Source organism: Aulonocara stuartgranti (assembly GCF_965226115.1).
Source record: "Aulonocara stuartgranti genome assembly, chromosome: 4".
NCBI lineage: Eukaryota > Metazoa > Chordata > Actinopteri > Cichliformes > Cichlidae > Aulonocara > Aulonocara stuartgranti.
The window spans coordinates 6,634,176-6,747,902 of record NC_138942.1 but is presented as its reverse complement, the minus strand read 5'-3'; the positions used below and the strand labels follow the sequence as shown (position 1 = coordinate 6,747,902).

General features: G+C 40.2%; 2 protein-coding genes and 1 pseudogene across 3 annotated transcripts; 2 read left to right on the top strand and 1 right to left on the bottom strand.

Annotated features, from left to right (window-relative positions):
* Nucleotides 1–4,103: 4,103 nt before the first annotated feature.
* LOC309705744 (migration and invasion enhancer 1-like) lies at nucleotides 4,104–5,767 on the bottom strand. Its single transcript, XM_082531717.1, has 4 exons — nucleotides 5,636–5,767; nucleotides 5,333–5,430; nucleotides 5,074–5,150; nucleotides 4,104–4,975 (listed from the first exon to the last, which is right to left on the bottom strand). Exons 1-4 carry the CDS (start codon nucleotides 5,662–5,664, stop codon nucleotides 4,892–4,894), a joined length of 288 nt encoding a protein of 95 aa, XP_082387843.1. The 5' UTR covers nucleotides 5,665–5,767; the 3' UTR covers nucleotides 4,104–4,891.
* Nucleotides 5,768–5,853: 86 nt separating this feature from the next.
* LOC309705743 (GTPase IMAP family member 8-like) lies at nucleotides 5,854–14,422 on the top strand (annotated as a pseudogene). The gene is made up of 4 exons (XR_014280850.1): nucleotides 5,854–8,017; nucleotides 9,565–10,275; nucleotides 10,407–11,069; nucleotides 12,374–14,422. The product of XR_014280850.1 is annotated as a GTPase IMAP family member 8-like (transcript).
* A 24,711-nt stretch (nucleotides 14,423–39,133) lies between these two features.
* Nucleotides 39,134–66,776, top strand: ngfra (nerve growth factor receptor a (TNFR superfamily, member 16)). Its single transcript, XM_082529094.1, has 6 exons — nucleotides 39,134–39,578; nucleotides 42,267–42,429; nucleotides 49,184–49,543; nucleotides 55,691–55,931; nucleotides 57,500–57,714; nucleotides 63,065–66,776. Exons 1-6 carry the CDS (start codon nucleotides 39,540–39,542, stop codon nucleotides 63,115–63,117), a joined length of 1,071 nt encoding a protein of 356 aa, XP_082385220.1. The 5' UTR covers nucleotides 39,134–39,539; the 3' UTR covers nucleotides 63,118–66,776.
* The last annotated feature ends 46,951 nt before the right edge of the window (nucleotides 66,777–113,727 follow it).

Genomic DNA, 113,727 nt, shown 5'->3' with positions numbered 1-113,727 from the left:
CTTTTCTGACAGGGCAGGTGGAACCCAAGATCTCATATTTGGATTCATAAGACCAAAGCACAGATTTCTACTGGTCTAATGTCCATTCCTTCTGTTTCTTGGCCCAAACAAATCTCTTTGCTTGTTGCTTTTCCTTAGACCATAAAGCCCTGATTCACGCAGTCTCCTCTGAACAGTTGACGTAGAGATGTGTCTGCTGCTGGAACTCTGTGAGGCATTTATCTGGGCTCTAATCTGGGTTCTTAAAGTAATGATGGACTGTCATTTCTCTTTATTTAGATGATTGGTTCTTGCCATAATATGAATTCTAACAGTTGTTAAATAGGCTGTCAGCTGTGTACCAACCTGACGACACAACTGATGGTCCCAACCCCATTAAGAAGGCAAGAAATTCCACAAACGAACCCTGACAAAGCCCACCTGTGAAGTGAAAACCATTTCAGGTGACTACATCACGAAGCTCATTGAAAGAAGGCCAAGGGTTTGCAGCGCTGTAAACAAAGTAAAGGGATGGTGACTTTCAGGAATATAAAATGTAAAACATGTTTAGAGTTATTTAGCAATTTTTTTCTTTGCTACGTAATTCCATATATCTTGCGTCGTATATTTGATGTCTTCAGTACATTTACAATGTAAAAATATAAGATAGTAAAAAGTAGTCAAAATAAAGAAAAACCATTAAATGAGACGATGTGTCCAAACTTTTGACTGGTAGTATACATACAAAAAAGCTATAAATAATAAACAGCCTGTACCAATAGCGGGGTCTGAAGTTCTGAGACTACCGCTGAAAATATATGTAAATTCATATATACGTGTATATATATGAATTTACAGATACATGAGGAAGTCAGGAGTGGCAGAGAAGTATGTGAGGGTTACGCAGGACATGTAAGAGGACAGAGAGATAGTGGTGAGGTGTGCAGTGGGAGTGACGGATGGGCTGGGATTAAATCAGTGATCAACTCTGAGCCCCTTGTTCTTTGGTGATGAATAGGCTGACAGAGGAGGTCCGGCAAGTCTCAGTGCACTGTGATGGTTGCAGACAACATTATGATCTGTAGTAAGAGTTGGGAGCAGGTGGAAGAGAGGCTGAAGAGTTGGAGGTATGGTCTGGAAAGAAAAGGAATGAAATTCAGTAAAAGCAAGACAGAAAATGTGTGTGAATGAGAGGGACACTGGTATCACAGTGAAGATGCAAGGAGCAGAGTTGGTGAAACTAGATGAGTCTAAATGCTTGGGGTCAACAATCGTAGACAATGTACAGTTGACAAAAGAAGAAGAGAGTTCATGCAGGGTGGAGTGGGTGGAGAAGAGTGTCGGGGTGATTTGTGAATGAAGCATAGCACCAAGAGTAAAAGGGAGAGTTTACACAATGGTAGTGAGACCTTCTATGACAAATAGTTTGGAGATGATGGAACTAATAAAAAGACAGGAGACTGAGATGGTTTAGACATGTGAAGAGGTGGGATATATTGGACAAAGGATGATGAATTTGGAGCTGCCAGGCAGGAGGGAAATGTTTATTAGAATAATCAGCTTAAACATTTGAATGAAAAGTTTATTCTGTGAATTTAAAAAAATCTTAGCATTGGTCTGCTCCCTTTGGCTTCAATGGCAGCACCATTTGAGCTGCACAGGACTCCAAGTCAGAAAGATGTGAAAATAGTAAAATGCACTCATAAAGAAATCACTGTAACATATCTAAACAGTAGAAACAGAAAAACCGTGTTTGTCATTTGTGACTACTTGGATGCAGTCCTTTAAGATAGACACATGTCAGTGTGCTAACAGGGGCACAGTGGCAATGCTAACATACTGAAACTACCAAGACAATCTAATTAGAACTAAAGTCAAAGTCATCTGAGGAGGCATCAAAGTCAGGGGCTCAAAATAATCATATGTCTAATAAGTGTATCTATCTGCTCTACTTTGATTTTTTAAAAATCAGACTTGTGGTGTACATTAGAGGTTTTTTTTCAAGTTTTCAAGGACTCCCCTTAAGCTGACAGTGTGAGCTCGTCAAATATGTCTTCATACCCACCAGCTAGCTAGCCAGACAGTAAACAGTAGCTGGAACATTTTTTGAAGTGACTGATTTCAGAGTTTAGAAACACTGGCAGAACTACTAGCAACAATGTGTTTGTTTTACGGGCTTAAATTGCCTTCATGCTTATATATGGAACTATGATTATGCATGATTATGATTTTATAGCTGCTCTTGGCCAGTGGGTTGTGAACTCCTGGTTGATGACCTGGCATTGAAGGAATAATAATTGTCTATGAGCGTAAATACATAAATATACTCCACAGTGAGGGAAGTGGGCCCCAGCCAAAGACACTGTGGCACTGTTATCAGCAATTGTAGAAGCTATCTGCGGTGGCCATGTTTCTACGCATACAGTATACAGACACTCCCAGGCTTTGTATAGCCTATTTGATTATGAATGTGTGTCAAAAAAAAAAATTTTCATAAACATTTAGGGAACTTCAGGAAAATGTGACAGCAACATGAAAAACTTTCCATTTGTGGTGGCATAAAAATATGTGAAATAAAAGATTGTACAGACTTGGAGGAGAGCCTCATTATAGCAGTTTGAAAATCTATAACTCAAAGCAGACTTTTAGACTTCTTAATCTGAAAATGAAAGATAAAAGAGAAAGAAAAAAGAGAAGGGGAACGTTTGCTGAAACACATCACAAAATGTTGAAAAACCTGTTTGCAGTTATGTGTGAGTGAGCTGTCTTACAACATATTTATGTGTACAGTAAATATGAAAAATATTCATCTAGCGTGCCATCTGGTTTTTGTAGTCACGTAATTGGTTAAATGGTGTCACCTGAGTCAAGACATCTGACTAAAGTATATGGAAGGTGACACTTAAATACTCTTTAGAGGCACTGCACATTTTCAGTGCCCTTATTGGAGCACTAAGGCAGCAGAGATGAGCTCTATCAGGATTACAACAAGCAGGCTGATGGGAGTTATCATTGCAGGCCAGAGCCAAACACCAAAGACACACCTAGACAAACTATGCAACACTTGATTACACAGAATACCATTTCTTATTAAAAAGCAGTAAAATATTTCAATGCATTTCTTTTCAAAATAAAAGCCTAATCACATTTATGATTCAATTCATAATTACATTAGTGACCTTTTAATATTTGCCTTCTAAAGTTTGCTAAATCTACCAATCCACAAATAATGAGGCCCAACATTAACTTTCAGCACATTTGTTAAGACTGTGTGGGTCTTCATAAGCTTATGAATGGACAGTGTCCTCAGTGCATACATACAACCTGAAAATGCATTCAGAGCCTTGGTTAATAGTATCGCCTTTTTATGTATAAAAACATAGTTTATAGCTAAAAAACAAAACAAAACCTCGAAGGTTGCGAGACTTTTTCAGACAAGCAATTTCCTTATTTGAATTCTTTCCGCATTTGACTTCAGCGTGACACTCTTTGACAGAGGGTATGCTGGAGGCAAAATACTTGTGATGGTAGTCTTTGTTGAGTTTGGCGCCCCTTAGTGCAAAAAGTATGGCAAACAACTTTAGAACCAAGTTTTATTTATTTTTTGTCTCTAGCCCTGCTTCAGTATCTTTATGCCACATTTCTGTGTTAAATGTTGTGCCAAGAAACCCACCAATGGCAGGTTCCATCTGATCTGTTCGTTCGTGTTAAATAAGTAATTATTTCATTTTCCTATGGAGGTGAGAGAAAATAAAAAAAACCCACAAAACAATTAGCATGCATAACAATAGGAAGTAGAAACCTGGAGAACGGGGTCAGTATTTATGTGAGGTACCCTTAACAAGTATGGCCCTACACCCATTTGTGTCAGAGGACAGAGACAAAACAGGAAAAGCCTGCTCAACTCGGCTGTAAAATAGTTGGCAGTTTGTGTGCGATCCTCCCTAGAGGTTGACAGCCTCGGCCCACAGAGGAAAAGCTGTTTTGCATGCAATGAAAAACACCTGGTTACCAGTTCCAAGAACCAAATACGTGTGAGGACAACAATCACATGCAAGCATTTTAAGAAACCTATTAAAGATAATAAGACACCTTTAATTGTGAAAAAGTGACACACGCAGTACTTAAAGAACAATTGCCTTTATTTCTTGCTCCAGTTTTAATATCAGAAAACAATGCAAAAGGATTTATGGAATATGAGCTAGCATCTAGTATGTGAGCTTCATAGACCAGCTGGTGACGGCCCTTAGAAACACACATTTCATGCGAAAGTACTTTACCGAAACAAATTAGAGCAGAAACTTGGCTAAGCTCAGGTGCTGCAGACGATAGCATCATTACGTCCAATTGTTTTAATGTTGTACTCCTTTCAAATTTGATATGGATTAAAAAAAAAAGAAAAAAAAAAAGTCAAGATTCCCTTTGCATCCACCAAGCCACAAATATGACAATGCAAATCTATTCAAAACCAGCAGAGTGAATTACTACTTTATGAAAATGATGAAATATCATAAAAATGCTTTAGTGACAAATTATTATGCATAGTGTGGTGCAAAGATAATGTATTTCCATTTGTATTGTTCCAACAAAAAAACCAAACAAACCTACAGTGAGAAACAAAACAACTAGTCGGGTAGAAAATGACAGGCAATAGGACAAAAAGGTGAATTCCCTCCATATCATCTGCAACATCATCTCCCTGTCTTTGCTCCTATGATGAGGGAACTCCAGGGACAGATACATCATACCATAACCTTTAATAGTTGAAGCAACGGTAATCATTAATACCCCGGAGGACCACTATGGGAACAGAGAGAGGAGCCATGAGGCAGAGCAGAGTTTGGTTTACTGCTAGTGCTTCTCTTCTGGGTGTGTAAACCACAGCTGCACGGTTGTGTAGCAGTAGGGAGGTTTACATGATGACGCATGGAGCGCGGCTTTTGGTGATCTTCTGCAAAGGTTTGCCATCATAAGCATTTTGAATCGCGTGCATGACCTGTGCCAAGAAATACACAGTATAAGTGTACAATGACAATAAAGGGCTATTCTTTTCTAATTGACATATGATAGGCAAATTGTATGCACAGTACTTACGTCATCCTCATAAGGGAATCCACCAGTTTCAACCTTGGAGAAGACCAGGTGCCCATTGATTTCAATCTCAAAGCTACCTATAATACCAAGGGCAGCAGAAATAGGACGTGAGAATGGCGCTTTGATGATCTAAGCTCACAATAAAGGGAGGGGCGGAATTTAAGGCTGGAGCTATGAACTCGTGGTTTGTCTCATCTGATATGAAACAAACCATGAGTTCCAGCTCCAGCTTTATCTGCAGCGATCAACGATGACTTACCGGTTCTTCCCACGAAACCTGTCACGTCCGCATCGCTAAACTCACCCTTGACAACACGGGCGAGCTCACGATAGCGGGGCTCGTAACCTCATCCACCACTAAATTAAATAAAAACACAGGTGCGTAAGAAAATCATACAAGCAAAAGCAGAATCAGCGCTCCTTACTCTTGGCTCAGGCTGCTGCCTGCGCAGGCACCTAGCTTAGCTATGAGCTAGCCAAAAGTGAAACTGTGTTTAAACTGACAACAGACAAAAAGTTAACTGAAAATATAAAGAAAGTACGTAATATGAAAAAAAAATACCAATATTCCACTCTGACTTTGACCCCCATCGTCGCTGATCCTCTAATGACCACAGAGCTTCGAACGTCTGCTTTGGTAACCACCGATTGTGTAAAACCAAACCGGAAGAGGGGCGGAGCTTATTTACCCCACAAACCAAGAAAAACCTGATCTGTCGAGAGAAGTCCGAGCACAGAGCTACACAATACATTTCTTTCTTTAAAAAGAAATAAATGTTAAATTAATTTTTAAAAACATTAAACTTTAACTAATTAGGTTATTTTGAATGGCTTAACCGGAAGTACTGCATGTAAATATCATTGTTAAAGTGCAGAAAAAAAGAAAATAAAAAAAGTGCAACGTTAGTGTTACACATTAATTATTTGAAAGCTAATTAGAGTTTTAGCTATTGTTTCATGGTTTGGCGGCACATTTTATTTGATTTTATTCGCTCATCAGGCGAATAAAAGAATAAATAGAAGCAGGAAACAGGAAAACCTAAAATTTGCAGTTAATTTGAATAAAGGCATTTAGTTACATGGCGACACTACAGGATCCCAAAAATTGAGTGTGATTATGGTGTTAGTTTTTTATTTTATTTTTAAAATGTAATGTCCCGTGATTGCAAAATTACTTATTAAATGTTTTAACCCCCAAACCTCTCTGAGTATTATGAAAAAAATACAGTTTTTGTTTGTGTGGAGTAAATGATAAATGGTTATTAGTGTTTATGGCAGGCGTGTCTCATTGCTGACTGCAGATGACCTTCAGACTCTACACACTACCATGACTCCTTCAGTGTCTGCATTTTTCACACAAAGGCTGGAAACATGGAGTAGACGTGAGAAAATGATGATTGTTTTATACATTACAGGCTTATAGACAGCACAGATTTGGAGATGGCAACTAGCAATCTGTCAACATGTAAGTGTTAATATATGATTCTCCTTATTCACCACAAAACGTACACAATTATGTCTGAAACCCAAAGACTTTGTATTATTAGTGTCATGAAATGATTTCATAATGTTTCATTAACAAAGAAATTGGTCACAATGGATTGATTAGTGATGTTTCCACATTGTTTTGTTCATTTTTGTTCACTATAGTTTCATTGATAAGTAGCATGGAGTTTAATGCTGTTATGTAATACAGTGTTGAAATGTTTCTATTAATCCATGATGAAAAAAACCATAGTCAGCCATAAGGTATATAAGCTTTAATAAATCTTTCATGCTTCATATTTACTCATTTTTATACTTGCCTCATGTTCTAATAGCTGTTTCATTTATCCTTGGTTAATTTCTTTCTTCTTTGTTTAGAAGAAGTATCTTTAAAGCGTCTTTTAGTGCAATGCTGAATCAGGGGAAACTGCACCCATCTGTGATTCAAAGTGGCCGCACCCATAATAAAGCATTGCTTTAAGGCCCTATCACAGAGAAAATGGATGCGTGATATCACAATTTACTCCCGCACAGTTATCAAGAAGGGGCTAATTAGTTGTAGAGTGTGAAATGATTTATCTTTATCAGGGTGAAAACATGTTTTGGGATCTGATATAAACAAAAATACTTTTAAATTAGTCTGCCTTGTTCTTGTTGTTTGAGATACATGCATTTCTGATTTCAGTCTTTTTGATATTTTATGTCATGGATGGGAATTCATCAACAAGTAAAAAAAGAAGATTTTGGGATTAGCTTTTCATTCTTGCCTCTTTTCCTTAATGTGTATTTCTATTTTTCTTCTTTAGTGGATGGTTGGTGTACATCACAGTTAAAGATTGTCCTTCTTGGTGGCAGAGACTCTGGAAAGAATGCTGTAGGAAACTTAATCCTGGGTAAAGAAGAGTTTGGCACAGAAGAGAGGACTTTATGCTCCAGGAGGATTGGGAAAGTGTCCGAACTGCGGGTCACAGTTGTGAACACTCCTGGCTGGTGGTGTGACTCCAGTGCTCAGAACACACCTAAGCTGGTGAAGAGGGAGATCATGTGTTCCTTATAATAATTAAGGCAACCTCTGTCTTGTCAGAAAAGCGTCGGAAGGCTTTGGAGGAACACGTGGCCCTGCTGGGTGACGCGGTGTGGAGTCACTGCATGGTTGTCTTCACCTGTGCTGAGAAGTACAAAGACACAAATTCAGAAGAGTATGTAGAAAGTGGGGGAAAGGCCCTCTGCTGGCTCAGTGAAAAGTGCAGCCAGAGGTGTCACAGTGTTGTCCCGAGTGATAACTCTCAACGCACAGTGCTGCTGGAAAAGATACAGAAACTTGTCACAGAAAATGGAAACAGTGTGTTTGAAATGGAGGCAAAAATTTTATGGGTGAATGAAGAGGAAAAGAGAGAGATGGAGGAGAGGACTCGGCTGAGGTTAAAGAAAATGAAAAAACACAGATCTCTGATACAAAGTGAGTTGATGTGTATGTACGTATGTATGTGTGAAAGTTATTAACACATTTGTTGAAATCTTAAAAGATGAAAAACAGAAAGTAAGAATAATCTTCAGTGAAAGAGGAAGTAATGAAAAGACAAAGTACTAACACAGAGACAAAAAGACCCATTAAACAAGATGACAGTGAAAAGGGAAGACAGGAGAGAAAAGTAATTAATACTGAAACCAGATAATAAGGGAAACATTGCAGGTGTAGCAGAAGGGATAACAATGAAGTCAAAGTGGGAACTAAATTCTGAGACTAAAAGTCATCATGTAACAGAACATTAGGTAATGACAAAGAATAATAAAACAGAAGTGCAAAAAAAATAATCTTTAAACACTAGAGTAAAAATAAAGACCAAACAGAAAAACAAAATTAAATATATTAAACAAGAATACAAAACTCAAAAACACAAAAGCTAGACCCTGACAGTAACATGCAATCCAGTTTACTGAAACTGTGTGTTTTGGAAAACCCTTCGGGCAGTTTTTGCCCTGACGCAACTGGCAGATGTCATGTAACCATTTTGCAAAACTCAAAACCACAAGAAGCAGAAGTTTCAAAAAAACAAAAAAACAAAACCTCACCATGCACAGATGTCATTTCTCCAACTGAACAACTCCAAATTACCTCTATTTGTTTGTTAAATTGTGATACAACCTATATAACCCTCAAAATCTCATTCTCAACAAAACTGTTTGCCTGTGCTTAAAATCACACAACCAGCTGAGGACTGATTACACACTAAAAAAACAGAACACAGTGTTCACTACCCGTAACCGAGGTCTTTCCAAATTCGTGTGCTGTCTTGCGCTTGTACAAAAGTTACAACACACGAAATAAAAATTTCCCTACGGCAAATTTAGAATCATGAGTTAACTTTGCAGCATATTTTTTGTCTGTGGGAGGAAGCCATGATGACTGTGCAAGCTCCACACAGAAAGGCTCCAGCTGACCACCTGAAACCTATAACCCTGCTGTTCATTACTAACCATAGTTGGCATCAACCCTTAACTTCCCTTTTCTGGACTCACACTCAACTGTTAAGCTGTATTAGTAGCAAGTGTGAACATTTATTTTAGTGCTAGTTGTGTTTCTCTTCTGCCTAACATTATGCATTGTGCATCACGAGTGAATCCCTTTGCCCAGTGTGTCATAGTGAGCTATTAGTGTACACAGAATTTGTAAGTGTTTTAGTAATTAGGAAAAAAACTGTAATAGTACCAGTAATCTTCCAAAACAGCTGAGAGCTTTAAGAAAGAGGTCCTTTATATATTCTGTGATGAAACTAGAAAGTTCAGAAAGCTCAATCCATAGCCGCTTACAGCAGAAAACAGTGTTGGCTACAAAGTATATGTCCAAGAAACTTCCACTTACTTTGACTGCTTCTTTGCTGACCATCGCCACCCCAAATGTCATCTGGAACATACACTTAAAATTGTGTCTGTGTAGGTGTGTTTATTGTGTCAATATAAACACAATCTACTTAACCAACCCTTGTTCTTCTTTACTTCTCTCAGATAAGTCAAAGGGAGTTACTAACATCAGGATTGTGCTCCTTGGAGCTAAGGGTTCTGGGAAGACTTCAGCACTCAACACTATCCTGGCAAGAGAGAACAACCCTAAACCCATTAGGACAGTCTGTTGCCAGGCTGGACAAGAAATGGTGCTTGGGAGACTGGTAACTGTGGTGGACACACCAGGGTGGTGGATGAACTACTTCTGTGATGAGAGCTCCAACTTTGATCGGGGGGAATTGGCGCTGAGTTCTTATTTTTGTCCTCCGGGACCTCACGTATTTCTGCTGGTGATCCGTGTGGACAGAGCATTCACAGAGACCTGCAGAAGAGCAGCACAGGAGCATCTAGATATGATCGGTGAACACATCTGGAGTCACGTTATCCTGCTGTTTAGTTTTGGGGACTGGCTCGGAGACACGCCTATTGAGCAGTACATTGAGAGTGAGGGAGAAGCTCTGCGGTGGATTGTTGAAAGATGTGACAACAAGTATCATGTTCTGAACAGTAAAATGAAAGATAAGGAATTTCAAGTCAGGGAGTTGATTGCAAAGATTGAGAAAATCATCACTAGCAGTGACAACGGCTGCTATTATAAACTAGAGAGGAAAGTGTTGGAGCAGCTGGAGGGGACGATGCGAAGAGAGAAAGAGAGAGCCAGAGAAAGGCTAATGAAGAAGAAGAAACAAAGGCAGATGGCAAGAGCTCAGCTGGGTGAGTTGGATAATTAACAAAGTCAACAAGATCTTGTTTTACTCATTTTAACAATATTTAATTTAGCAGCATGGTGGCTTTCTGTTTAGATTTTTAGAAATAAATAAATATATAACACTTCTGTTTGCCAGAGAACCTCGAACCTTTGACAGAGCTGAGAGTCGTGCTCATTGGTGGCCCAAAAATAGGCAAAAGCTCCTGTGGAAACACCATCCTCAGCAGAGACTGCTTTGACACGGCTGCTCAAAGTACTTCCTGCACCGAAAGGAAGGGAAATATCTGTGGCAAGATGGTGGTGGTAGTAGACACACCAGGCTGCCTCTCTGTGACATCGGACTTCTTGAAGGCATCCTGTGCTATACTTCTGGTTGTCAATCTTAGCTCGTCGTTCAAAGATACCTGGAGGAAAACCTTGCAAAAAGACCTGGAGGCAGGTGGAGATCAGTTATGGAGCAGATGTATGGTCCTGTTCAGCTATGGTGACATGCTGGGTGACACAAGCATCGAGCAGCACATTGAAAGCGAAGGAGAGCCACTGCAATGGCTTGTTGAGAAGTGTGGGAACAGATATCATGTTTTAGACAATAAGAACTGGGGAGATGGAGCTCAGGTTAAAGAGCTAATTGATGTGATGGAAGAGATGCTGGTTGATGAGAGGCAGGCTCTTCTTCACAGAGGTGATCACATGTGGAAAAGTTTTGCTTCAGCTCAAGAGCAGCAGATAGGCACAGAGCCACTGTGCAAAAGGGGACCAGAGGATTTCATGCGCAGCAGACCTGAGCAGTCCAATAACTGTGAGTAAACCTAATGAAACTATTTCTTTTATATGTCTTTTGAATTTGCCAATGGGTTTAAAGACTATTAACAAAATGAAAATTAGACAGCATTATGAGCTAATTTAAATAGAGAAAGTAAAAAAAATGCACATAATAAACATCACAGAGGAAAACACAAAGAAAGACTCATTTAGTATGTGGTCTATGTGTTTTATACTGTTAATAAATAATAGTCTTAATTAGGGATGGGTATCGTTTAGGTTTTATCCGATACCGGTGCCAAATCAGTACTTTTGAAACGGTGCCGGTGCTCAAACGGTGTTCAAACCGGTGCTTAAAGAATGGAGAACACAAAATTGGTCCAAAAACCTCTCATGTTCAGCTGTTTTTTGTAAAAATATAACAATGTTAGCCTTTTCTGCAGCTATGGGGCATATATGGTATCACTCTTGGCTGGAAGCAGTGCTTAAACAATGGAAAAAACACAAACTTTGTCCTAAACCTCTCATGTTTAACTGTTTTCCACTTTTTCTTTGGTCATTTTAGCCTTTTTGGCCAGGGTGAAGGGAGTATCTGCCATCAAACAAGAAGACAGCCGCATGTAGCTATGATGATGTTAGCTAGTTCACCTTACATGCATTAATGTAATAACGTGGTTAGCCTACTCAACGTAAATTAGCTACTCACGCAGAGAAGAACGGCTGCTGCCACCATCATCCGTCATCATTTCTGCTACACTGGCAGGGCTAGGGGCCAGGACTCTCCTCTTCGTGTTTTTGGGGGATGTTGCATAACAGGCAACCCACCCGCAGTAGATGTGCTCGGTGTGAGGTCTCGCAGCAAGCTATCAAATACGGCGCATTTCTGGGCTTTAAAAAAAAAACGCTATGCGTCGCCAGGTGTTTCATCGGATTTGAGGTGTTACTGTGATACTGTCAAAGGAAGTATCAGCTTAAAGCACTTGTTGCAGGCTGCTGAGTTTGCATAGTTTGCAGTGAAGTACAGCCAGACTTTTGACCGCTTCGCCTTGGACATTTTTAATCTGTAGCTCTGCTCTAACAGAACGTACGTACCTGGCCCCGCCTACTATCCTCGGAAACGTAAAATGATTGGCTAGAATCTAAAGTGTATCACAGCTCAGGAAAAAAAAGCACCGAAATAAAGCACCGAAATGTGCGCTGCTTTTCGGTCTGGTTACTACCGTTTATGTCAGAACCGGTGCCATCAAGGCACCGGACACCGGTACCCATCCCTAGTCTTAATAGTGAAGACTTTTTGTTGCTCACAGGAAATCACATCAAGTGTCATTATTTCCTTCACAGTGCCTGAATCTCTCCCCTATCGATCACCAAAGCTCTCAGAAGATTGTTCTCAGTTAGTAGCGTTACCAGCAGGAAGAACCACAGAGTTGGCTGGATGCATCATTGTGGACCAATATCACTTCATGTCCTATATATTCTCTCCGCTTTCTGGCAAACAAGTACTGAGGTTGCCAAAAGTGACTCAGCATGTCCCATCTCCTGCTCCTCACAACCACCTGAGAGTGAACAGGGAGGGTCACATGGATCCCATCCCACGCAGACTTGAAACAACGCATCTGGTTTCATCTCAGACACAGAACGAGGCATGTGTAGAACAAGATTTGATCAGTGTGCAATCACTCTGCCATCCTGCACTGATAGAGCGGACTCTTAGGAGGGTCTCTGAGTCTGGAGGCCTGCAGACATTCATTGATCAGCGGGGCAACAGCAGCCTGGAGGAACTGGAAGCCTTCGTTGACTTGCACTTTGAGATTGTGTGGGAAGAAGCCATGAGATCATGTCAGCCGCCTGAACCGAGCCACGCCGTGCCCGAGCAGGATAATGCTGTTGGGGAAGCTGGAGAGGAAGTGTTTACATCCATTCACAGGAAACTTTCAAAGCTGGAGCTGCTTGAGGAGATAAAGAGGGATCTGGCAGAACAGAGAAAGCGCGTGGAGCAAATCTGGAGGATCATACAGCAACTTGCATACGAAATCAAACAGGGCCGTAATAATACACGCTAATAAAGGGGTCTCAGTAATAACAGAAACAAAGATCAATAATAAAAGCAGAGAATGGAAGAGAGAAATTGGTATTTTATCGAGTGAAATAAAAATTCAGAAGCAGTTTTTGGGAGGTTTATGTAAATAACAAGAAAAACTAAAGCAGATTTTATGGTTTTTATCCACAAGATGGCGCTATTGTATAAGGGAAGGTTGGGTAAACCATGTTCCTCTCACTCATTTAACTTTTTTTCATGGAAAATATTAGAAATGGATTATACAAATAGTTTCTGTCATCATTCATTAAATCTGATGTAACACACTGATGACTACACCTCCAGAAAAAAAGATCAAAGGTTAAAAATTGTTAGAAAAACATTTAAAACTGTCATAAAATCAAGGAAAAATGAAGATGCTGTTTCTTAAGTATACCTTTACCTATGGCATACTTAAAACAATATTCCAACTTCTATATAATAAAGTGACAGTGTTTAGATTGTAGATTTACAACAGGCAGCTTTAAAAATGTGTCTAGTAGACAATGCCACAAGTGAGCGCATTTTAAATAAATAATTATGAAAATTCTTGTTTAAATATGGAAAAAGACAGTTGAAGATCTTGATAATCACAACCTAATGTTGTCCAAATATCTTTCTCTTTTTATTATAATACTATAAGAGCACAACTTAGGGAGGAATCTCTGTAGCGTTGTAGATGAAAGCAGAGAAGATTGTACGTCTAAATAAAGAATATAGCTTCTTGCAGAATCGTTAAAGCCTTCAAAGATTTAGATTTGCTGTGTTTGCTTATGCAGGTGTCTCCACGTCTACTTCACCCAGTTTTTATTCAAACACTCCAAAATCCAAGAATCTGACAATGGTTAACAAACAGGAAGTCAATCCTGCTTACTTTCTTTGCAGAGAAAATAGAGAAATTGCAAAGCTTACATTTAAAGTCTTTCCGCCCTCCAGTGTTTATCAAGGGCTTTCAAGTGAGTCACACACAGACAGAATGCAGAGGCTGATAGGGCTCTGGCAAAGTAATGCTGTGAAAGTCCACTGCTTTCAAGGCTAACTCTCAGATCTTTCCAAATATACATGTATGCCAACACCAGGAGGCGGGTAGCAATTTTTGATGTAGGTAAAAATTACTGATGTGTATTCTGAACCTAGATGCAAATATGAAACAAATACATCTGACATCTGAGGCCTCAAAAGTCTGGTGTGGTCATTCTTCCCAAGCAACATCACTGTGTTTCTCTTTATTAAACATGCATTATTCAACTTTGGAAATAGGTGTCTCCACATGGTAGTGAGAGATAAGACACCTGCTGCCTTCATGGCATGGTAATGCTTTATACTTATTGCCTTATTACAATGTTACTAGTGCGCAGAAAGCTATGTGATGCCAGGGCACGGATTCATGGATTTAGATGAGACATGGGATACAAATTTAAACCCCTACCTGTGGTCTCTTTGTGTGAACCTATTGTAAAAAGGATAAAAAACAAGTGATGAAAAATCAGTAAGGACAAAAGTGATCATGGTGACTCACTATCCTATTTTGAGTGACAAGAAAAAAAAAGTCCACAGCCATATCAGCTAGTCTGTGAGTTCATATTAGTAACCTAAGGCTGGTGGGAAGAGCCCTAGTTTTGCTGCTATTTGATCATGAATTAGCAAAGTGTCGAAACAAACCAACATTTTGACTTGAATGTGAAACTAGATGATAAGCCATATGTAGGGATGTGATCATGTGGACCAAAGTTCAAATTCAATTACAGGACGGGATAGTATCCAATAACTTTTGAGGCATTTCACACTAACCGCACATGCTGACCCCAGTGCGGCCCTAGAAGAAGAATTACAGGATCAGCAAAGAATTTGGGATTCATCCTTTGGGGATGGAAAATGTCTTCAGTTATTGAGATACCTCAGTCACGATGAAAGCAGTGGAATTATCAGCTGGCCTCCAGGCTAAAATGGACTGAAGCTGTGCACCCATGATTTGGCAACAGATGCTCCAACTCTGTAATCAGTGAAACTGGCTACTGAGAACAGGGTATAAGTGGCACATATATACTGGGAAAAACAAGCCTTATATCACAGTGGCTATGCTGAATGTGGGGCAAAATGTATCTCTTTAGTGGTTACACCTGCAGCACACTTTCTGTATTAGGACTGCACACACCTTATGTGAAAAAAAAGAAAAAGAGAAGACAGGTCTGTTTGAACTTTTGGCACATGCACACCTCTTATGAGTTGCTCTCATGCCTGATGGATCCACGGATGGTCGGCATATGCAGAGCATTCAGTGTAGCAACGGGGTCCAGACTACAGAATATTTATCATGACTGCATTTGAGAAAAAAGATTGATTTGAGAGACAATGCAGAATATATGTTGGTCTCCAGGAAGATGACAGGTATTAACCTCTGGATGCAAGGTTTTAAACACACTATGACCTGCACAGTTGTGTGTATGGTCATGGCCGTTTACTCACCTAAAGATTTTTGTGCATAAAGACACACAATTGTTGTGGAACTCCTGTGTATTAAGTTTTTTCAGTGCTTGTTACTGGGCTTGTTCTCCGATTGCAGCATCACTCACTCTCCTATCATCCACAATTTTATTTTGTTATGGATTTTCCTCTGCCAGCCTCAGCTCTGCACTCAAACTTGTACTTATTATGATAGCTATGAAAAAAGACAAAGAAATCTAAATGTAGGGACCCAGGACAGGGATGGAGACTTTTCGAGGATGGAGTTACGGGAGGCATAATAGCAAAGAAGTGATTTGTCGGCAATCATGGTCTATTTATCTCTGTCAGTCTTCATCTTGCCATTTTCTCTCTTTGCATTATACCTTTATATCATTAGTCCTTCAATCCTCTCTCCCTCCTGTCTTATCATCTATCTTCCTCTGTTGTCAACATGTCATTCCTCTACTTTATTCTCCCGCTGCCCATTTTCTCTCAGCCTATTCTCCCTTTTCTATCTCTCCACATGTCTTTTCTCTCAGCCGTCCCATTCTCTCTGCAGGTCTCCATCTCATGGTCTCCCCTTCCTTCTCTCAAATCAAGTCGTGAGTGTTCAGCCCTCCCCTCTCATTAAGGGAGTTCTGTAGCCCAGGAGGAAGTGCAGTAGAAATGGATCCCCCCCCTCTCTCTCTTCGTTGTGGAGGCTGTTCAGGAGACAATTCTGAGCCCACATCCATCTCCATTAGTGGGACAGCACAGCGACCGGCACGACCCCCCCCCCAGCCGCTGCCCCGTGTCACGTTTCACTGCCTGCTATTTTTCCAGGTGGAGAGAGAAAGCCGGGCAGAGGGACGGCAGGGTAGATGCTGGGAACGGGTCTAGAGAAGAAGGAAGAGAGGAATGATTTAGACCTGGAGTAAAGAAATCATCCGTCCTCCACTTCTTTTCATGCTCTGATACACTGACTTCCCCTGGGGGTAATGTCTGGGACATGACGCAGTGTCCACCAGTGCACCTCAGCGGGAGTACTGAAACTTTCTACCTTTTTAAAGAAAGTCTGCATGATGATCTCACAAGTGCTTTAGGCTTACATAGCTAGTACAGCACAGAAACAGCTGCTATTAGGCCAGGTCATGTTTGTGCGTGCTACAGCTAAATGGTGAGTTTAGCATTAATCCGACAAGATGACACTTAATTCTATCAAGGCTGTGATTAACAAAGGCTTTTCCACAGAGACATACAGGGTATTTAAGGGATTATTTTAAATAGTAACTTTCTCTTTTTGTTTTTTCTCTTTAAATTCCACAGTTATGCCACTAAATTATGTTTTTTTTTCTTTTGGGGCTGTTCACGGCAATTTAAAAAAATACTTTGGCTAATGTTAGATTTTAGTGTTAACCAGCAATGGTTGTGACTCATGATTTCTAGCACAGCACAGTCATAGACTTGCAGTAGTAACTTTCTGTGAATCCACATTCCATCCATCTGTTCTCTACCACCTATCCTTATCAGGCTAGAGTATCCCTGCTACCACAGGGCGAGAAGCAGGGTACACTGTGGACAGATGGCCAATCTGTTGCAAGAGTAACACAGAGAGACAGACAACCATTAACACATTAACACCTATGGCCGCGCATAGACTTAACCCACTAACTCTTTTGGACTGTTGGATGGAGCCAGAGAGAGGATGCAAACTCAACACAGAAAGGCCAGATGGTGGAGTGGAACTTGCTGTGAGGGAAAGCACATTCTATCCACGTTTTCGTGATTGATTTCATTTGCCACCAATCTTTTGGGAATTTTTAACGGAAAGATTTTATAACTTTTGACTGTAGTACCAAGAAATCCTAGACTGTGTATAAAAGACTGGTGTAGCCACTGTGATGTTACCTGTTTGTTAGTGAGTTCCTGTTGTTGGTAAACGTGAAACATTTTACTTTTTCTGCAATGGCAGAATCAAGTGAAATTGTTAATCTAATCTGACAAAACAAATGACACTCCCATTATTCTCAGCAGTACTGCAGTTGAACCTGGTCCCAATCTTCAAAGCAACTATTCCAAAGACAAACAAGACTGCAAATTTACTGTTTATTGCAGTAATTCTGGTGTGGTCTCAAACCCCCATTTCCCCTCGTGTGACTGTAGCATTATCGTGCCTGGAATCAGAATTTAGGTCAAAGTAACCTGGTTATGAGGAAGCATAAACAGCATGGTCATACACATGCATCAAGTGTCTGTAGTAAAGAGTCTTTTGTGACCACTTTCAGGTGTGCATTTGCAATTTGTGCCATGAAGCAGAAACACTGCCGGCTCTGTCTGTGGGGATCTTCGTGTTGTGGATCATCACTTGTCATGAGAGCTACCACCAAGAGATCAAACAGAAGTCTTCATAGTGAAAGAGCCATTAGTCTCCAAGGCTGACCAAAGCACCTGCTGTCAGGAGCGTGGCCAGGAAAACGTCTTTTTTCCCCCCTTCCTAACAGTCACAGGGTTACACATTGTAAATCTGCTCACTGGGGTCAGACTGTCAACGTGGAGTTGTAATGTGCTGAGGTGTGTGAAGAAGACCTTTCTGCTGCATAAATGACCCAAACTTTTGCTTTGTCAGTGTTGCCTAAATTACAATGCACTGAGGTTTTAGACCACACCATGCAATAGCTGACCACACACACTATTTAATTTTTGTCTGTTCAACTTCTCTCTCTTTACCAAAATGAAATTCGAATAGCATTCTACGGTGGCCCTGAGAGGCCAAACGGACTGCAACTTAAGAAAACACCAGCAATAAGAAAAACGCTGCAAAAGCAAACAAAAATAGAAAAAACGAAAACAGAAATAGGAAAAAACTGATTTCCAAAAGCACAAGGGAAGTGTTTCTAGGGAGACAATAACCTGACGGACCAGTTGCAATAACTTAATCGCACTAGGAGACCCTTAAAAGAAGTGAAGGGTCTATCGGTTTTGTGAATAAAGAAAAGATGAGAGTTAAGTGTGTTAGCCTAACTATTTGCCTAAAAATCCGTCATCAGTATTATATGAATAATGAGATTAAAACACACTTACCTAGCATGTTTTGGTTCCTCCAACTGGTCCGTCGGGTTATTGTCTCCCCAGAAACACTTCCCTTGCACTTTTGGAAATCGTTTTTTTCCTATTTCCGTTTTTAACTATTTCCGTTGTGTTTTGTGTGCTTTTGCAGTGTTTTTCTTATTGCTGGTGTTTTCTTAAGTTGCAGTCCGTTTGGCCTCTCAGGGCCACTGTAGGGCATTACCACTGGAAGAAATCCAGTACATATCAGAGCAGCACATGCGGTCAGAATGTGACTTTTGTAGAACCATCTAAAAATAATAGCAGCTGTGCTGGAAGCAGTGCAGCTCACAGAAATGACCTTGAAGGCAAGATCAACCAAACTTAAAGGTACGATTTCTGTTTTTCATGGACAGGGTTATGGAATTGGATGATAACACCATCTTCAAGAATGACCATTCAGAACATCTACAGACACTGGACTTTGGATAGTCCATTTGACACTGTGCTTGATTAAGTTGGATAGATAAAGTTTAAATTCTCTGTTTTTAGATTTGTCTGACAGGGCTTCAACTCTCAAGTGCACAACTCTTTCATATCAAACCTCTAGGAACTATTATATCTAAATATGCAGTTTGCTCTATACGTATTCTAAGTAGTGTCATGGCTCTGAATCCTCAATACATGTAGAATATATAAGGGAAATAAATACTGTCCTCTTTATTTTTTCTCATTACAGAGCTTAACAAATTTATTAGACCAACACCCAATTGACCTGCCCTAAATTAACACGATAATAAAAACATTAATACCCCAGTACATGCAAGCTCTGTAATTGATATTTTAATGCCAAAATATAAAATTTAATGTTTTTTAAAGGCAGAAAGAAATACTAAATAACATTCATATTTTTAACTTACAGCACTCCTTTAGTTGTAATTCTGTTATACTTCTGGTCAAAATCAATGATGCATTAAAATAGCATCACTGTTTACTGCTTTCCTGATACAGGATGCTTTAGAAGCTAAGAGCTTTGATGAAAATGTTGTGACAGAGGCAGTGAGAGGAGTATTGGGTTGACTTGGGATGGAGAATAAAGGGATGCATGATAATCAAATACTGTCTTTGTTTTTGTTGCAGACACAGGGCAACATTTCTCAAAAGTCTTCAGCTGTTTCAAAACTAGTTTAACCAATGAAACACAGGACATTAATGTGGGAACCCCTGTGCTCATTAAGTCCTCTTTAAAATGTCATTTAGCTTGTGGGAATTTCACTAAAAATATTCAGGAGTACTATGAATATATCCAGGCTTCAAACATGGAGATGATGGAGGAGTTTGTGTCAGAAGTAAATGAGGTACTTTTGGCTTTGCTGCCACCTGGCCCAGACCAGAACAGCTGCATTTACACACTCACACCCAGGCCTCCCCATTCCATCTTCCTAAATTCATGTCTGTCATTTTGCCCCATCAGGATATGCCGGGTCAGGGAAAACCTCAAGGGCAAAGTTCAGGAAACAATTAAGGAAAATAACTGCACGCCAGTTGAGTAAATTCCCATTCCATTTTGAATTTGTGTCTGTTTCTCACAAAGTCTCACTCGTTAAATCATTAACCCCGTGACTGGAGACCAATAAAGTAACACAATTGTATGTTAAAAATTTAGAACTGCTTTGCAAGTGACTATTACAGGACCTATTACGGAGAGTGAAATGAGAGAATAGCTCCCCGTAAATCAATCAGCGGTGGCATACTGGGTTTGTGGTCTGACCCTGAAGTGGATTTCACCTTTAGACATTATCTTCCCACTCTGGCCAGGCAAAATGCTTCCCCAGCACTTTATTATTGGAACATGTCAGTAGCACTTAAATAAGATATATATCATGGATCTCTTATAACTTAACCACTATCTGTGTGCAGGATTGCAGTGTAACACTGGAGCTTGACTCCTATAGAAATGCAGTTTGGAGTCCAAATACATATGAAAACGTTTTTTATTTAATAGCTTTTGAGCATCATGTGTGTCTTTGGGCCAGTGTTTTTTAACTTGGAGACTCCACTGGATGATATGGTAATTTACCATGAAACTTTGTACAGACACTCACAGTTCACAGACAAAACACAGATAAAACACACTGCTGTAACTATCCATGAACTGTGAACTCTAATAACACTTGGGTGATCATTTTACTTTTTCTTCTGATGCCATCACCGGGTCAAAATTTCAGTTTACCCAAATTCTTTAATTTATACCCAAATGTTAACCAGTGCCATTCCCATCACTCTCATCTTTAAGTATCAGCAACTCAAGATGCTGAAAATGTAAACATTACCCATCAAACACCAGTACATTACTGTTATCATCGTGATCATGTTAATGCAATTTAGCTCAAAGTACATCATGCCTAAAAGGATGTACATACAGGAAGAGGCTGGCACCAATGCAGTGAGCGGAGACCATGTAGTGTAAATTCAATTTAGCTTAAGCTTACCTAACCATAAGCTACATCTTTCTCTTTGTCTTGCTACTTCAAGAAACGGTGTGCAAGAAGTCACAGCTTTAAATTATGAATCTCAACTTTAACCTATTTTAGGCTCATTTTTACTTTCAAAGACATGATGGTAGCACCCTCTTGTTAACACATGTAGATTATTTTTTATATAGCAACAACTAAGGCAAAATGCAAAAGTGGTGGGTAAACAGCTAAAGAAACCCCATGATTCAAAAGTTTGCAGAACCTCCTTTTGCAGCAATAAGTCGAGGAAATTATTCTCAGTATGAGTTTATCCATCTCTCTCATGTTTATGGAGAAGTTTTAGTCCACTTTTCTTTACAACACTGATTCAGTTTATTTACTTTTGACTCCAGAATTGACTTCAAATTGTTTGGACGTGGCCTTATAACCCTTCCCAGATTGATGAGGAAGACAATACTGAATTGTTTCTTCGTTAGCAGTGTGTTAACACACACCTGAATACAGAGGTATTCACACTTGCTGATAATCAACTAATCAAGTGTATGTGATTATTAGTACCTAGCTGCTACGTATCCTTTTAATTCCTAGTAGCACTTAGTCTTCCCTCCACAGCTTCAGCATTTGGGCTTGGTTTTTGTTAGATAAATAATACCACGGTGTAATATGTCATATGCCGTTGTATTTACTTGGTAATTAACAGAAGATTAAAAAAAAATCCTGATATGTAAAACCTAGAAGAGGGTGTAGTTTCTTTTCTCCACTGCAGTTTTCATTAGTGACAACGTGTCTGAAGCACATTGTGTCCATGCTGTGAAAAACCTCTTGACCAGATTCTCCTGATATTTTTCAGATTTCATGAGTGAAAACAATCATTTTTTACTGGATGTTGATTTCTGATCTTTAATCTTTTCTTTATGGTCTTGGAAAGAAACCATGTGGAAGTATTTCATTCAGAATAACTGCTGTGGTTGGTTTTGTGTAGCCTGGCTTGCAGCTATCCAGACTGCGTGTGGTTGTGAGTCATAATAAGTTACATCATATTTACATCATTTTGGGCGTCACAAGAAACATTTTTTAGAAACCATTTATCAAGAGCACAAATATACTGATGTGCTTATTTGCTGTGACACATGAACACATTAATAGGGGTTATTTTATAAATGGCAGGATCCATGAATTTAGTCTGGTTTTTAAACAGTATTTAATCATGTGCAGCTATTTGACAGTTCAGCCATTGGTCTTTTTTTTAGGCAATAAAAAGGTTGGCTGAGTGGAGAAAGCCTGAGGTGTATGGCTTGAATAACAAAAAAACATATAGGAAAGTGAGGAGGTTATTGTAATGTGTAATGTGAAAAGAGGGATACAGGGAAATGAAATAATGGAAAAAACAGGGACAGGAAAGAAAACCACGCCAATGAATACAGATTTAATGTTCAGAGCTGTGAATTATGACAAATGGACATATACATTACAGACGCACATGCATGCACGCGCACACACACACACACACACATGCACACACGAGTTTATTTTGTCTCTGTGCCGAGGATTTCCAGCACATTAGCAACCAGCCATGTATGCCGTTTGAAGGAAGACGACTTGAGAACACAAGGCCTTTGATCACTGCCAGTGAAACAGAAAGCATGATGGGGCTGAAATGCAAGGCTACCACACACCTAACACACACAAGCAGAGAAACACAAACGCCTCTATCAGCCTTGCTGCTGTTCTTGCATGCAGTGGTTGAATCATATTAGGACGTAAAAACAAAATGCACACCCAGATCCGCGTGCACAAAAACGGATTAAGTAATTAAAACTTTCGTTACTCAATATTTTTTCATAGTATTGAGCTGCTGTGGAAGATCACATTCTAGATGTAAAGGATTGGAGGAAGGTAGAGGAAGAGGATCAGGTTTTGTATTATTGCTATTCAATATCTTCCACCCAGCTAATCACATTAGTCTCTTTTTGGTGCCCTGCTGTCAATGCACGTCCTTGGATTGCTCTCAGTCAACTAATCCCTTTTTGCTAACACATCTATCCTTCGCTTTGCTCCTAGCACTTCTTTTCAGATTTTCTTTTTCAGATTTCTCGACCGCTTCTGTCTCATTTCATATGACGTCAACTTTCTCCCAGATGCTTAAGAAATCAGAAGACCATCGGTGGCCTTTATGATCCCAGGTTGCACATAAAGGCACACAAAAAGGACATCATCCTCCCTTATTCATAGACATCAATTTGTGCACCATGATAATAACATTTCTGTTCGATTCAGAAGAAACGGCAGTCTTACGTACGGCGGTGCTCGATGCAATCTCAAGGTGCAGAGCAGGTTTAATAATGCCATCAATATTCCATCCCCATCACCTTGAGTGAAACAGCTCATCCATTTGGAGGATAATAGTGGTTAGCTGAAGCGTCACCATGAAGCAATTGAGAAAAGCAGCCAGATAAGAACTACTACTCCTTTTACAGTGGATCAGAGAAAGATCTTATCTGAGACAATCTTTCACTTCCTACGAGGGAAGTGAAAGATGGAGAGAGTGACAAGTGCTAATACGAGCCATTCAAAAGTGTTTAAGAAAACTAGACTTTCATGTCATTTTCAGGACTAGCAAAATGATCAAAGCAGCATCTCATAAACAATAAAACATGACAATTACATTTTAAGTACCCATGTGGAGTAATAAAAGGCAGGAGATGAGTATAATAAAATAGCATTACCCCTCTTATCCATGGCTAAATTCATCTCACTCTTCTTTTTCTCGCAGTCAAGTTTTACAGTGGTTAAAGCCCTAAACACAAAATCGTCATTCTAGATATTACAGTGAATTATTGGTGAAGAAGGGCAAATATTCAGTATGCAACCTAGTTTCCAGAAAAACACGAATGCAGGCTAAAAATTTAATGAAAGAAAATGATTGTATTTGTGATTTTTTTAAAGTCTATCTTTATTGTAAGACAGTAAAGATATTAAATGTTAAAAATGAAATAAATGTTTTGAATTATGTAAGCTTAGTTTGAATATTTATGCCACATTTATTAATGCAGGGCAGATTTAAAAAGACAGCAAGAGATGGTTTTTAATTAAAAGAGACAAAACAACTGGGTGACTATACATTTAGGTTAATTAGTAATGCCACTGGGTATGAAAAGAGTATGGCTATAGGTACATAGCTCCTAACTATACATCCTTCCATACATTTAATTTCACTTTTTCAAGTCAGGGTCACAGTTGGGCTGAAGCCTATCCCAGCTGTCATGAGGCAAGAGGCACTGTACACCCAGAAGAGCTTTCTAGTCTGTCACAGGTCCCAACTGGTCAGCAGATTAAAACCCAGGACCCTCTGTGAGGCAAACACTGCACCACTGTACTGCTAGGGCTCGAAGATTAAAAAATTCATACTAAATGAGAGGAAATGACGCGTTAAGATGGCCGTCTTTGCACGGATGTGTTCGTTTTCTGAGCCTGTGATCCTGCGCTCGCAGCGTCTGGTTCCTGTTACACTGGGACCATTTGTACTTAGGGGTCACATGTTTTACAACTTTGTACTTTCATGCTACTGCCTCCCCACGCGATGACAGCAGGGGATCTGCAGGTGAATCTGAATGTGAACACAACCCGACCACCAGCCATGTCAAGACAGAGGGCACAGACAGGCCACGTTTTATACGACCGCCCGGGAACGTCGCACCTGCTCAATAACACTATTCTCCGTACAGTTCGTCTCGGTGAGGTTTATCAAGTATGAAACGACTGGTATTTGGTGGCCGAGTGTGTGTTGGGTCACTGTAAATATGGTGAACCATCTCAGAAGCAATATGACACTCACTCAGATGTTTTACTACACCTCTGCGGCATCCTCCGGCTGCCTGGAAATCCATCCACTCTGTCACGAAATAGAGGCTTTCTGGCAAGATATGGTCATCCAGCACATGTGAATCAGACTTATAAGAATGAGGGCACCATTGGGGCACTTTTTCTGGGAAATGTTAAAAATAGCAACATCCAGCCAAAAAGTTGTAGTCACTCATTCTAACTAATTAATGCTGATGATTTATTGAACAGTGCTTATCCAGTAACCACCGGATTTCCTTCTGTTTTGGTTCAGGCAATACATTTCCCTTGTTTTGCTCACGTCAGAACACCATCTTATCACACGCAGAAAAAGGGTTAACCTCTGGAGACCTGGGGTGCAGTTGTATTTGGGGTAAATACACCATGCAATCTTTTCCACATTAGTATTCTGGTTTAAAAAGAAAAACTTCTAATAAAGCAATTCTTTAGAAAACACATAAACATTGATCTATACTGTTTCTCATTAGAAGAGATTTTTTAATGAGGCAGACCAGGCCTGCAACACCAGTTTTATTGTATAAAGTTAGAAAAAAGGACACGGTCTTAATGTCCACACATGCAATGGATGAGGAAGACTTTTGTGTTTTTTATTATCAATTTATGACACAGGACAAAAACAGCAGGGTTACACTGTAATGCTAAAATAGATTAAAAAAATAAAAATAAAAGACATAACCCGGCCCTCACCATGCACCTTCCAAATCTCTCATTAGGGGATCTGACCATTTCTGCAACCTTCTGTATACTACAATCTGACATTTACACCCACTTCATGGTGTGATTGTACAGCTGTGTGGAAGTGAGGGAAAAGCAAGGTTTTGACCTTCTCTCGCTACCTTTCTAACTTGTCATGTGGCTGTTTCTATAATCAGACCTGTGCACAATATAAATTCTTTCTTAGAGGTATTATCTGAAAATATGCTATGAGATATGTTGTCCCATGGCTTACAATACAGAAACCTCTCTAATATGAAAAGCTTTATGTGTTGTTGCTTTTCAGGTTTTCTGTTATCCACAGTTTATGTTTTGTTTGGTTGCATTTAGGCACAAAGCTACTTGGGTGATCATAAAAAGGTTGGCTTGGGCTAAATCCATCCATTTCATTGTTTGCCCTATTCTGCCCCATTCACAGGTGACAAAACAAGCTCACATTTCACATGTAACTCTTCACATGATCTGCAGGTCGCAAATCCAGCATGTACAAATTACACATAGTGCCATTTTGGCTGTAGATCAAAAGTTAAGGGATCAACAGTTCATCCTGAAGGGTGAACTGTCGAGTCAATGCCTGTATGAAACTTTATGCCAGTCCATTTATACCAACTCTTGCATGGCTAATTAGTTGGATGCACAACTACATTCATATGCATAAGTCATTATGAGAACAAAAGATTAGCTCAGATTTGCAGCTGATACTTGTTCAGAGTGTTTTGTAATTTGTCTTTGTGCAATTTAACAGCTAATCATCAACAAGTTAATCAGGAGCTACTTTGTTAATGAGCCTTTACGTCCTGCTTTATTTTTATGTGTTCCTTGGAAACTGTTCAGGAATTTGTCTAATTTATTGTAAACTTGTTTGCTGCTAAATCAAGTTCAGCTTTCTTTTCATTTCTGCCTCCAACTTGGCATCCTGTGTGAGTCGCTGGCGGCAGGTCATCTTTCCTGTTCCTTCACTATGGAATGTATATGGCTGAAAACACGGCTTTGAACGTCCAAGCACGACAGATGAGCAGGAAACTCTAAGATGAAAAGTCTTGAATTTTGACTCTCTGCTTTGATTTTGGGCAACACTGGTGTGTTTCCAATGAATTGGCCTTGAGATGAGAAAGAAAAATCTGGCTTTGTAAAAATGCACTGTAAACATGAGTCACTGAAGCACATTTCCCAGGGGGACAGTTTCTTTCACAAACATACACTCAGACAAAAAGGAAGCAACAGGAGAAAATAGGATTCATCGTGCTCTGTGGATAAAAATGCAGCTGAAGTCATTAATCACACACTCACTGTAATTAGAAGAGGAGAAAATGTATGCCTAAGTAAATCACTTAGCACTGCTCAGAGGGAAAAAGAATTGTTAAAAACATCAGCCATGTGTCTTAAAATGCATAAAACAGCCTGTAAATGAGTGCAAGATCTGGTACTGCTGTTGTTTTGTTTTTTTCAAAATACATACAGTCACAGCAAAAAAAAATTACACCCTCTGTCAGTTTGAAGGTTTTAAATATCAGGACATAATAAGTTTTTCAGGGCATTTGCTTATGCACAGGTCTCTTAAGGTTCTGGCACAGCATTTCAATCAGGTTGAGGTCTGGACTTTGACTGAGTCATTGCAAAAGGTTGATTCTTTTCTGTTTCAGCCATTCTGTTGGAGATTTGCTGCTGTGCTTTGGGTCACGGTTCTGTTGCATTACTTAAGCCAAGCTTTAGCTGTTGGACAGGTGGCCTCACATTTGGCTCTAGGATATTTTAGTATACAGAGGAGTTCGTGATCAATGTCTGCAATGTGCCCGAGTCCTGTGTCTGCAAAATAAGCCCAAATCAGCACCCCTCTATCCCCATGCTTGACAATTGGTATGAGCTGTTTGAGCTGATATGCTTTGTTTGGCTCTCACTAAATTTGGTGCCGAGTATTATGGCCAAAAATCTCCACTTTGGACTAAAGGACACTGTCCAAAAGTCTTGTGATTTGTTCAGAGAGACCCTTACAAACAAGACACCCATGTTCAGTCTTTTTTTAATTGTACCGTGGTAAACTTTGACATCCTCACAAAGGCCCGTAGAGCCCAAGATGTAGCTCTTGGATGTTTGCAGTTTCTCTGAAGATTGACTCAGTCTGACCTTGGGGTGAATTTTTTGGGGCGTGCACTCCTGCAAAGATTGGCAGCTGTCTTGAACATTTTCCACTTGTGAATAATCTTTCTTACTGCAGAATAATAGACTTTAAATTGGTTGGAAATTATGTTACAACCCTACAATCGTTAATGTCCCTCCACTTTGCCATTGTATTAAGAAACATCTGAATGCTCCAGACCAGCAAACTGTGAAAACGTCCACTTTTATAGAAGTGGTCTCACTTGCTCATTATCAGTTAATTAATTGCGTTTGATTATAAACAGCTGGCTGCTACTTACCCTAATAATTCCTATGGAAGGAGTGAGGGTGTTATGGTTGTTACTTGATGTGTAAAACCTCAGAAGCGACATGGGCATACTGCCTTTTTACTAAGCTACTGGGAAGAAGAACCCTTATATTTAAAACATTTATTTCTGCTTGTAACAGACCACAAATTCTGAGATGAAATATCCAGTTGAAATTTACAGTATCTGTTTTACATAAATATATTTGAAATATGGGAACACTTTTGTAAGAAAACCTCTCTATTTCATGAAATAATACCACAGCATGGTGCGTTAAACGCTAAAGGATCCGTTTTTATTCTTTGCTTTGAACCTTTGATATTAAGTTAACTAGGGAGAAAGAAATACACACACACACACACACACACACACACACACACACACACACACACACACACACACACACACACACACACACCATCTATATGACAGCCTAAAGACAGCCTGTCAGGAGGAAAGTGTATGCTCTCTTCCAGCTCTGGCTCAGCTCCAGTCTTCAACGTGTACTTTTTGTGGTTTTATATTTGCAAACGATTTGTGAAGGGTGAAAGCACCTCCTCCTCTGTGTTGAATCTCATCTATAATTCTTGTTTTTAGATCTGTAACCAGTCACAGGTGATGTACTATCCCCTACTTGGCAGCCAGTTAAAAACATGTGGCGTCCACTCTCCCGACTCCGTGTGGCTCCCCCGGCATGTTTCCCAATGCATGCTGAGACATAACTGTATACAGTGGGCCTCCAACTGTTACATCAGGCACAATGTGTCACCTCAACGGCAAACAGATAAGAAATCAGTGTGGTTAAACATCACACAGGGGTCATCCCGTCTTTAGACTCAACAGGAGAGGCTCTTGTCTCGACTAGACTTATCTTTGTCTAAACACCACAACATCTGTATTTTATATCCACATCAGTATCCAAGAAATCAAATCCATTCCCTCAGTTTACATCGTTCTTTCAGATCTTATGCCATGTTTTTGACAAAGCAGTATTAACCTTAACACTGCTTTCCCCACATTTCTGCAGTCAGGTTGTGAACAAAAGGCAAGTATTGAATATGTGAATATTTTTTATTCTATTCATGGAAGGCAAAAAACCCCCATTTCCATTATGTTCACATTTAAATAGAATAAGTTAAGCACATATCAATATCCGGCAGAGAGGTGGTACACAAGGTAGGCCAGTTAGCTCAGTTGGTTAGAGCGTGGTGCTAATAACGCCAAGGTTGTGGGTTCCATCCCCGTACGGGCCACAAGCTGTTTTGGGAGGGGAAAGCTCAAACCCCTGAGCAAGGTACTGTCCCTACACGCTGCTTCAGTGAATGAATGCAGAGAGTAAGTATATAGGAAAAAACAAGACTGAGTGAATCTGAGACCATTTCATCATTGGAGATCATTTCAAAAATAAAAGGGGATTGTTTAAGAATACATTTATAAATAAAGGTTAGCCACTGTGGCTACAAGTGTACAAAAATGGTGATTACACCCACAGATGTATTTTTCTATGATTGGGTGAAGACCAAACAGTAGCATCTAGGGCACAAAATTGCCAACAAATCTCATTTCTTGGAAAAGAAAGTCAATCCACATATACAGTCCCAATCAAAAGTTTAAGACCACTTGAAAAATGGCAAAAATCATATTTTGCATGGTTGGATCTTAACAAGGTTCTAAGTCGAGATTCAACATGCAACAAGAAGAAATGGGAGTGAGACAAAATATTTCTGTGAGCATGCAATTTATTGAAAACAATGCTTAAACTGAAAGAGGCTGTTTTACAGCTGATCAAAAGTTTAGGACCACACCTCCAAAACCCCCCGTAAACCCCCCCAAAAGAGAAATCAAAGGTCCAAACATGAACTCAGTAATGAGTAGTTCCACCCTTATTGTTGATCACTTCAAAAATTTGTTGTGGCATGCTTGGCATGCCTCGAAGGGCATCTATTGTCTGGAACTGTTGCCCATTTTTGTAAACTTTCCTTGCCATCTTTCCCCAATGGTTCTCAATTGGATTTAGATCAGGGGAACATGCAGGATGGTCCAAAAGACTGATGCTATTCTCCTGGGAGAAGTCCCTTGTCCTGCGGACACTGTGCACAATAGCATTGGCTCTTTGAAAAACCCTGTCCACATAGACGAGGACCCTCAGTCATGAGCAGTGTTGGGCAAGTGACTTTGAAAAAAAAAAATCAGACAAAAAAACATAAAATCAGAGTAGAAAAAGTATTTTTTTTTTACTGTAACAACCACAAACATGTTTAATGAATCATATTTCATAACTTTAAATGCAAATATAACTTGTCAATTTTAAAATCCTATGCACAAGTTTGGCAAACAACAAAGTTATTTGCAGCCATTTACCTTTTACCTTGATTTTTTTAATAACCATTTCAAACTATTTACAGAACAATCAGTTGTTCTGCATTCAATAAGATGCCACACAAATTATTTGTGCCACTCCAAAAAAATAATTTCTGTCCACTATAAAGGAGAACATCACAGCCTGATACCTGCAGGTCTGACAGCAGGTGTATCACTCCTGTTTCTACCTGGAGACAGCAGTCGCCTCATTGTTCTGACACACAACACAAAACTATCCACAACTCTACACACTAACTACACAAGAAAACACATTAACTACACACCCCAAACATGCTAAACGTCACAAATCTCTCACATCTCAAAACTCGCTTTCTCTCTCTCTTTTTCTGCTGTCTCTCTCTCTCTCTCTCTCTCTCTCTCTCTCTCTCTCTGTATATATATATATATATATATATATATATATATATATATATATATATATATATATATATATATATATATATATATAAAAAACACCCAGCACGCCCCTGCGGGCGGTTTATCCTTCAAGCTCGGGTCCTCTACCAGAGGCCTGGGAGCTTGAGGGTCCTGCGCAGTATCTTAGCTGTTCCCAGGACTGCGCTCTTCTGGACAGAGATCTCCGATGTTATTCCCGGGATCTGCTGGAGCCACTCGCCTAGCTTGGGAGTCACCGCACCTAGTGCTCCGATTACCACGGGGACCACCATTACCTTCACCCTCCACATCCTCTCGAGCTCTTCTCTGAGCCCTTGGTATTTCTCCAGCTTCTCGTGTTCCTTCTTCCTGATATTGCTGTCATTCGGAACCGCTACATCGATCACTACGGCCGTCTTCTTCTGTTTGTCTACCACCACTATGTCCGGTTGGTTAGCCACCACCATTTTGTCCGTCTGTATCTGGAAGTCCCACAGGATCTTAGCTCGGTCATTCTCCACCACCCTTGGGGGCATCTCCCATTTTGACCTCGGGACTTCCAGGTTATACTCGGCACAGATGTTCCTGTACACTATGCCGGCCACTTGGTTATGGCGTTCCATGTATGCCTTGCCTGCTAGCATCTTGCACCCTGCTGTTATGTGCTGGATTGTCTCTGGGGCATCTTTACACAGCCTGCACCTGGGGTCTTGCCTGGTGTGATAGACCCCAGCCTCTATGGATCTTGTACTCAGAGCTTGTTCTTGTGCTGCCATGATTAGTGCCTCTGTGCTGTCTTTCAGTCCAGCTTTGTCCAGCCACTGGTAGGATTTCTGGATATCAGCCACCTCCTCTATCTGCCGGTGGTACATACCGTGCAGGGGCCTGTTCTTCCATGATGGTTCCTCGTCTCCCTCCTCTTTCTTGGGTTTCTGCTGCCTGAGGTATTCACTGAGCGCTCGGTCAGTTGGGGCCATCTTCCCAATGTATTCTTGGATGTTCGTTGTCTCATCCTGGACTGTGGTGCTGACACTCACCAGTCCCCGGCCCCCTTCCTTCCGCTTAGCATACAGCCTCAGGGTGCTGGACTTGGGGTGAAACCCTCCATGCATGGTAAGGAGCTTTCTTGTCTTTATGTCAGTGGCTTCTATCTCCTCCTTTGGCCAGCCTATTACCCCAGCAGGGTACCTGATCACGGGCAGGGCGTACGTGTTGATGGCCCGGATCTTGTTCTTACCATTCAGCTGACTCCTCAGGACTTGCCTGACCCTCTGCAGGTACTTGGTGGTTGCAGCCTTTCTAGCGGCCTCTTCATGGTTCCCATTTGCCTGCGGGATCCCCAGGTACTTGTAACTGTCCTCTATGTCTGCAATGTTGCCTTCTGGTAGTTCATTCCCTCAGTTCTGACTACCTTCCCTCTCTTTGATACCATCCGACTACACTTCTCCAGTCCGAACGACATTCCAATGTCATTGCTGTATAGCCTGGTAGTGTGGATCAGTGAATCGATGTCTCGTTCACTCTTGGCATACAGCTTGATGTCATCCATGTACAGGAGGTGGCTGACAACTGCTCCGTTCCGTAGTCGGTATCCGTAGCCAGTCTTGTTAATGATCTCACTGAGGGGGTTCAGGCCTATGCAGAACAGCAGTGGGGACAGAGCATCTCCTTGGTAGATCCCGCACTTGATGGTGACTTGTGCTATGGGCTTGGAGTTGGCCTCTAGTGTTGTACGCCACATCCCCATTGAGTTCCTGATGAAGGCTCTTAGGGTCCCATTGATCTTGTACAATTCTAGGCATTCCAGTATCCAGCTGTGGGGCATTGAATCATAGGCCTTCTTGTAATCAATCCAGGCAGTGCACAGGTTGGTCAGTCTGGTCTTGCAGTCTCGGCTGACTGTTCTGTCTACCAGTAGCTGGTGTTTTGCGCCTCTGGTATTCTTGCCAATTCCTTTCTGTGTCCCACTCATGTATTGACCCATGTGCCTGTTCATCTTAGCCGATATGATGCCTGACAGGAGCTTCCATGTAGTACTGAGGCAGGTTATTGGTCGGTAGTTGGAGGGGACCGGTCCCTTCTTGGGGTCCTTGGGGATCAGGACCGTCCGACCTTCGGTTAGCCATTCCGGGTGTCTCTCGTTAACTAGCAGCTGGTTCATTTGTGCTGCCAGACGCTCGTGGAGTGCAGTCAGCTTCTTTAGCCAGTAGGCGTGAACCATGTCGGGCCCTGGTGCTGTCCAACTCTTCATACTGGAGACCCTTTCTTGGATATCTGCCACTGTGATGGTTACTGGACCCTGTTCAGGGAGGTCGCTGTGGTCTGCCCTCAGATCCACTAGCCACTGAGCATTGCCGTTATGGGTTGCGTCCTTCTCCCATATGCTCTTCCAGTATTGCTCTGTCTCCAGCCTTGGTGGTGCTGTTCTCTTATTATTGTTCCCTTGCCACTGAGAGTACACCTTTGCTGGTTCTGTGGAGAACAGCTGGTTTATTCTCCTGCCTTCTATCTCTCTGGTGTACCTCCTCAAGCGGCTGGCCAAGGCTGTGAGTCTTTGCTTGGCAGTTTCCAAGGCCTCAGGTATGGACAGCTTGCTGTATTTCTTATGCACCTTCTTTGTCGCACCTTTCTGCAACTCCGTTAGTTGGCTAACCTCCCTCCGTGCTACTTTGATCTTGCCCTCTAGCCTCCTTCTCCATGGAGGGTACTGCCCCTTGTGGCTGTTCAACTTGTAGCCAAGCATCTCACTGATCACTGCTGCCGTATTGTAGATCAGCTTGTTAGTGTCGGTAATCGTGGTTGTAGGTATTGTCCGTAGTGCTGCATTAACATCATCTAGCAGACCTTCTGAGGGTACTTCACGTAATCTTGGTAACCGGCTATGGGGTATCCAGGTTTCAAGCTTGGCCATTATCCTATTTTTCAGGTCAGTTCCTCTCGCACTCAACGATCCTTCTCCTATCGCACTTGGGGCTATGTACCCAATCTCGGGTGGGGGTGATGATATCTCCCCCCTGACCTGGCGTCCTGACTCCTCCTTGCCGTAGCATTTGTGTTGTACCTCGTCAATCTCTAGCTGTGAGAGCAGTCCCTTCTTTCGAATGTTGGAACACTGAGCTACTAGTTGTTTCGCCGTCATTGTGGATGTTGGGTATCGAAGAATCCATAGGTCCGTCATCCTATTCATGTAGCCCCTTCCGCCGGGGTTACTTGCGTAGTAGCATTCCAACAACGCCCTGTTTTCGTCTCTTGCCCACCGATGCCTTCTTGTATATATATATATATATATATATATATATATATATATATATATATATATATATATATATATATATATGTTAAAATTTCTAACTGTAGAGGAGGAAAAAAAAGTGGTCCTTCGAGACAACTGTATAATTAATCTTTTATGTAACTAATCTATTTAATAATCAAGCATCAAAATATTTACAGTTTTGTCTGAATGCTTAAACCCTAACTGTGATTCCTGTAGCACAATCTCTAAAACTATTCAGACTTATAGCGAAACCACTCACTGAGTTTGCAAAACTAAAAGCACAAAAACTGCTTTGCTCTCAGTTTGCAATTTTGTAACACACACTTTGCAAAACTGTAGGCACAATTCACTGCACAACACTCAATTACCAAATTTCCAACACACTCCTAGCAAAAGTATACACATGTATGGCTATCATTAACACTAATTTGCCAACTGTCTGGCACACTTTCACATGTGAAAACTTTTTTAGATAATTAGTTCACTTTGCAATCAGCCTAAGCACTATAATCCAGGTAAGCTGTGTGTGCGGAGTACAATGGAGGGAGCAGAAAGAGTGAGAAGTAGAGGAGGCCGAGGAAGAGGACGTGGAGGTGAAGAAGTAGGATGAAGAGGACGACAAGGACAAGGAGGAGCAAGAGGAAGACGAGGAGGGGGGAGAGGAAGATGAGGAGGGGGAGAGGAAGATGAGGAGGGGGGAGAGGAAGGGTAGGAAGAGTAAGAAATGGAATTGCTGATGACATCAGAGCTACAATAGTGGACCATGTAATCAACCGTGGGATGACCCTGAGGGTAGCTGGCCAACGGGTCCAGCCTAACTCGAGCCGCTACACTGTAGCAAGCACCATAAGGACATCTTGAAATGAGAATCGGTTAGTACAGTCACTTCGCACAAAGATTTGTAGCACTGCCATATGCCAATGAGAAACACACCAATACCATTGATGTAAAAATACTGAAATTGTTACTTTACAGAATTGCTAGATGACCAGATGCTGGGGCAGAGGAAGCATGTTCACTGCAGACCAAGTAACCCATATAGTCATTATGGCGATTGCAAATAATCCTATACTTGGAAATAAACACTTGTGTTTGTTTTGATGTACTTGAAGTTTGGATCCCTCTATGCTTATGGATCTATGACAGAAGTATGAGCTCAAACTGACATAGCCTACCTTGTGCACAGAGAAAGCAAAAGCCAGATGTGTTTTGTATTCATACCATCAGTGTGCAGTTGGCGCATTGTGTGCTTAGTAGATGATGGCTTGTGTGTACTGTTTGATACGGAAACACCATTTTTACAAAGGTGTGAAGAGTTAATCCAGCTGTGTTTGCTTTTGCAAGAGAACTACAATGTTTTGATGATTGGGTGACAGGTTTTCTTATTTGTGTGAAGAGTTTTGCAAAATTAGCCAATAGTTACAAAAAATGTGCTTAAGCAATCAGAAAAAACTGTAAGTCGTAGAACGGCCAAAAGTTATTCACAGTTAAGGGTGTGACTGTGACGGTTGGTGCTTTCAGTGAGAGTTGGGTACGGTTTTGTCTTGTTCAGCATTCAGTTATAGTAATGCTCAGCGAACTCCGCCGTTTTCTTTCACACAGGGATTCAGACAAGATGAAACCCTATGAAAATACGAGATGGAGAAAATGAGGTTCATCCTGTTCAGTAGTGGAAGTCATTAATCACTAACCCAATTAGGAGAGGAGCTAACTTAATAAATCACTTTGCACAGCTCGCAGTGAAAAGAATTGTCCAAAAAACCCAAACTTGGTTATGCGTTTGTGGCTTTTGTCAATGCTACGCAAACACCTGACTTTATTTGCACACACTGCACATCATAAAGCTTCTGCTCATTAACTCAAAGTTTCTTTCCAGCACAGTTCACAGTCCAGGACCAGCTTCGCTTGTCCACTTGTGTGTCAGCAATACAGGATGAGTGCTCCACCTCTCTTGTGGCTGAGGCCAAAACTACACCCAACCACTGCACTCTTTTAAATTGCATAAAACGGAAAATATGTAAAGCGTGGGTGGACTTCATGATTATATGTGAGCACAGTGTCATCATTGGAATGTTTTTATAGTCACTACTTGAAGACCAAGTGACATCCTTTGTCTGTGAAAGACAGAAAATTCTGTTCTTTGACTCGTAACTTGGTGCTTGCTGGGTCCACTGAAATTGAAAATTTTCTATCCTACAATCTCTCTCTCTCTCTCTCTCTCTCTCCCCCCCCCCCCCCCCCTCTGCTTTTGTCCAGTTTTCCTCTTCAGTACAAATGAACTTTACTACTACTCACATATTTAAGCAGCATTAATTCTCAATGCACTAAAAGATACTCTAAAAGGTGTCAAGACTGGTTGCGACAAGCCAAAGTTTTTCTCACATAGGTAAAAACCAATAGGAAGGTATGAACGTGCATAAGAGGAAGGACATACACTTTGCTCATTATTGTCTTAATAACTGGATTTGTTTTGATAAAACATGGTTAATTTGGCCTCCAGCTGGGTTACAAAAACATCAAAATTATATGGTCAAAAATTGAGATGAGTCATTTTTGATCACCAGATGCAGATACTATCTGCTCTTCCAATTTGTAGTAAATAGGTCATTTGGTGCGAGGATGAAGGGAGTTTTAAACTGCTATTTGCGATGTTTAAATGCTCACTGTAGTATAATTTGTGCTTATTGTGCAGTTAAATTAAGTTTCCCTTGGTCTGGTTTTGACTAAAAGAAGAAGAGATAAATAAATTACATACAATTAGATACATAAATAAATAACACTGTGTTGCCAGGAATGTCAAGTGTTGCTGCCCTCAACTAACGCCTTTTACCATGCAGCAAGCCCTCTTCATCAAGATTATATTATAATTGTGACCTTGCCGGCTGACATAATGTTTCCTTTTGCCGACCAGCAATAAGACTGAAACGTGATACATGCAAAAAGAATGTATCCTACCAAAGGCCTTGTAAACATATATCAGTTACAGCACTAATAGAGTTCACATTCAGAGGGCATTTTTCTATTTATGGCTGTTTCCTCTGCGTGTTGTAGAACATCTATGTTACACTGTTAGAACAGTGATGACAGCATCAACAACAAGGTTGAAACAAGCTAATTATTAACATTTATTTAACATGTGCAGGAATGGCAGGACCCGTGGTAATTACTTGCACTTCTATAGTGGCTCTACTGACACTGTAGTGATTATAGGTTGTAAATCCTGGCTCAAGCACGATCATCATAGGAATGCAATATCAAAGACGCTAGTATTGATGGAGAAGAGCGCTGTCAAAGTCGTGAGAAGGGGGTTAGATAGAGATGATACAGGGGTGATCTTAAAGGAGGATATAGGAAGTGGGAAAATTGATGTGTCCTGAGATCAATAACGAAGAGCATTCGGATCTCAACAGTGTAACTGAATCGCCTTGTGGCTGCTGCTGCTGTTTCAGGGACATCAGCCTCTGTGTCCCCTGAGCTGATGATCAGTGTGAAAAATGTAGAAATGCTAGTGTCAGGGAGATTGTAGAAGAAAAGGTTGGGAGAGGTTTGAAGCAGATAAAGCTGTCCAATTTTTGGTGACTCCAACTGGTTCGTTGCCACGTTTTCTTGGATCAATATCCATCAACACTGGTTTTCCTTAAATGTAAAGGCTAAGTACCTCAATGGGCATCAAACACAATTACAATCCTTAGACGTGCATTAGTGGTTTTGGAGTGGTCTCGCCAAATTTTGTATGATCTTGACAAAAAAAAAAAGATGAAGCAGATGGCACTTAATGGGACTAATGTGATCTAAACTTCAATAAACCTCAACGTGTCTGGCAGGTTTCCAAACAAGTGTTTCAAAATGCACTATTTCAAAATGCAGTCAAAGTGTGAAACTGCCAAATACTGCACTAGAAAATGAGTCATGATTTAAAGAGACTTTTCAGCTTGGTAGATAAAATTCAGGACTAGACATCAAAAACACATTTATAGTCTAAACCCCTTTCAGGAGGCTCCTCTTCAAGTACGCACAGCACTAAATTGTGCCGTAGCATCAGCAACACACAAAACCAGAATTCAGTGAAAATCAATCCTTTTCACAGTGCACTTCTCGCTGTGAAGTGGGAAGAAGAAAAACCTCATCTTTCAGTCTTAAGCTCAAGATCATCACACAAGACTGAGCTGCTGCTGATCTGTGGCTCAGCTGAGTCGCCCTCTTGTGGTGTATGGCGACAGTGCACCTTGAAGTCCATCATAGGACTATACTTTTTTTTTTTTTTTTGCAAAAGATTCACAACACATTCAAAATAATAATGACAATAAAAAGATAAAGTAGTAAACTAAAACCACTATTAAATATAAAAGAAGGAATAGCTGCAGTGATTTTGTGGACTTTTTTTTCTGTTGACCTAATTTTAGAGGTAAGTTTGGAGACTACTGGAATCCGTGGTGCTCTTTCTTTCTGTTTCCAATATCGTGCCTCCTTCCTTCACCTTTAGAAACATTAGAAGCACACTTTAGCATAATGCAATCCAGCTCAACAATGCCATAAGCTACAGCGAAGTCTTTGGCACACCAGCAGCTACTCCACCACAAAAAACACGATTAATTGAAGAACCAAACGCTACATTAGCATAAATATGCAGACACTCACGAGTAATTGTCATTACTCGTAAACTGGCTGATACTCGGTGATCGACTTAGCCCAGGTGTTAGAAAGAGGGTTTCCCCAAACCTCTCACGTGACTCTTTCGTATAAGATATAAAGATACAGTATCATTAATTTTAGTAACGTGCGCGATGATATTAGATCAAAGGCAGGATAAAAGTGGCATGAAAGTGTTACTGTGGGGCCAAAAGAATGTAGACAGATGTGTCCACATACTTTTGGGTATATAGCAATAACAACAAAGACGTGTGTGGGGATTATTACTGAATGTGCAAAACATTCATGTCGGTCTTTAATAATAAATATGAATCATTTTCATTATTTGATATTTTTCAGCTAGTGAGACCTCACGTGAGACTAAAACGAGAGAGAGAGAGAGCGAGAGAGAGAGAGTGCGTGTGTGAGAGAGAGAGGGAGAGGAGCAGGTTGCACTGCAGGAGCATCAGGAGTAATAAAGTGGAGGGTGGACGTGGCCCTCTCCTCTTTTCGCCTGCCTCCTCCGCAGTGCACTTGCAGTACTCCGGACAGGACGGTCTCCTGCACCTCCTCCTCCGCCTCGTCTTCACTCTGTGTGCTGGTGCGTTAGTGTGTAAGTAGTGGCGCTGCTGAGGAGGTGCACCTACACTTGCAACTGACTCCGGTCCAGAGGTCCCGGACAGACGCGCGATGGTGCGGACTCATTGATAAAATCCGTGCCGCTGGAATTAAAATGAGCACTTCTGCTGAGCGGCTCTCCTCATACACATAGCTCTGCTTTCTCTGCACAACACCTCTTTTATGTGACTCCGGCTGACGAATCAGGATGACTTCTACCTTATCGCTGGTCATTTCATGCTCTTTGGTAAGTAGTCTGTGCAGTAAGTGACTGCAGCAGTACCCTGCTTCTTTAATGCTGTCATTCTTTAAATGGAGTTTCAGTGACCCGATGGACTTTTTCATTTCACTTTTTCATTTTTTCAGGGATTTCCTTTCACTGTGACGTCTCAATAATGATTCCCTCAGTAACATGCCATCTGAAGCTGAAATTGTTTCCCACTTTGCAAATCTGTGCTGTTGCTGCTCCTGTTGGGACTTTCGTGGTGACTTTTTCTTGACCATTGTGTGGCATTTATAATCCGTTTTGAGAAATTTCTGTCATATCTTTGTAAATATGTATTTTATTGCTGTTGTGAGGCAAGCAGTAAGTCGTTTATCTGGTTAAACGTGACACGCGGGTGCTGCATGTAGCTACATGTCAACTCATTTGATTATGACTTTGTGGACAGACCAGTTGATGTTCAGCTGTGCGCGCACCCACCAACCCACCCACCCACACACGCACGCACGCACGCAAGCACGCACACACGTTCCCCTAAATGCGCACTTGTACCTCCCTTTTGGTTTTCACGCATGGGAGAAAAAGTTCAGAAGCACTGCTGGAATTATGTTTATGGAAAATATCTTCGATATCTTCTTCACCCTGGGTCACAAGCATCCACCAGAAGCTTCTGGTGGATGCTTTGACCTAGAGTTTAATACCTGTAATGAGTTTATAATAATGTTTTGTCAAAATGTTTACTCTTTAGGGTATTTTGGCCATATTTGGGGTGTTAAATGAAAACCAGAGAAAGATGCTTGAATGTTCATGCAAAAATGTGGATTTTTTTGTTTTTGCTTAAAATCATATCATTCTTAAAATTAAAGTACTGATTATAGGAAAAAGGTTGATTATAGGAGATGGTGGTAATAAAGCCAGAAGCAGAGGTCACATCCTCCCAGCACTCTGTTAAGTGCACAGCAGCTGGTCTTATTGGGCTGTGTGGCTCAGTCATCATGTGAACAGCCCTGGATGTGAGTGGACACTCTGTTATGACAGCTGGTTTAAAGAGTGGTGACGGTCGGATGCACTTTGGTAGAATTAAATTTAGAAATAAACTCTCAAATTGACCATGAAATTGAAGTGGGAGCAAACCAAGCATATCATAGCTGCGTCACTGTACATTTTTATTAATATGTGTATGCATATTCCTGCTGCCCATTTCACTGTATTTGTCATTAATCTGTGTTTTAGCTGAGTGAAATTCCTGTGAGACGTAAAAGGAAGGGGAGAGCAGTTAGAGACATGAATCCATCCCCTGTAAGAAGGAATGTCTTTTATGGTTTTGGGATCCACCCAAGTTTCATTTTTGCAGACTCAAAGTCTGATAATTTACTCTCACAGATGCAGAAATTTGTGCAAAAACGATGAGATAACAGGCTGTAAAGTCAGGAAAAATGATTAGGAAGAGGAATGCACCTTGAGAGCAAAAAGTGGAGTGACAGATAGGGGGAAATATTGAGCAAGAGAAGTCGGAATGAGAGAAAGAGAGAGAGCGGTGCTAGCTGCTCAGTACATCTGTTTCTGAATGAAAGCAGGGACAGTAGAGAAGGAGGGGGGGGGCAAGGAAGGATGACAGAGAGAAAGACAGAAAAAAGACTGAATTGATGTCTCAGCAAATGTGAATTAAGTGGAAATGAGCTTTTGCTCGTTACATAATAAAAGCCACAGGACATGAAAGTGACTCAGTATAACGCTTTTCTTTGTTCTCCAACGTCTGGGTATGAATTCCTTTCATTTTGCATTGTTGTACACACACCAGCGGAACAAGCCTCAGTTCTTTTGCGAGTAAAGCTGCATGGAATTTATATCAGAGAGGACTGAGGGAAATGAAACACAGAGGAGGTGATAATGGGGGAGGATGGGGCATTACCAGACAGGATATTAGTGACAAAAAATTTGTGCATTCATGAAAGAAACACCATAAAAAGCATTTAGAGTGCAGAGACCACATGATTAAATGTGGTGCTTAAATATGCAAAGAAACAAGACTTTAGAATTAATTCATGACCTCAGCTGCTGACTCACACGAGTGAACTTTTTTTTTTTTTAATCTGGGGCCTATCTCCCATTTATTGTTAAAAGTCTCCACAGTGTAAACTTTCACCTTCAAACTTAATAAAAAAATGAACCTCCATCATGTAGACCAATTTGAGTAAAGGATGGATTTACACATTCATGTTATGGTTGAGGGAGGTTAGTGAGAGGAAATGCACTTTTACAATTTATAAAGTCCTCACAAGTGTAGAAATACAAGTGCTTGTGCGCATGTGCCAGAGGAGATCGGAAGCAGAGGCTGACATTCACAACAACTTTCACCTTTAGACAGTAATTAGGACAGGCATGTGTATAATGTCGTGCACCCATGATTTTATGCTTACTGCCCTGGCTGGAGCATGTCATAAGTTTACTATTAGAGCGGATGTGCCTTTAGGGGAGCTATTAGGACAGTTTAGACGACTGCCTTGTTTAAAGTGTGTCTAATGTAGGCGGAGACAACATGATTTATGATGAATCCCAATGGCAGTTAGAGTTAAGGAACAGGTTGGACACCTGGCAGTAATTTTCATCAATTTGCTTTGCCTTGCACGCCACAGCGGTCCTGCGCAGCACGTTTGTCTATGTGTGAAAGTTTGCTCTCCGATTTACTGTGCCGGTGTCCCGGTGTGCCAGGTGGCAGCGGTGCTGGCCTCCAAGACGGAGCGGGCTGTGCTTCTCTCCTGCGAATCTCGCCAGTTCACCAGGAATGGAGAATGCTGCATTGAGTGTCCACCTGGAGAGGGAGTGTTGAAGAAATGCGGCGTTACTCAGACCGTCTGCACTCAGTGTTTGGACAGTGAGTATTGTATTACTGTTATTATTGTGCATGCAATTAAAAATGAATAGAGTAATCAAATCAAAGTTACAAAGCAAGTTTCTCTGATGTTGGTTAATATATCATTATTTGGTGAAATGTTTGTTTTTTGCTTTAGGTTAAATCCTAGAATAGATGTGTGGAGAGTGAGGCTGCATATCCACTAATTAACAGTTTGTTAACATTTACAGCTTTCAACTTGATTAAATACTGTGCAAACGCTCTACCAATGGCTTGCTATTATTTATGGCTGCAAAACACACAAGAGCCAAGGGGATTTTTTTTCTCATTTACATGAGCCAAAAGCATTTTTTTTCCTAACTGTAAAAATAGATTTTTTTCATTTCCACTAGGAAAACACATTTTTTTTACTGATCAATAGGCAACAATGCATAAACCAAGCAAATTTCAAAATATTGTATTAAAAGATAACACTTTTGAAACCATTTTGTGATATTTACGGAATTTTGTGTTGCCTTTCCTATTTGTGGCCCTGAAACTTTCCGCCTAAACAAAGCTCAACAACAATGAGTCTTACCGCAACCAAAATACAACCACAAACCACACAAAGAGTTTTCATATAAGTGCAGAGTGGTTCTAATAAAGCAGGTCGAACATGTTTTTTTTTTTTTTATCACGGGCATTAAGCAACCAACTCTTAAATCTTTGCATTATAGAACTTTAGGATGCAAAAAACCTGACTCTACTTCTTGTAAGGCCAATGTAAGAGGATTAAAATAAATCCAGAAACAAATCAAACACAGTATATACACATATAAACTCACGCACAGCTGCAAAACTGAATGTGATTACCAACATAGACACATGTGATCAACAAAAACTTTTAACAATTGCATCATCTTTATTTACACATGCCATTCATATTTGGGGGTCTCAAGATCCAAACTAAAAACAAAGATTTTCAAAGCCAGAAATACTGTTATTGACCAATTTGTATAAACTGTATGATCTGTCTCTATCAAGTTACCCCCAAATAATGCAGGAGTTCATCAGTTTGATGCTTGTAAGTGGGTCCAAATGTGTTCATTTAAAGCTCAGCTGAGGCTGTAAACCATTATGGACTTGCTCTATGCTTTCCCAGAGTTGGGAATGGTTCCAACTTCGCAACAACACAAAGAAGAAAATAAGATTTTTGCATTTTGTCGTAGCAGTTCTCTTGTTCTGTAGCTCTGTCAGCATGCAAAGTAAAGGTCTCGAGTGTCACTGCGTAGTTCAACAAAAGCTGCAGAACTGTTTAACACTGACTTGTGGCGTGAATCCATTATGGCAACATGTGCTGAAAAATCCTTTCATAAACAAGAAGTGCTGAGCAAAAGTCTTTTAACATCAAAATCTTCCCATGTGCTAAACAGAACCCTCCAAAATATCAACTGGATGCCATTACGAGGGAGATGATTAAATTGTGGAGGAATGATTACGGACTGGCAGGAATACTTTTTATCCACAGAGAATTCAAGTCTTGGACTTGTGAATTTGTTTGCATAACAAATTGCAAATCTCTGAGCCACATTATGTTATTTAAGCATCTCAAGTCGGTCTAATTTCAATCCTTTGAAGTTTTTTGCCTTGGGTATCTCAAGAGCTGCAGTTGTTGGTGCAAGAACAGGGAGCCAGTTTTCTACATGTAGAGCAAAACAGTGCCACAGGCTGAAAAACCCCCGGGTAAGATACAATGAGTCAATTTCATATAAACCTACTGTGTCAAAGCAAAGGAAGAGGCATGAATTTGACAAAAATGGGCTGATGTGCAAAAGTAAAAGTGAAAATTTTTATGATTTTCCATCAGCGCTGTTGAAAATCCAGATTAAGAATTAATATTATAAATATTAGTTAACATTGAAAAACGCATCTGATAACTTGGAATGACTAAGTGGTGTCTGGAGTCTGAGGATAAGCGCGCTGCTATTTCATGGGCGTCTGGACTTTATCACTGCTTTGACGTCGTCTTGCACACCATATTCCTTTTCATATTGCTACAGCAAACAGTGGCAGATGATGTGTAGATGCTAAACCACAGCTCTACTTTCCTATAATGTGGGCTGGCTCTCTTGACTGTATTTCTGAATAGACGTTGTTTCATTCTCTCCCTCATCCCCAACTCCTCTACACCAATTCTTGTCGTGTCTCCCTTCATCTCCTGTTCTCACTTTTCTCAGCCAGCATGCCGCCCCCCTCCCCCTTCCCCCTTCCTGTTGCTATGACTCATCGTCTGTATTAGCGGATAAAATGGTATTAGAGAGCCAGGCACCAAAGGGCACGATCTGCTCATTTATCATGCATACTGTTACATCAGTGCATCTTTACCAATTTGATCCAGCTAATTAAACCATATTGAAAAGCCTATTGTGCCTCTAACAGCGAACAATTATCTTGCTTTGCAATACAGGAACAGTATTCACCACTGATAAACACTCAACAATTAACCTCAAATACCCAGGAGGTTAAATTCAATTTCCGGTGCAAATGCATTTTTATACTTTTCTGCATTGTTTTTGTTTCAGCAATTTAAATATTAATGCACCTGAAACCCCCCAGGAGCACAGTCGCTAAAATAAGGCTGAGTGGCGTTTATATACAAGCAAAGGTTAGAGGCTAAAACAGCGACCTTACTCGAAAAATGAATGCTATAAATACATTTTCTAAAGTGCAGATATGAATAATTGAGAAGTAAAATCCAACACATCCATTTCCTGTTTCACGGTAAATAAGGGCAAATCTGTATTCACCTCAACCCCCTTTAATATCCCACTTCCTGTATCCCACTTCTACTCCTCCATCTACCAATGGTCTCCCCGGTCCCAGCTCGGGACGAGTGCCAGCATCAGCAGCAATAAAATATTTATCAGTCTCCTTCACTTTCACTGCTGTCATGGGAGATAAGACAACCAGACTTGCCTCACTTAGTAAGCCATTCAAAGGTGCTTGAATGCAATATGTGGGGGAAAACCCCAGGAGTCAATGTGGAAGAGCCCTGCTGGCCAACTGGACTGGGACTCACTGGAAATTAAAGGAAAATTAAAATCATGGAATGTCTGGGGACGGCTGAAGCAGAGCATCAAGTTTCTTTTAACTTTGGATAAAGAAAGGGAAAATGGAGATTTTCTCCTGGCAGGTCTTCTCTGGCTGTAGCAGATGTATCAGATGAAGATAGTTCCCTACATAACACCCTAAAAAAAGTGACATTAGTACGGGATGCAAGAGCGGACATTGATTGCTAAATTATATTTTGCCTAATTTGGTCTTCCTTTTAATAGCTCTGGTTAATAATATTCCCTCTATGTTTGAAACACCTGTTTTAAATCTCGGGGAAGCGGAAGTGGTCCAAAGAAGCAGGGTGATAATTACAGACAGAAACGATTTGTGTTCAAAAAGCCAAATAAAGCCGTCACGCAACTTTCCAAATGTTGATAATTTATCCTCAGTCAGCAGAGGGTCAGCGTTTTGGGTAGCGTCTAAGCAGAAACACGGTACTTTCTGTGAAGGGTAGGAAATGTCCAGCATTGCTCATGGTCACACCTAAAGTGCTGATTGTGAACATCATCAAATAGCCTCAATGCCATCGAGAACTACATTATTGATGACACTAATGGGGCTGAAACACATCAGCGTTAGATGAGGGGGGTGGTCCTCCTGGGCTGAAGTGGCACAATTTAAGTGCATCGCGCCCCCATTCACGACCACATTTCCCTTTACCCGCAACCACCTTTATAGCCAAACACGGTGACACTAAACGCTGATGTGTGCTCATCAGATCTCAGCTGGGGACAATTAGAAAGAAGGCCATATTTGATTAAAGAATGCACTCTCACCTGATGGCCTTTAACTTTCTTCCTTTCTTCTTTCCACATGAAAGCGCTGACGCATGCACCGCAGACACACGCCCACACACATCTCTTCTGACAGTTCCTGCTGAACACTCGCTGCATATGGTCACATTTAGGCATGTTTACGCACAAGAACTGCAAAGGGGACTCATGCATGCGAGTTAAAATTAGCGAGGAAGCCTGTTCGCAGCGGGATAATTGAAATGAATGAGGAGGGGAGGTTTACTGGTTGAGCCTGACTGAAATCAAAACAAAGGTTTCAACCTCACAAATTCAAATGATTATTTACTTTGGAGGTCTGGTGTTTGTCTGTGTCTGGATCATTCAGTTAGTGTCACCCTCCTGTATCACTTCTGCCTGCAAACAGTAATAAGAGCAAAGGGTGATGACAGACTCACCCTTAAAGAAAAAGCACAGGATTTGATGCTGTCTAAAAGGAAACTGAACGCACATACATCCCTGCTTGCCTCATTTCCCGTGACCCTTTCTCCTCCTACTTGTACACCAGCCCTTCCTCAACACTAGAATATGTTCTTTTTGGGGGGGTTTGGGACCACCCTCACAGACTGCTTATAGTTGTGCTGCGTCAAACAATCTAGAGAATCATTCGAGCGAATCAAGCGACTGCTCGCGCAGAGCTTGTTGATCATTCTACCTGTGTCTATATCATTACTTCCATCTGCTCCGCTCAGTCTGCTTGTATAATGTGACAGGTCTCATAGTCGGCCTCTTAGCAGCGCTGCTGTTTACAAGGTGTTTAGAGCTTCAATTGGTGCCAGTGTTTACTTGCCGGAGCCGCTTACAACGTAAAAGCAAGCGCTGGGACATTGCTGCAGGGTTTTTCACACTGACAATATGTTGTTTCTCAACACGACACCCGCTAAGCAATTCCTGTGAAAAACACATATTCCGAAGCATATGGATATGCAGATAAGAGCTCTGCAAGTCCCAGACATCCACACAGGCATGTGGCTTTATTTATAGTTCTGCCATTCCCAATGATTTATTTCCCTTCAAGACAAACAGCACGGAGATGGCGAGGAGATTTTGAAGAGTGTAAACTTGCTACGTGCTCCATTTTTGTGAAATTCATAGTAAAACGAGCAATGTCTGGTGTTAATTAAGCAGTTTATAAAGCTGCATTCTTGTCGCAAAATCTCATGTTGTGAAACCTTTATTCCAAACAGCTTTGTACCCATTGAATGTTGTGTACAACACAACAGTCTTTGTGGTGTTTTTGCAGCTCTCTCAAGGTGACCGCTCTTATATTATACACACACACACACACACACACACACACACACACACACACACAAAAAGGTATTTGAAAAACAGTGACACTGCCTCTGTAATGAATGTGAGCTTTAGTGTCGCCCCCCACCCCTGTCGGCCTTTCTACTATACTCTCAACTCATTCAACTGCTAAAGCACACTCATAGGGCACACAAACACTCTCGCTTTCACATTGTATGCATAATTCAGCAGGCATCCAATTATATCTGAAAATAAGTCTATATGAAAATGCAATATTAATAGATTACTTTGTGCCCCGAGGAACTCTCAGTGTAAGAATAAGCTAATTTGAGGTCATCATTTCCTCAGTCATGAACTCTCCCAAATCCTCCCGACTCCAAATAGCACAGAAGAACAAATCTGAAGAGCTTGGAGTAATTCAAAGGCAGCCAGTAATAAGTCACCACAGCTTTTACCTCATTTCTCTGATAACACTACTGTGGTCTGATATGTTTTTTTCTCCCTTTGCACACAACTCACAACAAAAACTTATACAGTGAAATGTGCCTTAAACTCAAGGTTTTTTGCACACACACACATACCCTGTGAAGGTTTAGCAAACATATGACACAAACCAGAAATAACATGTGTTTTATATAGATGATGCTACTACTCAGTCCGCCAGTTTACACACTCTTACTTCAGGCAGATCAAGCTATCCTACTGAACAGTATCTGCTTCTTATGTTGTTTGGTACCTTGCAGTTAGACGTTTATGCCTATTATCAGCATTTGTGATGATGGTTATTATTTAGTCTTACTTCAGTTACAAAAAGCTTAAATAAAGGCGGGAGTTACATTGGATCATTAATGTAACTCCTGGAAGTGTTTGCCAATTTACATTAAAAAAAATCCAACCTTGGTAATAAAGTGTTATTTTCTCTGGGTTGTCTTTATCTGTCTGAAGCAACTTGGTAAGAACTCAATGCGCCTTTTGCGATACATTACTGGGTAGTTCAAATAGAACAGTTTTTGACTGTAGCGCAATTCAAATTCCATATCTGTATTTCTCCCTCACCTCATGGTGTTATCCTTGAAATCAAGGAAGATCAGCAAGGAAAAGAAACAGGAGGTCAAGTTTTAAACATACGACTGCAGCCTTACATTATGTTATGATATATTCAATTATGATATGGCAATTAAAAATTCTATTTGTGCTTTTAGATCAGTTTATATCATGACCAGGTAACAAAAGTATCTTAATTTACTTAAGTCAGTGATGATGACTTTTAAAGACAGGCTTTCAGTGGAAGGATGTGGATGCACCTGCATTTCACTCCCCGTGTATGACTGAGATTAAAGCAGTTTACTCAGCGCAGCACAAACACTCTGGGATCAATATCATAATGAGCACAGCAGGCTTTTGACTCGCTCCCCAACAAGAGCACCTTTCTTGTCCCGAAGCACAAATCACTAAAGAGCCCAGTGGATCAATGTGTCCTTCCTTTTAATGAATGTGCAGTAAACATGATTAATGTCATTATACTCACTGTTTTTCTCCCTGTTTATCTCCTCACATTTCCTTCTCTCTTCATCTTCTAATCTCTTTTATTTTTTTACTCATCTCCATTCCTTTCAAACCTTTCCTCTAATGTGTAGGCGAGACCTTCTCTGAGAACTACAGTCATACAGAGGAGTGCAAGACATGCACTCAGTGCACCGGGTTGATGCGGATGGAGACGCCATGCACCGACTCCAACGATGCCAAATGCATTTGTAACTATAACTATTTCTTCAACACTGTAACTGGCCGTTGTGAGCAGTGTACGGTATGCCCTTTGGGACAGGGCGTGTACTCCCACTGTGATCACGATCACGATACGGTGTGTGAGGAATGTGTCGACGAAACCTTCTCTGACGAGGAAAACTCCCTCGAACCCTGCCTGCCCTGCACCATCTGTGATGAAAACGAAACACAACAAGCTAATTGCACGCCAACCAGTGACACTGTCTGCTACAGTAAGTCTGCACTGCACGCTCTGCACACTCACGTTGGTTTCATATAGTTGAATTTTTTTTAAAGGATATTTTTTCACCTTTGAACGAAACCAAGGTAAAAACGAACCAAGATGGTTTCTATGCCAAACATATCAGGGGTAAAAGTCCGTTTAAAAAGTTAGAAGCTCCACACTAAAACTGCACAGTAGCTACAAGTAATTTTAAAACAGCATCATATATGTCTCAGACATATTTTGCACAAATCAGCAGGGGTAACTTCCACATGTGTGGGAACAAACGTGGTCAGAGGTCATCCCTGGTCTGATTTTTAAACAGCAGGATGCTCAAAGTTTTAGCATTAAAAGGTCAAAGTTTGCTGCAGTGTCAACAAAGGGACAATGAATAATCGTCTCGACCACAAAACAGAAGCTCAGAATGTCAGAGCTAAGTCAAGCTCCTTGTACCAAAGGAAGCTATAAATTCGCTTGGGTTAGACAAGGCGTGAAATTGACCTCATCAGGGGGCCGCAAAGTTCAAATCTATGGGGTAAAATGTCTTCGCTGGTATTGCTCTCGATTTCCTGTATGAAAAAATGTTCTTCTGCATTATCTTATGGGAAAGCATGCTTGAACCAGTGAGGCAATTTTGAATAAATGCTTCAAAGAATGATCATAATAGATGGAACACTGGCTAAAGGCCTACTAATCTCTTGTGCACATTATCAATGTATTGAAAAATGTTTATGTATAAATTTTGGTATTCAGCAAGGAGCTGTAATAATCCCCTTTTAAACGTTGAGAGGGTTGAGATTTCATGGCCTCAAACACTGGTGGTGGCAGGTGGATATACCAAGTTAATGAGCCTCAGAAATTTGTCAAGCCCATGTTGTAGTAGAGAGGATGACTTGAAGCTTCTTATAATAGATTCTAATGGCAAAAAAGACAATGGAGAAATGAACTGGAGGGAAAAAAAGCAGGAATAATGACTCTAAACATACATAACAACTTTTATATGAGCGCCACATTTAGCATTTTATTATTAATTGATCAGTAAGATAATTTTTTACACCATTCAAATTATGGTCTATTTTTTATATTGTTTGCCACCATGATAAAATGATAAAGAAATCAGACAGATTAATTGCTATTTTCAAAACTAATTAATTAGCTAAAAACTACAATTTTAAAAAAATTAAAATTTAGACTTTAGTTTTAGTTGCCTGAATAATGCATTGGCTCATCTCAAAAATATATATGGTCCAGGCATATAATCTACTTCCACTTGGAATTTCAAAGTAATGCCTACCATTAGCCTGGCCTGTCCAAAAATATCTGCTGTCCCGTAGGCCACAATGCAGCCTTTTGCTGCCCATTTAGCGCCCACCCAAGCAGATCAACTGTGACCCGCCTTGTCCTGAGTGATGGTACTGCAGCAGCAGTAACGGTGGGGACTGGAGATGGCATGATATGTGACTGTTTGAAAAATAATAGCACCAGTGGGCCTGCGGGTAATGGCTGCAGTCACATGCGGTCATGATGATGCTTGCTGACCTTACATGGTGGTCTTTGATACTGTGCATACAGTAAGCTTGGTATGACAAAGGAGAAAGTGCCTTACTGGCAATTTTTACAGGAGGAATTTTTATATTTTATTCTTATCCCGCTGCCTTATTTTTATACAGTAAATAAGATGTGATTAAAGCATTTTAAAGTTCCCAGATCTTCATATCCAGCTGTCACCAAGTGTCAATTACATGATACAATGACAGAGTCAGAAAGAGAAAGAGAGGGCTGCCGCATATGTGCTGTGCTGGTATTCTATGCAGAGGGGTCGATATCAGTCCAGGGATTTCTTCTACTTGTGCTCAGGTTTCGCTGAGTGACCTCTATGAGCACCCACACTTGACTACAGTATGCACACACACACACACACACACACACACACACACACACACACACACACACACACACACACACGCAAGCTTAGTCGTCTCCAACTTCAGACACACAAATGTTTTATATGAGCATCCCGAATCAATACAACTGATAGCAGGCTAACATGACGCGCGCACACTCTTCCCCTGCCAAGTGTGATTTTATTCCTACGTTTTTCATTAAAGACGCTGCACATGCGTGAACCTTTTTGATCTGAAGCTGTAAACATTTTTATCGAAGACCTTTGATCCTGTTGGCCTTGAGATAGCTTTTCCAAAAGGTGTTGTCCGGCCTCCAGTTGAGCAGGTTTGCATTAAACGTGAAATGCTGAGCATCTGTTTGACAGCTTTTCCAAGAGAAGCGGAGTGAAAGATTAAAAACACAGATAAAGCAGACTTCTTTGCTCTTTTTTACCCCACGCTCATCACCTTCTCTCCTCCCCCTCTTTCTATCTCTTCCCACAGTGGCCCTCAAGTGGCTCGGTAAGCGGAGTGGTGGAAGTTGGCCAGTGTGCATTCAGTGCCTCCACTGCTGCAGTATAATTACTCCTGCTAATCAGAGCACTTTACAGCAGCTCCTCTGTTCATCTGTACCCCCTCCTCCGTCTCTCCTAACACTCTGCCTCTCTGTCTATCCTCCCCTCTACTCTTCCTATTAACCCCCCCTCACAGAAGACAGAGCGCTCACTTGAATAGTTCGTAGTACGTGTGCGTATGATAGATGTGTGCACGGCAGGCAATTGAGATAGAAGCTGAGCTGAGACAGAGGGAGAGTGTTTGGTGGCTGATAAAGAGGTCATTGTGCGTGTTCTGCGCCTGATAGTTGCTCATCTCCACCCTGAACTGGCAGCAGTCAAGACATCAACCACTGCTCAAGACCCTGGGGTTAACTTCACCATAAAGACCTCAATGGCTCATAAAAATTCAATCTTTTTTTTTTTCTCCCCTTTTGGTCCACACCCCACTAATAAACACATCTCCCTGAACACACAGGCCCACGCTCATAAAATCCAGGGTTAGTTTTATTTAGCGTCACGATTGTTTTAAACCCTCTGCTCCGAAAATTAAATTGTTAAAGTTCCACTGCTGCCTTTAAGCTCCTGCTCTGTTCCAGTTAGTGTATGCAGCCTCTGCAGGCTTATATTTGTCCTTTGGTCTACAGCCAGAGTTTTTTTTTCTTCAACCTATAGAAATGAGAGCATGAAGGAGTCACAATAAAGATGTAGCACACTGTACTTTATGTGTTGAGTCAGAGTTATGCAAAGGATGCTCCCAGGAGAGCTGTCGTCTTGGCTCGGAAAGAGATAAACGATTTACAGCAAATCCTAGGTGAGACTCGTACTGTAAGCATACATCTGCATATAGGGAGCACTGATTGCACCAAAGCGTACTTACAGAAGAGTGACATGATTTAAAAGCCAGTGTGAAGACAAACGTGTAGGGATTGCAACTTATTTGACAAACTGTATATAAGCCTAGACCATCTGCACACTTTCACACCTTCCATTCAAAATGTGCTCTATTTGTGAGCTCAGGTTGCATTGCTAATACCATTAGCCATCCCTGCATTAGCCGGATGATGTATGGCAGAGCTTAGGAAACCTGACTACATCCCAGGAAAGGTCAAGAAATGCATGTAATACAAACACCCATGTTCCACTCCCTCCTTTTAGATAGATCCCAATCAATAGTGCCGCTTTAAATAGGTCTCCGCATTATTTCTGTTTCTAAGTATGGCTCTGTTGTGCTCTGTTTTTCTGTCCCACGAAATATTTTTTCTGCTTTTTCAGCAACCCAATACCCTTACGACAGAACTGCCCCGCCACAGTCATGCAGAAAGACAGACCAACGTGGACTCTTAATGACAAACAGAAAAAAAGTCCAGACAAATTGCCCATCAAGATGCAAATGAACTATTAAAAGAATCATCTGTATGTAATATATGCAACAAATCACCATGAAGAAACCTGAGTATTTGCTATATCAGAAGAAATAGGACAGCTATTGGCTGTCATGGTCCACTGAATATCTTTTTCGTGTTGTTAACATCAGCGGTCACAGCAATCATGTGGTGTGGTTTTCCTTCCATTACTAGTCTTGTCTGGAAGATTGTTCCCTTACTCAATATCCAACATTCATATAATACAGAATATAAATGACATGACACTGATACATTCGAACCATGCATTTAAAGTACGAGCTAGAGGGGAGGTGGGCTGCAAAGTAGCTTGTAGATGTGTTAGCAGGAAAGTTGACCCTAGTTTTTTGGTGGAGCCTTCAAATGAGTGATTTGCCAAAGACGTGTGAAACAGAGTACCAGCTGACTGACGGTCACCTGTTGGAGTTTTTTTTTTCTTTTTAGGTTAAATATAACTATGCCATTAGAATAAATTCTATTTAGGGGGCGCTAGCGAGTCAGCAATGGAGTAGGACGTGTTTCTGAAGGCTCCCGCTAACTGAGTTTCAGAATAAATTCTATTTAAATTTTAATTGAATTCTTTATATATAATTATTATTTAAAAAGGATGTTATATCTGATTTTAAATACACCATGTTTAAAGGTTATATTGTACTTATTGATAAAAGCTTAGAACACAGAAATATAATACGTGGAAACCAGATAGCAGCCCTAAAAAAATCATAACATCTGTAAAGAGGGGACACCGAAAGTATTTCGGATTGAGTGTCCCGGTGTTTGGCCATGAAGGAAACCCCAGGAGTCTCCACAGGGTTAATCCTGCAAGTGCAAGACAAAGCTAATGAGGCGCAGCCTGAGGTTCTGGTGGGAATTACTGGCTCAGATCTGAACCAGGCTGCACAACTCCGTCCCCACTCTGCTGTTGTGCTCAGAGGGGTCTTAGATTTGCCTGGACAGACCTCTTACTTGGCCTGCTCGACCACACTTTGACAGAAGGCATAATCTGTAACCTTCTCTGCAGAGCTTTTCTGTCATCTAACAGAATCGCTGCTTTGTAACTTGCAGAACTTTTCAAAACAAATGCATAATATGACAGGAGTGTTGGAGAGATATGATGGATGCATTGTTTTTTCAGAAGAAGCAATGCCATGGAGCTGCTGCAAAATGGAAAATTACATTGAAATAATTAATGGAGCTCACAACGAAAGAGGAAATAGGACAATTTATGAAAATTACTTCTTTACAGACATAGCTATGATAGAAACCAGACCCGTCCAGTAGCACAGTGCTCTTCTCGCTTCTCTGGCCTCAACAAAGGCTAAACTCAATATGATGACCTCGCTAAAACCCCAGACTTTGTTCAGCTAGAAACCATATGGCCTCAATGTTGTGCAGTGCGCAAAGATCACACAGATGGAGATGTGGCGAGGGGAGACCTGGCATGTAAGGCCCAAACTTGGTGTGGGGAAAGCTGAGTGTGTAGTGGGTGGTGGATATTTACCCCCTTAGTTAAAGAGCATTCCTTCTTTCTGCACAGAGCAACTCAGGAAGAACCCATCTGTCTATCAGAAACAGCTGCTACATGAGTGCAGCACGCCAGACATCTGCTTGGGGACTTGGTGACTTGTTTGATTATGGTATATGCACGGGAATATACAATGAAATTAATACATTAAGGTGTTGATTTATACACAGGAAGTGAATAAAGTTTATATGTATATTATACTATATACTTCTATGACTTCTTGGTTCTCAGAGAACTTATCTCTATTTTTGTAATGTTTGGATTTTTCCTTTTTTAGACAGTAATGGATGAATAAAAAGATTTTCCCAGAAGTTTTCATACAGTACTCCCCTTAACATTACAAGCAGGGCAAAATTTTCCAGTGCTTTGGTTTATGATAAACTATATATAGCAACAACAAGTGGTGTTGCTGTGAAACTAAAATGGTGAACGCTGTACAGAAAGCTGGTAAAAGTCTCCATGCTGGCACTGGCACAGCCTCCTCAAAATAGTGAGCTCAGAGTGCATCATGTTAACTTCTGAAAATCCTGTCAGCAATGATGCAGTGGAACCAACTTAAAACAAAAGGGCAGTTCTAGTGAAAAGTTTACCTACATTCATCACGGACATGAATGCCATGGTAATTTGGAGCTTCCATGCAGTACACAGTCAGAGACAGAAATAAATATTTTTTTCGCCTGCAATGTGGACAGAATTTAATTGTGCTCTATTTCTATAGCTGTATATAAGCAGTTTAAATAACATGTTTCCTGTCTCATAAATGCTCCTGTCTCTCTGTTTTCTTCCTTATAGATCCTAGTTTACCTACCGATGTCATTCCTACCTCCGATTTGGATATATCTTCATCCTCCCTCCCTGATCCCTTCCTTCCTGATGCCTCCTACAGCCCACTGCCAGGAGGAGAAACGACTACGTCCAGCGCTGGTTCTCCTCGCTTCCTCGGTCACGGCCTCAATGAAAACCTCATACCTATCTACTGCTCTATCCTGGCTGCCATGGTGGTGGGTCTTGCCGCTTATCTCATCTTTAGGAGGTCAGTTTGTGAAGAGAAATAATTAAAAGCAACTCTATGGTCAAGGATATTGGCTCATTTGGGTTTTACAACTTATTCAAAAATATTGCCTGGTGTAGAATGAGTGAACAATGATGGTGGTCTGGATGTTGCTTGGAGCGACATCTGCCCCAGGCAACATCTGGTTGAAAAGTAGTAGTAAGGTGGCTGGTCGAATATTAATTCCAGTTGTGGTTGAAGAGGCTTTAAGCCATTTGTGCTAAAACACACCATAACAAAAAAACCCCAAACTCAGTTCTTAATACTTCAGAGAGCTGTCTCTCTTTTGCTCTCTCTCTCTCACACACACACACACGCGCGCGCACACACACACACACGCACACACACACACGTTAGTTAGGACGTGCAACCACACATGCAAGCACTCAGACAGACAGATACAAACCCAGGCTATAACACATTTGAAGCAAGTAAACAAGCTCATTAAGGGCATTGATTGTTTGAAAAGTGCCGACCAGAGGAAATTTGAGTGCCAGATTTATCAGCACAGTCACGCACACATCTGGTTAATAACCTCATGTACTTGTTGACATGCATAGACAGACTGTAAATTACATGAATTTCTTTAACACCCAGTATTTTATAAGAAGAGGTGTTTACTGTACTGTACCACTAAATACCTCATGAATATTTAAATTACTGATTCACATTACTTTATCTTCTACAAGAAGAACACTTTGTTGTATTTCTTTTTTATAGTAGTTTGTATATTTATTTTATTTAGTGTTTCTTTTTCTTGTAGTTGTATTCATAACACTAATTATAATTCTGCTTTCTAAGATTCTAGTACAAAATATAACTATGCAGTTTACAGTGATAATGATGACCCATAGCATTTTCTGAAGAAATACAAGTGAAAGTTACTCCATTCTAGCAGCTGGCTGTTGAATTTGAAAGTGGAAGCGACAGCTGTGAATGGATATCTATAAGGTGTTAGAAGCTGTAGCTAGTTAGCTAACTAATGCATTGCAACGAACTGATTTAAAATGCTGTCTCCATCTGGACTTTATAATGTCGATCACACTAAATGTTTGTGGCAAAATCTTTGTGTAATTCACAAATAAGAAACAGAAATAGATGGAAATGGAAATATTCTTTTTGTATAGGACTGTGGAGCTAGTTAGTCCATTAATTCTGAGGATGATGTAAAATATGAAATATAGTTTACTAATTTGTCATTTTAAGGTTTTTGATTTAGAATGATCTTAAATACTAAATGTGTTTAGCTAATATATCCAGTAAAGTGGGCAGAGCAGCTGGGATCTTCGGGTGATATTTTTAGGGTTCTAGCATTGTCGTAGTTCTTTCAGCATAATAAGTAATGTTGTTGTAACTTTCATCATTGCAACTGAATCATCACTTATAATTTTGTACATTCAATAGTTTTGTTTTTGTGTTTCTGGTTTTAGAAATGCTTAAAAAAAGCCAAAGAAAAGTAATACTTTAATGAAAGAAGATTTGTTTTAGTTTAAAACCATGACTGTATCTTTATCGCACTGGATCTTATCTGATGTGCTACTTTTCCACAGGTGGAATAGCTGCAAACAGAACAAACAGGCAGCTAATAACCGTGGAGCTACAAACAACCAGATGGTGACGCCGGAAGGAGAGAAGTTGCACAGTGACAGCGGGATCTCAGTGGACAGTCAGAGTCTGCAGGAGCAGCAGCAGCAGCAGCAACAGCAGCAGGCCCAGGCTGAAGTCCAGCCTCAGCCTTCGCACTCTCATACACAGGAACAGATAGGTAGGCTCAAACCCTAATCCCAGCTTTTCAGTCTTTCCGTTTGATAAATGGGTATTTAAATATCCAAAATGCTTTATCTTTCATCTTTCTGTCCTCTCTTGCTTATTGCAAATCAATTTCCCAGTTCCATGAAAGCATAAAGTGGAAATTGCGTGACCGTGTTCTAATAAAATGATAAGCCTGATGGGAGCTAAGGTGCTTCGCTCCATGAAAACCTGGCCTCTCATCACAGAAACTTAGACTCATCCCAGACTAAATACATTTTTCCTTCACGTGGTATTACTTTCGGTGCCAAGGAAAGTCTACCTCGATTAAATCAAGATATTCTACTGAGATTTTATCAATGTGTGTAGTGGTGTTTTTTGAGCATTGTGCAAGCTTTTCTCTCAGAGGGAAGACACATTTCTGCGGGATTGAGATCAAAAGCAGTATATCACCTAACAGCGGGACTAAAATCTACATTTAGCTGCCAAAGGCAGGTAGGTGAGGCCAAGTCTTACAGGTATTCACGATGCATTAGACTCAAGGAATGCACAGACTACGGCTCTGTAGGAAACCTGCCGTCAAAACAAGGTGAAAAATTTCAGTGTTGACAGAATTTTGACACAGATTCCATCTCAGTCAGTACATTGGAGGAATGTATAGACTGGGTATGTAACTGTATATGTATGATCTGTATTTGACTTTACCACTACTCCTCCATATATTTGTCTCTGGGGACTTGGGAAGTGTTTCTGGTGTAGGTCTTTAGGACAGATTGTGCAATGCAGACATGAAAGCCAGACAACATCTAAAAGGTTTGTTTGGAAGATGAACTCAATAAATGATGTCTGGCTTAGAACCAACATTATGCACTTTACTAATCTATTATAAAGCAATTTACCATGTCCTTAATTTACTTCTTGTAATGCAGTGCATTAAGATGGAGAAACGCAGAGATGAACTTTTTTGTGTGTGTGTTTTTGTTTGTCTGAGATATCTGCCATTACTGTTAATATAGATATATTAAGATAACTCCGAGTATACATTTTTTTTCTAGTGCTTTGCCATTTTTGTCTGCAAGCCAGAATTTCTGTGCTTCCTACTAAAGGCATAAATATTGTTAACATTTTTTGTTTGTTTTAAATAAAGAGCTGTGACATTTTCAAAATTAGCTGGGAACTTTAGATTGTAGGGAATGTTACTGGATCAGGAAAAATCTGTGCATTTTGGGGACTAACTTGCAGATTTATATATGTTAAAGCAGCATTAATGTGTATGTTGAAATGTGTTTTGGATTGTTGGGAACAGCAGTACTTTTTAGCAAATTCATTATCAAGCTTTGGATGTAAAGACAATGTTTTACAGGATCAATATGTTAGAGGGATTTGATCACAATAGCTACCCCCCCCCCAAAATGCCAGTATCATCCCTTAACCAGTACAAGAAATATAAATGCAAACATTGAATTATTACTATATTTGAGCCCAGTTATCTCAAATTATACCAGTCTTTTATGACCATCTAATTCTCCTTTTAAATCAATATAAGATCAGGTGATTTCATTCGCTGCATAGCACTGAATATATAAACGCGAAGAATGAGGCTCGGTGAGAATTGTCACTGAATGTCTGGAAAAAAAGAGCCTTGGAGGATAAAAGTAAGTGCTCCAGGAATGTGAAGTGGCCTCTGCACAACACTGAGCCATCCATCGTCCTTCAATTCTCAAATAGCACTTACAAAATGAAACCAGCTTTTTTATTTGATTTATACATATAAGACTGAGTTTTTTCCTCTACTGAAGAGGTCTTAAGTTCACTCGTGATCTTGTTTTCAGTTGTTCTCGCTTGTCCTGTTCTTTCTCAGGGTTTTATTTTTCCCTTCCAAAGCATATTGTGTAAAGATTAAGAAATTGTTATAATAAGGATAATAGTATGCGAAGACAAACAACTGACAAATCCTTGCTTCTACAATCCGAACCACTGTGTCTGGTCTAGGATACCCATTACATTCTAATGAGGCCTGGAAAAAGCTCATTTTGTTCTTGTGTTTTGTTTGAGTACCTCTTTTCATTCTTCCACTCAACAAATGTGAAGCCCGCTGTATGTCAAAGAAAAGAAAGGAATTTCTTTTGGAGGCAAAGTTTGGCATTGGTTCATTGAGAGGATGACTGCCTGCTTAACACTGTCACCTCTTTAACGGACTGGCTCATTAGCAGGTGTTACGAGATGGGATCCAGGCCTGGGCTCCAAATCTGATGTAGTATCAGTGTTTAGCACGTGCTAATTGGCATTACCACCGTCTGTCGGTGCGGAAGCCATTAAAAAGGCAGCAAATGTGCTTGTGCAGGGGGTTGTGTGTTCTTACACAACCAACTGGGACTGTAAAAAAAGCAAAGGAGTGAGAATATGCGCCATAAATCCATGATAATCGCAGGGGGTTTCCTGTTTCCACTGAACCATAGTTAACTGGTAGCTAAAGTAATGGGAACAGCTTCAGTCAAAACAAGTCAAAGAGGCTTTTAAAACCAGAAACCGAGCACTGAAAATGTCCCCTCGCTTTGACTGACACACTCAATGAGGGTATTCCCTGCATGATTCACTGGTGAGGGGTGAGACCTCCAAGATGAAGGGTCCTCAGCCTCATTTCTGTCTGCTCATCTGAATTGAAAAGAACCATCTCATCTGTGCAGCACCCCTCCCTGAACTCTCCCTCGCTTACTGCCTGCTTCCCCCTATGAATTGTGCAGATTGTATGTGTTTAAAATTTAAACGAGACCTCATTGCCCAACAAACTGAGTCAAAGCAGGTGTCAGTCAAAAAATATTTAAAGGATTGTCAGAGTCATTGGAAAAAACAAAAGACCTGATGATGAAAGGTTAGAAATTTTAATGTCAAAACTGACCTAAAATAACACTGTAGCAAATGTACAGTCCCAGATTTATGCTGCTTAATCTTCCTATGAAAGCCACTGACAGAAGGTTTGCTGAAAACGCAGAGGGACGACAGTCTTTATTGCATCACTACAGTCCACCTCCATCATGGGGTTTACATGTGGGATTGCGTTTGAGAGCCCACGGTACCTGCAGAATCTCAGCAGTACATTCTTTACTCTGTAACATTATACAGCTGAAAGTTACAGTAATAATGCAGCTGAGTCATGTTACAAATCACTAATGCAATTTCTGCAGTACAAGAGGGATGACTCATAACTGGTTGTCATCCTCCCACATTAGCAAGTTTGCAAAAACTTCTCTGGGTGGAAGTATTCTCACTGCTGTTGTTATCTGAATAATGAGCATAGAAGTAGGCAGCAGACACCCCGCGTGAAATAAGTATGTATTTGGTGCACAGTAGAGTTGCAATGAGTCGACTAACTGATTAAATTATTCTAAACTACTTTAATAATTGGTTAAGTGGTTTGATTACCCTGAAGATGTTGGTTTAACAAATCAACACACTTGATGGTATCAACAAGGATTTAGGCTGTTTTTTCCCCCAAAGCCAGAGTCTTATTATTTCATCTGTTTTTGTCAAATCCACAATCAAGGAGCAATTAGGTCTCGGAAATAAGTTCACAACTAAATTAAATATTCACCCTCTAATGTCCTGACTAATATTCAGCTTCCCTTTTTATCCCAGGATGTAGAAGCAAATTTCTGAAGTGCTGGGAACCTGGTGACTAGTTTTTTGAATTAGCCTCTGGGGACAACCACCAGCTGGGGCTTCCAGTGTAGAGAACAGGCATCTGGTGCAAGACTTGCTGCTCTGTAAACCAGTGATTCTTTACAAAGTCAGATACATAAAAAAAAAAAACTATAAAAATCTAAATTATGATCAGAGCCTAGCTTAAGGTTCAAGGTTGTATTTTGGCAAACGAGTTCACTCTATTGCTCCCACCATGTGCTGTTGTTGGCATTGTGCAAATGCACAATTGGGGTACAAATATCTTGCCCCATGACACAAGTGCATAAGCAGATAATTGATATAAAAAAAAGACTATGGAGATTCATCAGCTTGGTACATGCTATCACAAATGCCTGATGACAAATAAAAATACAAAAAAGAGGGACCAGGCAAATTTAGCAAATAGGTTTATAATTTAGGAAGAAAAGACTGTGTTCATGCAGGGTTTAGTTAATCAAGTAAACACAAAAATATGTAGTATCCTTTTAAGTGCCCTAAAAATGAAAATGGATTTAAATGGAATAAAATGAGTTCTGAAATGAATATAAGTAGTGCTATTTGATAGTAAACTATCAAAAGAAAAACAGATATATATGTGAACATAGTAAAACACTGACTCTTAAACTTTTCCTTTGAGTTCTTGTGACAATCATGAAACCACAAATCACAATCACAATTGGCAAATTTCAAAGCTTAACAGTGGCTTTGGATCCAATCAGGATTCCCTGAATGTTCTGATTGGGAAAAAAAAGAGTCTGTAACAAGGCTTCGCTCTGATGGGGAGTTCACGTTTCAGAGTAGACCTGATTGAACTGGTTCAGTGAAAGACAGTTTGTATTGATTCTCGGAATGAGGTCGGACTTTATAAAACAGCCATGTGGCTATTATTATCAATGCTGCCTCTGAAATGAGGTGCATTGCCAGTTCAGAAACAGTTGGACTGAAGCAGAAGTGCAGGTGCAAGCCACTGTGTGTCTGTGTGCATGAACTTGTGCGTGATACAGATGGCTGGGCACTGGCCAGTGTCAGAGTCTTTCTGCTCTGTGTCACTGAGGATGCCTGTAGAGTGTCTGTTTAAGCAGAAGGAAGAGATGAGTGCTTTGGACTGCCGCTGGACATAATCAGAGTAGATGGAGAAAGGAAGCAGAAAAACTGGGTGTAGCGATCTTAGTGCTCTTAGTGCAGTATGATGTTTGGAAAAGGATTTTGTAGGAGGAGAGTGACACTATAGGTAGTCCCTTCTTCAAACTGTGTTGTACTGTAGTTCACTTTCACAAGTCTTCATTCCCAAGGTGTTTCCATGGTTTCCCTCAATCAGCTTTGTTTCCCATCCTCATGGAGCTAATGATCCAGTTTAACAAGCTTGAATGAGTGGATGACACCATAGGGCCCTCTACAGGGTAGTGTGTGATTATCCAGAGTTTTAGAGGTTTTACATGACTTATAGTAAGTAGTTTATTTTTTGGTGAATGGATAGTTATAACATTCGGGTGATTAGAAACATTTCCTCGTGATTAAGAAACTTTTTGAAGAAAATAGAACAAGGATCTTTCCAGTGCGAGACACAAGAAACAGTGTTGGTATGAGTGAAATTTCAAGATAATAAAAGAAGAGCTCTACAACTAAAAAAACCCCACCAGTGTCTTCTTTTCACAGCCTGACATATATCTTATCTTTTTCTGCAGTGGTTAGGGTGGATGGGGGTCCCCAGCCTGACTCGCCTCCCCCTGAAGTCTGAGGAGACGGAGGCCCAAGACAAGGAGAAGACAGTGGGGACTTAAACAGTGGACCAAAAGGAAGACAGGCGGCCACAGAATGTAAAAACTGACTCTGATTTATATCTGAAGCTGCCACAGAGCGACATTTCGACTGATAAGGACCTCCCAGCACCTTTGGGCCACACGCTGACTCTTCCTCCATGCACATACAGTGTGCCTGGACACAATCTCTTTGGCAATATCAACCAAAATCTGAACCCGTGTTACACAGATAGGTAGATATTTGCCAGTGCATCTTGTATTACCTGACTATTCCAGTATGACATGACATAATTCTCACCAGTTTAGAACCTCCTATCCATCTCAAAGCTTTTCATTTACCTTTAAATTTTATGATCACTTGCAATGAAACATCTATGCCTGATAGGTAAATAGGTAGAAAGACACTTCATTATATTCCCTCTTTTTTCATGAGCATCGAAGAGACAAAGGGAGCTTGTCCGTCTCACATCTTGCTCTGTGGCGTCCCACTCTTGGATAATCCTCTGCCTCTCTCCACGAGATTCACTCTATTAGACCCCCACTGTCATCAGCGATACGAAAAGCAACAGGGGAGCCGTGAGTCACTCCCAACTTCTTCTGAAATTTCTTTCTCTTGTATCATTTAACCACAGATGCGTTTCATGTCATGTTGTCTTATAAAAAGTCTGCGTCATTGTTTGAGATTGGCTACGCCGACTGATGCGAGTGACTCATATTTGGAAAAAGAGGTTAACTGTTTTGTTTTGTTTTTGCCTCAGTGAGATGCTTCTTCCTGACTTTCTCTCACAAACTAACCTCCGTTACGGCACCTAAAAAGGATTGTGTTTCGGTAATTTCACGCTTTTAATTCAACATACGCAAATGTATATCTTCTGTTTATGGTGCGGTACTTTAATTTTGTGGCTTGAGCTATATGGCTGATTCAGCAGTGGTCCTCCACACTCCTCCGTGGAGCCTGGATGTGCAACATGAGAGGGAACGTCTCTGCATTGTGGAGCTCTGCTGACTCATTGCAATGAGTTAACATGCCTGATGGGAAGGGGAAGCCGTCTAATGAGCAACAAACTACGTCATCAGTGCTCATTAAACTGATGTTTAAATGAATCTGGGACACAAAATCAGCAACAAGGAATCCCATCTATAACAATTTACGCTTACTGAGTGGAAAATTGGGACAACCCTCAGAGGCACACTTTCATTTCATAATCTGCACAAGCAACTACATCTTCACATTCTCACTCTTGCAGTCTTTCATGCAGCTTTGTCTGAGTCTGATAAACAGTGTGGAGGTGCTAATGCTTTGCCGCTGGCACTCACATCAACACGGGACCCATTAGAGAGACATCCTGACAGGCAGGTAGTAATTACCTCAGGGTTTCAGCTTCATTTACCCTCTGCTCCACTCTCATTGGGATTAATGCTGTGGACAACAGAGGGGTGACTACGCCCTCGCTGAAGCCTCAACGCCACATTACAAATCCTTTATCCCACTCTGAGGCTGCTGACATTTACTACATTGGCTGGTGATATAAAAGCACTTAGTCCAGGCTCACATCTAAAGCTGGGTGACACCTTTTATCATGGAGGACCACTTTTATGCTGCCCCCTTCCTGTTGCCTAACGTAGCTGTAAAAGCAATTGACATAGATACCTTGCAAAAGATTGTAGCTGAGCTCACCTGCATTGCTTTAGCATTCATTCCTTCAGGGGCACGTATCATCTCAGGGTCCCTCTTAATGTGGTGTGGATAAAATGATAAAGAGATCTTCAGAAAATTAGTGTGAATCATCTGTAAGTTGTGTAATAGACCTGCTAAGTAGACAAGTAAAGTAGCTAGAAAGACACGGGTTGATATAGATTCAGGATCTAGAAACAGAATCATTTAAAAGAATAGTTTGATTGCTTTTTTCACGAATATTTTGATGAGAAGATTGTTGCTAATGTCAGATCTGAACATTCAATATGATGCTCTCTGAGGCCGGTTAGCTTAGCTTAGAATTAATACTACAAAACGGGGGAAATGGTTAGCTCTGGTCAAAGGTACAAAATTCACCTACCTGTACCAAGTTCCCTAATAAACACATCACTTCACCTAGCTTCATACGAAACCTCACATGTAAGAGATGACACATGGCTTTTAAACGGGGATTATTTGTTATACCATTACCTATGGACAAGTGGATGTGTTTACTTGTTAGCAGAACTTGTCGAATTTAATGACCACCAGATAGGAAATGTCACACAGTGAGAAGAAGACAGAGAAAGTGAGTCATTATATCCCACATGCATCAATCACCTGGTCACCAACAGCTCAAGACAATTAAACTTTCTCTTCACTTGTGATCCATGAATCACTGCAGCATAATGAATGGAAGCAAATAAAACTCTGCTGTCCTTTGCTCACACCTCCTCAGCTGATGCGGTGCGGACATGTGACCACACACACATACAGACAGTGTATGATTCACTCCTCTATTGTAAGAGCCGGTATGAGTCATCCCGATCCTAGCTCTGGCAGTGACATTAAAGCAGACTCTGCTACAGTATGAGCGACCAGAGTGTTGACTTAACAGGAAAGTAAAAAAAAAAAGCCCTTACTCCACGACTGCATCCCCCTGAGGCCCAATCAGCCCTCCACCATTGAACTCATATACCCTGAACTGACTTATTCTGTGTTACTCTAACAGCTTGTAAAGTGAGACACACTGTAGGAATCTACAACCTGAATATAAACAGAAATATATGCAAGACCAATTCAAGGATAAGGTTTGAGTAGCCCTAAGTTTTTGTTGTAAATTGATTTTTCTTTTTTGTCTTTACATTTTCCTGTTTGTTTGTATGAATGAACAATATTACACTTTTGGAATCCGTATTTTTTCTAACTGATGTTATTTTGTAGCACTTATTAGACATAATATGAATGCACTCAAAGAGTGTACCACAGTTCAAGTGCCTGTGTACAGTGTCCAGTATCTTTGAGTTCAGATGTATGGCTAGTTTTCTTTTGCAGTTTTCCACTTATTTTGTGTTTTTTGTGTATTTTTAAAAATATTTTCAGAGCTAATGAAGGTTTCTAGTAAATCGAAGTCAGCACTATAGATGAACCTTGGAGACGCAAGCAAACTGTATAAACTTGGCACCAGTGTAAAGAGACTTACAGTACAAATAGGTTGCCAGTGAACACATACTATATGTTAACATGCTATAAATACTGGCAACTAACAGGGTCATGTAGCATTGCATAAACATGCCACCCAGGACTTCTACTCTTAAGCTCACACATACTATTTGTCAATAGAAATCAGCTCTACGGTACTGATTTTTTGCATGTACAGTAAGTTTTATCACAAACCTCCATCACAGAGGCAACAAGATATGTAATCTACAGTAAAATGAAGTCTATGGGGAGGTTCACTGTGATACTCTGTGATATTATTACTTGATACAGATAGATCAGGACTTGGTCCCAGTAAAGCTGAATGTCATCTGCAGTAACCTACTAATGTAAAATGCATTATGTAAATGTGAATTTCTTAGCGTTGATACAATACAGAAAAATACCCTAGAAAATGTATAAAAACAAAAATATGTGCAAGTGTAATGGACATCCATATTAAAATAAACAGATGTCATTGCATTATTTGTCTACTCTGTCTTTGTAGCTACACTGAAATTGATTATATTCACACGAATTGATAAATATGGTGTTAATATTATTGGTTAAAGGAAGAGCTTGAGATCTTGGCAAACCTGCTTGCTAAAAAGCGATGTGTTTTGCAAATATGAAACCTGTGCCAGCTGTTGATTAGCTTAGAGTAGCTCAAAGAATACAAGGAGGAAAACTAATAAAGCTTCAGTGTTTAAGCATTAAGATATTAAAATAAAATGAACAATTGCCACATTTAATTTCAGTGTAATAACTTTTTGTCATCACCTTAAAAACATGAAAAATTATGCAACAGTTGTAGATGGGTGAAAGTATGGACTTAATAATCCGGTTTGGCATATATTATTGCCTGCTTGCAAATGCTTTTATTGTCTGGTAGAACGCTGCGTCTTAATAGTTTATGAATTGCAGATCATTTCAGGCTCGGAGATATTTTTAGGCTGTTTTCGTTGTACATTTCCATTTCCAGTGACGTTTGAATCGGTAGACTTTGAGGTCCACCCCCCCAAAAACACTGCAGCTTGCAGGTTTTTAATAAACTTGAAGCAGTTCATTAAGGATTTATGCTAATGAATCCACTCTCTGAAATCATCCTTCAGTTTAAGTTTCATAACTGACTGCATGACATGTACATCATTTACTTTAATATCCTGAAATGATTTCCTCTTTCCTTTGCCCATTTAAAGTGTTTTTTTTATGCATGGCTTGTATTTTCTTGGTTTCATATCAAAATCCGTGAAAACCAGGAGTACGTGGAATAGCAGTGTAGTGGTTAGCACTGTTCCTTGATGGCAAGAAGGTTTTGAGTGATGCTACGTTGGGGTACTTCTGTGCGAAGTTTAGATGTGTCTATGTGGGTTTCCATCCCCCCACAGTCCAAACTTGCTGGTTAGATTAATAAAGGGTTAAAAAAAATCACTTAAACTGCATATTATAATGTGCTGCATGAATGTATGTGATTTGTAGCCCAAGGGACTTATTGAGCTAAGTAAGACTAGAAGAGCAGTACAGTATAAATGTTCGTATATTTTCAGTCCATACAACATCATGCTGTAATCGATTAAATTTAGAAGCACTCGTAGACTGATTTGTTAGCTGCAGACACAGCCAGGCCAGCTACTGTATACTTGTGGTCAGCATGAGGAGAAAACACAATTGTGGTTAGAAGTTTACAAACAGTCATCATGGGCATGACCGTCATGGTAATTTGGGGCTTTTAATGATTTCTTTGAACTGTTCTTTGTCAGAGGGTAATGATTTTAGAGGAGACATATTTAATTTAAAATCCAATAAGAACCGGATGCACAAGTTTAAATTTATTTAGAGTTTTCTCTAATTCACAAGGGGGTCAAAAGTTTGCTGGCATGAAAAGAATACTCAGGACCAATACTCAGACCAATGGGTCCAAAGAACTGAAGGAGAATTGTAGATTTACTTAAGCTGGGAAGACTTTTTAAACAACTGAAGATTCCAATTTCATTAATTCAAACAATGTTAAGTATTTGCATGTGTCTTTGCAAGTATTTGCTAAAGCAGGGGTAGGCAACTCCAAGCCTCGAGTGCCGGTGTCCTGGAGGTTTTAAATGTGTCCATGATCCATCACAGCTGATTTAAAGGGCTAAATGACTCCTCAGCATTTCTTGAAGTTCTCCAGAGGCCTGGTAATGAACTAATCATTTGATTCAGGTGTGTTAACCCAGGGTGCGATCTAAAACCTGCAGGACACCGGCAATCGAGGCCTGGAGTTGCCTACCCCTGTGCTAAAGCCTGGAAGAAGACCCAACTGTCATGCTCAGATGGGAGGAAATCAGTTAGGATGTTCTGGACCAAGCCAGGAGCCACGGAGACTCAAAGCTCTCGTGAACTGGAAACTGCTGGAGCACCAGCATCACTGTCCACAGTGAAGCCAGTTTTACATTGCTTTGGGTCAAGAGGGTGCCAACCAAGAGAGAAGCCCCACCTCCAAAATCGACACCTTTAATGCAGCTTGACACATAATCTAAAGAGGGTGGGAAAAATCTCAGCAAGCTTTTTGTCATTGGGAAAATCATAAAAGATTATTTAAAATATTTCCAAAACAGAACACACAGGTGTCATAATCTCACAGAGCTATCAACATTTTAACATTTCCCACCCTCCTAGTTTTGATGATAGGCAATTTTTGTTGTTTTTTCCCCCCTTTTCAAAAACACCCAAAAACATTGTGAAAATGACCTCAAGCAAATGAAAATAAAATGCTTAAACCAGAAAGAATGGCGTGCTGGACTCACAGCCAAACCACAGTTTAAAACAAGACCATATGTGAAGGTCTACTGGACCCAGAGTGCGGTTCTCTACAGTCTTATCACCACTTAAACGTTTTGGATTCCAGATGGAATTTTTGTTCCTGCTACGTGTCAGAGACGAATCCTCAGCGATAAATCCTTCATCAACAACGAAATGACATAATAGCAAGAAAATGATCAAGAACGGTACTAACGTCTGTTCTGGTTCAATTTTTGTGAAATAGCACAACAGTTAAAAAAATGAACTAAAGGAATACAACAGGAAAGTGATGAAATGTTTTTGTACAGCTCCCCCCTTCACTAGTTTCTACTGAATGCAACAAAGCAGAGCAAGATGGGGTTGACAGATAAATTTTAATTTGATCAGCTGGGAACATTTACATGGAAACACTAATCAACAGAAGTTTTTCCTTCTATCAAGATTAATCAGGACTCCAACTCAGCTGAAATGACAAAAAAGCCCATAAAGAGATGAAATGAAAGAGATACGCCAACTTGAAGCAAATGTGCGAACATGCTCGAGGCGATACAACTGAAACTTGTCTGTGTGACTAATTTAAAAAAGAAACAAGCACCTACAAGAAGAATGTCTCAGCTTGGCTCTCGTTTGTTGATGAATGCTTTATTTGTAAATTTAAATCAGCAGGTTATAGCTTTATTCATTCACATAGACACTTATTTATACACTTAGATAAATTCATCAGATTTTTGCTAACAGGGCTTACACACTCCATCAGCACTTAATGGGCTAAAATGTGCATGGCGATTAATCATATCTGATGGATTCATGGCACAAAAACAGATGAGAAAGAAAAATTGATTTTTTTCTCAAAGAAACCGAAAGAAATATAATAATATAGTTATTTTAAATATGTCATGTGTTAAAAATAGAAAAGTCCAGTCATAAGGAACATATATAAAACAGATCTTTGTCATTATCTAAAAGATTTAATGATGACCAAAGGCAAAAATTTAATGTGGGCATTTCAATAAATATGCAGGAAATTTCTTAATAAAGCCAAAAGACATGAGACTTTCTTAACGTCTGAAAATGTGGTTGTCTGAAACTTCGGGGAATTTCAGCCAAACCCTGATATTATGAACCAGTCGCACTATTGGACTGACATGAGTGCAAAGTTGAGGTTCACAGTACTTTCACATGTGCTGCAGCAGGCAAGCATAAAAAGAACCAGTCACACCGATCATGTCAATACTTGGAATTAGGCGCTAAATAAATCCATCCTTTTGTGAGACTGTGAGTGTGTTTTTTAGAAGAAGAACCTGTTGCACAAAAAAGCTTTTGGGCCAACATCAAACTTGTAAAGAGAACTTAATGAGATTTGACTGATGATTCGACTCATGAGGTGTTTAATGTTCAGGTGACCACTGAAATAAAAGTGTTATGACCCAGACATGATTTTGTATTCTGTGTTATTGTTTTCCCTCCTCCCTGCCTGAGGAGTGGTGTTCATTTTGTTCTATGCTTTCAGTTATGTAAGCTCTATGTGGCAGATGACCATAGGTTGGTGACCGGAGGTGCCAGCTTTAAATTAGGACCTGATACGACTGGATTAGCTCTGTCTGTTTCCAGACTCCACACCAGCCTATGCTGTCTGTCATTGTAGTGTCGTTGAGGCTAGAAGAGCTAGATTACCATCTACTTACATGTTTAAAATGTAGTGCTGGTAGCTGTGAGGTTGTTTTAGCAACCTTCTCTAATGTTTATGTCTGTGAGTTTTTCTTTTTATCTCTATGGTGGAAGGTAAGATTTTTTTTTTCTATTGTTTTGGTCGTGCCCACCATGGCATGCTCTATCCAAAATATCTGGCTTGGACTACAAATTTCACCATGGAGCTAGTCCTTAATTGTGAGTAGGGGACAAGATGGCCATGTTTTTGTTGCACTCTGATTTATGTTAAAAAGGATGTGAGAAATGTCTTGGCATTGTAAACCTTAAATTTACCACCTGGAGGAATTTCCAACATGGCTCCTGAGTGGTAAAATTTGCCTCTCACTTTGGACAGAGGACTGTGGTCTATACAGTGAGACACAGTCATGGCTGTGTTATGGATAAAGTGTCACTTAAAGAGGTTAACACATTTGATGAAATGATGAAAATGGATGGATGGATAATGACAGAGATTCAATTTTATTCCATTTCACCTTCAGTTCTTGTTTTTCCTTTCTCATTTGAAAATGGCTCAACACTAGTGGCAACAATCGCCACTTCCTCTGAGAGAGAAAAAACACGATTCAAGCCAAAATGTGGCTTTCATGTTTTTTAAACATTGACTGCTACATGTCACACCTCTGACTCAGTTCCTCACTACAGCAGAGCAGGTTGGAGTGAAATCAAAATTCATCAAACACTGAAACACATCTGCTTGGAAACGTTTTGGACTGTTGCTTCAGTCGGTCAATCTACATCTGCAAACAATGTGAGCTGACATTATGAAGGAGGATATTTTTAGAGAGCAGTGGGTTTATTTTCACAAAGTGGAGGAAGGAGTAAATCTGTGAAGGTCTTCCAACAGGATCCCAGAGGTTGAACTCTGCACTCCTATGCTAAAACACCTGACAGATAAACATACAAGACATAAGAGCAAACAGCATGCATGCATAGCTTCAGAGAAAAGGAAACACGGGGCCATTTTTACCAGATTTTTGTGTTACGTTACTGTTACTGTTTCTGCTTTATCAGTGTTTTAATATATGTCTCTGTAGGGTGTGAAATCTATGTGGGAGAGCTGGCTTCAGGCCTGAATACCAGCTCTGCGTCATGTGTAGGGCACATAAGGAAACCATCCAGCCAAGCAACAGTTAACAAATAAACAAATCAATCCAACCCAGCCTCTCCCATTTGCTTGCATCCTACATAGAAATTAGCAGACCGCCCTGTTCCAACTCACTTAACTATAAAGACAGAAGAATTAAAAGAGAAAATGTTGGAAATGACTGACTTGGAGGTGGAAAATCGGGAATGAATAGACTTGATGACAACCAGCTGTAGGAGCGCCATCCTGTAACACCTCACTCTAGTGGATCCCAAAGTTAAACACTCCCCACTTTAGACCCTCAGCAGTCAGAATTATTTCAATTTATGGCATTGCACTTGTTGCTGTGGGGTTTCTAATGCATGTCATCTGGAAAGAAGAAAGATGAAATAAGAAAACTTTTTGCCTTTGTTCAGAAATTAAACGACTGTGTGCCTCGTACAGATCCTTAAACCAATTCCATATGTGTATGGACCCCTACTGTTTACACCTTTACAACAGAAAAGGTAAAGTTGTCCTCCTTTATTGATAGGTAATACCCAAATGAATGACTTCTTAAGTGATTATCTATGATGCTGCTCGCAGAGTTAACTTTATTTATGGAGTGACTAAGGAATCTAAAGTATGTCTTTTCTCATTTCTGATGCAGCAGCTCATTGGATTTTCACGCACGAATGCGGTTTGCTTAAATCCTGCTCTGCTACAAAGTAACATGGACAACAAAGTTGACTAATGGAACGTTAGAGCGAGACTCACTGGGATTCAGTTTGCCCACATCCATAACTTGACTGTCACTTCATATCAAGATAGAGATGAATAATTTTAGGGCAGAGTTAGATTTGATTTTTCTTCCCTAAGTTGAGCCTCAGAGTGAGAAAAATGAAAGTGTGTGACCACCATTGTAATGCGTGCACCTTCAACGCCTGGTGCAATTCATCTTGTCGGATATGGAAGAATACTTTGTTACACACAGTTAACTGGGCAGAAAGTGAGAAAGATATTGGGTGATTCTAGCAGCACAAACAAAAAACAATAGGCCTCGGTGAACTGCAACAATTCAATACGTATCTGGAAATGCTACGAACTTGGTTACCCACTTGTGAAGGAAACACAGGGCAGTGAGAATAACAAAAGGCACCTTTTGACAAAAGAAATATTGCATCAAAGAAAATGTGTACGACTAATTTTACCAGCAAAAACTGTATCTTATGAAAGATTGCAATTAAATTTGGAGGCTATTTTTTACACATAGAAAAGTTTGAATGCACATTTCTAATACGTTTCAAACTGTCTATCTAAGACATGCAGTTAGTGGGGATAGGTTAATTGGAAACTGTAAATTACCCATAGGTGTGAATGTGAGTGCAAATGGTTGTCTGTGTGTTAGCCCTGCGACAGACTGGCGACCTGTGCCTAAGACAGCTGGGATAGGCTCCTACCCCCCCCCCCCCCCCCCCCCCCCCCCCGTGACCCTGAAAAAGGGATAAGTGGCAGAGAATGGATGGATCGATGTTTATCTATTACAATATTTGGTCTTCATATCTGATTAAATCAATGAAGCATGTTTCATATGTTTTTCATGTTTTTTCTGGTTTAAAAAAAATTGCATGAAACACAATGTGCATGCTGCATTAATTGACATTCAAAGATGTTTTATTGCCATAACATCCTTGGCTTAAGTTGACAAAACCCTCTCCTGTCTGATCATTTCCTGATAACATTTACTTTTACAATAATTGATTACACAGCGGTGAAGAGTAGACTTTATCAAAGTAGATGTCTTTCTGAAAGCACTGTAACTAAGTTTAAGAATATAATCCACCCACTGTTATCATCTCCAATGCCCTGTACCAACACAGAGCAAAGCAGCTATCTGAACGCTACCCCAACAGAGGTCGATTATCTTGTTAATAATTTCACCTCCTCACTACGTACGACTCTGGATACTGTAGCTCCTGTGAAAACTAAGGTCTCTAATCAGAAGTACCTGACTCCGTGGTATAATTCTGAAACACGTACCCTAAAGCAGATGACTCGTAATCTGGAGAGGAAATGGCGTGTCACAAATCTAGAGGATCATCATTTAGCCTGGAGAAATAGTTTGCTGCTTTATAAGAAAGCCCTCCGCAAAGCCAGAACATCTTACTATTCATCACTGATTGAAGAAAATAAGAACAACCCTAGGTTTCTCTTCAGCACTGTAGCCAGGCTGACAAAAAGTCAGAGCTCTTTTGAGCCAACCATCCCTTTAACGTTAACTAGTAATGACTTCATGAACTTCTTCACAAATAAAATTTTTATCATTAGAGAAAAAATTACCAATAATCATCCCACAGATGTAATATTATCTACAGCTACTCTTAGTACCATTGATGTTAAGTTAGACTCTTTTTCTCCAATTGATCTTTCTGAGTTAACTTCAATAATTACTTCCTCCAAACCATCAACGTGTCTTTTAGACCCCATTCCTACAAAACTGCTCAAAGAAGTCCTGCCATTAATTAATTCTTCGATCTTAAATATGATCAACCTATCTCTAATAATCGGCTATGTACCACAGGCCTTCAAGTTGGCTGTAGTTAAACCTTTACTCAAAAAGCCATCTCTAGACCCAGCAGTCTTAGCTAATTATAGGCCAATCTCCAACCTTCCTTTCATATCAAAAATCCTTGAAAGAGTAGTTGTCAAACAGCTAACAGATCATCTGCAGAGGAATGGTTTATTTGAAGAGTTTCAGTCAGGTTTCAGAGCTCAGCACAGCACAGAAACAGCTTTAGTGAAGGTTACAAATGATCTTCTTATGGCCTCTGACAGTGGACTCATCTCTGTGCTTGTCCTGCTAGACCTCAGTGCAGCGTTCGATACTGTTGATCATAATATCCTATTAGAGCGATTAGAACATGCTGTAGGTATTACAAGTACTGCGCTGCAGTGGTTTGTATCATATCTATCTAATAGACTCCAATTCGTGCATGTAAATGGAGAGTCCTCTTCACACACTGAGGTTAATTATGGAGTTCCACAGGGTTCAGTGCTAGGACCAATTCTGTTTACATTATACATGCTTCCCTTAGGCAGTATCATTAGAAGACATAGCATACATTTTCACTGCTATGCAGATGACACCCAGCTCTATCTGTCCATGAAGCCAGATAACACACACCAATTAGTTAAACTGCAGGAATGTCTTAAAGACATAAAGACCTGGATGGCCGCTAACTTTCTGCTTCTTAATTCAGATAAAACTGAGGTTATTGTACTCGGCCCTGAAAATCTTAGAAATATGGTATCTAATCAGATTCTTACTCTGGATGGCATTACCTTGGCCTCCAGTAACGCGGTGAGGAACCTTGGAGTCATTTTTGACCAGGACATGTCCTTCAATGCACATATTAAACAAATATGTAAGACTGCTTTCTTCCATTTGCGCAACATCTCTAAAATTAGAAATATCCTGTCTCAGAGTGACGCTGAAAAACTAGTTCATGCATTTATTACTTCCAGGCTGGACTACTGTAATTCATTATTATCAGGATGTCCAAAAAACTCACTGAAAAGCCTTCAGCTAATCCAAAATGCTGCAGCAAGAGTCCTGACAGGGACTAGAAAGAGAGAGCATATTTCTCCTGTTTTGGCTTCCCTTCATTGGCTTCCTGTTAAATCCAGAATTGAATTCAAAATCCTGCTCCTCACATACAAGGTCTTAAATAATCAGGCCCCATCTTATCTTAATGACCTTGTAGTACCATATCACCCTATTAGAGCGCTCCGCTCTCGCTCTGCAGGCCTACTTGTTGTTCCTAGAGTATTTAAAAGTAGAATGGGAGGGAGAGCCTTCAGTTTTCAGGCCCCTCTTCTGTGGAACCAGCTTCCAGTTTGGATTCGGGAGACAGACACTATCTCTACTTTTAAGATTAGGCTTAAAACTTTCCTTTTTTCTAAAGCATATAGTTAGGGCTGGACCAGGTGACCCTGAATCCTCCCTTTGTTATGCTGCAATAGATGTAGGCTGCCGGGGGATTCCCATGATGCATTGAGTTTTTCCTTTCCAGTCACCTTTCTCACTCACTATGTATTAATAGACCTCTCTGCATTGAATCATATCTGTTATTAACCTCTGTCTCTCTTCCACAGCATGTCTTTATCCTGTCTTCCTTCTCTCACCCCAACCGGTCGCAGCAGATGGCCGCCCCTCCCTGAGCCTGGTTCTGCCGGAGGTTTCTTCCTGTTAAAAGGGAGTTTTTCCTTCCCACTGTCGCCAAAGTGCTTGCTCATAGGGGGTCATATGATTGTTGGGTTTTTCTCTGTATCTATGAAGCGCCTTGAGGCGACTTTTGTTGTGATTTGGCGCTATATAAATAAAATTGAATTGAATTGAATTGAAATTAAGTCTTTCAATTTGTGTACCTTTCATGCCCTCTAATGACTTTCATACAACCTGTTTTCCTTTCAAATGTATTACGTACATCATTAACTAATACATTAATTATGAAAGTAATACAATTATTATTATATTATTATTGTTGTACATTTATAGGAGACAGGTAAATAATAAAGGCAACCTCTCCTTTGAATGCTAACAAATTTTACATTTAAAGAATATATTTCAAACTTGTAATATACCTGCGCCCACCCCCGTGTGTCCGGGGATGGGCGTCCAGGTACACACCGGCTCACTCCTTGATGGCTGCTTGTCAGGGCCTGGAGCCTGGGGCTCGCTCAGGCCACTTCGGGGGTGGGGTGCCCTCGGCCTCTCGGCCTGGGGCTCGGTCACTCTGGCACAGCTGGCTGCCGGCGGAGCTCACGGGCACGTCACTGCAACCCCCCTGGCTTCTGCTCCGCGGCTGCTGAGTGAGCCCTCATCTGGGACTCTCCTCAGCTCTTTCTGGGACAGTGGCGCGGCTGCCCCTCTGTTGGTCTTCCTTGGTCTCTTGTGTTCTGGGGGCCTCTGGATGTCTGGAGTTTTGATCTCCTCCATACCTGCTTCATGCCCTGGTGGACGGGGCTGTGGCCCCCCCACACCCTCTAGCAGATCATTACATGAAGGAACCTTTTAAATACAAGCGCGTCCATGCTCACAGGTGTACACACGGGTGCTCACACACACACAAACGACACCCTTTTTGGCTCCTACCTCAAAGCACACTCTGCGCTGTCGATCTTACGTGCTGCACAATAATGTTTAATATTTAGTATTTACTGTTATATTCCCATAGATCATCGTGATGTTGTTTATTATGTTGCTCTTTTTTCTTCTGCTTGTTTTCTCTTTTTTCTTTCTCAACAGGTGATTGAAATATGTATTTTTTGTCTGCTTGTTTTGTTGGTTTTTATTTTTTGCCCTTTATCCCCGTCCCTCTTCCCCACTGTTTTTCTTTCCCTCTTTCTTTCTCCCCTTTCTTTTCCCCAGTCAAATCTGTCCTGTATTTAGCAAGTGAAAATAAAATAAAATAAACAATAAAAGGTGAATCAAATAGACCATTACGGCAAGGCTGGGATGGTCCATTTGGTAAAGTAAATCCGTTGGGCATCTTTCTTCGCCTTTAGACAATAATTCTGATGGCAAAAGAGCCAAACGGGACAGGCAAAAAAAAAAAAAAAGAATGTATATATTTCACAATGTATTTTTTCCAAGTACAGCGGGTGCCATTTGTGATCCAGTCAACACTTAGATCAGAAACTATTTATTATAACAGAAAAAAAAGCTTCCTCAAACACTGAGGAAAATGTAAATAAAAAAGAGATGAAATGATATGCAAACCTCATAAACCCATATTTTTCACAATAGAACATATAAAACAGGAAATAACAATATAACATATCAAATGTTTAAACTGATAGAAAAAAATGGTGAAGGGGCATGTTTACCACTGTAAAAAAATCCTCTCTTCTTTCAGTGAGAAGTTTTTAAACATCCAGGACTCGAGGAGACCAGTTGTTGGGTTTTTGGGACAGAAATGTTGTTGCATTTTGGTTTAATATACGATTCTAGCTGCTCTACACATGCGGCTCTGAATGGCTGCTTTCTAGATGGTTGCTTTCCAGTTATGCATTTGCACTAATGCACCCTCATACCATCAGAGATGCATGCTTTTGAACAGATTGCTAATTTCAAGTTGGACGGTCCCTCTCCTCTTTAGTCCTGAGGACGGTGTGTGCATTTTATTCTATAAGGAATTTCAAAGTTTAGTGGAACAGTTTTCCACTTTGCCTTGGTCCATTTTAAACAATCTGTAGTCCAGAGGAGGTTTGTAGATTATATTCACTTATAGCTTCCTCTTTACCTGATAGACCTTTAACCTGCATTTCTGGATGGCACGGTGAACTGTGTTCACAGACACAGACACGGTATTGATTTTCAGCCTTTCCCCTGTGCACAGTGATTTCTCCAGATTCTCTGCATCTTTTATTGTATTACGCAGTGTAGATGATGAGATATTCAAACATATAAAGATGAGCTATTCTTGGCAATTTTACAATGAAGAAAATTATTGTGGAATTGTTCCACATTGTGAAGACAGATTATTGAACTGTGGCTATATTTGCTTCTGAGAAAGTCTGCCTTTCTAAGATGCTCTTATTATACTACTGACCTTAGTAGCTGCAAAATTTTCCACTAGATGTTTCTCGAAGAACTTTTTTTTCCAGCATTTTGTTTGCCTGTCCCGACTATGAGATGTGTTTGTGCCTTTTTTTAATTAAATAGTAAAATGCCTCCGTTAAAGCATTTAGTATTTTTCATTTTCTATTGTAAATCTGTGTTTCATTTGTGTTCTGTTGTAATTTACATTTTACACCTCATGCAGCTTTCTTAGAACTGGATTTGTCACTGATTATTTACCATGTTGTCTTCAGGGGCATGAAACACGTTATACCAAAGTCCTTCCTAGAAGCAAATCCCTTGGCAACACCTTTGGGCTCTTATTTTGGTAACTATTTTAAAACATTATCTAAAATAACTCATTTAAATATTACTTGGATATGATTTTTTTTAATTTTATTTTATCTTTCTACGTTTGCCACTGCTACTTGAATCACCATTTTAATGAGTTATTTTGGGGGGTTTGTAATTCTATCAATATTTACAACACTGTGTTTATTTTTTCTCTCTAATGTTTCAGGATTCTGAGTTGGGTTGGGTTTCTTTGCCATTGCTGAGCTTGTAAAATTCACTGACATGCTCTATACGATACTGAGAAAAACAAATAAACTTGACTTGACAACAGATGCATCTGCACTAAAAGTCTTTTTCCTAAAAAGTATTTACCTTCACCAGAACATTACTGTACCATATGTTTATCTGGACACCCACAGGTGGCACACCCCGAAATGGAACATACTGTAAAACCACAACATTTATAAATATTTATGAAACTCTAAGTGCCTAGGGTAAAATTTGGACACGGTTTGTTTTCCCCACTGTTCTCCGATACCACGAAGACCTAGACTGTGCTTGCATGGGACACCTGGTCTCATATTCTCTGGCTTAAATTCTAATAGCCAGCAGACGGAAAACACAGACTGGGTTAATTTTTGTGACACACCTTCTCCTCACTTTGATTGCAAGACAAGAAGTGATTTTTCCACTCTAATCATCTTGGCTTTTCGTCCTTGACTCCGTGTATGACAAAAGGATAAACAGTTCATATATATACAAACATGTATTTAAGCATTTCGTTGTACAAATGAAGTTTCTCTTCAACAAACAAACACTTCAATCGACCGCACTGATGAGTAAACTTCCTCCGGGCACTGAGGCTGATCAGAGGCATTACAGCATCCTTTTGCCATTCTCAGTGATACCTAGAAAAAGGGGCGAGGTAAAGCAATCTTAGATCATTACACTGAACTCTGCTTTACAGAACACTGTTGATATCCATTACATGCAGTGAAATGCTGCAAGATGCACGTTTTGCTTTCAAAACTTCCCTCAACAAAACAAGCACTGACTACAGGACATGGCATTGAAGTTAACCAAATCCAGCAATCAGGTTTTTCTCATTACTCTTCCATTCACACCTTCTAATGGACTCTATTTCTGTCAACAACAATGCACACAGAGTTGTTTTTTCCCCAGCTCTGGCTGCAGATGCAGTGCTCAGACGCTTTCAGCACTATGCCACTTGAATACTGAGTATCTAGTGCCTACGTAAAAATGAATGTTTGGGATCCCCCGAGTGTTTTCACAGTAGGTGTGCTAAGAAACTGTGCGGGCTAGTCAGCAACTGTACTGCTACATAGTGATGACTATGTAGCTGTAAGGATACAGGAATGCGTGATAAGAGAGGGGGGAAAAGGGTGTTTTGCAAGATAGAAAAGATAGATGGCAGCCAAGAAGGATTGGGCTGCTGTGGTGTATTTCTCCTCAGGGTCGGAGATGCTGGGTACTCACAGCACATCTTGCTGCATCTGCACAGGGCAATATGTGCAGGTGACAGTGAACAGACAGCTTGCTCTGCTCCACAGCACACCTCAGTACAGCAACTGGACCTGGAAATCAAATTTATGATAACGTATTATCTTCTGCATGTGTTAGGACTGAGACTATCACAGTAAACCACCGCTGTGTCATGGTGAAAAGAATTTCCATTTCTCTCTGCTCTGCTTTTCTCTGAATAAAATATATAGTAGTTGAAAAGCCAAGTATCCAGCCCAACCTCCCCCCCCCCCCCCCCTTTTCCAAAAAAAACCAAACAAACCCCAAACATACAAACGAGCAATAATGACAAATCTTGCTTTTCAAAAGATTAATTTCTGTAAAACATGACATTGGTGGTTAATCAAAGGAAGTCTAATGTAGTTATGGGGTAGGACCAAAGGGCACGCCTCATTCTCATTTAATTTCCTGTGCAGATGGTAACATGGGAGTCTAACTCCTATATTTTCTGATCACTTATTGTGTCATGTTTCCTCATCAAGTCCTTCCTTTGGCCTCCTTCTGTTTTGCAGTAAAGGAACCACAGAGAGGAAGCTGATTCATCAGCAAGAACTTGGGGTTTTCTGGTTCTTATTGTCCATTTAATTGCATATTTTTTTCTCATTCGACCGCATTTAACCCACATTCATCAATCTAGTGAACACTGTAAAATACACTGTATTCAACTGATGGAAATTAAAGATATTACATATATATTATATTTTCTCTCTCATAAATACTTGTGTCTCTGGTGATGGCAGTGTCGTATTGCTAGGGCATTTTTAGATTAGATGAAACTTTATTTATCTCTCGGTTGGGTTCCTCTGGGAAATTCAGTTAGAAAGAAACAGAAGCAGGGGAAGCCATGGACCTCGAAATTTACATTCCAAGTTCCCCTTGCCTGGACCTCCCCTCAGCAGGTGAACATACAGAGCCAGGTGAGCTGGGGGGTTGAACCAGCGACCCTGAGTTTTGATCCTACTAGCCCGCCACATGACGGAGTAGTAGCATATTTTTAAACCTTTGGTAATCCTATTCTTTTTCCATCCTAATGCTACCAAGAGCCTGATATTTATGACCCTGAATAAAATGTCTCAAGAGCTATTAGATGGATTATCCGGCCATTTGGTGTGCACATTTATGTCCCCATCAAGATTATTTGTAACCAAGCTGGTGGCCTTTTTACATTTCATCTTTTTCCCCATCTGGTAAAAATTTAAATAAATAAATAAATCAATAAATAAAAAGGTCAGTAGTGTGATTTAACACTTACTACTAAGCACGTTTTTATCAAACATTTCCACTTTGCCCAAACTACTGATATGTAGAAGATATGGACAGGGTGCCTTTTTGGCCTCAGTGACATCTCAGACCTTTTTCTAAAGCTAACCAAGAAGTTTTTGGTGCTTTAACCTAAACAAGCAGTGAGAAAAAGTGAACATAAAAATCAGTGAGTGAAATCAATGCAAAACAAAGTCATAGATGTCCCAGATGGGATATAAAATGTCTCTTGGATGAGAACAAATGACTGGGACCACTTAGCATCCAAATGAGGATATTGTCCGGCTGTATTAATGCCCTGGGATAAGAACAAAACATGTTCCCATCAGCCTTACATATAATTTAGAGCTCAGATTAGAAATAAAACCAGCACCGGGCAGCCTCTCACATGGCTGTAGGCTCTCATTTTATTATTTCTATCCCTCCTTTTCAGAGTTGTGGGGTGCTATGGAGCCTATCCCAGCATGCATTGATTAATATGTGCTGTGCACAGGGCTGACACACACAGGCAAACATTTTGACAATCAAACCTTCTGAGCTTTCGGTTCATCCAAACTGCATATATTTGGCCTGTGGGAATAAACTCATGCAGGTATAAAAACAGCAGGGTCCTCAGCGGCCTTTGAGGTGTGAACAATAATCCAATTTTATACTTCATTTATTGATAGAGCAGGACCCAGTAGGTACATATAACTGACACAGAGAAGAATGGAGAGAGCAGTTAAATACAGACATGCCACCACATGTACCTGTTGATTAAAAGAGAACACAAAAAAGCTAAAATTATACCTCATACTAAATCAAGTTCTACAACACTGCATAGAAACTATTTTTACTTTGTCTATGTGTCATTAATTAAAAAATAAAGAGAACTTACAGTGCTACAGTCAATTAATGACAAGATCAATATCATAAATAGAAGAATATAGAAGTAAAAAATGTAAAAGAACCACTCATGCTGAAATGTTTAGTAGTTTTTTTTTTAGAACATGTCTCTTATATTGATAAGTATGTGTCATTACTTAGTTGTTTGGATGGGTAAAATATCATGAGCAGTCACATTATTAGCCAGGAATGTGTGCGAATATTCTAGTGGAAGAAATACATTTAACATTAACAAACAAAAGTTATGACTACTGCGGATGAAAAGCTGCAGCCACTTGTAAAAAGAATGATGAAAAGGTTTTTAATCAACTAATAAATACCAACATAAGGAAGGAAAATGACAAAATCATTGGCATTCTGAACATAACAGGAAGTATCAGGCGCAACAAAAAGAAGATCATTACCATACAAATGAAATAATAAAGAGCCCAACAGCACCTGCTCCTTGTTTCCCAAGTATGAGGAGATCTTGCTGAAAAAACGAAAGTGTAATGCAGAGAATAAAAGTCTGATGATTCACAGTCTCATAAAGCTTTACAGATATATTGGATATTCATAGCATGTATTTGACAATAACAATGCTGACATTTGCTTTGAGTAAATTGCTGCCTTTGTGATTTCCATCTATCCATTTTCTGCTATGTTCGAGTTGCAGAGGCAATAGTCTGAGTAGAGACACTTAGATCTCCCTCTCCCCAGCCACCACCTCCAGCTCGTCCAGGATGACAATGAGGCAGTCCTAAACCAGCCCAGTAGATGTAAGCTCCCCAGCATGTCCTGGGTCTACCCTGGGCCTTCTTCTGGGAGGACATAGCCGAAACACCAAACCGAGAAGGCACCAATCAGGTACCCTAGTTATATTCCCAAACTGCCTCAGCTACCGTCTTTCAATCTTTAACCTTCAGGACAACCTACAGAGGATGTACACTATGATCGTATATGTTGCAAAATGTGAGAGTTGCAGAATAAAAAGTTAATAATTTGAAAAAAATGTGAACTTATATTTTGAAATTTTTGCTTGTGAACTTGGGTTTGGAGTTTGGAGGTGGAAGGCACAGGAGTGGAGGACAGCCAATCAGAAAACAGAAGATGAAGAGGTTTCATTCCTCGCTCTCCTCCATCTGCCTTGCTGGATTCACAAGTGCCGAGCACATGTAGCCAGGGTAAGTTTCCTTTAAAGCTTTGTTTAGCACATTTGCACTGTGATTAATAAGGAAATCAACACAGACCCAGAAATCCCGCATTAGTGCTAACCAATGACTGTTTTCTACAGTCATTGGTGCTAACGGTGCTACCTAACTAGCTATCCAACATAAATACACTGATCGCTGTGCTGCCCTGACATTGGCGTTAGTTTGGATATATGTCATACATTCAGTTTACATCAGAGCAGTGTTTTTTTTTATTCAGTTTGTCCCACTGTTGGCAATAATAGAGAACTTAGTTGACCTCAGTGACCCCTTCACTGTGAACAACAGCACAGTCGCTCAGGGACTCAGGGATCCGTATATCACACTTTAAATCACACTAAATCAGAGTGCCTGGTATTTTAGGTTTCTGGTAGAGTAACTTGATCCTTTGTTCATCATCATCATCATCATCATCATCATCATCATCATCATCATCATCATCATCATCAGGGAATTCTAATTTGCTCATAGTCTGACCCCTCACCCTGGATCTGCTTGCTTTGTGAGACCTGTGGTGAATCGCACAGGACAATGGGCCACGCCTTTATCATGACAAGATAACGATCCACAGAAGAGATGTTTTCTGATTTGCATAGAAAGCTTAAACGAATTCTTACGTATCAGTAAAGTTTTTCCTATTAACTTTAATCACGTAAAATCGTTTGTCTATATTGATTGATTAGCTTTTGCGTACATGGCCCCTCTCTGACCACTTTCTCTGACTTTGAATCAAATCTAAAGCAACATACATATTTTTCAGAATAAAACCCAATATAAATCTCACTGTTTGCACAGCTTTCATAACAAGTGTGCTCATTAAAGTGACTGATCACTAATGCCCTTTCTTTCCCATGTTTTTCAGTCACAGTTTTAAACATCTGCTTCTTTGGTCTCACAGATTTATGTAATGAATTTTCTTTTTTTTTTTCTGAAATTGTTGTAAAATTTACACAGTTCTGTTGGCTATAAATGACATGTGACCAACTCCACATGTGAAGAATTAAACTGCATGTTACCAATATTTGTGGCTTTTTGATTAGCTGGTGAATAAAACAGCCCCTCCTGCTGCTTACCAAGAATGTATGACAGAACGTTTAATACAGCAGTAAACATTAAATGATTGCAGAATGCAATACATCAAACGCACAAATGGAAATAAAAATCACAATAGCTTGAGCTTTCAAAATATAGTTATTTTTATTAAAGTAGATCAAATGAAGTATATACGCAATACAAATATATCAAATTCTGTAGGGCATGAGCCAGTGGTGTGTATACTTAATTGCTCTGAAAATCAGTTAATAGTAAGTTTGTTACTTTGTCACTTATGTAGGCCAAAGTGCTAACTGTCATAGTTTCATCCATCCATCCATCCATCCATCCATCCATCCATCCATCCATCCATCCATCCATCCATCCTCTTCTGCTTCTCCTGTAAAAGAAAAAAAATCCACACAAAAACCACAGTGGCTTTTATTGTTCCGAAAAGCCATACTGGCACAATGCTGGATTTCACAACTCACTCCGCATGTCCACATAATGCCATAAAGAAAAGCTTTAGCTTCCCACAAAAATCCTCTGCCACCCAACCGCTGATTGCTGACTCTTCTTAGTGAGAGGTAAAGTGGTGATTAAAACAAAGGGAGGCTACATGATCCATTACTGGGGAAAAAATAAAGATGAGATAAAAAAAAAAATGTCCGGGTGGAAAAAAAATCACCATATAAAAAACCCACACTTTTGTCTTTGGAGGTTCCACTGAGAGGACACCCACATACTGTAAATGAACCCCAGACCACTAAAGTAAAGGTGCAGTCATCAATCAGAGCTCTGCAGTTTCATCAACACCATAAGGATGTGGGTGTGTTGAGAGGCAATGGGACTCACAGTCCCAGCCCCTCCTTTACCAAGCCTGCCAAGACATGGAAAGAATTTCTTCTCTACAATTGGCGATATTTATAACCCGTTGGCCAAAAGAATTAAGTATCTTTATCTGCTCACCACCTGCTGTGTGGCAGAAGGTCGAGGCTTTGGCAGATCAGGTAACAATAAGCAGTATTTGGCAAAAAGGTTAAAAATGGTTCAAAGTATTGGGTAAAAAGGACAATAAAGAGTGTGAGTGCTGCAGTCTGGAAAGCTGACACAAAGTGTGTCACGTTAACTCCCAAAAGAGTTCATCAATCAGAGCTGTAGTGCAAGGGGGGCTGACAGCTGCTAGTTTAAAGGGATGGATGAAGGCATAGTCTGAAAAAGAATATGACTGAGCTGCAACTACAACTTAGCAGAAGTTAGAATAAAGAATATTTTTAATAACTGTTTTTTTCCCCTAGCATTATACCACGTGTCTCTTCTGCTCTTTCCCCTGTTGATGTCTCTTTCCTGTCATGGGCTTTCCTTTCGAGGTCTTATCAACACATCTGTCTGGAGAAGTTAGCGCTCCCATTCATTTTTACACCATGTTTTCCTAAAGCGTCACTAGATCCCCAAACAGCTCCGCTCATTCTCAGTTTCCCTCCGGGCACTTTTGAGAAAAACTGTGTGAAACTAAAGACCTCTGACTAACCGCTGCCTAATATTAACCTGCAGAGAGTCACTGACCCCCTAACTGGTCTGATCAGACAAGCCTTGTGCTGTTACAGTACGAGAGCTAATGAAGAAGCGGCATGGTGCAATGCATTCCACTGTAGCATAACTGACTTTGCACGAACAGGTTGATCTATAAATAAAGTTGGTGAACATCTGTTAGGCTAAAATCCCCTGTTAAAGTTTGTCGCTCTTTGTGGGACCTCTTACACATAAACTCCATGTAACAGATGGAAAGCTAATGGTTTCCAAATGGAATGACGCCATCACATGATCTACTTTAGAGCTGAACTGGTAAACTTTTGTGTCAGTGAACTTATCAGTAAATGATATCAGAAACACAGATGTGTTTGACATGTGTTTTCCTGGGCAGTTCCATTCCTCACACCATGCCCTAGATGAATATATTACTTAGATATGCTGATACCAAATGTCACCTCAAACTCACTATAAATAGACCCAGTGTTTTTCTATCTTAAAGGAAAAACACAAATCCAGGCGTATCCAGCAAACTCAAACCTAAGCAGCACTAACAGATGGCCAGACAATCATTTTCTATAGAGCTGAGGGTCTGGGTACATTTGCAGATCCAACTGTGCTTGTCATTAGCCAGCCCACGTGGATCCACTTGTTCTCTTTATGGAAATGCTCCTACTAAATTTTTATTAAATTAGACTTCAGTGTTGCTCCCCTGCCTACTTCACTGGTCTCACATGCTTCTCTCCACATTCTCTCCAAGCAGCATTAGTCAAATAGTGAACTGTCAGATACAGAACAACAGAGCAGAGCAACTGTTTCATTGGTGAGCTTTTTCAGGACATGCTTGTAGCGATGGCAGGCAAGCAGAGCTATTGGACTGACTGAGTTTCTGTGTCTAACTAATGGTTTTGAGGCTTTGTGGGGAGAAAATGGATGCTCTACCTTGTGCAGCGCTAAAATACCCAGAGGTCCTGTTCACAGTACATGGGATGTACAGTTAAATTGTGCTTAGTGAGAGTCATTAAAACAGAATTATTGCACTAAGTGCTACGAGGAGAGTAACTAAATGAGCACTTGTTAGCTTTATAGCACTAGTGGTATTGGCACACATTCTCAAACCTGCAACAATATAGGTTTTGTGGGCCACAGAAATTTACTTCAAAGAAGGTCATCAAGGTGACAATGAACTAATTCTGTGTAAGGTTCAACAAACATCAGTATCAGCAGAGTATTCAGTTTAAAATCTGGATGGTATGTAGGTAAGAATAGTATTAAAGTCAAGCAAAAGTTAACACGTTCATGAACACATTTAATTTAGGCTGAAATGGCAGAGGTAAAAAATCAAATTCTCACAATACAACTGCATTTTATGCATTTATGCACACAGAAACAAAGAAGTGCCACTACTGCCAGAGCCTGTTATTTGATTTGAAGGCTGCTCACACATTCTGACATGCATTAAACCAGTGACATATAGCCTGACATAGATCGTATTGGTTCCAACTTGCAGACTGTGACATGGTTTGAAACTGGAAGATCACTCTTACTGGAACAAGGAGCATTTTAATCATGGGGTTTGTTTGTTCCAACAGCATCCTAAAAAAGCCGTCCACCTCATATTGCCAACCATTTAAACTTAATATATATTCAACACCAACTACAGCAACATTATGTGCTAAGGGCAAAATAATGCCCCACTAATGCACAACATCATGATAACAGCAATATGTTACTGTCTGGCTTTAAATGTGTCTGTGTGGAGATGGGTGGCTTAATGTACTAAAGAATTACATTGGACAGCAAGGGCTGGAGGGCCAGATTTGACAATAAGCCTCACAGAGCCACTGCTCAACATGAAAAATGATGCGACTCATCTATGAGTGCATCTGGTGAAAGAAGTAAGTTAATGCAACAGACAGCCTGGGGAAGATCAAAAACAAAGACCTGAGTTCCTGCCCGCAGGGCCATCCTGGAGAGTGGACATGTTCATTATGAACGCCGGCCTAAAGACATCAGTCAGATAGATCACAATGTTAGATAGCTCGCCTTCTCTGTTGTGAGATTACATATAAATGCAAACAGTGCATTAATGGGTTTGGATGAAAGCCTCTGTAGACCATAGAGTTCTCTATTTCTGTCTGTAATGAGCTTGGTGATAGCAAAGTTAAGAATGTTACTTATATAAACTGCACTTTCTATTTGGCATCATTTAGTTGTTTGCATTACTGTGGTCCTATAATTAGAATGCTTCAGGCATACGATTTAAAACAGTAAAAGGTCACTGAGGATTTGAAGCAGTAAATTTTAACTGTCTAAAACCAAAGTCTAAATCCATTTAAATCCAACGTCAGAACAAACAGTTCAATTAAAACATAGTCAAGGATCTCGGCTGTCGCTGTTGTCACTCGTTGGTTGTATGTTATTTATGCTATGACCAGTTTTCTCCATGTAGTGGTCGCTATGATCATGTGCAGCATTGTCGGTTCAAAGGTTTCTGTGTCCACTGCTGTCATTATGGCTGATGGAGTTTGCAGCTTACAGACAGCAGATGCTCTCCTCTGCATGGAGCCTTTGGCAGGCTCGTCTTCACCTTCATCCATCCGCTGACACTTTTCATCAAGTCACAGCCACTTGTAAATTAAACAGTGAGAATTATATAATGGGGCAGCAGCTTTGTTATATGAGTGGTGATGATGTGATACAGTTTCCATAAATAGTGTCGATCTTTAGTAGAAACATTTTATTTTCAATAAAAAAGTTAGATGGATAGGTGAAAAATGAATAGAAGCTTTTCTCACTGTGATGTTGCAACTGGGCTTTACTCCTCATTTAACTACATCTCTACTGTAGAAACAAAGTGAAAGCAAACTCTTTGATCTGTCTATCTTTAAAACCAAATATAATTTTCATCTGACAAAAACTGAACTCTCCACAAATGTCTTAATTTTTTGGAAAGGTTTGATAGATTCCTTCCACTCATGGAGGTCTTTAATGCATCTACGGTTACAAGCAATAAGATGTTTAAAAGAAATGTGAAAATAGATGGTCATCTGTAATGGTTTCATTATTGCCTTAGTTTAACACCATATTAGGCGCAATAAAAGCCCATGCCATCTCTCTTTAAAGGTAAAAGACTTTGAACTTGCATGGATGTAATTTCACAGGAATAGTTTCCGAATCATAAAATCTGGTTGAAAACATTTACGGCATTAGGTTGGCATTAGGTGCACTCAAAGCCATCGGCTAACCACAAGCCTTTCAACTGGTTTGGAGGTAGATTCGTCTGTTACCGCAGATCAGGGAACAGTTTGTGATACCACAAACAGCTGCATGGAGAAGTATTTACTGTAGCAGCCTAATTGAAAGAACAGTTTCTGTTATTCTGTTAGGATATACAGATATTATCTTTATTTGCTGCCACTTCGCAAAGAAGTCTTTGATTATTTCTATATTGTCTCCTACACCGTTGTTTTAAAATCTTCTCGCTTTTTTATTGGTCACACCTGTTTCTCATCTTGTTCTTCCTCCTACAGGGGTGGATCATTTAACTTGTGTGGTAGTTCTGCATTGTCTCAAAGTGGCTTCCAGGTGCCACCAATTAGCGTGCCAAAGGTAGGGAGTTTAACAGGGACCTGGAGCAATGCTACAATTTTTATATATGTTTGCAAAGGTTAGAAAGAACATGACAGTTGGCCACTAGGAGCAAAATGGTAAAGTTAGCGAGGTACCGTTTGAATGTTTAAGTTAGCCATGGTCTATACTACGTGCATATTCTTAGTAATGTTGGTATGCCAAAAAAAAAGGCGGTTGAAACACAAAACTAGTTCAAGATGAAGTATTTCAGCTTTAAGACATGCTGCTGCACACAAGCAGTCCCACACTGGGTAAATATGTGGTATCAAAGATGTGAGCACGCACAGATGTAAGGTCTTGCCCTGTGAAACTTATTTGACATTAAATTAGCAGACACAACCTGACCGTCTGTGTGCTGTGTTGTGATAGCTGAATCAGCGGTAGGCGTCTGGATGAATTGACATGGGAACGAAACGGCAGAAAGCCACAGCAGGTGTTTCAACTCCAGTTGGAGGAAAAAGAAAGTGAACCATGTCAGGTGTCAACCACAAACCAGCCCAGAAATCCCTTAATTTTATTCCCAGTGGGGCCTGTTCCTTCTCTAGCAAAACGCGAGGTCTCTCCCATGTCTTGCTCCCACTGCTTTTATTTTGAAACTGCCAAAAGTGATTACACGGTAGTTGTAAATAGGCACCAGCTGTCAGGAGAAAACAGGACACAATGAAGCGTTTTAGAGGAAGTTGTGTGAAAGGCTGATAAAGCCCATAGCTATTTTTTTAAATTAGTTTGTAGAACCTTTGCTCTTCTTATCTTTATTTTGAAGTACTTTCACTCGTTCGGTTTCTCAAACCTTGTACTTGTGTGGTCCTGGTAAGTGTTTCCGCATTCATAGAGCTATCTTTAATTTCACTCCATCAGAATAAAAAGCACAAAGCGGCATGAGTTGATGAACACAGTCACCTTTTTCTCCTTTGTCACAAAATTGGAAAATGCAGCGTGTCTCATTGGGGCTGCAGTGCAGAAACCCATCCGCATCTTGTTATTGTGGCTTGTTTGCGAGGCGGCACGGAGGCTGGAGGTTATTTTCTCAGTGCAGATGTGCTCTCTGCCCTGCAGAGGGGGAAATGCAGCGGTGTGGAATAGAGAGCTTTTTAAAAGCTTGTGAATAAAAGCTTTGACATCCTCCCTGCCCTGTATCCCTACAGCCATTCTCTTCTTCTGTTTCCACCAGCCGCCCTCACGCCACTGTTTCTACTGGAGCATGTTGAGATGCAGGGAACACAATTAAACCCCATGTAATGAAATCACACTGTTCTGGTTAATGGAGATGCTGGTGAACGGGGTCAGACGCTGGACTCTAAGTGGGCTTGTGTGTGTGTGTGTGTGTGTGTGTGTGTGTGTGTGCGTGCAGGGTGGATTGAGGTAGCTGTCAGACCTTTCTTTTATGTTTCAAATGGACCACCAACCTTGTCTTTCTCAATAAAACAGCCTACAATTTACAGACGAAGACCAAGAACTTGATTTAGTCTAAGTGTATAAAATACTATAAAAAACCTTCTCCTTAGATGTGTTATCATGTCAATATAAAGAATTCATTTGACGGAGACATAACGGGGGTTGGAGTGGCTCTGTGCCGCATATTCTTGATTAAGCTCATAAAAATGGTGGCGTGTTTAGTCTACTCGATGGAACAAGTGAAGTGATTATATCTTGACCTCTTGCATGATGCCAAGAATGGCAGCTAACAAATTAAGCAGTTATTCCAGCGTTATTAATAAAGACAGAAATAATGTTTCCAATAATAAATGCAGTTCTAAGACAAACAGTGCAAGAACAGCACACGAAAAACTCATTACGCTGAACTTAACACATCATTACACTCAGTGCGACCTTAACCAGCAACACCTCAATGCAGAATCAAATAGATTAAAAACTCATTGACATTTAATTCCTGGATCACATCATAGGAAGCTGGTGACCCTCGATTAGTGCAGCATGAGTCAATCTGCTTCCTCTTTATACTCCGTACTGTAGATGTCAAACCCTCACATGCAACACTTGGGAATTGCGACTCAAACTCTTTCTTCCACCTCAGAGGATATTCAAGTGGATCTCGAGCACACTGATCCTGAAAAGTAAATCATCCGGATAATGGAAAAGATGCATATACGCAGAGGCACCAGCAGAAGACTGGATTAATGTAGCAAATGAGGTGGATATGTCGCACAGCAGCACTGGGCTGGTGGCTGCTTGGAGCTTTGAGACATGAGGTCATTTGGCATGTGGCACGCTCCTTTCTTACACACTTCATGTTAATAAACTGTATGATTGTCATGTTGGTATTTTAAACAGGAACCAACAGTTAAATGTTTATTTGGAGGTAGTTTGTTCTATTTTTCAGGCTACCAGAAAAATATGTTTTCAGGAAAAAAAACAGTTTAATGAAATGGATTAGTTTGCAGTCTTCTTTTTTTGGCTGCTGCCTTCAGGAGTCGTCACAGTGGCTCATCTCCTCCCCGTGTCATCCTACCTCTAGCATCCTCTCTGTCACATAAATCCTCTGCATGTCCTCCTTCCCTACATCAGTGACTCTTCTCTGTGGTCCTTCTCTTCTCTCCTGGGGCCTGGCAGCTCTATGTTAAAAACCCTTTGTCCAATACAGCCCCTGTCCCTCTTCTGCACATGCTCAAACCATCCAACTGGTCTTCTGCACACATCACACTTCTCTCCATTAAATAAGCCAACTCTATCCCTTTTGTTGTATCCATAGATATATTTAAAATCCGTACTCTTACCACCAAACTCCTGCCTTTCCTTTTGTCTTGCTTCCTCCCACCCTTTCCACAAATTTCCACTGGCACACTGCTGGACAACTGCACTGGAGGCTTTCATTGTTGACCCTGGTCCCAACTGAGCCAGTGTAGAAATCTCATTCAAACATCTGTTTGATTCAGCCAAGATTTTGTGCCCTTACTGAACCAACCCTCCCCAGTCATCTAGGCTTGGGATCCAGACTAGGAGATTACAGGGTTGAATCCTCCTGGGGTTTAATGGGCTAGTTTGCAGTGCCAATGCTTAAAACCAACAAAGTCTTTGAGGTCTCTGTTGGATATCTTTGAGACTGCAAAAATTCTAATGAGCATCATTTAAATGAACATTAAGCTCCAGACACATATCATTTTACTTAAAACTTCCCACATTAATACATTTAAAGGTAATCCTTACCAATTTAGTGATCTGTTTTAATGCAAGTATTTAAAATGTAGTTTAAAAAAATGCAATGGAAGCACTCAGTTAAAAATAAAAGTGAAATTATGATAATCATGAACTTAAATGCCATTTAACCTTAAGCTCAAATAAAAAAAAAATGAATTTACCATCGCAGTGACTGACGTAAACCAAGCTAAAATAAAAGCTAAAAAGCAAATTAATAGTTTAGCCGGTCAAGTGATAAATATTAGCACCTTTAATGTGAGGATTTACTGCTGGTATTTCTGTTATTGTATATAATATGTTAGTTGAAATAATGAAAATAGGTTAAGCGGTTTGGAGACAAAGTTAAAGAGGCTGAGATCCTTTGGACATGTGCAGAGGAGAAATAGTGAATATACTTGACAAAAGATACTGAATATAGAGCTGCCAAGCAAGAGGAAAAGGGGAAGACCACAGAGAAGATTCATGGATATAGTGAAGGGGGACATGCAGAGCGTTGGTGTGACAGAAGAGGATGTTATTGATAGGGTGAGAAGGAGGCAGGTGATTGGCAGTGGCGACCCCTAAAGGGAGCAGCTGAAAATCCAATAACATAAAACAAAGCAAAGAACGAAAAGCAAACAGATTCCATATAATATAATACAAGTGGATTGGAGATGTATTTGTTTTACTTTTTTTAACTGGTGATGAGGTTTATGTGGTGTGAAAGAATACAAAAGGCCCACTAGTGTTTCAGTCCATTACTACCATTCATGTACAAGAGACCATTGGAGTTAATTGTATTGTTATGTGTGTGTTGGATGGGGCTGATATATTGTAGCACACTGTCCCCTTTTTCTTTCTAACCCACTCACTACTTGTCTTCTTCAAAAGCAGTGCAGAAGGCCTAATGGGCTGGCCAATGTTATTGGCTTCTCTGGGGTATTAATCAGCTAACTGTCTGCCATGGAGGTGGGCAACACTCCTCACACTGATGTGCATGCTTTTTAATCAAAACTTCCTGCACAAATTGCAGCGTGCTTGAAAAGCTAAGATTAAATTACTACTTTGATCTCTCAAATCCAATTTAGTGCTCTGAAGTTTAGCGTTTTAGTGCACATGCATAACAAACATATCTATAAGATGCATGCTAGCATGTTATCTCAGAATGACATCTGTATGAAGACCTTAAAATTACCTCGGATTATTTTATTTTTTTTTATAAAGTGGACCAAAAGGATTTTTCTTCCAAGAGTTTGGCACTGAAATACCTGCTGGGAATAACACTTACTGAAACCCTCACTCAGGTACCTAGTGTAGAAATCCCTTTAACAGCTCCTCTGTTGCAGAACCTGGCTCCAGACCAGCATTATTATTGCCGTCTTTACATTTAAACCCTCACATATGGCTTCACCCAGGAATGATTTGTGAATCCAGTGGTTCACACTTCAGGAACGCTGAACACTCAGGGCAAATAATTCAAGGAGATTTTCAGAAATGCAGATCTGGGGAATTAAAACCAGGGCTCTGTGATTCAACGACATCTGAGAAGCTGTAGAACTGGCAAAGGACTAGGTAATTGTCGGATATGTAATAGGAGCAAGTAATGATATCTGACACCATTTGGATTGCTCTGTTTCGTTGGTGTTTGTTGCTGACTCTGCTTCTCTTCGTGTTGGTCAAACAGAAATTTAAAACTATGTTTTGTATTTGTTTAAATAGCATGGATTTTGGGCCAATAAGGCAAATTGATAAACAGGAAAAAAACTTAACTGACTTTTGTTCCACACATATGAGGCATCGGCATCCAAGCTGGGTCGTAAACTGCAAAATGTATCTGCAATGTCACCCAGCTTGTGTATGTGTGTGCATTACTGAAGCTCATCTGTAGTCCATTAAACAGCCTGTCCAAGAGGGGTACTTTGGTTTCATGGGAAACTTATCTGTCAGAGCTTGTTTTCTATAAATCTGCTGTTTTTCTTGAAGAATTATAAAAAATTTTTAAGTACACTGAATGCATCTCAGATATCAACAACATAGATAGTGGCCACACATCTAACAAGCAAGTGACGCAGATAAAATGGATCAAAAGCATATTAGGGGTAAATTCAATATCGTCTGTAGAGGCTCTTTGTATTGCACGAATCCAGGAAAGATAACACTTAAGCAGAGGAAAGTGAGAGGAGTAGAGGTGGCTGATGGAGGGTAATGTAAGAGGAGGGGGAACACAAGAGTGTAGGGATGAACAGCAGTTTCAGAAGATGGCATATAAAGGATGCTTCTTTCTTTGTTGATAACTGTCTGGATGAATCATGGGGTGGACGAAAGGCTATCCAGTTTAAACTAATGTGGAGGGAATTTATGGTAACACTTAAAGAATGAGATCAATAGGAGGAGTGCTTCCAGCAGGGAGGAGAAGCGGAGCACGCTGCCCTAACAGAGTCAGTATCAGCAAGCAAGAATCGGTTACAATTCAGCAATAGCAGGAGAGCAGTCAGAGAGGAAAGTCAATATATGCTACCTGTTGCCTCCTAACAGGCTTGATCTTTCTCATAAAGAAAATGTACACGCACTCTTGATATTCAGTCACTTTGCTGTATTTTTGCAGTATTATTTATAGAGACAATTAAAGCTTGCATTTACTTCGACTTATGGTTTGAATCACAATTATTTCTCAGCAGATGCATTTATGCACCGCTAATTGGTTATGACATTTTGCCCAGCTTTGGATCTGTAATACTGAATATATTCACTGGTTGTTTTTCAAAGGAAATATGTAGTTGGTATACCACACAAGTTGGACGGCATGGTCATGGTAGACCTGACAGGAAAAGCACAGAAATTTGACACTGTAGGTCCTGAGTTAAAAGCACTTTGGTAAAAATTAGGTAAAGACACCAATTCTAATTAATTCAGTAAAGCTGTTCTCTCAGAGCTTGGATATACTCATTAAAAGTTATGAAACTTGTAGGTTGGGGTACAGTTTGTTTTTTAATTTCTGGATTAAGCACGACTTTATTTTGAAATGTGTTTGTCTTAATAAATTAATCGTGAGTATGTTTGTATTTTTATTCTATTAGGTTTTCTCTGTCTGTTTCTTTTTTGTCCTTTGTTGAGACATCCATGTTGATATTTGGTGTAGCTTTTTCTATGTTAAGATGAAAGTTAAGTTTAGACATTTTTTGGTAAAACTACAATGATTGATTTTTATCTGTTTTTTTAAAAAACATTTATTCTTTTTTCAGACAATTTGAAGTAAATAGAAAAGCGAAGAGAATGAGAAGCAGATGATAAAAATGCATCAATTAGTCCATTTTCTTCTGCTTATCTCATTCATTCATGGGTGGAGTTGGGGGGTGGGTGGGCTATAAATGCTATATTTACAGTATAAAGCATTTTTTAGGAGTAAATATTTACATATAATTGAAAAGTCAGCAATGTGATTAGAGGATAAGAAAAGCTGATTGGTAAAATGTTTTTAGCCCAAAGCACAAAATATACATCAGGGAAAGTGTTACCAAATGTTATACATATATTAAAAACTATTCTGCAACATGAATAATGAAAAATGCATGTTGTAGTGGATTTTATGATGTCAGAAGCATCTCTCTTCTGAGAAATATTTCAGCATTTAGCCACTTTATGAAAGCCACAGAAATTTCCAGACAGCCAACATGGAGCAGAAAGCGTACTGTTTTCCCTTTTAATGCTAAGTTTATATAATTGCCTTATAAAACGTGGCAGACAGACCAACATGCAGCCAGTGGTTACAACTGTGTTAAACCTCAGCTAAGGACCAAACCTGCTTCATGTCAAATTCATACCTTCACCCCCACAGAGGAGACCCTTCACTTCAGGATCCGATTTTTCTTGTGACCCTGAAAAGTGTTTAAAAGGTGGTATGAGATGCTCGCTGGCCTGCAGAATCAGATTGTAAGGGTTGGGGAATAAATTTGTGGCCTTTTGCTTTCATTAAAAACTGTTTCACAGGATGGGGTTGTTGCCTCGCTTCGCAGTGGAATGTTTTATCCAAGAAGTTTCTCATGATAATCATTTATGCTCGGCTACAGCTGATATTGCCTTTGCTCAGGCGGTGGGTGGATGCTTTTTGAAGGCAATGTGGCATTTAAACAGTAGGGTGAGAGCTGGAGACATGAATGAGTAGCACTGGTTTTTATTTTCCTCTCTACTCTTTCCCACATTAATATTTCTCTCTGTTCTCCCCCTCATCCCCCCCCCCCCCTCCATCCTGAAACTATTGACATGATGCCTCAAATACTGATTGAACACATTGCGCTCATTATAATGCTGGATCTCTATCCAAAATAAACCTTCCATTCTTTCTTTCTTTTTCTTTCTTTCTTTCTTTCTTTCTTTCTTTCTTTCTTTCTTTCTTTCTTTCTTTCTTTCTTTCTTTCTTTCTTTACTCCCTCAGGATTTAAAGTTACAACAGTTAAGATCCAAAGCTTTTTGACTTGACTGCATCTTTTTCGTCATTTAGCCTCTTTGAATGCAAGTATTTCTTGGATTTAGTTTGGGAAAATTTGTATCTGAGACAAGGTCAACATCACTGAACAATTTTACGATCCAAATGTTGAGGTGAAGTAAGAGAGGGATTGAGAAATCAGCTGTTAGAGAGAACTTCCCATAATGGACGCCAGCACTAAAACACTTTCCAAAAACATCCTTTTTGTTAGCTAAAATAACACTAAGAACTATTTTGAGAGTAAACTTTTGATGTGGACTGAGCTGTAGCTATGTTAACATCTATTGCCAAAGAATTAAACCTTTAAAATTCATTGTGCTTTTAATTATTTTAGATGGAAGTCAGTCTCTATGCAGCTCTTTGGTACCGTCAGATCTCTTTGATCCACATCAATATATGTGCACACATGGTAAATGTCAGTGTCTTGGTGCCATGGTGCAGTTACTGTACTCTAATACTGAACCTTATGAAAACATATTAAAAGAAAGAATTACAGACAAAACTTGTGGCACATGAGAGATCTGAAAGTATGGCACCCTAAGTTTCAGGACAGAACTCAAAAGTTTGCAGCCATGGGTCACATGAAAAGACCTTTGGCATTGTTGTGGTACATTTTGATTAAGCCTTTTTTATAGAAGTGATTTTAATAAATTCCTTTGTTGAACAGTGGTATGGCCTTCAAGTTTGCTTGTGATCTTGAAGGGAACACTTTAATTTATGAGGTAGTTTGATGAGAGGTCAATGCTTTCCATGCACAGACACAGAAAAGAGTCCAATAAAGAAAAATCCAATATATTTAGGTAGGGATGCAGACAGCTGAACACTGCAGCTTGTAACCAAAATAACATGTGCTGCATTTCAAAAAGGGGTTACCTGTCTGTCTCTCTGCAGTTTGCCATGTGTTTGGCTTTAGTTTGGGAAGACTGGGACCTGCTGTCAATGTGATAGAGTATGTTAAACTAAGGGGGAGGAGAGGGCGATGACAGGGTTTAATCCCTCTCTGTGGCACAGGCCTGTTGTCCATGTCACTACCCCTGTGGTTTAAAAAAAAGGATAGATCAGATCGAACTCTTAGCCTTGCAACTGAACATGTTTGAGATATAGAAATCCAAGAAGAAGGGAGTGAAACAAAATGCATGTGGGGGTGAAAAAACAGGAGAGGTTTGCTGGAGAGACACCAGGAATAAGTTCTCACAGGCAACATTTGAGAAACATCCTGATACTCCCATGCATGCACGTTCAGTGTCACTGGACTTCATTATATCTTTACTAAGAGATTCGTATTGTTGTTCTGCTGCACTGTACAACAATACGCCCACCTGCAGGTATGGCATGTCTGTTTTATTTTAAAATCCAAACCTCTTATTACAAGATTTTGGGCCAGCCAGGGGCCACTCTGGGAAACCCATTAGGAGGTGTGTGTGAGCGGAGCCAGTGTGCGGTTACAGTAGTGCAGGACTCTGTCTAATGACTGAAGTGGTCTGTCTCTGCACTGTAATGAAGCAAGAGCTACTTAATCTTTAGCCTGACTTTATAAGGTGTCCTTTCAACTCCAATGGAGCTGGGATAAGTGTAACCCTTGAGAGAAAAAACCCTTATAAAGTACAGCATTTTGACTGAGCAGAGCTGCCATGCAACATTCAGCTCAGCTTGTAAGGTCAAACTGCTTGTGTCTCCATTATGAAAAGTGCTTGTTTTATTGCTGCACAACATGTTATCATCTATGGCAACAGTGATTGGGCTGCAAATACACTAACAATTGGAGGAATGGCACAGTACGGCGAGGTAAGGTATAATTAGAGGATTAAAGACCACCAGGGCAGCTGCAGTCTCAACTCTCAGCTGTCACTCGTTTAAAAACAAAAAACTGTGACAAGGATTGAGAGGCAGATTGCAATTTGAGGCATACAAATATTTTTATGTGGCCACTCTGGAGTTCGAGTTGGCTGAGTTAAACCTCAGTGGATGGAGAGAAGGAGACAGGATGGTGGTTATAACACTGCAAACAAACAATCATTCTGTCATTACATAGCTTACAGAACAATGCATGATTAAGAAAGAACTTTTTACACTGCTCTGTTTACTGTTATTTAGGCCTTTGTAGTGAATTGCTGTGACATTTGCCTAAATGTCACAGTAATTCATCTCCAATTTGTAAAGATCTGCCACTTTAAACCACAAATGAAAATGGATGTATTTACAGGGAGAGCTAGTGGATCGCTCATAGATCGGCATTGCTTTTCAAAGGATGAGCAACAAATATGGCAAAAAAATCCAGTTTCTAGCTATTTCCTTCTTTTGGCTTTACATTTGTTGGTTTGTATCCTATGACCTGTCTGTCTACAGGAAACTGAACATGTCAAAGAGAAGGGAAGAGCTTTTTTCAATGTTTTCTCATTTACAATCAATAAATACTTCTGCTTTTCAACTCCCAAAATGTTCGCCAAGAATGTGAGCTAAATTTTAGTCTACTTTTATAAACTTTTTCCAAGAACAGAGGCAATCTCTGGATGAAAAATTCAAAACATGAGGACGTGAGCATGTGAAATGGCCTTCTAGTTTACTGAAACAGATACACTACTGAAAGTCCCCCTGGGAGCAAGGTTATCATATTCTGTCATTTCCTCCTTACATGGATGAAGGACAAACCTCAATCATTGTTCTCTGCATTGCAATATTGCCTTTAATGATGTTTATTTGTTTTATTAACTTTATCAATTCTTCTTTAATGACAGCAATGTTACCTTCAGCCAGAGAAATCATATTGTTTCATTCAAAGCTGATATTTTTTTCCCCTTTGGGCATCAGAACAGCAGAAATATCTAACAATTAATATGTTTACTTTAACCACAGTGCTCTGATTGATTCCTTGATTGATTGTGTTGGAAGCCAATTACACGACCCAAAGGATCAGTGCTATACAAACAGTGTAAACAAGCCATTACCGCTGAGCCTTTGCTTCCTTGTAGAGATGAAGTACAAATACAGGTAAAGCTCCTTTTTACATTTCTAAGCCATATCCTGTTACGTGACCATTGGTCCAGTGTCTGCCTCTGGCCCTCAAGCAGCCCCTGTAATGACCTTAGTGACCTTTTTAATGGGCGAGGACGTTGAAGAATAGACATAGCCAGTGGTTCTTCATCAAGGTAGAGAAAATAAAGAGGAAGGAAGTGAAAACTTGGAGAGTTGATGCTTCCCATATGTCAACATCACTAAAGCTTGTTTCTAATCATGGCATAGCCTTAAGACGTATATGGAAAGACTAGTTTTAAAATAAACCAATCACTGGTATTATTCCCATGGCACCTACTAAAATACGCAAGTAATGATAATAATGAAAAATGATGAGTAAGAGGGGCTAAAAGTGATGTGTAGGCCCAAAGGTAGAGATCATGGCTACAAACATTAACTATCATGAAGCCACAGATACACAAATAAGCAGCTTTGAAGTATTGCTGCCCCCAAGGAAATTAAGCAAGGGCCTTAGAGCTATCATGTTCTACTAAAACAACACTAGTTACTTTTCATACTCTGAGATGACCCATGCAGTAAGCCATTCCCGTCTCCTAAAAATTACACTTTAAATACAGCTAAACTGCAACTTCAAGGGCCTTTTCCTGTCAAAAAAGTGGTCACATTTAAAAAAGATGCCTGCATAAAGAGGCTTGAAGATTCAATTTTCACTTTCGTTTGATTTAACTTTAATTGAAACTTTTTTATAATTCATTTGTTGTTTAGTCTTCGAATAATGGAGGCAGCCATCTTGTCAAACACACCCAGGAACAGCCCTCTGAGTGATGAGGGGTAACCATGCATGTAGCTGTCACCAAAGCAGGAATTCAACATTACCATAAGCCGTGTCTGCTTCCCTCCAATTTCTCCCATGTCAGAAGACGCGGCTGTGGTGTGTTTACACAACTTCAGATCCCTCAACAGTGAACCAGAGCAAGAAAACTCATTTAATAGAGAACGACTTAAATGACATAACAAGTGAGGCACTTCATATGAAACATCTCGTCGCTTACTAGAGACTTATTAGAAATGGGAAAAGTTGCATGTATTGCCGCATGGCTTCACAAACCATATGTTGTGTGTGTGAGTGTGTGTGTGTGTGTGTGTGGGGGGGGGGGGGGGGGGGGGAGGGGGGGGAGTAATCCTTCACTGTCAATAAGCTTGAAAGCTCACACAGCCATTGCAAATCAATTACAAGTGATATGAGGCTGAACACATGTTGCGTTGCTTACACACTGTACTCATCTCTAAAACTGCACAATAGGTTATCAGTCAAAGCCCAACAGTTCATTGCAGTGCCTGACGACATGTCCAGCTCCAGCCTGCTGCAGTGTTTATGTTTACTGGGCGGCGTTGTTGCTCAGTCTGTGGGTTATTACACTGTTTCCTGGGACCCAGACGCAATCTAACCTCACCCGTCTGCTGGTGGAGTGAGAAAACCGATTTAGACTGGACCTCCGGCTATCAGAGTGGATTATACATCCAGCGTGTCTGATAGGCATGGGATGGGGCACCTACAGCCTTAAACTTGCTTAATGGTTTCTCAGCCTTGCTTGGTTTTCTGACCCATCACCTGCCAGACAGAGCATATCCAGAGAAATACTAATACTATGACTCCTACTTTTTGACAAAACCATAATCAAACCTTAATACAAGGGCAGACAAAGAGATTTAAAGATGCCGTTTTTGTTTTTTTGGATGCTGTTTGCTGGTGCCAAGTGGCCCAGAGCACCCCAGAAGCTCCCACTTGGTTTATTCTGGGATCACTTATATCACAGCTATGACTATATTATATTGTCTTCTTCAGTAGGTTTAGTGTGAGTATCATACAGCTGTGAAATTTAATTCTTTTAGGTTCAAAGGCTGTTTGGACCCCACAACTATGTGGGCTTGAAAACTGAGCTTGACAATTTCATGGACTACTACAATTACATCTGGATCTTTGTACTGATTTACAGAAAGGGTAGTTGGGAACTGAAGAAACTTGATTCTGGAAAATCAAAACAGTATGCGATAAGCTGCAGTGATCCAAAGAGGAGGTGCCGATTTTCAGTGGGAATGGCAGCATAGATTTAGTCAACATGATAGTGTCACAACTGTGCAAGATTCACTCGCGTAGATTTATTGAGGTGTGGCTGATTGAAGTGCTGGTAGTGTTTAAAGATAAATAGTCTGACCAGAAAGCACTATGCAAAGCTATCTGCATGTAAGTGAGGGCAAGGAGTCACGGATACGAGTAAACTCAATCAGAAGTCTTCAGCTATTGTTATTGTTGACTTCCCAGTGATATACTGTTCATGTGTATTTCATTTAAGGAGCATTAATCTTCCAATAAATTATCAGAAATGCTGTTCAGCTGCTCCAATAGTCACATCTCTCTCTAGTTTGTTTTTTAAAATCAAGTTTCATCATTTGTCAAAAAAGAAAACCAAATGTCTCCCAGGAGGGACCGCCTGAAAACACGACTGATCCGGCAATGTACAAGTAATCCCAGGCTATAAACTCTCCCCAAAGTGTCTGCATGGTCCATATGGTTCATATAACTATATAACTATTAGCTATAATTGACCAGTACTTGGGTAAAATGCAGCCAATCTCCAAGCTCCAGTCCCTTCAGCTCTTTGGAAAGTAGAGTTCAGGAACGAGTTCATCAATCAAAGTAAGAAAGCTGGCAAACGAAATAAACATGTCATCACTGTTACGTGGACATAGTGTAACACCTTATATTGAAACACAATGTGAATAATGAATGCGTTCTTTACTTTTGGTGTATCTGGCTGCATTTGAGTTATAGCAGTGTGCTGTTTGCAGTGATCTGAAGCAGTTTCATCATGGGGTCAGATCACTCAGTGGAGCCCAGTAAACCGTCCTCCCCACAGGCCCGGCTTGTAATGACAGAAAAGGGAGAGGCACACCTGGACACCATCCAGAATGACATACCCCTCTTTTCTCTAGCTGACTGTAAAGCATGGCTGTCAGTGGAGCTCTACGTGTTTGTAAGTCCATTTTTATGCTTCTCTCTCTGTGTGTGAGATATGATGCTTTACTTTGTCACATCTATGAGAGCAAATGTACCACGAACCACTTGAACTGGCCCCCACTCATGCATATGTTGCTGAAGCATCACATCAACAGTGTCAAACATCTTTTATGTGTGTGTTTGCAGTGGAAACCAAAGGTGATGGTTAGTGTGTAGGATGTTTATTTCATCAACGCTGTGGGTATCCCTGTGCAAAGCACGTGTGTTTATGGAATTTGGACAGAGGTAGCAATGATAGTACTGACTAAGCAAATTACACAAAAGTCTCATTTGCACATAAACACACCCGGAAACACTTCTACACATGTGTATACAGAGATGGAAATAAAGAGAGACACACATGTGTTACACTGCTGTTCCTCATTTGTGCTCTGTATCTGTTGTAGCTCTATCATCTGTTAAACGGAGGAAGAGTAAAGTTGAAAGAAGCACATTTTGGGACAGTTTAATCAATGCTTAGAAATGTGAACAAATGTCTCCCAGAGCGCCATGCTGTCATGATTTACAGTTTGGAGTGTTTTCTATAAAAACAGCGCTTAATTAAACAGCAGAGCCAACACATACAAAGCACAAAAAAGCTGTCATGTCTTTTATGTGCATTAATGAAGGCATTATTGACACATGGAGGGAGATCATTCTTCTCCTAATTGCTTTATGGGCAAGGGTCAAGGGTCAGGGTCATCAAAAGAACAGTGACTTTGGAGCTTAAATTCAGACAAGTTTGTGTATGTGGATGTATTTGTAAATGTTAAATGTAGATTCACTTATAGATAAGAGAGACTACTCCAGAGTGCTAAAACAGTAGCACTGGCCCAGTGGAGTCCACAGAGAGAATATATTTAAATAATACTAAGAGCCTTCCTAAGTAAAATATTGGATTAAGAAAATGAAATGACCTGATGTCAAATGAATGACAAATCTCTAATCAGTATGGGTTACATTTTTTCAAAGCATGCATAAGCACATTTCACATACTTACTGTGAGTTATTTTGACCTGCAATAAAGTAAGCCACCACATTGTTTAATTCAGTATACCGCCTATATCCAAACAAGAAATAGAATTGTAGAGAATGCAAAAAGTGTATTTATAACTGTAGAAAAGTCTTACTGTGAGTGACTGGAAGAAAACTGAAAGAAACGGTCAAACCTTTAAAGTACAGTAGGCTGTAAGAGCAGGCATGTTGCTTATTAAAACTTGAAACAGATGCTGATCTGCTCCTCACTTCATCTTCTTCCCAAATATTAGTTGGAGGTTCTTCATTTTTGGCACAGTAGATCTAGAGTGCATTGCAGATGTGCGCTTGCAAGTGAAGAATAACGGAATTTCCTGGAGCAATTTTAAAATAGCAGCAGTTCAGGAATTGTACTGGGACTTTTCTTGCAGTTTGGCCATATCTAAATCAAATTTGTTTTTTTTCCCAGAAGCCTTGTGATTGCACCTCATATGCCAATAAAGTGAGCAAGACCCAAGACCCAACATGCATTAATCTTCAGTTATTGTCTTCATACTGGTTATGCTTTGATAGTTTTGTTCCAACACTCAAAACATACTTGAACAGATGTTTGTTTCTGCACCAGCACCAGAGCTACTTGATTCATCTGGTTCCATCTGTACATTCAGTCCATTACAGTTTTTCTCAAATGTTAAAACACAAAAGCCAATCCTGTAACCCAAATGACCAGTAGTCTAAACACATTTACTAAATGTAGCCACCATATTCCAGTACCATAAACACATGTCACATGAAGACACAATTCACAAAACACAACCCTCTGTACTCATAAATCTAAACACATTTTTCCTTGCTAAAACACATGTTGCAAAACAACTCTGCTCATATCCTCAAATGAAAGCCCATGTGATGCAAAATGCTTGCCACAGTCACCAATCTTTGAACACAGGGAACACACCTGGCGTCATTCACTACACACAATGACTCAAAATTGAAGACACTTGTTGCTAATGCTGTACCCACATGTAAAAGCAAGTTCAGAGTGCACAGTATGCTGAAGGTTCCAAACAAACACAATGGATGAAGGCAGAGTCAGGGGAAGAGGAATTTGATGCAGAGGAGGGAGAAGAGCTGGCCCTGGAAGAAGAGGAGCAGGCCAATGAGGAAGAGGAGTTCAAATGAGAGGAGGAAGAGGAGCAACCAACGAGGAAGAGGAGAAGGCCAACATGGGAGAGGAGAAGGTCCAGGAGGGAGAGCAAGACAACCTCGCACCATCATTACGGACGAGATGCGAGCAACAGCTCAGCGACATGATGCCGCACAGTGATTGTGGTGTGTGTGTGGTGTGAATAACGTAAATAAAAAAACTTCACACCCTGTTCATGTTTTCAAGATTACTGTTGTGTGCAATAGATTCTGTTTTTGCATTGAGTTGTGTTACAGTAGTGTACGTACATGCAGGATTTTCTATAGATTTATACTACTCATATGAAACTCACAAATCTAAATGCCTAATCCTCTGCAGAGATCTACGACGATCCGTTACTGTATAGTTTCTAAAATATGCATTGGCAGTTATGAAACAAAGAACCTTCTCACAAATTGAGCATTGTGTTTTCAATTGTTTTGCTGTAGTGTGTAATGCTGTGTATAGTGTTTATAGTTTTGACAGCTTCGAGCTGCTCTCTTGGTGTGGGAGTTTGAGTTTTGCAGTGGGAAGGTGTGGTTGTGTTTATGTAGCTTTAGAGAAGGGTGTTGTGTTTGGACATTGGGGGACCTGGTGGTAACGTTTGTGACATGTGTTTTAGCATTTGAGAAAAACTGTAACACCTCTATACCTTTCCCCCACTTCCATCACCATCATCCTGTCCCATAATTCCAGGTTTTAGATCTACATTTACTACATTTAGATCTACATTTACTATGGAAACTTATAGTACCTGTGAATGTCACGTCTCTACCTGTTCTGAAAATACACTTTACAAGACCTGGCTCACACCAAACTTTTATAGACTGTCACATGGTGCAGGTCAAGCCTACACGTGTTCATAGCATCTAAGGTCTTCTAAACTGTGTCATTTATTAGTCCCAGATGATCAGGATAAATTATGCAGTATTCATTCCAGACTTTCTTGAACAAAAAAAGCCGGCAAGTACAATGATTTCTGAAGTTTTCTAGACTTATAACATTAGAACAATGTTTTATACAGAAGAATGAATGACTTGAAGTCTGTGCCTTCCGCTCTAATGTCGTCGGTGAGGATGGGCTCATTTGTATTTTTGATTTACAGTGCTATGAATTATGAAGCACCATTTCCCAACACAAAGGACTTATATTAGATTAGGAATCCTAGCCTTCTTTAACAGGTTAGAAAGATAAATCCGTTTGGGAATAATCTTAAGGGAGACACCCATTCTTCAAAATCACACCAATAAAAGAGGGAAAGGAGAAAAACCTATTTGGAGTAGAGATCCCCGGTTTCTCTCGTCAAAGTTGATCCAAATTGGAACGGATTTTTCCTTTCATTATTTGATTCAAAACCTCTCTGTTCACAGTGTGAGTGCCGACTGGTGAGGTGCAGAGCAAAACATTGTTTATGCCTAAAGGCGTCAAATGCCATGTAGTTTCAAAAACGCCATTACATATGGAAAAAACAAACAAAAGAAACATCAAAAAACATCAATCCTAACAAGGCTGCGTTTGTGCATTCTCTATTACATTTTAGCACAAAAGAAAATCAGTCATAAGGAGACATCGGGGTGCAGACTCTGTCAAAGAGGTAGACGTGTTGTTTTCTTTCTATCAGGCTGTATCAGAGATCGGTATGATCTTAGTTTTGCATAGAAAAACATCACAAAAGTTCAACGTTGAATCTAATTACAAATGTAGCAGTCCACCACAAAAACAAAACCCTTTACAGATAGGAGGCAATCTTAGCTCAAATGACACAGTGACCTTTGGTTTTGCATACTTTACTGTGCCATAGATCTTAGTTTAGGAAAAAAAGGAAGAAAGAGCTATAGAACCACCTCTAAAATAAGATGTTACATCTCCAGGGGTACCCTGCCAATAAATTCAAATTCCCACTAAAAGCCAAAACAAGAGTGACAGAGAAATGTATTCAGATGCTTTATTCTGCTCATCTTATTTCCATTATAAACCTCTTTGGGAGGCTGGCAGACTATTATATGGTCAGGTGAAAGGGCCTAAAAATACATTATAAAAAATGATGATAGAAAGATTGCATTGTTGAAAGGCTAATACAAATGCTGCTGTCACATAAATAAGGAAAAGAAATCAGCCAGATATAGAAACAAAGTGGTAAAAAAGGATTAGTCAAGTATTCAGTAAAGTAAACACTGTTTTACATAGAAAGAAAATCTCTCATTGTTCTCTATGTAAAACACAAGAAACTGCAAGTCAGTATAGAGGACTTACATCCCTGCACATCTTTTGCTTTAAGAGGCTCTGTTATTAAGAGAGAAATCCCACTCTGTGTGTCCTTGAGTATAATAAGAAACAGGGGCTGGCTCCTTAGAACTACTGTTCGGTATGTGTACATGATTCATCAAGCATGCAAAAAACACACGTAAATGACAGCCTTCTCACAGAGTATCCTGGGATTGTGCGTACGATTTTACCACCCAGACAGCAGCTTTCAGCTGGTGGGACGCAGGAGCGAAAGAGGCGGGGGGGGGGGGGGGGGGGGGGGGGAATGAAGAAGGGAACGCATTCATCTTCTCCTCAAATGGAGATGTTATAACAAAGGGAGTATAGCACACTCACCCCAGGGATTTCAGGCATTTGGACAGAGAAAAGTGGATTGTACACATATAAAGGCGTACACTTCTGCACTGTGTCCAGCCCCGAGTCCCCAAGCACACTGTATTTTTTTATGTGCGTGCTGCATAGCCCATCATACAGTTGCTTTCGGATGCCTGTGCTGAAAGAAACTGCTTTCGAGATGGACGAAACATAATTGGATGTGACTACACATGAGCCAAATTGAGATGAATTGGAATACGAATCAATATCAGTAAGTGACCGGCTGTGCCGTGGCGCACAATAGACCTGCAGTTTCTACCTCTTCTCTCTGTGTGCAGCTCTCATTTTCACCACAACTGGGTGTCTATATAGACTCATTAGTGGCTTATGGGGATGGAGGGTGTGTGCAAGTAGGAGGTGGAGGGGCAGAAGCCATTACAGGAACCACCTGCCTTCTATTCTACCCATTGCATTAGCTTGCCCCCTGCCTCTCAACCATCATACACACTCTATACCAACCTCAATACCATCCACTTAAAAGCCCTCTCACTCGCTATATCAGAAATCCACTTTTATAAGATTAAAGTGAGGGAGGTGGACCAGACACCAGCATAAAGGAGATGGGGGTGAAGAGGAGGATGTGGTATTCAAGGATGTTAGGCTCAGAGGAAGGGGAGCTCCTCTGAGAGGGCATTTGAAGCAACACAGTCCGAACATTTTTTCAGCTGTGAGTAATACAGTGGCTTTGGGTAGGCAGCCCTGTCATCACCAGCGAGGGTGTGGGCAGTGGTACAGTGTTAGAGATGAAGAATGATGGAAAAAAACAAGCAAGACAGAGGGGTTTTTCAGCAACTTGTAAACGCGATGTGCCACGGAGTCCCCTAAAGAACGATGATGTCTGTCCATAGTTTTATATGAATGAAACTAGCCCGAGGGCTTCTTTGGTCATCGAACAAAGTGAGACTCAGTGTGTCCGTGTGCATCTGTCATGAGTGGATTAGTAAAAAACTTTGGGGAGCAAAACCCCAAAGTTGAAGCATATGGTCAACACATTTCTGAGTTTACATGAAATGATCATTAAAGAGGAAAATGAGAGCAAACAATATCCCCAGAACACGGACATCAGACGGGTAAAACGGGGCAGATTTTGAAACAAATCCGGTCCTGTTTGAATTAGCATCGATGACTGAAACAAATGGTGATGATTGAAAAGCGATGCACGATTCGTCTGACATAAACTGAGAAGATTGACATCGACAGCTCGATCAAAGAAAACAGAAAGCAGAGACATAAATGTAACATTATATGGTCGACATGTGATTTGAATAAACAAAATGACCAATGTCAGGTGAAGAGGTAAGATTAAATCAACATGCCTCTGCCACTTCTTCCCCTCTCCAGTGAGAAAAGAACCCCACAGGTCGGCTCAGGAGTGAAAACAGTAGAAAAAAAACATTTGAAAAACCTTGCGTTTTCCAATCATTCCTCATGGGAGAAGATAGCTATTTCACTTAATTCTTTACAAGGATATTGTTTAGATGGAAACACAGATGTGGTTTCACTAACTAATGAGTAGCACATACATGCTTACACACAGTGGACTGGTATGGAAAGAAAATATACAACAAGGCTTCGGTGTCTCATCGCTCAGCACTATCTCTTCCTCAGCATCTGACATCCAGTGAGTTTAAGGCTTTAGATGAAGCTGTTACATCTGTTTCCCAAGTCACTTTAAAGCACCCTTGGATCCTCTGTGGGTAAAAATTGAATCTATTCAATAGTAGTTAGCTATATAGACATATACTGTATGTTGTGTATAAATCCACATGTACATTCCAGTCTCCTTTTCATATGGCTGAAAGCTGTTTAAATGTGTTTACACTGTATTTTTCTCATCCATTCCCATTTTATATAGACTGACAGGTACTACACGCCTCTTTGTTGTGGCTTGGTATTCTATTTGTTTCATCCTTTTCTAATTTGTGTGTTACATGTGGTTTTAATGATTCAACATAAAAGATTAAATCATGCAAGGCAACATTTCACTGTAGCAGCCCAGATAGTAGGGGGAATTAACTATGTGAAGCTGAAACCTCTAGTGTTCAAGTCTTCTCTGAGAAATGATTTGATGTCACATACCTGAGGCAGTTTTAAGGCGTTTTTCACCCTCTATTCAAACTTTTATCTCTGCACTAACAGGCACATCGACATCAGATAAAATGTGTCACTCTCACAGTGTAAGAGCAGTACTCTCACAATCCAGAGGCATCAGACTGGTTCTGATGACATCACATTTCAAATTACATGCTTGCAGTGTATGTGTGCAGCTACACAGACAACACCTGTTGGTGTGAACATCAAATATGAGGCTCAAGAAATTAAGGCCAGTCTTATATTGTGTAAATTGTCCATGTGCAACAAACATACGTGATATCAAATTGGATCAAGAACAATAGTAGATAGCTGGCAGTATGATAAAAGAAAGAGTCCTATTATGTTGGAGACCGAGTGATTTACACTGACAGACAAATTTAAGGTGTAAGAACACATCCTTTTTTGGTGCAGAGCGTAGACAGCCACTACCATCATTCTGATATTAAATAGTCAGCTGACTAGGGTCTTGTGCTTGTGTCCTTTCATCCTCAACTGCAGGCGTGGGAGCTGAAAGGCAACAATAACATAAGAGCCCAGAGATAAAGCAGCCTAATTTTCATGGCTGCCCAGGTTGGCTGTGATAGACAGTGCCAAGGTGCAGGCAGTGCCAGTGCCATACTGTGATGAATAGGTCCTGCGGTGCGTCGTGACTCACTCCGCCTCAGGCGGGCACTGTGCCCACCCCCTCTCCTACACTCTTGGGTGCTTTTCCTCCCATCCCTCCTCTACTGCAGCAGATGAGTCAGAGAGGCTGTTACAGTATGAGATGGAGGCAAGGAGCAAGGAGAGGGAATTAATAAAATAAAAGAATGAGAAGCCTGCCATTAGGAGCCCTCCCCAGCACACAGTGATGGCACACTTGATTTAATTTAAGGTTTTTAATCTAAGAAAGGGAGCTGTGCTTTTATATCTCTTTCTCTTCTTGGCAGGCAGTGTTTTCAGCTTTCCAGGGAGTTCTAATTGTTTTAAGCGCTTCCTGGGCAGGTGTCAGCCGTGACGGCCCCGCGTTATAAGCAGAAGGAAGGGTAGTGGGCACTAGTTTATCTTCTGTACTTTGGAGACGCAGCTGAACGTGTCAGAAAGTGTTATAAACCTTGTGAGATGTAAAATAGAGGGGGAGTGTAATATCTAACACCTGACAAGAATTCAGACCAGTCCAGTATTAGCCAAGCTGTCATTACAGTCGTGACACTCTGCACATGGGCACATGTCCACCCACCTCACACACACATCAAAGAGAATCACCGGGTTTTGGTTTATTTCATGACCTTCATCTTTGTTGTAACCTTCATTGCTCAAAAGGTGTTAGAGTGGAGGCTTTGCAGGCTTTTGAGGTCAAGATAAGGAATTTCTCATTTTGCTGGTGTCAACTGAATGACACATTTGTCCTCTCTGTTACACTGGGCATCTGCCCGTAAAGAAGGTAGGGTAGTTCAGCTGATTCGAATTATATCTACTGTTATTACTGGTGAGATCTGTTAGTGACAACACTGGAAGTGATTACATTCATACCTCCCAATTACCAGGACCATTCTGAATAAACAAAGTTTGTTAAATAAAAGGACTAAAGGATAAAAGGCTCTGCAGAACCAAACACTGAAACTAGGTTGGCTATTATTAGACTGCAAGAAAATCTCTCTGTAAACTGTCTTTAAACTTCATATACACAGTGATTCATCACTTTATTAAGCACAGCTGTACAGTGTAACAAATTCCAGCACAATACTGAAAGATGTCTCTGATGTTTTACTTTTTAACTTTTATGATAAACTCATACATCAGTGCGTTGTTTGTCCTGCCCCTGTTAGTTAGCATCAAACTAAGCAAGTTTGCTGTTCTGATTTTCAAGTTTGCTTCACATAGAAATTCACTGCATTTTACATGTTACGGCTATATGTTTTTATAAATAGTTTTACCTATTTAATTTCATTTACATTCATTAAATTTTGCTTTTAAAAATTATGATCTTAATACTAATTGCAGAACCGTTTTAAATACTGGCATGTGCTCTCACATATCTCGAGTCTTTGATTTCACCTTTAATGTTCTCCTCTGCCTCATATCATATCTCACCTAATAGATCTCTGTCTGATTTCATCTAATTTCTTATCAGTCAGATCTTAACCCTAGTTTCTCCTCATTCGGGGCATGAATATAAAGTCTGCAACTCAGGAAACAAAAATAAACAATGTAACAATATATGACTTACATTTGGCCGATCTCCCCTTCAGTGTTATTTCTTTTTGAACCCTTGGACTACCTGCCGGTTTGTGTGTCTGCTCTTTCATCACTGACTTCAAACCTCCACAGAAATCAAATATCAACTTCAAACTAGCCAAACTTTTATTTAAACTATCACCACTTGTAATAAAATCCAAAAAATGACACCAAATCCAGCAGTTTCCAGTGGAAGAGCTCACAGCGTGCAAGCACAGAGATGGGCCATTGGGTCAACACAGTTATTGCAATGTATATAGATATTTTTGGTAAAGGATTAAGGATTATCATTCAATTTCATCCTTTGTTTTTTTATTTGATAAAATAAAGATAGGCAAAGGCTGTGTTGTGTAGTATTTGACTGGCCCTTTCCATCACTGGAATGATCTTTTCTGGGGTCTCAATGTTTTCTTCATCTTTCCTTTTCTTCTCACTTAATTATTATCAGCAAAGAAGCATGTAGAGAGTATACGCCTGGCTGTGGATGAAGCTGCATGTTCACATTTATGTGTGCTTGTGATAGGTTTGTTCCTGATTGTCCAAGTTGACCGTACATGGGAGGCCAAAACCATCTCCCAGTGGGCAGTCTTGCTTCCAGCATTGGAAAGATATGACCCTGGAGGTTAGCTCAGTCAGATTTCAACCAAATATGGTTTGAGTTTCATGGAACTTTATAGCAGTACATTTATTATTTACTGTATCTTAAAAGTCACCTTTTTTTATTTAATTTCAATCTCTTTTAGTGTTATATTTTATCTTTATCGTTTATGTCTTCTCTCACACAACATATCTACGAATTATAACAAAAATCAGACACCATACAGATATAAATAAAGTGAACTTTCTCCTTTTTAAAATAATCCAGTACTTACTGAAGTTGCACTCATTAGCAACCCATTACCTCTGGTCAGCTCATTAGAGCAGGTCTATGTCTGACGAAGACCTGAGCTTTCATCTGGCTGTTTATTTAGAGTACAGTCAGTGTCAGAGGAACTGAAGTGTTACTGCACAGTGAGCAATGGTGGTAATTGAATGTGTGTTCCTGTGTGTGTCCTTGCTCACATGTGCACAACTGATGGAGTGAATTAGTCTGAGCATAAAGAGAATGACAAAGTGCGACTTTCTGGGAGTGTG

Coding starts and splice junctions, on each gene's coding strand:
- ngfra (XM_082529094.1), top strand. CDS start 39,540: ATGACTTCTACCTTATCGCTGGTCATTTCATGCTCTTTG. Junction 42,430..49,183: donor CTGCACTCAGTGTTTGGACA/GTGAGTATTGTA, acceptor TCTAATGTGTAG/GCGAGACCTTCTCTGAGAAC. Junction 55,932..57,499: donor GCTTATCTCATCTTTAGGAG/GTCAGTTTGTGA, acceptor ACTTTTCCACAG/GTGGAATAGCTGCAAACAGA.